This window comes from Ceratotherium simum, chromosome 35, assembly GCF_057802395.1.
Source record: "Ceratotherium simum simum isolate JZ-2026a chromosome 35, ASM5780239v1, whole genome shotgun sequence".
NCBI classification, from domain to species: Eukaryota; Metazoa; Chordata; class Mammalia; order Perissodactyla; family Rhinocerotidae; genus Ceratotherium; species Ceratotherium simum.
The window spans coordinates 11,630,042-11,750,298 of NC_141934.1; the positions used below are offsets into that span (position 1 = coordinate 11,630,042).

At 51.9% G+C, this 120,257-nt stretch overlaps 3 protein-coding genes and 1 pseudogene across 8 annotated transcripts; 2 read left to right on the top strand and 2 right to left on the bottom strand.

Moving 5' to 3' along the window:
* Nucleotides 1-1,083: 1,083 nt before the first annotated feature.
* LOC147912452 (uncharacterized) lies at nt 1,084-25,975 on the bottom strand (annotated as a pseudogene). The gene is made up of 6 exons (XR_015549851.1): nt 25,949-25,975; nt 17,678-17,906; nt 17,388-17,560; nt 12,746-12,832; nt 10,028-10,106; nt 1,084-9,228 (listed from the first exon to the last, which is right to left on the bottom strand). The product of XR_015549851.1 is annotated as an uncharacterized LOC147912452 (transcript).
* An 8,483-nt stretch (nt 25,976-34,458) lies between these two features.
* On the bottom strand, nt 34,459-41,549 carry CRYBA4 (crystallin beta A4). Its single transcript, XM_014787252.2, has 5 exons — nt 41,469-41,549; nt 40,700-40,818; nt 38,581-38,722; nt 36,231-36,373; nt 34,459-34,771 (listed from the first exon to the last, which is right to left on the bottom strand). The coding sequence occupies exons 1-5, from the start codon at nt 41,505-41,507 to the stop codon at nt 34,624-34,626; spliced, it is 591 nt and encodes a 196-aa protein (XP_014642738.1). The 5' UTR covers nt 41,508-41,549; the 3' UTR covers nt 34,459-34,623.
* Nucleotides 41,550-47,690: 6,141 nt separating this feature from the next.
* On the top strand, nt 47,691-58,464 carry CRYBB1 (crystallin beta B1). The gene is made up of 6 exons (XM_004429844.2): nt 47,691-47,773; nt 47,851-48,043; nt 49,782-49,900; nt 53,712-53,844; nt 56,145-56,287; nt 58,199-58,464. Exons 2-6 carry the CDS (start codon nt 47,870-47,872, stop codon nt 58,380-58,382), a joined length of 753 nt encoding a protein of 250 aa, XP_004429901.1. The 5' UTR covers nt 47,691-47,773; nt 47,851-47,869; the 3' UTR covers nt 58,383-58,464.
* Nucleotides 58,465-64,365: 5,901 nt separating this feature from the next.
* On the top strand, nt 64,366-116,093 carry TPST2 (tyrosylprotein sulfotransferase 2). Of its 5 annotated transcripts, XM_087424023.1 has the most exons (8): nt 64,633-64,682; nt 65,519-65,760; nt 99,652-99,723; nt 103,858-104,763; nt 107,701-107,899; nt 111,061-111,111; nt 113,985-114,033; nt 115,596-116,093. In XM_087424023.1, exons 2-7 carry the CDS (start codon nt 65,519-65,521, stop codon nt 114,024-114,026), a joined length of 1,512 nt encoding a protein of 503 aa, XP_087280149.1. In that variant the 5' UTR covers nt 64,633-64,682; the 3' UTR covers nt 114,027-114,033; nt 115,596-116,093. The 5 variants fall into 5 exon arrangements, with proteins under 5 accessions (XP_087280150.1, XP_087280153.1, XP_087280149.1 ...); XM_087424024.1 differs by lacking the exons at nt 64,633-64,682; nt 65,519-65,760 and adding an exon at nt 64,366-64,437; XM_087424027.1 differs by lacking the exon at nt 65,519-65,760 and having other exon boundaries at nt 64,621-64,682.
* Nucleotides 116,094-120,257: the final 4,164 nt, after the last annotated feature.

Consider the following 120,257-nt stretch of genomic DNA (forward strand, 5'->3'; position numbering starts at 1 on the left):
TGTGTCACCTCTTCCAGGAAGCCTTCCCTTGTTGCCCCTCCTCACCTCCCTCACCTCACCTCCCCGTGATCTCCTCTCCATCAGCCCCCCTGGTGCCCAGCCCCCCATCTGATGCTAACTTAGAACGAGATTTCGGGGGAACACTCGTGAGGCATAAGGCTCTGTCTCAGCTCTGGGGGAACACTCTCTTGTGAGCCCTGACAACAGTCCTACCAGGTGAGAGTATTGTCCTCATTTTACAGAGCAGATGGAGGCTCAGAGAAAGGGAATTATCCCCAAGATCTCATAGCAGGTAAGTGGCAAAGCTGGGGTTCAAACCAAGGTCTGTCAGGAATCTCAGTCCTAGGACTGACTCTGAAAAACACTGGGCACTATTGTGAGAAAGATCCTGAAGTTGCATCCAGGTTCCCAAAGAGAGATCAGTGATCAACTAGCAATGTCTGTCCTGGGTGCAGGAAGGGGGAATGGCAATACATGTGCCATGTATCTGCCAGCCCTTCACCACCACATGCTAAATTCTTTCTCCTTTTTTCTCTGTCGCCAAGCAACTCTGCCTTCGCAGTGAAGTATAAGCTTCCTGGCAGTAAGAACCTGGATTTTCTCTGAAGCACTGTCCTAGGCACAAAGTAGTGCTATTAAAAAATATATAGTGAGGCCGGCCCAGTGGTGTAGTGGTTAAGTTTGCGCACTCTGCTTCAGCGGCCCAGGGTTCGCAGGTTCAGATCCTGGACACGGACCAATGCATCGCTTATCAAGCCATGCTGTGGCGGCGTCCCATATAAAGTAGAGGAAGATGGGCAGGGATGTCGGCTCAGGGCCAATCTTCCTCACAAAGAAAAATAAAAATAAATACCCTCTTGTACTGACTTCTAAAATCACGGTCTTGAGAAAAGGCTGACAGAGCCCACTCCTGCTCCTTGAAAATGCCACTGGCTCCCCCCTCTCCTCCAAACTACGCATCCTTCTACCTCCTAATCCACAGTCATCCTTTGGGTATGAATTGGTTTTTAATATCAAAATGGTATTTTAAACAAAAAAAAACTGTATTCACGGGTGAAAACAAAAAGTCAAGTTCACACTCCATTGATGGATCCATGTAAAAATCTGATTTTTAATCTACAGTGGAATTTCTGTCCCCACATTCAGCATCCCCAGAGGGCAACAACACGGAAAATGTCTTCTCTGGTCTGTTAGAATAAAACAATGGGTCCCTGGATAGACTCTCAAGAGGGCCTTTGGGGTCCTCTGCTGGGATGGGACCAGTCCCCCACCCCAGGCACCCCCCCGGCTCTGTGTCACCATTTGCGCCAGCACTGCACCCAGGCGCAATCCACAGTGGCCACACCCTCCATGTAGTCTATTAAGAAAGGATCAAGACACCTCTTCAGACTGGGAGGTCAGTTCCCCAGCTCATGAGGTCCTGCTCCTAACGAGCTTGATGTGCAATGGACTCAAGGCCACAGTGAACACAGCAGGCCTGGGTCAGGGTGTAGAGTGTGCCTACCTGGGCTCGGCTTCCCGGGGTATTAAGTCAAGGACACACAGTCACACACCCACACACACACTCACACACAGAATCCTAGAATCTCACCACCATCATCTCAAAGTTGGCCTGGTCCCGATCCTTCTGCCCATAGGGACAGAAGATTTGTTATCCCCCAAGACATATTTCACCCCCCTCCCCAGGACCAGGATCAGCCTCTCGGAAGCTTACTCCACACTCGTGTGTCCCCCTTGTACCCACACAGGCCAAAGGGGCTCCCTCTCCAGTGAGATTCTCCTGCAGACTTCCAACCCGTGGCCACAGCCCCTTGGATCATCTTCGGAAGCAGCATACCACCAGGGCCTGAGTTGACATGCTTTCGAGACTGCTCCTCTTCCGAGGTGTCATTGTCACCTCCGTCAAGCCCCTGCCTGGCATGAACACAGCCCTTTTTGCTTTCCAGTCATTGCAGAACTACCTCCAAGTGGGGCAAGCATTTATGGATCCTGCTTATCTCAACATGAACCTAAGGGTCCTCCTAGTTTCAAGAAGTTCTAATCAGTTATCCAAAATTTGACCAGAACTCATTATAAGTACCTCAGAATTCCACCTGAGCTGAAATAGCCTAATTGTCAGCCTAAAACTCTAATGCAACGTCTTCCCTCCTCAGATCACATCCATGGCCCCCTTGGGATAAACTGCCTGGCAACATGGCCTGGTACTCGTTCATTTCCTGTCTGTCTCCCGCTACGTTCCCCACGAACCTTCCAGAATCTCTCCGATCCTCTCTGATGCCCGGAACTTTGTGTCTGCCATTCCTGCTGCCTGGAACTCATCCCCAGCACACACTGCCCAGCCAGGGCTCAGCTTAAATGTCTCCCTCTTCAGAAAGTCTACCCTGACTGCCTAAACCCCCCTCAACCCCGCACCCACCTGACACACTAGCATTAAGCCTCCTGAAGATGGGACGGTGTTTAATCACCACTCACCCCAACGCCTAGCACTGCGCCTGGCACAGAGCAGGGGCATATCGTCCTTGTCTGTCTCCTAGGTGTCCCCACAGCCCGACCACCTCCATCACAGCACCCATCTCACTGCATTATCTGCTCACTTCTCCACCTCTCCCGCTGAGCTGTATGCAAATCATGATGGGAAAACCCGTGTGTGGGTCCTAGCACCCAGAGCAGTGCTGGGCACACAGTAGGTCCTCAGCGGCATCAAATCTTTGTAGTTGAATGAAGAGGAGCTCCTGGAATGGGAAGCCTCGGAGCTTCCTGCTTTGAGTGACATGGGACAAGGCGGCCACTAGAGGGCGGCAGGGAGGTGCTTCCCCAGTGAAGGTTTTACCCCATCCTGGGTCCCTGCCAGCAGCCAATGCACCTTCTCCAAGCTCTGCCTGATGCATTCTCCTCTCTTCTTCCCTTCCCGGCTCAGGCCTCGCTGGACCACCCTTCAGGCCTCACTGCCAGCTCCACCCGGTTAGCTCCGAGCCCGTGGCTATCGGAGATGCTCTCCACGCCAGACCCGCATTCAATGACCCAAGCAACCTGCCTGCAAGACCTCCAGGCTGGCCTCTGACCCTGTCCCTGAGCTGATCCAATCCTGCTGGCCCTGCCATGAGCTGCCCTCCCCCACAGACCCTGACTACCAGACGGATCCAGCAAAACAGGCCCCTCTTCCCATCCCCCCTCAACCTGAGGCCACCTTTTATCCCCACCCAGGAACCCTTGGCCTTGTGGCTCCCCCTCTCTGCTCCCAAAGGACCTCCCGCAGCCCTGGAGACATCCAAACTCCCTTCCAGCCAAACTCTCATCCGTCAGTGCCGCTAAATTGCACAGAGGATAGAAGAAGAACCTGAGCTAATTTACACTAAGGTATAAATGGATGATGGATTTATGACCCTTCTGAATATTCCTAGCTAAAGTTTTATATACCAGGGGTTCTGAAACTCTAAAGTCCCCAAACCAACGACTCTAGGCCCTGGCCTGGCGACTGGTGATTGCATACATAATGGCATAGCCTCTGTACACACCAGACGGGCGTTCTGAGGTCTGTAAGAACTGCATCCACTCGTTTGGACTACTGCAGATATGAGGCTATTGTTTACAAGAACCCTAACCCAAACGCAGATTATGAGGGGTCGATAGGATACGTCCAGTAGCCAAAACCTCGGAAGGCTGACTATGCTTCTGACCTCACCTCAGTGGCAACCACTCCTCCATCTGGCCCGGGCCACACCCAGCCCTGCACCTCCTCTAGAGTACTGCCGTCCTTACTGACTTCAGATTGCTCTGCCCAGAGCAGTCAGCAAGGCCAGCACGACTAGCCGCACCTCTCCCCGTGTCCATCACGTTCCAAACCTGCGTTAGCCCCGTCCCAGCCATGCCGACATCCAAGCTGTTAATAGTAATAGTAACGAGGAGTGTTAGACCTGTTGTTAGTCAGAAGGAAGTCCACAAGCCATTAGTTTCTGCTGAAAGGAACAGACCAGGAGGGCAGGAGTTAGTCGAGGTGAAGGAGAGGTTAATTAAGAGCCGGTCGGAGCCAGGCCAGGAGCCTGGAACTCCTGGACGGGCAGGGATGGCTGTTAGTGGGCAGCCCCGGGGCAGCCAGGGCGAGGCAGGGATTAGCTGGGGGAGAGCGAGAGTTAGTGCAAGGGAGCCAGAGAGTAGCTCAGAGAGACCGAGGTGCCTACTGGAGGTGAGGCATTGGATCACCCCCAGGTGTGGCCCTGGCTCAGCAGCTGGCGGGCTCTGGGGGAGGCCGGCTGGAGCAGGGGTGTGGGTGGGACACAACAGGGACCCAGGGCTGAGTTCCTGGCCGGAATTCCCAAGGAGCTGCAGGACCCCGTGGGCCCCTGGGGTTCACTTCTGCTTCCCATTTGCTCCTCCCGCAAACCCCGGACCCCGGGCAGGTCATCTTTCCTCCCTGCTTCCTCAAGCTTCCCAGTGTGAGACAGTGACTTTTGGTATGAAAAACGGTCCGCATCCTCAGGTATGGGAAGGACCTCTAGTCAACCTCCAGTTGTGGGAGAGGCCCCACTCACTGATCTCCTGGCATTCCTCCTCATGCCTTGTGATATGGCTGGAAACTCCCCTCACTGACTTCTGGCAGAAACGCCCCTCTTTCCATCCTTCAAATATGGGGACTTCCCCCTCTTGCTGCTTTCCTGCCCTAAATGCTCCACTCAGTAATTTCCAGCGTGTGAAAAACCCTTTCATTGACTTGCAATGTAGAGAAGTCTCAGCTTACTGACTTCCGGTGCAGGGCACACCCCCTTCCCCCCACACACACACACCCCCCCCTGACTTCCTGTGCGGGACCTCACCTCTACCCATCACTTTCCAGTAGAGAAAGTTCTACCCACACGTCCCTCCAAAGGACGCGCGGGCCGGGTCTCTGCGCCCGTGGAAACCCCGGTGCTCCCCACTCTAGCCCCACAGGCCTCCACACTCACACCCCAGAGGGCTCCCTGGCCCCGCCCACTCCCAGTGGCAGCCAGACTTCCGCACAGAGGAAGGATGCTCGTGCTCGGAGGCCCGCCTCCCGCATCCGCATGACCGCCTCCTCCTCTGGGCCCCTGCGTGGTCACTAGGGCCGTCCCCTGCCTCAGACCGGGCCCCCTGGACTCTGAACTCACAAGCAGCCCACTGGGGCGTCTGTCTGCAGAGCTCGCCCCAGGACATCTGCTTGCCAAAAGGATGGGGACCAGCCCCCAGGGGGGCCCAGAGCTCGGCAGGGCTGGGGTTAGTAAGAAGAGAAAACGGGGTTAGTAGAGGCTGGGTTAGTAAGTCAGAGCACACACCAGCGGACAGGGCACCTCAGCAGACACACGCGGGAGTCACTAGGAGAGAAGGAAGAACACACGCAGGTCTGTTAGTTTGTTACGGGATGATCGGGGTGCAGGTGGGCACCCCGGGTTAGACGGGTTAGTAATCGAACAAAGGAGCTGCCTACAGAAAAGAAAGCTGAGGAGGAGGAAGAAGGTGGGGAAGAGACGGTTAGGGGTTTGAAGCGAGTGTCTGGCCCCAGGCAGAAGGGTCTGTGTGCAGAACACCCAGAGGGACAAGGGCCTAGGCCGGGGCCATGATCAACCAGGTTTTCTGGGCCTCCCACGCCCACCCTTCCTTTTTTTTTTAAGCATCTGCCATGTGCCGAGACCTTTATATTCATGGGAATCCTCACTGCAGTCTGTGAGGGAAAGGTCGGGACCCCCATCTGAGGAAACTGAGGTTCAGAGAGGTGAGGGCACTTGCTCAAAGCCGCCCCGCAGGAAGTGGCGGAGGTGGCCAGTCCTGTTGGCATGCCCTGTCCTGGAACGTGGGTCTGCACAGAGATCCCAGGCCACGGGCAGGGCCTTCCGGAGCCTCGTCTGCCCCCACGTCCCAGCCCCTTGAAAGGCCCATGAGCTGCAAGGTTAGTAGGGTCTGGCTGCGGGTGTTAGTAGGGCATGCTCGGGCCTGGTTAGTGGGTTAGTTGGTTGGCAGAAGGCCAGGCACCTCATCACTCGCCACAGCGTCCCGGCCGAGCCCTGGGTTAGTAGGTTAATCTCACCATGCAACACTGCCCCGGCCCCTCAGCTGCAGCTCCAGAGGCCTCCCGCCCACCAGCCAGGAAGCCAGGCCTGACCAGGGCAGGGGGTCTGCCTCCAAGCCCCTCAGCCCCACCAGAATCAAACCTATCCATATGCATTCTTCCCCAAAGCATTTTCCCTCCCTGTTTCTTGGCTGTGGGCCTCAAGGCCCTCCTCCCAGACACTTCGGTTCCCCTGAAAATAGACCCTACTTGTCCTGGAAACCCCCTGCCTGGTTCTGGTCAGCCCCTTCCCAGAAGGCTGGATCCTGTCACACTCAGGCACACACACTCACACGCACACGTGCACACACCAGCATCTTCCCAGAACAGGCTGATGCCCCGGGACCACCATGGCCACTGGACATCTCTTCTGTCACCAACTGCCAGGCCTCTGGCCACTGCAACCACTGGCCTGCCCTCCCCCCCAAACCAAAACTGCATAGACAGCTCGCCTGACTCCTGGAACCAAGACCCCCCAGCCCCTCCTGGTCTGCGGCCTTTCCAGCCGATGCTACCAAGCACCTGAGCCTCCTATCACCGCTGGAGTGTTCCCAGCCTGGCATCTCCCACACTTCTAAGTGATGCTCCATAAGAAAAGGGTTCTGTTGCCAGTAAAGTCTGGGGGGAACACATCATCCTCTGGCCTTGAATATTCATGATCTCCATTAGCATTTTAAAGGTTCTAATAAGTCCTGCACTACAGAATTCTGCAGAATGTAACTCGCTTTTTTTTAAAGAGCAGTGATATCTCCTAGAACTTACTATGGGGCTCTCTGCTCTAATTTCCCCCTGGAAGCTCTCAGCTAAGCCACATCTTTCTCATCCTTCAAGGTCCTGGTTGGGTCAGCCTTGCCGGGAAGCCTGTCCAGGCTGCGGCAGCCCTCTCTGGGATCTTATTCCCACCCCCAGGCACTCAGAGCCTGTGCCTCAGTGGACTGTTTTATCCCCATTCTCCAGTTCTCCACATGAGCTGGTTGTCTCCCACTTGGCATGGCCAGACCTTCACCTACATTCCCTCAAAAGGACTAGCACAGGGAAGGGCCCGCCATAAGTGCTCAATTCTGATGACAGGGGTAGAATTTAAATACCCCAGGAAGCACTCTGAGCTACTATGGAGGCCATGAAATTCAGCCACTTTCACAAGCTGATTAGAGAGGGATGTTAAGAAAATAGGCTGGAGAAGAGCCGATCAGAAAGGCCTCCGGATGGCAGATGCTGAGTTCACAGTCCAGAGCGCCCAGAATAGACAAGCTCTAAATCTGAACTCCCAGATGGATGGGAGCGTCTACTGAGCACCTACTAAGAGTCAAGCACTGTGTCTGCAGGTGATTTCATTGAAACCTCCCTGCGCCCACCAGGCGAGCAGACGGCTCCTGTTGCCGAGTGGAAATTGGACGCACAGAGGTGAGGTGACTTGCCCGAGGTTGGTCAGCAGAGAGCACACCCTTGGGCTCCAGTGCCCGGGCTCTTCCCAGGACACGCCTCTCCTGGGGGGGTCCTCCTTGCTGCACTGGGTCCAGCCCGTTCCGTGTGTCCCCAAGGCACCGAGGGCCACCCGAGCACAGTATCTCCCACACTCTGCTTCTGTTTCCCAAACCTCTGTGCTCCTCTCTCCCCTCCCTGTGGGGGTGGGGATTCTGAAGGGCATGGCTCCCGCTTTCCATGTTTGTGGGGACCACCTGTATGGACTGCATTGTGTGCCCCCAAATTCATAGGTTGAAGCTGTAACCCCAATGTGACTGTATTTGGAAACAGGGCTTTTAAGGAGGTAATTAAGGCTAAATGAGGACCTAATCCAATAGGACCGGTGTCCTTGTAAGAAGAGACACCAGATCTCTCTCTCTGTGTCTCACCCTCTCTCGCTCCGCGCGTGTGCACAGAGAAGAGGCCATGTGAGGACACCGCAGGAAGGTGCCACCTGCAGCCAAGGAGAGAGCCCTCACCAGAAACCACCCCTGACACCTTGATCTTAGACCCCCAGCCTCCAGAACTGTGAGAAAATACATTTCTGCTGTTTAAGCCCCCAGCCTGTGGTATTTTGTTATGGCAGCCCCAGCAGACTAACACAGGCCCCCTCCTCAACCTGGGAAAATGACGAGGGCTCTTAAGGAAGGCCACGGCTGCTCCTGTGCAAGCACGGGGACTGCCCCCTGGAGGGGCTGGACCGAGGGGAGGATGGGGAGGTGGACAGGAGTAACTCCGCGAGTGTGGTGGGGAGCTGCACACACGTGGGGCCCGCCCTGCCTGCCCTTGCGCCCCAAGGACAGAATTGAGGACCAGCGCAGCAAGGAGCAGGGGTCTGAGATCGGGCTTGGGGGGACCCCTCAAGCCATGTGGCAAGGCTGGTTCCAGCCCATTCCCTTTGGACGGCGGGAACAAGGCCCAGTGTCTGTCTCCTTCCTGCGAGCGCCCCTGGCCTGGGCCTCCTCATCTCTGGGAAGCCCTCCCCTCTCAGGACAGCACACCCTCTCCCCTCCATCTGCCCCTCCCAGAACTCACCGACACTAGAGGGAGGCCCGGGCTCCCCCCGACCCTGGCTGCCTCCTCCCTGTGACCTTCAGGAAGAGGAGAAGCACAGACAAGCCCCATCCAAAACACACCCCCAAAATGAGAATCACTCACACAGCAAACGGCGCAAGAGAGACTCCAGCCAGCTGCGCCCCCAGAGCTGCGACGGCCCCTCTCCCACTGCAGCTCCTCCCCGACTCCCATCCCGCGCTCCCGCCCCTGTCCTGGAGGGTCCTTGGAGACCCGGTGTGGGGAGGGTATGGTCAGTGGGGCCTTGGCCGGGGCCGAGCTCTGTCTGGTTGCCGGCAGGGACGCAAGGAGGAATGAATCCCCACGGGGCCAGGACGGTCTCCAGGCCCGGACAGGAAGGCCCAGCAGGCAGGTCCAGGCAGGTGCAGAGGGGACGGTGGGTTGCCGGCCTCCTGCACGCCCCTCGAGCTGTCCTCCAGAGCCAGGCCCTGAGCTCCGACCAGGAGGGGCCTGTATCCACAGGAGGCTCCATCTCGGGAGTTGGGAAGGATAAGGTCTTCAGGGAATTGTCCAAGGTTCCAGGAAACCACTGAAGGCTGCTCCATATGTCATCGTGACCAGAGTCCAGAGTCACCCGGGCTCCAAAGAGGAGACCAGGCAGGAGTCCTGGAGATGCAGCTGGGCAGAGCTGCCTGGAGGAGACAGCGCGTTAGGAGGAGGGCACAGCCCCATCCCCAGCTCTCCCCCACACCAGCCTAACCCCACATCCGAGGGGGCATACCTTCAGAGACCCCCAGTCTCCCTCCTGTGGCCCCAACACCTAGACAGTGTGAGGGTGAGGGCTTTGAACACTAATACCTTTCAGGAGAAACTTAGGAAGAGAGAGGAAGTGATGGAAGCCAATGCCCCACCTTGGCAGGGCTAGCCCAGGGGACAGAAAAGCAATAAAGGGAGGCCAGAGCCAGCCCCAAGAGCATCGTGGGTGGAGAAGGACAGGGGTTGAGGTGGCCAGAAAGGGCCTTCAGAGTCCTGAGAAGACTAGGATCCCTTTACAACATTCCCCCTAAGGGACCTCTGCACCTCCCTTCCCCAACACACATACACGCACACATGCACACCTCCCAGGACGGGAAGCTCATTCCCTCGCAGAGACTGTGCTAAAGCACCTTCTCACGTGAAGATCTGAGAGGGCAGAGCCACATCTGTGGTGTTCACCTCCGGATCCTCAGCATCTAGCTGGGAGAAGGCGCTGGGTCCACGTCTGTGCTGAGTGAAGGAACGAGCTGAAATCTCTGCCATGAACCCACCCACAGTGGTCTGATTTGGTCCCGCTCGCCCCCACCAAGACTGCTCAGAACAAGCCTTCCAGCCACCTGGCTCCCGGGCCCTCTTTTCAGGAGCAGAGATGTTCTGGCCAGGCCTGGGCTTGGGGAGGGTCCTGGGGGGGACAATCTTTGCTAAGCTCAATGGAACCTCTGTCCCCATGCTTACCTGGCAGCGCCCAGCCAACACACTGGCAGCCCAGGCCCGGCTCCCAGCTCCTTCCCCACGCAGACCCCACAGGCCCATCCTAGAAGACAAGAGCCAGCCATGCCGCAGGAGAAAACCGCACCCAGGCCCCCTCCCCAGCCCGAGTCTGGCCAGAATTCTCAGAAGGCCCAGGAGCCAGGGAGGCTGGGCCGGGACACACACCCGCCACCTCCCTTCCTCCCACCCCAGACTGTCCTAGGGGCGGGGAGGGGGCTCCCTTCACACACCTCCCTGTTCCCAACAACAGCAGAATGGGACCCAGGAGAAAGTGAGACAGACTCAGCTTGGCGACAGCTGAACAGAGTCAGGAATTGGGAGTTCTGGTCCCAGCTCTGCCATACTGTGGAGCCCTGGGGAGTCTGTCCGTCTTTCTGGACCGTGGGACCTGACTTTCACCCAAGGTGCACAATAGTAACCCATTCTTGGAGGCGGTGGAGGGGAGACAGGAGGGGCCCTTCTGCTCAGCCTCTTATTTTTCTGGCCCCCGCTCAGATGCTCACTAAGCCTGACCCAGGACCATCCCCGAGGCGTTGCCTTTGGTGACAGCTAAGCTATCTTTGTTGACTGGCAGACCCGCGCCAGGAGAGTCCAGGGCCCTCTTCGCGTATTTTCAGAGCTTGCTGTCAGCACCCAGGACTTGGGGCACAGGGCCAGAGCCGGAGATGCACTCACACCCTTACACTGAGAAGAATGTGCCCTACCTGCACAGTGCTGAGGTCCCCGCTTGACTGCCAGGCAAAGGAGCCCCAGCCAAGTTTTATAAATAGGATCACAAAGGGCCAGAGTGAGAAGAGAAGGGCCAGCCCAGATCACCAGGTGTGCCCAGCCTCCTTCTGACACCAGCTCCACGGGTGCTCAAGGTGAAGTCATTCAGCTCAGCTCTCAGAAGTTCCTGGTGGTGGAGTTTATAAAATACTAGCCTGATGCCAAAAGTGGGGTAGGAAAATTACCCTTTCTGGGGCCCCAGAAAATGAGGACAAACTCTTTCTCTGTGGAACAGAGGTTGAAACGCAAATGAGCTGTATCACCAATGTCTCCCCTCCCGTGGGGATTCCGGGATACTGCACTTTCCTGCACAGACCAGGAGAGGGCAGGCTGGCCCTCAGGCTGCGGTAAGTTTGAATACTTATCTGCAAGGCTGCTTCCGGTGTGGTCGCGAACATCCTGAAGAACCCAGAAATTCCCTTCTCTCTCCTCCGTCCCAGGAACTTGTTGCACTCTGTAAACAGACCCTGGGCTGCTCAGAGGAGCACTGTTTGACCACAATGACCCCCCGCCCTGGCCCTGTGGACCCTGAATCCCTGATGTTAATAAGGCAATGGAGGTTTCAAGGGAAACTTTAGCTCCTGGGTCAAGCTGACAGCTTGGAGGGTAGAAAAGAAAGTAAGGGCTTTGAGGTCAGACAAACCTGGAGGAAACTATGGCCTCCCAGCCCCACATACCCAACGTGTGGCTCAAAGTTAATTATTCTCAAAGGCTTAGCCAGTACCTGCCACACAGTAAGTGTTCCAAAAATTATTTTCACCAGTGAATGATTTAACCTTTGAGTAAATCTTTATGTAACACTGATGTCCCAGAAATATGGGCCATCTTTATGCTGGGGCATTAGATGCCTCCCCAGGGCGGGGGGTGTACATACCCCAGTTAGAAAGCACAGATCAAATTAAAGTCCCCTGTCCTGGAGAATGGATAAAAACTGTAACACACTCATATAATGAAATCCACTTAGCAATAAAAAGGAACAAACTATTGATACATACTACAACGTGAACGAACCTCAGAAATATCATACGGAGTGAAAGAAGCCAGGCACAAGAGACCAGGCGCTGTATGATTCCACTTTTATGAAATGTCCAGAAAAGGCAAAACCTACAGAGACAGCAAGTAGCTTAGTGCTTGTCTGGGATTAACTGTGCGAGGGAGATTCACAGTAAAAGGGTATGAGGGATCTTATTGGGGGCAGTGGAAATGTTCCAAAACTGATTTACGGTGATGGGTGCCTAACTTGGTAAATTTACTAAAAATCATGGAATTGTGCTTGAAATGGTGAGTTATATGATATTTAAACTATGCCTCAGTGAAGTCAGGCAAAAAAGGGTTGAACTACTGATACATGCAATAACAAGTATAAACCTCAAAAATGTTATGCTGAGCAAGAGAAGCCAAACACAAAAGATTTCATATTAATGGAACTTTAGGAAAAAACAAATCTATTCTATGGTCACAGAAAACAGGTCAGTGGTTGGCTGGGGCTGGGAGGGGATTGACTGGAAGGGACGGGGGTACATTTCAGGGTGATGAAATGTTCTATATCTTGATTGTGGTGGTGGTTACACGGGTGTATACATTTATCAAAACACATTGAAATGTATGCTTTAAATGGGTGCATTGTTTGTACGTAAATTATAGAGACCTGGTGGTCTCTGTATGCCCCAGGGCTCCGACATCTCAGCTCCCATTTGCCTACATGGACCCCCCCCCCCACTTCAAGCCAAGGTCAGGGGCCTCATCAGGGAAGCTTTACTTGAAGGACTGGACCCCAGAGGATGCTCAGAGGTCCCGCCTACCTCTGAGATTCAGGAGGTCTCCGCACATATGGATTTCGTGGTGGACCTGACCACACAGCAGGAAGCCAGTGTCTGCCGTCCCCGGGGTGCACAGAAGGAGAGGAAGAGTCACCTTGGTCACTCTTTTGATGCTGTCAGGGTCATGGCGGCCACGTGAACGTGTCTGGAGCTACATGGGTGGGCAGGAAGATGCCTCCAGCTGTCATGGAGAGAGAGAGAGGGTAGTGGAATGAATACGTACCCGCGGGCACGTCGGGGAATGGATGCCAGCGTCCTGTTCTGAAGTCACAGCATTTGCCAAAACTGATCTCCTCAGATGCAGATCAGAAGCGAAACAGGAAACCGGGAGGTATCTTGGTCGGGCCAGTGCCAACGAAAACATCCTAACGCGTTGGAAAGGACACGGGCTCTCTGGCGTGAATTCCTGTCTTGCTCTGCTACCCTGAGCAAGCGCATTGCCGTTCTGGAATTGTCTTCTTACCCATGAAATGAGGAGAATGATGGTGCCCACGTCACAGGGCTGTTGTGAGGATTACATGGGATGATAAATTTCATCTATTAGCTTGCATTCTATTATTTTCTTACATTATTATTACTACTATAGCCCACACTGCTCATAACACCATCCACGGGGTTTTCATTTCTCCCCCTAAACTCTCTGCACAGCTCCTGGTAACGGACAAACAGCTGCCAGGGAAATGTGCATGTGGTTGCATTTTAGGATCCCTCTGGGTTTTGGGGTTTTTTCCCTGACTCTGGAATAAAATAGCTGCTGAGAGAGCTGAGGCATACCGGAGACGCTGGCCTAAATTGCTTTGGATGAGTGAGTGCGGAGAGATGAGGAAGCTCCTGGGACTAAGGAATGTGTGGGGCACGAGCAGGAGACACGCAGAGGGAGAGAGAGGCTTCTGCAGAGGAGCAGACAGCACTGTTTCTGGATGAATTCCAACACGTACACCAAAGAGGAGCTTCGAAATTCAAATCTCCTCCAAACGGAGGAATCTCTGAGCTGCGGGGGGCAGGAAGACAAGCAAGGAGTAGGGAAAGGAAGGTAAGCTAACATTGACTGAGAACAGATGCGAATTGGGGGCACCTTTACCTACCTGACAAAACAATGAGTTGGGTTTTTTTGTCCTCATTTGACAGTTGAGGAAACTGAGGTTCGGGGTACGGTGACCTGTTGACCCCCGAAGGGGCAGAAGACTCATGTTCAAATGTGGGGGTGGGGATTCAGTGCGAAAAGACTCGAGGAAGGTATGTGTAAACGCAAACACTGTGGTCCTCAGCATTACTATTACTATGAAGAAACTGACCCATGATTGCTAAACCATCTCAGATCCATTTATTCCAGTTGCTTCCATGGTCTCGAGGCAAATGACTAAGTTCACTTTTAGGAGAGGAGGTGGAGGAGAGTAGTAGTTACAAACACTGGTTTCAGAGTTATTCTAGATTCAAGTTCAAATCCCGACTCTGCCACTAACTTGCTGTGTGACCCTGAGCTAGTCACTTCACCTCGCTGAGCTTCAGTGTCTCATCTGTAATGCCCAGCTCCCAGCCTCATCGTGGTGTCTCCATGAGGGAGCATTCAGCAAGAACCCTGGCAAATGGTTACTAAATGGTAGCAGGAGTTGGTTATTATTAATTATCTACTCCACACCCTTGAATCCACAATAATTCAGCCTCTCCTGCCCTTCCATAACATCCAGTAGCCTCCAGAGGGGCCCACCTGGCACGGCAAGGGAGAAGTGGACGCCTGCCTCGTCTGATCCCATCAGCCTGGAGAGGGATGAGGGACAGATGTCACCCTCAGCCAGCCTTTGCCTGTGTTTCTGAGTATCTCTGGCTATTGTTCCACAGAGCTCCAGCTGACAGATGAGCCGAGCCACAGAGACAAGAGGAAGGACCCCTCAGAACAAAGGACTAGCCTGTAAGTGATTCACCAGCCCATTGAACCTGCACAATGGAGCCGGTGCCCCAGAAACACCGCTGCTCCAGCAGCCCGAGGATCACCCAGGAGAGGAACCAACACAAATAAAATACCATACAAATAACAGCAAATAACTAAGTATCTAGACAAGATTCAGGGGCCGTGTAAGGAACTCGGCCGGTACACAGTGGGTGCACTATAGCAGCATTGTCCTTATTAAGCACCTACTGGGTACCGGGAACTTTACACTCGCTGGTTCATAGCCTCACCACAGCCTTTGAAAACAGGGTTTATGATCCCCATTTTACAGATGAGAAGACTGAGGCTCAGAGAAGGGAAATTCCTTACTGAGGCTGACACAGAGAGTAGGTGGGGAAAAGGATTCTAACACAGATCTGTGTAACTTTCAATCCCTTCTCTTTCCACTACGCCACACTGCCTCGATGAGTGATCAATTCGAAGAGCAAATCCTGCCCTGGGTGGAAGCATGGATCAGATCCAGAGAACAGACCATAAAAATGAAGATGTAAAACAAAAAATGGAAAAAACCGGCAGGTCCAATAACAGGGAGCTGAGTAGAGCGTGTTTGTCTACTCTGTGAAACACTAACTCTCTTACAATGATTTCTGCAAAGGGCATAAAAACAGAGAAACACATCTGATGTAACTTTTTAAAAGCAGTATACATACAGTACAATTTCGATTAGTATTTTCAGTAATAGAAAATATACCAGAGGGAAATACATGAAAATAGTAAATATGGTAGTTATTCTTGTGTGATGAAACTATGGCATCTTCTTCTCTTTTTTTCTTTCTTTCTTTTTTTTTTTTTTTTGTCTTTTCCAAATCTTCTACAATTATCATGTATTTTATTATTAAATGCTTTTAAAAATTACCAAAAATTATAAAATTCTCATTTTCAATGCAGGCATAAAGAGTGGTTCTTCTAAAGCTCTTGGTAAAGAGTTGTGGTTCCTTTGGAGACTCCGAAGACTTAAGCTCTCTGCTCTATTAAGGAGTGGACAGAGAGGACGAAAACGCAGCAAGAAGGATGTAGGGTAGATTTCAGAACCTTTCTCAGTGGCAAGGGTCATTAAATAATAAAGTAGGTGGGCATGGGGGGCATAGGGGATGTTACTGCAAAATTCTTTCAACTTGAAATTAACCAAGCCCAGCATGGGATGAATTCAGTGCCACCCAAAGCTAGGCGCTGGTCAAGTGTCCCCGAGGAAACCATTCTGCCCATACTGCTATGTGGTTCTGGATTCCCGGTGGGAAGAGAGGTCGGGGCACTGTTCTCTCAACCGATGTCTGACCACCTGCATGAGGAGGGGGAGGGGAGGGTCTGAGCAGACTACCAGATGCCCAGCCCCACTCCAGCGCCGCTGACTCATCCCCTGGCCACGTGGCCTGGACATCTGCGTATCTGAAGCAACGCCCCTAAAGTCTGAGAACCACTGTCCTCAGGTTTCCCTGTCTGTCAAGAGCAATTACTCATCCCTACCCTGCCCCCGCCCCAGCCCCGGCAACTCGAAACTCCTGGGTGCTCCCAAATGGGAATGCGCTCTGGAAAGTAAAGCACAGGATGTCCAGAATGAGGTTCTGCCACGGGCCGCCCTCAGTCGGAGGCCGGCACCGAGAAAAACAAAGCCGCTTCCGCACATAATCTCTCCTTTCTCTCCCCATCCCTCCCCGCACTACTGCCCCCTCCTCGCCTCCCCCAGCAGCAGGTGGGGGCGTTTTCTCCGCCGCGCCACTGCAGTGGGGTGTGCGCGCCAGCAACCCGGGCGCACCGCAGCCACTGGTCTTGAGACTGGGATGCGGGTGGGGAATCCAGGGCCCCCAGGTCTCCCCCTGCACAGTCGGAGAAGCAATTTCTCTAGTTCAGGGCCCTCCGCTGGGGAAGAGGGGAGATCTGGCCTCCTCCCTCCCGAATTCCCAGCCTCTCTAGGGAGTGTGTTGGAGAGGAGGAGAGGTGGGAAGGGAGCTGGTGAGTTCTGGGGTCTTCCCCTCCCAGACCTATTTAGGGATGTCACATGGGCTTTAGAGTCCGACATATCTGGATTCAAAATCACTGGCTGTATGACCTTGGACGTGTCCCTAACTCTCTGGATCTCGATTTCCTCATCTTTAAAATGGAGTTCTTACCGTCTCGTGGGACTGTTGTGATAACATGCAAAGCACTAAGCACGTTGCTGGCATAGAGCAAGCTCTCCATAAACTGATTATCGTGATGATCATTATCAATGTCATTATTATTCCCGAAGAAGGTGGTTTTCCGGCTCTCGCCATCCCGTCGGAGCCACAGAGGACGCCGGACATCTGGAATCTGAGTCCCAGAAGTGGAGCATTGGCCGGCGCTGGGAGAGTTGGGCTCGCTGTGAGGGAAGGCGGCTCAGGCACCCCACCCCCACCCCCAGTTCAGAGACCATTTGGGCTCTGTCCAAGCCCTGGCCAGTTAACTGCTAACCTGGTGGACAGAGAAGGTCCGGGGGCCCCCTCATGTCTGTCTGATGGGGGGCTGGTCTTTGTTCCCCTCAGATCCTGACTGCAGGACCCCATCCGCCCTGGACTCCCAGCGCATCCTCCCCTCTCCCTGTCTCATGCCCCACCCAGGCCCGCTTCTTGGCTGCATTTGACAGCTGCGAGCTGGAGAGCTCTTCATCCATCAAATGAGGGGCACTTCAGGCAGCGTTTGCCATCCCCCGAGCCCTGCCTGGGACCCTGGGACCTACCGTCGACCCCAACCTCGGGGAATTAGGCTGTTCTGGGCGCGGGGACAAGGACGCTTGGGGAGGGAGGGCTCTTAGGATGGGGCGGCGGCTTACCTCGGGTCGGCGGTCCTGCGGCGCGAGTGCAGAGGGCTCTTTGTGCCCGGGCTCACAGCGCAGAACTGGGGGAGCCCCTGCAAGCGCCTCCCATCGCAAACTCCTCCCCGCACTCGTCCGCAGCCTCCCTCCCTCTGGTCCCTCGAGCGCAGCCGGCGTCGTCTTTGTAGCTGCTGCAGCGCCCATGAAATTTTAATGCGGGAGCGGCTGGCGGGCGGAGGCGCCCCACCCCTGGTCCTCGCCTCGGCCCTCCTCCCGCCTCCCAGCGCCCCTGCAACCCCACACCCCACCCCCTCCTCGGGGTCTGGGCCCGGGGGACCGGATGCAGTCGGGAGCCGGGGGAGCGCACCGCCGCCCCCGCGGCACAAAGGGGCGAGCCCCGCGGCGCGCTCAGCCTCCCGCATCCCCGCCCGCGGCGCTGCCATGGCAACGCTTGCCCGGCTGGACTGGGCTGCGGAGCGCGCAGGGATGGAGCGGGGCGCGCGGATGGCGCGCGACCGCGGACCCGGGAGCGGAAGCCTGGACCCGGGCGTAAGAGGACGGAAGAGACTGGTCCTGGAGTACCCGGTGCTCAACCCGCACGGCCTCCGCGTATGCCTCTCAATTAACCCTGCTGGCTGGGAACGTGGTTAGGGAGGAGCCAAAATTTAAGCCCGTGTCTGTGACTCCATGCCCATGTACGATGCCGCCACACCGCTTGGCCTAACGACTTTTATAGGTTTGGTCTTTTATTTCTTTCAACTGCCCTCTCCTTAGTACCTACTGTTTTCTAGAGCAGTGATGCTAGAAAGTGGTCCTAGAGCGGTGGTTCTAGAGCTGGTTCTAGACCAGCAGCATCAACATCGCCTGGGAGCTTGTTAGAAATGCAAATTCTCAGGCTTCACCCCAGAGCTACGGGATCAAAAACTCTAGGCTGGGACCCAGCAATCTGCGTTTTAACCAGCACTCTAGGGGATTCTGATGCACATTCAAGCTTGAGAACCGCTGTGCTAGATCATTCCAGTGGCCTCTATAACCAAACTCTCCTGGGTATCAATTTCAGCTCTGTCCCTTAACAGAAGACCTTAGGCAAGCTTCACACCCTTCCTGAGACTGTTTCCTATTCCATAAAGTAGAGATAATAATGGACTCCACCTCATAGGGTTGCGTGGGTTAAATTCTGGAATGCTTGGGGGGGAGGGATGCTCTGAACAGTGCCTGGCACTTAGTAAGGGCTCAAAACATATTTTTTTTTAAAGATTTTATTTATTTATTTTTGATCCCCCCAAAGCCCCAGTAGATAGTTGTATGTCATAGCTGCACATCCTTCTAGTTGATGTATGTGGGACGCGGCCTCAGCATGGCCGGAGAAGCGGTGCGTCGGTGCGTGCCCGGGAACCGAACCCGGGCTGTCAGCAGCGGAGCGCACGCACTTAACCGCTAAGCCACTGGGCCAGCCCTCAAAACATATTTTTATTATTATAATACTATGACATCTTCTTTAATTTCACACTTCTGTGTGTATTCCTTATCATCTTCATTGCTCAGACAAAGACATTAAGGTTCAGAGAGGCAAAGAGTGCTGCCCACTGCCACTGTACGGGACCCAGGCAGGATTTAAACTCACCATTTCAGGTTTCAAGTTGACTAGCTGTCCTCTGTACAGCACATGTCTTTCTGGGAGCCCCAGAAAACCCAATTCCACAAACGTATAGCACATTTCCAGTGTGCCCAGCCCAAGGCCATCGCAGGAAACTTGACAGTCCCAGGGAGGCCCCAGGTAGTGCCTCCACCCTGGCGGAGCTGGCAGTCCTGCCGGAGAAGTAAGACTCATGTGGAACAGTTAGAGAAAAGGCAAAATGGGACGCGGGCACAGTACTGCCCAGACATTGGCATGACCAGGTCTACAACTTTCCCCTGCATCACCAGAGCACAAGCAAGAAAGGCAATGGGGTCTCACAGACGTGTTCTGAATGAACACAGGGGATGCGTAGGGGTCGCTCCCTGCTTGTTTAAATAATCCCAAGCCACCGGTTCCATAATCTGCTCCCCAATTCTTCTGAGTATCAGTCCATTATTTCCAATCTCCATTTGGAAAAAATCAAGGTACTTGCCCACTCCCAAATTTTCAACACTTCTCCTGTTCCTAGGGCTTCTCAAAGATGAACAATAATGAGCCCGTGATGGTATTTCCAAGTGTCTTTGGTTCTAGAGATATTTTTTCGAGGAGAGCAGTGGGAGGAAAAGGGGGGGAAAGGAAGTGATCATTAGAAGTTCCCGTGGGCTCACTGCAAAGGGACCACATCTAACTCAAGTGGATGCAGAGTGAGCCATAAACTGAGTCATGCAACGAGGGGGCAGACCTCATGTCCAGCAGGTACCAAAACCAGCATGGTCCTGCCTGCTGTCTTCCACCCCGGTTCTCCAACATGGCACATTTCCTTGTCATGGGTAGCCCAAACTGGCTCTCCTGGGGAACTCAGGTGGTCCTCTGCCCTCCTTTCATCCATCTGTCGAGTGCCTTTGTGGGGAGCAAAACCTCCCCAGCGTCCTCCATTTTCCTGGGGAGAGTTAGGGACCCGCAGCGCCTCCTCCTTCTCCCTGAGGCTCAGGACACTACCACCGCCTCCTTTGGGATCCCCGTCTAGTTGGATAGCTAGAGCTGGCATCCTTCTTGTCTCCCCATCACTGTAACTCTGACCCTCATCTTACCCTGCAGGCAGACCCAGGACATTGCAGAGCACACCCCAAGATAGTAAATGTCATCCTCGCCACAAATCACCAACTCGCTCTCATCTTCCAAGTGACATTTATGGGCTAACTTGGGCCCCAAGAGCCCCCAAGCAGCACCAGACAACAGCACCAGATGGAACCCCAATGAGAAGCGTCAACGTTCTCTCTTCTGCCTCTCTTGAAAATGGCCTGAGCCGGTTATTATGGAGTGTCAGCTGCCATGGCAACAGGAGGAGGCACCATCACACTGAAGATCACTTCAGAGTAAAGTTTGCTCCTCTAAGCTGGACCAGGTGGTCACCTCACCCATTCCCGGGAGGGTCTGCAAGCTGGAGAGTCTGTGGCTCCTGGTACTGCCTCACAGCCCAAGATTTTCAGGGCAATTCTGACACTGGTGACATGTCCAGGAGAGGGGCCTCAGGTTTCTCTTTATCCCTAGAGAAATGAGGGTGGCCCAGGAGGCCAGGGTTCCAGTTGCGACCCTGCCATCAGCCCGCTGGGTGCCGCTGAGCACTCATTGACCTCTGTGCTTTTCTTTTTTTTTTTGAGGTGAACTTCACATAATATAAAACTAACCACTTTAAAGAGTACAAATGTGGCATTTGGCACATTCACAATGTTGTGCAACCACCACCTCTATCAAGTTCCAAAACATTGTCATCACCCCAAAATAATACCCCACACCCCTGAAGCAATTTCTCCCCATTCCCTCCTCCTCCCAGCCCCTGGCAACTGTGAATCTACTTTCTGTGTCTGTGGATTTACCTATTCTGGTTTTTTTCATATAAATGGAATCATACAATATTTGTCGTCTTGGTTCCGGGTTATGTCATTCAGCATAATGTATTTGAGGTTTATCCATGTTGTAGCACGTACCAGTACTGCATTCCTTTTTATGGCTGAATAATGTTCCATCATACGTAGCACGATTTGTTCATGCATTCATCCATTGGTGGGCATTTGTGTTGTTTCGACCTTTTGGCGATTGTGACTAATGCTGCTGTGAACGTGTGTGCACAAGGATTTGTTTGAGTCCTCCTTTTCGATTGTTTTGGATATATACCCCTCAGGGGAGCTCCTCTCTTGACAGCTGTTCTCTGAGCAAGCCACTCCCAGTCTCACTCAGATAGAAAATTTCATTTTGACTCATCAGAGCAGCCATCCTCACCCAGAGTGAGGGTGGGGCAACCCGAATTCAGAAGGGTGTGTTTGTCTAACAGAGGAGGGCAGGGTTTGTGTGGCCCACAAAGAATGTGCCTTTCAACAATCCCCTGCAGCTACAGAATTCCCCTGCCCCTGTAATCCCCTTCAGATGCAATGACTTGACCCCTTGCCCACTCACCCGACACTGTTCAGAGTGCTCTCCCATGCTCCCTCCAGCTCCCCCTGAAGCATTGATAAGGGAGCAGAGCAGGGAGACAGGGAAGAGGAGAAAGCCAGAATAGGTGCGTTCATGAGTGTATTCATCTGCTATACAGATTAGGGGGCTTAAACAACAGGAATTTGTTTTCTCACAGTTCTGGAGGCTGGAAGTCCAAGAGCAAGGTGCCAGCAGGGTTGGTTTCTCCTGAGGCCTCTCTCCTTAGCTGGAAGATGGCGTTTCCTCTGTGTACACACCCTGGGGTGTCTTCCTCTTCTTGTAAGGACCTCAGTCCTATTGGATTAGGGTCTCACCCTTATGACCTCATTTAATCTGAAAAACCTCCATAAAGATCCTACCTCCAAATACAGTCACTTGGGGGGTTAGGGCTTCAACATACAAATTTGGGAGGACACAATTCAATCCATAACAATAAGCAAGTTGTTGTGGATAAGTGGGACTCAGTCTTGCTGAGGTCCTCTGAGAGATCTTGTGGGACACACCTGAGTCATCCCACCTGCGGTCAAGGAAGTGGGCTACTTACCCACCAACTCTTATCCGTCATGGTTGAAGGATGCTCCTTGCACATCAGCCACCTCCAGGCTGCCCCAGGCACAAACCAAACACATGTCCTTGGCCAGAGGAAGCAGGCAGCAGGGAGTCACAGGGCTTCCACACCTACATGCCAACCTGGCATAAGATGGTGAACAACACAGACAGAGCCCCGCCCTCTAGGAGCTCACAGCCTAGTCGGGGAGAGAGATAAGTCACTATGATCCACGTCATAATGAAGGACGTTCAGGGGGCATACATGAGCAACCCAACTAGTTTTTGAGGTCAAGGAAAGACCCTGTCCCAGGTACTGAAACTGAAAATTACAAGAATAAGTATAACTCTGTCGATCACTATGTTTTGGGACCTTTTCAGTTTCGAGGGGCCAAAACAAGTTCAAGGCTATAATGGTTTCAGGCACAGCTGTATCCAGGTGTCCAAACATTACCAGGCATCTGTCTCTCTCCAGCTGTCTGCGGAAGTAGTGGGGAGGAGCCCACTAAGGACTGCCAGACCCTCTGCCACCTGGCGTTTTGTCTTGTTTCCTTTCTCTGCCTCCTTTTCATCCAGGCGGGCAGCCAAGACATGGACGCGGGAGTCAGGCAGACCTGAGCCTGAATCCCACCTCTGCCCCTTACTCGCCATGTGACGTCAGGCAAGGAACTTCACCCCCCGGGCCTCAGTTTCCTCTTGTTGAAAATGGGGATAACATGACCTCTCTCGGAGGGCTTTCAGAAGAATTAAGTGATCTGAGCCTGGAAATCATGTGGCCTAGTCATTATGGGCTCAGTAAATTTTCTCTCTCTCTCTCTCTCTGTTGGAAGGGCCAGTAGAGGTTCTCCAAGACCTGGAGTTCTTATTCCTGGGAAGATACTATAAGGGGCCTTAGAAACTAAACAGACGCCACCCCGTCTACAAACGTGTAAATAACACATACGCACTTGCTCGTTTTTACGTGTGTTCATGCTGTTGGTTTGATTAAATACAGGTCAGCGTCAACCCCACACCACGCTCATGGTCACTGTCTTTATCATTGAGTCCACGATCTGTTTTCCTTCGAGAAAGACCGTCAGACTGGTGAGGTGCGGGGCCCACTGGTGTCCCCAGCCTCTTCATTTTCGGTGCCCGGAGCCAGGCTTGGACACAAGGAGGCCTTGCCAGAGGTCCCGCGAGCCTCCCCCTCCCGCACCCCTTGCTCTGCGTGCATGTGCCTCCGCCCGCCTCTCCTTTGTCTCCGGCGTGTGTGCGCCATGTGGGCATGCCTGCGCGGCGGTGTCCTGTGTCCCTGCTGATGCTTTGTCTTGGCTTTTGTGTCCAGACAACAGGGAAGGGGGCAGAGCGTGTGCTGCTCTCATCCATCCGTCTCGTTATCCATCTGCATGCAGACCCCCTCCAGATGCCCCGCACCTGGTCCCCAGCCCTCCAGCCGCCCCAGCAGGTGCGCCGGGCAGCCTCTCACTGCCCTGCCCAGAGAAAGGCGCAGGCCCCCGCCACCAGCACAGCCGCCGCCTCCCCCGCCCTCCCCACCTCATCTCTTTTCCTGCAGGGGCAGACACTGGCAGGGCCGGAGATGGGGCCGGAAGGAACTGGAAAGGGGGAGATGAGCCCTGCAGAGCCTCACACCCAGAGGCCCCGGCCCCATCAGTGTATCCTCCCGAACATTCCACCAAGTCATGCTCACCCCACCAATTGCCACCGCAGTCTCAGCCCCCCGCCATCCCCTACTGGGACCTCCAGCTTCCACTCCAGGCCCCTCCAATCTGTTCCCTCCTCCCAGCCAGAAGAAGACTCTTGAAATGCAAAGCTGACCTCATCACTCCTCTGCCCACAGCCCTTCAGTGATGTCCCTCTGGTCTCAGGATGAAAAGCAAACTCTTTACCTTTACCTGCGAGACGCCTCCCTGGCTGGCACCCCTGCTGACGGCGCCACACCCGTCCCCCACCAAGCTCCTGCTCCAACCCCAGGGTGCCCAGCCCAGCCCTGCCGGAGCCTCGTCACCCCCCGGAAACCTTCTCCAACCTCCGGCTAGAAGTCAAGTCCTTCATTCACAGAAATAGAACAAAGAATCCTAAAATTTATATGGAACAACAAAAGACCCCGAATAGCTAAAGGAATCCTGAGAAAAAAGAACAAAGCTGGAGGTATCACACTCCCTGATTTCAAAATATACTACAAAGCTATAGTAACCAAAACAGCATGGTACTGGCACAAAAACAGACACACAGATCAATGGAATAGAATCGAAAGCCCAGAAATAAACCCACACATCTATGGACAGCTAATCTTTGACAAAGGAGCCAAGAACATACAATGGGGAAAAGAAAGTCTCTTCAACAAATGGTGTTGGGAAAACTGGACAGCCATATGCAAAAAAATGAAAGTAGACCCTTACCTTACACCATACACAAAAATTAACTCCAAATGGATTAAAGACTTGAATGTAAGACCTGAAACTGTGAAACTTCTAGAAGAAAACATAGGCAGTACGCTCTTCCACATCAGTCTTAGCAACATCTTTTCAAACACCACATCTGACCGGGCAAGAGAAACAATAGAAAAAATAAACAAATGGGACTACATCAAACTAAAAAGCTTCTGCACAGCAAAGGAAACCATCAACAAAACGAAAAGACAACCTAACAATTGGGAGAAGATATTTGCAAACCATACTTCTGATAAGGGCTTAATCTCCAAAATATATAAAGAACTCATGCATCTCAACAACAAAAAAACTACCAACCCAATTAAAAAATGGGCAAAAGACCTGAACAGACATTTCTCCAAAGAAGATATACAGATGGCCAACAGACACATGAAAAGATGTTCAAAATCACTAACTATCAGGGAAATGCAAATCAAAACTACAATGAGATATCACCTCACGCCCGTCAGAATGGCTATAATTAACAAGACAGGAAACAACATGTGTTGGAGAGGATGTGGAGAGAAGGGAACTCTCATACACTGCTGGTGGGAGTGCAAACTGATGCAGCCACTATGGAAAACGGTATGGAGATTCCTCAAAAAATCAAGGATAGAACTACCATATGATCCAGCTATTCCACTGCTGGGTATTTATCCAAAGAACTTGAAAACACCAATTTGCAAAGGTACATGCACCCCTGTGTTCATTGCAGCGTTATTCACAATAGCCAAGACTTGGAAGCAGCCTAACTGCCCATCAAGGGACGAATGGATAAAGAAGCTGTGGTATATATACACAATGGAATACTACTCAGCCATAAGAAACGACGAAATCCAGCCACTTGTGACAACATGGATGGACATTGAGGGTATAATGCAAAGTGAAATAAGTCAGAGGGAGAAGGTCAAATACCGTATGATTTCCTTCATTAAGTAGTAGATAATAACAACAATAAACAAACACATAGGGACAGAGATTGGATTGGTGGTTACCAGAGGGGAAGGGGGGAGGGAGGAGGGTGAAAGGGATAATTCGGTACATGTGTGTGGTGATGGGTTGTAATTAGTATTTTGGTGGTGAACATGATGTAGTCCATGCAGAAATAGAAGTACAACGATGTACACCTGAAATTTTTACAATGTTACTGCAATAAACAAAAAATTAAAAAAAAAAAAAAGAAGTCAAGTCCTTCAGTTACACACACTCCTTGGTTGACCCCTGGCTCTCCCCTTCAGGGCTGATTTCAGTTTTGGATTCTATATTCATTTGCTGTCTGTTGTACACACACACACTCCACAATCAACCTGTGAGATTCCTCTTGGGAGAAACCTGCTTGATTTTTCCACCGTGGCGTCCCCGGGGCTTGGCACAGGGTCGGACACAGCAGGCCCTCAATGTCTGTTTGCAAAAGAATGACGAAACCTCGAAGCTTTGAATGCTGCAGTTCTGGAAGGCCTCTCGGAAGGCCATTTTATAGATGGACAAAGACCCAGAGAAGGAAAGTGACTTACCTGAGGTCTCTGTTCCAGTGTGGCCATGCTGACGGTGTAATCACAGCGTCCCCAGCTCCTTCTGCCTTCCAAAGGTCGCTGTCTCCTTTCGAAGCCAATCAAACACCTCCAGCGCCCACTCTGAAATGGCTGCAGGGATGCAGTTCCCTTTCGGGGGCTTGTCTGGCTCTGCTGGTGGGCGCTCCAGTCTTAGCCTCTTGCTCCAAACACCTGCTCCTGTCCCCTTGAGCACCTGCACCTGTCCCCCCGCCCTTCCTGTAGCCTGCTGTCCTCTCCCCAGACACAGATGCAGTCCTAACACCAGCCTCACTGCTCCCATAGCAGAAGCAACTCAAAGCTCTCGGGGAAGGCACTAAGGAAGTTGGGGGCACATAATAACACTTATTGAGCATTTACTGTGTTCTGGGTTCTGGGCTAAATGCTATAAATGCAATAGCTGTACCAGCCCAGTGGTGCCAGGTGTCGATAGCATCCCCATTTTACAGACAAGGAAACTGAGGCTAAGGGAACACAGCTAGAAGGTGTCTGAACCAAGATTCAGCCCCAACAGTCTACATCCAGATCCTGGCCTCATGGAGACCCCTCCCCACTCCCGTCTCATTACGCCTCCCAGCCTCTCATCAGCCCGGTCTGACCAGCAGCCCCACACGGTCCTCCCTGCCTCCCTGATCCAGCCTTCCTTCCCCCGCACGGCCACGCCGCAGCCATTCTGCAGAACTACTGTTCTGCATTCTTTATTTATGAGATGCATCTGGGCTCTCTGCAAATCAGCCGGGAACACCGCGGTGCTGCAGGCGTGAGGTGGGGGGGGGGGGTCTGGAAGCCTAGAGTCTTCTAGGAGGCGGACAGTGGCTGGGCTCCGGGCACCAGGCTCCAGCAGGGGAAGCCAGTGGGTCTGCAGAGTGCAGAGCGGGACTGGGGACAAAGCAATCTGTGCTTTGCATCTCCTGTGTATCCTGGCCTGCCCGAGGCAAGCAGCAGAGAGCCCTGGGGGACGGGACGATGGGAAATGGTGGGCGCCAACATTGACTGAGCATACCCTCAAATCCACACAAAACCCCACAAGGCAGGGATTCTTGTGCCCACTTTACAGGGGAGGAAACTGAGGCTTGCGGAAGGTAGGCAAGCTCTTTCAGAATGTATAACCCTGCTTTGTCCCTCCTCCCCCCACAAAAGAGGGGAGTTAAGGTGGTTTATAAAGATGCCCTTAGGAGAGCCAGAAATCAAAATATAAAATAAGATAGAAAAATTAGCCCAGAGAAAGCAATATGGAGTCAGAGACTAAGTTCTTCTTCCAAATGCCTGCCACATGGTTCTGCTCAGTTGCTAATAGTGGACTGTACATTGGTTCTGAGCATCCTGGCAGCCAAGGCAAAGAGGGAATGCAATTAGTTTCGCAAGTGTCCAAGGTCTCTGAGTAGAAAAGAAACTAGATGCATAGAGACACAGCTGTGGCTGGTATTGACAACAGAGAAGGAATCTCAGCCCCTGTAATCTAATCGCAGATCCCTAATTTCCCAGAAACTCCCCCTCAATCCATCTCCCTGTCTGCGCCTTTGGCTGTCCCGCCACCCCAGGGCAGAGCAATCTTCTGACAGCGCCTTGGAGGGTGTGTTTTCACATGTCGCCACCAGGTGGCAGGGCGGTGCCGGTCTCGGGTGGACATTTCCTAGACTGCGGGACAAGCTGTGCGCCCCAGCGGCCTGGCGGGCGGGAGGGGCCGGAGGGGCGGGAGGAACCTCAGCCAGCGGGCGGCAAGCTTTCGGTTGGGCCTCAGCGAGGAAATCAGCCTCGTGTCCGGCAGAATCAAGCTGCGCCGGTTCTCCACAGGGGCCGAGAAGGAAGAGTCCTGGGCAGAGAGTCAGGAGTCCCGGGTTCGATTCCCGGCTCTGCCTCCGGTTCTCTGCAAACTTGAGCACAGCAGCTTGCCTCTCTCGGCCTCAGTCTTCTCATCTGAGCAAGGGGGTGAACAATGGCTGTTGGGAGAAGAGGAGACTGGGACAGGGATGGAGAATGATCGCGGTCACTAACGCCAAGAACAGCCACAGGGTGAAGGACCCAGCGCTTCTGAGCTACAGGGGAGACAAAAGGGGACCCACCTTCCTGGAAAGAAAAACCACCAGGGCTCCTAGTTAGGGAGGAGGAGGGGAAGTGGTGAGCTCCTGTTTGTTTCCTCTGGTGAGTTTGGGGACATAAAAGAGCCAGGCCTGGTTCAAGTGTAACTGACAGAAACCCATCTTAAAATATCTTAAGCCAAAAAAAAAGCCGGGAGAGGGTGTTTCTGGCTCATGTGATAAAAAGCACATGGGGCGTCTGCGTAACAGCGTGGTAAGACTCACTCTCCCCGTTTCTGGCCTCCACTTTCCCTTACATCGGTTTTGTGTTCAGGCTGCCCGTGGTGGCGAGCTCCGAGCTTACGTCCCATAACTTCACACGCCCTGCACATAGCGAGCATCTCTTTCCAGATGGTTCCAACCGAAGTTCCAGAGCTGGCTCACGTTGGTCCCCACTGGGTCGTGTGCCCATCCCTGGGCCAATCACAGTGACTGTTATTGGCCAGACTTGGGTCGTGTCCCGGGCTCTGGAATCGGGGTGGGTGGACCCCATTCAGGCGTTGACTCAGAGAGGAGGGAGGGTGGTGGTCTAACCCCCAGGGGAAAACTGGCAGACTGCCGCCTCTGGGAGGAAACTGTGACGACCCACAGGCCTGCCTCTCCCGACGTCTTGTGTCAAGAGAAGACGCAGGAGTGCCCGCCAGGGAAAGGCAGGGCCTCCCCACCCAGCTGATAATCCCCCTCCGTTAATCTTGTAATTAAGGCAACAGGAAACAGCCCCAGGAAGGAGGGACTGGGGTGGGGGTTCACCTCCCACAGCTCAGGCTGGTGCGAGACTGCACGCCCCGGGCCAGCTGGGGGCCCTGTTTGCTGGGTTCCCTCATTGGCGAGCTGGGGGTACCCGGGGGGTGGGGGGGCGTCACTGGGGGGAGGTGCGAGGGCCGGGCCCCGTGCTCAGCACAGAGTAGATGCTCAGTAGATACTGTTTCTTTGTCCTTTGCACAAAGGGCTGTGGGGACGGGCTTCGTTACTCTAGTCATTGGCGCTTTCGTCCTTGTTAGGAATGAACAGATGTTCCGCTCTCGCCCCTTTCATTCTAGGTGGTTTCGTTTCTTTTTATTTGACCATTTCCGCCGGTGTCTCGGTCACACTGCTCCAGGGAGGTGACTCAGGGGCAGTGGTGCGGGGCGCGTGTGAACAAGAGAAAGAACAGGACGGCCAGGGCGGAGGGGAACAGAGAGGGAGCGAGTGAGGGAGGAGACAGAGGAGCCTCCCGCTACACAGCATGGTGTTTTCCACAACACCCTTTCAGGTCTCGCTTCCTTGACCCTTGAAACAGCCCTCTCCTGTCAGAGGCGAGGTAACTGAGGCTTGGGAGGCAAAGCAGCCCCCCTGAAGGTGGCCCTGTTTGGAAAACTCGGGATCCGGGATTCAGACCCGGGTGTGTGCAGCTCCAAATGTGTTGTCATCCTCCGGGCCAAGCCAGCCACTCCTGGGCGTGAGTAGCTGGGCGATGAGGCTGAAAGAAGCAGCAGCATGGGTGGTGCTGGCTGTGTGGTCTTGGACAAGGCTGCTTCCCTCTCTGGGCCAGGAGGATGCTGGTTTGGGGTCCGCAGTCCCGGAGCCTGTGGTCAGTCCTTTTGGCCGAGTGCACTGTTCTGGATGATGGGTGTTCCGTGCCTACCACTTACTTCTGACCAAATAGCATCAATCATTCAAGTTCCTTTTCCTTTATAACCTAGAGAAATTGGTCTCCTGGCAAGATATGAAAAATAATTTAACGCTCTCTTGCCTCCCCTCCCAAGATCACCCCTGACAAATCGTCTCTTTATTGCCTGTCGCTCCAGCCATCAGCTCACATCTGGGGTCCCATTTTTTATGGTTACTGGCCTCACTCTTGGCTCCAACTGGGGCTGGCTCTTAATAGGACTGCCATCATAATTCTAGTGAGGCTCCCTCATTCATTCATTCATTCAGCAAATGTTGTCTGCTTTGTCCCCAGGGATCCAAGAGTTTCCTGTGATAGAGGAGAAGCTCTCCACTTATTCAGACTAAAGTGTGAGGGGCTACTTTCTTAACTTTTTTAAAGGAGGGCATGCACCTAGCAACTTACTGTTTATAAATCCCATATAAGCCCATTATCTCTTTAATCCTCCCCAAACCTTCCACAACCCATAGTGGGCTCAATGCTCTTGCAGGCTGGGTGGTCTCAGGCAAGTTGCTTGACCTCTCTGAGCCTCAGAGCCTCAAGATTCTGATGGGTTTTAAGGGAATAATAATGATGTCAAGGAGTTACTGTGTGGTAGGAGTTACATCCCATGTGAAAGAGACGGGCACAACATGCACCATCGATATTATCATCATCATCATTATGAGGAAGGCACGCCCCAGGTAAGGGGACTGGGGTGGGATGGGGGGTGTCAAAGCAAAGGACATAGGAAGGTAGAATGATACTGACAGTACTGAGAATGACACCAACAACTTCCTCCAGCCTTTCCTGAGAGCTCACCAGATACCTTGCACATGTTCTGGGCACAGGCGTGTATAATACGTCATTTAACTTTTCGCAAGCAAAGAGGTGGGTGCTGTGTTTCCCAGTTAACAGATGAGGAAACTGAGGTTGCAAGCTGGTAAGCCCAGGGTTGTGATGGCCTGTTCCCCAGAGGGTGATGCCAACCGAGAGCTGTCAGGGTCAGACAGCCGCCCCTCTGTGGTGGGTACAGCTGTAGGGGTACACCCCCCACAAATCCAGTGCCTTCCAGGGGCTCAGAGTGAGGACACATGTGATTGGAAGATGGCAGCCAGGCCCAGCCCCCATCCCAGGCCTTTGCAAAACCTCCGAGTCCACAGAGACTGACTTCCAGGCTCTCTCTCTAAATTGTCCTCACCCCTGTGTCTTCCTAATGCCCATTCCCTGGGACTGACCATGAGACCACTTCCTGAACAGTACCCCTACTCCCACAGCAACTTACCTCTCCCACAGTCCATTTCCTAAAGCCCTGTTGAATGTCAGGACCTAAACACACACAACTAATTCATACTATGGTGTGAATGACCAACACAGCTAACTCCAGCATTTCCCACCTTATACTCCTCAGGTCACTCATCACGCAGATGCTCCACCGAAAAACAAGAGAATAATAGTTGTGTGGTCAAATAAGTTTGGGAAACTCTGAATACTCTTCTTCCTTCCAGAGAGTCACAATACACAAAAAACTATTGCAGGCTCTGAGAAGTCCTCCAGTATAGACACCAACAATACCCAAACCTATTGGACATCATTTTTTTTTCAAGGAACAATGTAACAACATCCCCAAAACAGTCTTTGATAAATCCTAACTGAGGAACCATGGAGATATGGGGGTAACATCTGTGTCCCCCAATTAGAATGTAAATCCCTCAATGGAAGGGGTTTTTGTTTGTTTTGTCCCCTGTTAGATCCTCAGTGCCTGTAATAGTGTTTGATACATAGTAGACATTTGATAAATGTTTGTTGAATAAATGAATGAGTGAATAGGGTGAGTTGGCACCAGGTCTGTGTTCTAATTCTGGCTTTGCGTCTAACTCACTACACGTCCTTGGGCAAGTCCCCATCCAACCCCAGGATGAGACTATATCATACATACTCAGTGGGGACAATAGCACCCCCGAAAGGTGAAAATTGATTCTTGGGGAGCAAAAAGAACTCGTACTCTTTTTTATGTATAAAGCACAGATACACATATCGGACACACAGATACACGTTATATCTGTGGTATTAAAATTTCATGGAGAGATGGCAATTAGGAAAAGAATGTTTAAAAAGGCTCCTTGGGAGAGAGGGGAGGCAATAATGAAAAAAGGTTGAGAGACACCAGACTTGATCTGGAAGGTTCCTCCCGGGTCTGACAGTCTAGGGACCTTTGACTCTAGGTGGGAGGATTGGCGGGAATATCTGGGGGAGCAGGGGACAGCAAGAACCGGAAGCCTCAGGTGGGAATACAGCTGGTGTTGTGGACTGAAATGTTTCCTCTCAAAACTCATCTGTTGAAGTCCCAGCCCCTGGTTCCTCAGGTATTTAGAGCAAGGGTCTCTAATGAGGTGATTAAGTTAGGCCGTTAGGGTGGGGCCCTCATCCAATAGGACTGGGGTTCTTGTAAGAAGAGAAAGAGACACCAGGTGGGCACACAGAGGCAGGGCCCTGTGAGGACACAGCGATAAGGCAGCCTCTGCCAGCCAAGGAGAGAGGCCTCGGGAGAAACCAAACCTGCTGAATGTTGATCTTGGACTTGTAGCCTCCAGGACTGTGAGAAAATAAGTCTCTGTTGTTTAAGCCGCCCAGGGTGTGGTGTTTCGTTATGGCAAACAGCAACCGAATACACGTGGCATGTTTAAGGAAGAGTCACCGTAGGGACTTGAGGTCAGAGAGGCCATGGGGGAGGCAGACGATGGCTGGCCTGTAGGACTAATAAAAATGTTGTTTTGGTTTGTTTTTCTTGGAGTCGGATGGGAAACCTGGGAGGGTTGGGGCAGTGACAAGACCAGCCTTACATTTTTAACAGGACCACTCTGGCTGCTGGGCGGAGAACCCACACAGCCTTGTGAGGGGCAAAGGTGGGAGCAGGGAGATGGTGAGGAGGAGGGCAGAGGGGGAGGCTCGGACCAGTGTAGTAGCATTGGGGATGGTGATACATGATTGCATTCTGGTCCATTTTGAAGGCACGGCCAGCAGGATTTGCCAGTGGATTGGATTGTGGGGCGTGAGAGAAAGAGAAGAGTTATGGGTTATTCCTAAGGCTTGGCCTGAACAGCTGGAAAAGTGCAGCTTCGGTTTGGGGTGGATTGTTTGAGATGTGCAGACATCCACGTGGAGGTGTCGAGCAGTCAGTCTATACTCAGGGATGGAGTTCAGAGGAGAGGTCTACATAGAGATAAGCACCGAGGAGGGTCTGCCTCGCCCACCCCTCTCCCAGCATCTGCCCCAGTCCCGTTCTTATCTGTTCCAGCCCTCCAGCCCCCGTGCTTCCCCCATCACAGCTCCTATCACAGGATACTGCGATCCCCTGTGGACTCGCCTGTCTTCCCCATCCAACCAGGAGAGAGAAAGGACTTTATGTGTCTTGTTTACCACTTCCCAGGGCCTGCCACACAGTAGGTGCCAGGTAAATGATTGTTGGAATGAATGGGATGATACAATGAGGGGTTAAAAATTACTAAAGTGCAAATGTTCCTAAACACTGCCCTCCCCTTCCTGAGCCAGATAATGTTATCTTTTCCAGCAAGCTGTTCAGATCCCCACCCCTTCCTGTCTCTATCAGACTTATTTACGGCAGAGGAAGATAGTCCCCTAAAAGAGCCAGACAGCTTATGAGAGAGGTTAAGACATCTATGTAATAAAGAACCAGGAGACAGTAATGAGGGAAGGAGAGAGAGAGAGAGAAAGGACACAATCTCTCCACTCGGGCTGCAAGTGGAATGGGAATTTATTTCTTTGTTTTAAAGACTTCCTTTGGAGGTTGGAGGATGTTCAATGAGAGACTCCAAGGTAGGGTGTGAGAGAGAGAACTGAGGAGAGAGAAAAGGAAGATGAGAAGTTTTGCTATGGGAGAAAACTGGCTCCCTCCATGCATGTTAAAAAACACAAGCTAAGAACAATTTAGCAGGAAGACAGCAATCATACATATATGTGCATCTAATAACAGAGCATCAAAATTCTTGAAGAAAAAAAATCAGAAAGCAAAAATGGACAAAACTAAAGGGAGAAACAGATAAATCTAAACCACAGTAGGAGATATGAAAAGCCCTCTCTCAGTAATTGATAAAAAATTGATTTAAACAAATCAGCAAGGATATACAAAAATCTAAACCACACCCAACCAACTCCACCTAATCGATGTTTACAGAACACTATACCCCAGAACTGCAGAAGTTAAATACTTTTCAAGTCAATCAAAAATAAACCATGTGCTGGGCCATGAAATAAGTCTCATTTCATTCCAGAATATTGAAATCTTGAGTATGATCTCTGCCCACAACAGACCTAAATAACAAATCAATAACAATACAATATCTAGAAAGTCCCAAATATTTAGATAACATGCCTTTCAATAACCCATGGGTCAAAAAAGAAATTGCAAGGGAAACTAGAAAATATCAAAGTAAATGATAATGAAAACACATCAAATTAAAATGTGTGGGAAGCAGCTAATGCAGTCCTTGTAGGGACATTCATAGCTCTCAATGACTATAGTGGGGGGAAAAAAAGAGGAGCCTAAAATTAATGATCCGAGAGTCTACCTTTAAAAGCTAGAAAAAGGAAGAATAAGTAAACCCAAAGTAAATAGAAGGAAAGAAATACTAAAGATAGCAAAACTCAGTGAAATAAAACACAGACAAATGACAGAGGAAATTAACAAAGCTAAACATTGGCTCTTTGAAAGGATGAATAAAATCGAAAAGCCCAAGCTAACACTAGACCTTTTTTATTACTTTTAGTTTTCGTGCCGACTGTGCATGGACTTGCTCACACAGGTGCTGGGGTCACATGGCTCACAGGGGGAAGCAGAGGAGAGAGCACGCGACAGTCCCCACAGCTCCTCTGTTCCAGACAAGCACACGTTTGCTCCTCAGCTGGCCCCCCGCTCACTGCTGGATCCTGCGGATGCTCTGCACCTGGAAGGTCTGGGCATGAGAGCCCCACTCCCGGAAGTGCTTGTAGTCGCCCGAGTGGTGATCACACTCCAGCACATACTGAAAACCACGGTAGCCAGGAAACTGGGAACAAACCCATCTGGGGAAGAGAAGGGTCAGACTGTTACCCTAGGAAGGCACCAGCATGATGGTGGAGACGGGGACAAAGGGACTCAAGCTGCAATCACATTCCAGCCACCCTGGGCCTTCCTTCAGTGCCCAGAATGTACCTTGCTCTTCCCAGCACTGTGCCTTTCATCATGCTGTTCCCTTTGCCAGAACACCATTCCAGCTACTCTTTGCCTGGCCAATTGCATTTATCCTTCAGATCTCAGCTCAATCATCACCTCATCAGGGCAGCCTGACCTATTCCCTAAATCAGGCCACAGTCCCTTATTGTACCTTTGTAGCTCTCATGTAATTAGACAATTATCAGAATATTTGTGAAATGTCAACCTCCTCCACCAGCAGGTGAGCTCCTGGCTGCAGGGGTGTGTGTGTCTGGTTCATTGTTATCCCCAGTGCCTGGCACAATGCCTGGCAGAGAGGGGGGCTCAATGTTTGATGAGTGAGTGAATGAAGGAAGGAAGGAAGGAGTGGGGGGTCTTATTCTTTCCCCCTCCTCCCTTACACAGAGGCACTTCCAAGACAAGCGCTATTCGTTCAATTCATTGACCCCTACATTGTTTGAGGCTGGACAAGAATTGGCATCTCCTTTTCTGACCTGCCTTTTCTCTTTCTGTGAAACAGGGCGGTGGACTCGAGAATCACCAGGGGTCCATCCTACCCTGAAAAAACAAGATTCTCTGGTGGTTCCTTCCTAAGTGAGGATCTCACACCTCAGCCGTCACCTGCCGCCTCTGGGTGATAGGGCAGGAAGGGTCAGCCAGTCCTGGGCTCGAAGCCGATTCAGTCACCTGCCTGCTGTTGGCCTTGGAGCAAGGTGGGTAACCCACATCCATTTCCCTATGGCTGGACATCTATTCTCTGCTCTTCTGAGACCCTGTCACCCCCCGACCCCCACCCCCAGTCAATGTGGGAAAATGCTCCTCTAGCAATGAGCATGTGACCAGGCCTAGCCAATCAGAGTGCCCCATTCCTGTGGGTGTGGTGATTGGTTCAGGGTTGAGCACATGACCCAAGTTGGACCAATGAGAGTCTTTCCTGGAACTTTTGGTGGAATCATTGAGAAAGGACACTTTTTCCCTGGGGCTGGCTGAAGTGCAAGGATGAAGCTGCCATCTTTGCCTAAAAATGTAGCCTCGCTGAGGCAGGCAGGGCAAGAGGGGGAGAAAGACAGATCCCTGCTGTAGCACCTGGATCCAGCTGTGCCTGAAGCTAGTTACAGGGGCCAATAAATATCCTTTGGGCTTAATATCAGTTTGATCTGCATGTCCACTTCTTGCAATCCCATAAATTCTGCCTGATACATCTCTGTGCCTCAGTGTCCTCCTCTGGAATGTAGGCATCAGAGCTCCAAAGTCCCCAGCACACAGTTTTCACAGGAGGTGTCCCTACCCCTCCCTTTCCCTGCCAGGCAGAGCCTTGGATCCACTTACGCCCCCGAGTGCACGTGGAAGGAGCCCACTTCATTGCCTTCCCAGCCCATTGCCTGGAGGGAGGGATAGTCGTCATTCAGCTCTCCCTTCCTGCCCAGGAAGTTCTCTTGCTCATAGATGGTCAGCCTCGAGTCACGGTGGTTCTGCAGGCACAGGGAACAGGTCAGACCATCAGGTGCCCTGTTCAGAACCAGGAGTCTCTGCTGGCCCACACATCCCCGCCCTTGGCTCCCAAATGAGAAGAGGAAGAGGAGGAGGAAAAGAAGAAGAAGAAGGAATCAACCTGAATATCCAGCAACAGGGGATCAGGTGGTAAACTGGTATATTGCACTAGGGTTAGGAGAAGGTCGTGGAGGAATGGCTTCAAATCCTGCCTCTCCACTCACCAGCTGACTGAGCTGAGACGTGTCACACAGCATTTCTGAGTCTGTTTCCATGTCTATAAAATGAAACTAACCACATCTACTTTTCAAGATTGTTTTGAGGACTAAATGAAATCAGAAATAGTAAACTGCGTGAAAGCAGAGATGGCATCTGTCAGAGTCCACTGTGGGTCCCCACAGTGCCTGGGCCATTGGTGGAACGAGTGAGCAAACGAACTTATTCACAAAATGGAATACCAGGGAGCTGTGGAAATGATGCTGTAAATGAGACAATCTCCTGGGAGGATGATTGTGATGTATTTGCCCAGTGAGAAAAGCTGGTTTCCAAGCCTTAGGTTCATTATGATTCAATTTTTATAACCATTTTATAATGGTTTTATAAAATGATTTTATAATGGTTTTATAAATGATATATGCATGTAGATCTACAGATATCGACACCAATCACTATAGATGTGATCTGTGGATAGCAAACAAGACGGGAAGAAATCTCCAGCAATGTTAACAGTGGGCTTCTGTCTCAGAGGTGTGAGTATAAGTGATTTTTATTTTCTTATTCTGCCATATCAGGGTTTTTTCCTGAATTTTAAATGATAAATATGTGTGCCTTAGATGATTTTAAATCAATAAAAGTTGTTCTTAGATGGCTGATAGGCACATGAAAAGATGTTCAATCTCAGTAATGATTAGGGAAATGCAAATCAAAACTATAATGAGATATCATCTCATGCCCATCAGAATGGCTATAACTAACAAGACAGGAAATAACAAGTGATGGTGAGGATGTGGAGAAAAGGGAGCTCTCATACACTGCTGGTGGGAGTGCAAACTGGTACAGCCACTATGGAAAACAGTAGGGAGATACCTCAAAAAGTTAAAAGTAATATATATATAATATAATCCAGCTATCCCACTTCTGAGTATTTATCCAAAGAACATGAAAACACTAATCTGAAAAGATAAATGCATCCCCTGTGTTCATTGCGGCATTATTCACAATAGCCAAGACTTGGAAGCAACCCAAGCGCCCATCAACGGATGAACAGATAAAGAAGATATGGTATATATACATATACAATGGAATACTAAGCCATAAAAAAGACAAAATTGTGCCATTTGTGACAACATGGATGGACCCTGAGGGTATTATGCTAAGAGAAATAAGTCAGACAGAGAAAGACAAATATCATATGACTTCACTCATATGTCGAAGGTAAACAAACAAACACATCAATACAGAGAACAGATTGGTGGTTACCAGAGGAGAAGGGGATGGAGGGAGAGAGAAAGGGGTAAAGGGATACGTGTACAGTGATGGATGGAAACTCGCCTATTGGTGGTGAACATGAGGCAGTCGAGACAGAAACTGAAATATAATAACATACACCTGAAATTTACACAATGTTATAAACCTATATGACCTGAATAAAATAATTTTAAAATAAATAGATAGCTAAATGTTGTTCTTGAAGGAAAAAAATACACCTTTCTGAGCCTCAGTTTTCTCACCTGTAAGATGGGGATAGTTATGCCCACCTCTACCCATACTCCATAAACAGTAGCTAAAATGTAAAACCAGGAACACTGATACTGAATCAGGAACAAGAAACGAGACCCTTCCTCCCCACCTCGCCCCACCGTCTCTGGCACCCAGCTTCTCCCAGCACCCCTGAGTCATGAAAAGAGGGACATGAAACCCGCAGGGCTCACGTCATAACCAAAGTGGCGGTAGGCGGAATGTCTGCGGTGGGATCTGTGCAGACGCTATACATCTTCTTCCCCACACCGTAGGCACTGTGGCCCCATTTCCAGATGAAGAAACTGAGGCTCAGGGCAGGGAGGGACGGCCGTGTCACCCAGCTTGAAGAGGTGGCATGAGTATTTGAACTCAGGGACATCCTGTGCCCAACGCCGCCCCCCCCCCAGGGTCTTGGGCCTCCCTGGGCCGAGGCAGCGGCAGGACTCACAGCACAGGGCACGGGCCGGAAGGAGGTGAGCCTCTCGGTGGGGTAGGCCGTGTTGCCACTCCAGGCATCCCAGGACGGGTACTCGCCCCGCTCCAGCACGTACTGCTGTCCCCGGAAGCCAGCGTGCTCAAAGCCCACCCACCTGCGGACAGAGGGCAGAGAGCGCAAGAGGTGAGAGACCCTTCGCCCTGAGTTCTAGACCGATGGTTATCAGTCAGGGGTGACTTTGTCCCCCAGGAGGCATTTAACACTGTCTGGAGGCATTTTTAGTTGTCATACTGGGAGGAGGGAGGAGAGTATGTTTGCAACTGGCATTTAGTGGGTAGAGGTCAGAGATGCTGCTAAACCTCCTCCGATGCACAGGACAGCCCCCCACAACAGAATTATCCGGCCCCAAACGTGCGCAGTGCCGAGGTGGAGCCATCCCCTCTGGACCTAGCCGCCCGCCGCCTTGCTGTGCGTCCCACAGGTGGGGGACCTGCCCCATGCAGGTGCCTCACAACCTCGCATGGGCCCCTCTAGGCCACGGAGACAAGGTCTGACCACCGGCTGACCCCAGCCCTGGGGGGATTCCTCGTGATCCTCCGGAACATGGGGAGACAGGCAGTCCTGTGAGGAGCTGCCACACGGCCATTTCTCACCCACCTCCCTCTCGCGAGGGAAGCTTTCACGAGACAGTCGCCCGTCTGCCTCTCTGGTTCCGCGAGCTGTGGGACTTTCCACCTCGCCACCCTGGCGGGCACAGCAGCAGCTCTAACTGAAGCCTGGAGGGCTCCTCAGCAACAGGGTGCCCACCTCTCCTGCCACCATCGGGCCCCTTTTGGTGCCGTCCTGCAGGACAAGGGGCACGGAGGCTAACCCCATGCTGACCTAGCATCCGCTGTCTGTAGAAATAAAAACCATCTTATCTAAGTAATAAACCTGAACTTGCTGTCTCCTTCCCGGCAAAAGCTATCAGTCTGCTGGACATATCCCTGGACGGGTCACTGCCCCCCCCCCGAACCCCATTCCTACTGTAAGAAGAGCATTAACCCTGGTGTGAGATGCGGAAATACCCCCAAGGCAACCTTCAGTGGCACTCACAGGTGTAGCATGAAGTGACCCCGAATCACAGAGAGAACATTGCTCTCCTTTCAGTCTACTTTGCAACCTTCTAGAAGCTTCTATGCAATATGGTAGCCACTGGCCACAGGTAGCTAATTAAATTTAATTCTACATAAATTTAAATTAAATTAAATTAAAAATTCAGTTCTTTAGTGGCACCAGCTACATTCCGAGTGCTCGACGGTCATAGGTAGCCAGTGGTTCCAAAACGGACAGGGCAGACGTAGAACATTGCCATCACTGCAGAAAGTTCTACTGAAAGGTGCTGATCTAGAAGTCCCCGCATGGTATTAGTGTGCCCTTAACACCGCTCGACATCTGATTAATCTCTCTCTCTCTTCTTTTTTTAACAAAGCATATCTCATGCTCAGAGCCTCAGTCAGGCAACAATGTTCAGCTAAAGATTAATGGCATTGTTTTTTACCATATTTATTTTTATAGTTACCTTCTACTTTTGGTGAGTGATGTTGGCTTTCGATTTATGCCTAAGAGGGACATTTCAGACCCAACACTTGATTCTAAAGATCTGCCCCAGGGCCGGCTCTGTGGCTTGGCGGTTAAGTGCTCGCGCTCTGATGCTGGCGACCCGGGTTCGGATCCCGGGAGCGCCCCGAGGCACCACTTCTCCCTCCAACACGAGGCCGGGTCCCACGTACAGCAACTAGAAGGATGTGAACCTATGACATACAACTGTCTACTGGGGCTTTGGGGGGAAAAAACTGAATAAATAAAATCTTTAAAAAAAAAAAAATAAAAAATAAAGATCTGCCCCGGCAGGGCTGCCTCATCCAGTGGGCAGGATCTGTGTGAATGGCGCCCACTACATTTGGGCAGTGCACAACCTGCATGAGCATACACTGCCGTCCTGCACACTCTCCAGCATTTTGGATGGAACGAAGGCACAGCGGAAAGTTAGAGCCTGGAAAGGTAGGGCCTGGAACGTCTAAAAGTCCCAGCACCCCTCTCCAGATCCCTGTCTGTCTCTCCCACCTCGACTCACAATCCCCGGACTCACGCTCCACTCAGCACTTTCAAGGATCGCACAGTCTCAAAGCCAAGCTCCAGCACGCTGGGGCACTCAGCTGTGAACTCGTGGCGCCGGCCCTGGAAGCCCTCCTCGTCCCACACCACGATCTAGCGGGAGAGAAAAAGGTGGGGCCTGCATCAGAGCCCTGTGGGGCGTGAGGGGTGAAGAGCTCACCCCAGGACTCAGGCTGGGACTGGGCAGGTAAAGTAGAGATTGCAAACTCAGCTGCCTCCCGCCCAGGCAGGTAAGGAGGGAGAGGGCCAGGGCAACCGAGAACACAGGCCCGGGGCACAGGGGCAGCCTCTGCTCAGCGCCACCTACTGTTGCCACGTGGTAATGCAGGCCAGACTTTCCAATTTCTCAAGACAATCACTAAACCTGGACTTTGCTGTAGACCCTCCAGGTTTTTAAATGTTAATGACAAATTCAGAAAAAAATGTTCTAAACACAGAGGGGGGCAAATAAATCATGCCCAAAGACTGTGCCGTCGTTTGCCATCTCTGCCAAAGAGCATGACAGTTAAATTTGGGGACCAGAAGAACCCCAGGAGGCAAACCGAGACCCCTGTGTGTGACCTTAGACAAGTCCCTTCTCCTCTCTAAGCTTCAATTGCATCCTCTGTGAAATGGGCCCTCATAACCCCCTGCCAGGGGGGAGGTGGGGATTCACTGGAGGTGGGGATGCAGGGGTCCCATGGACCTGGGTTTGACCTGTACCCCCCCACTCCCCAGAACCACCCCCCCATGCCTCGCCCTACCTTCCAGTGTCCCGCTGTCTTGGTGCATTGCAGAGCCATGCTGCCCGCTTCCTACACAAGAGAAGAAGATGACAGCTTTCCGCCCTGACTCTGCTCTTCTCCTTGAGGCTGAGGTCTGGTTTGGGTGAGGCAGGGGTCCAGACAGGGTCCAGACGTGCCTGGGCTAGGGGCGGAGTGTGGCTCTGGCCCGTCCCTCTCCTCCCCTTTCCATCTGTGACTCATGCCATCTCCTTTTCTTCCGTCCTATCGCCATCTCAAAGCTTAGCCATTCTGGATCCCACTGCCTCTGAGCTCCTCTCTGTGTGGTTTCATCTGCTCACTGTGGGAAATTTCTGTGGCTGCTGTGGGTGGCAAGTGGCAAGGTGCTCAGCTTAAGACCCCCTCCCAAAGACAGGACATGACTCAAAGAGGTGACTCTCACGGTGGAGATGGAGGCAACGGGACTCTGCATAATTTTGGTTTTAAATGAGGGTAGCAGGTCCTGCTCTTGATATATGGGGCCTGGCCTTGGTTAGGATGAGGATGACATTCAGGATGACACAGTGATGTCCCCAGGATTGGGGACCTAGGCTCCCCCACCTCCCAGCGTGCTCACTCAGAGCTCGGGTCCCACCCTGTCTCCAAGCCTGGACTTACCGAGACGGACCCAGAGAACATGCCAGACCTGGGACCAGCCGAGGTCAGGCTCTTATAGGCAGAGAGGGGAGAGGGCCCCTGGGAGGCAAAGCTCCGACTCAGCAAGTGAGCGGCAGAAACAAAAGCCAAGCCTGGCTGAAGCCCCAGGGGAGAGGTGTCAGCAGCATTGGCTTCAGTTGGGAGGGAAAGGGTCAGGTCGCCTCCCTCAGGGGTCAGCCACAGAGAAGGCAAAAGGAGGAAGGTCTGCCTTAGTCAGCTCCATGCGACTCCTGACTAGAGCAGGAGAATGAGCACTGGACAAGGAGCCCAAAAATCTCATCCTTCCTTCCTAGCTGCGTGCCTGGGGCAGGTCATTTCCCCTCTGTTTCTTCTATAAAACGGGGCAAGAATAAACTACATCGCAGGGTGGTTGTGAGGTTCCGTAACATGCCTGGCACAGAGTAAATATACAACGAACACCTCTATCTTTCCGCCTCCTGTGCCCCCTTCCTCTTCCTGCAGAGGCAATCAGGGTAGGCTTCATGTTGGAGGTGGCATTCAAACTAGACTCTGAAGAGTGAGGAGGATTTGTACAAAGTGAGATAGAAGGAAACGCTTTTTCTAAGCAGAAGTGTGGAGGTGGGAACTTGGGACGCATATAAAGAGAAAGCTGGGAGCCCCGCTGGGGGTGGAGCTCAGGGACTCTGAAGGAGAGCAGAGGGAGCAAGGCAGGAGCGGTGGGCTGGGCGGGGGCCTCCAGGACCCACAAAGCCCACAGATGAATCCAGAGGGCTCTGTGGGCAGAATGAAAGAGCTTTGCCCCCAGGTAGGGCACCTGCCAAACCTGCATATGTGTAGAATTCACTCTGCGCACCCTCTCCCCAAATGCCCAACTTCTGAGTTGATCTAAGAGGCGCTGCTCACAGCACGGGAAAGGGCATGGCCAGAAATCAGACCACTCTGGAAATCCAGCCCAGCCTCCGAACATCTGGGTGACCTGGAAGATGTCTGCTTTCTTATGTCTGGTCTATAAAATGGCCACATGAGCTCCCTCCTGGGAGGGTTAAATGCCGCCCTATCAAATACGTAACTTTGATGAATGGTTACCATGAAGATCAAAGGCTAAGAATGCAGCCTCTGCAGCCAGACAGCCTGGGTTTGCATCCCACTCTTGCTGGCTGGCTAACATTGAGTGTGTTACTTAATCTCTCTGAGCCTCAGTTTCCTCATGTGTAAAATGAGTCTAACAAGGTAAACCGAGTTTAGCCTAAGAGATAGGGGTATTGGAGGGTAAATGTGAATTACACATGAATAGTCCTTGCTGTTCTGGAATTGATCCCGGGACATAAAAAGCATTATGTGCCTCCATCATCATTGTCATCATCATTGCTAATAATAAAAATGATTCCTATTAAGATCTCTGCACTCCCACGTTCAGTGAAGCATTAATCACAACAGCCAAGATACGGAAACAGCCTAAGAGTCCATCAGCGGATGAATGGGTAAAGAAAGTGTGGTATATACATACCATGGAATAGTATTCAGCCACGAGAATGAAGGAAATCTTGCCATTTGTGACAACGTGGAGGGACCTCGAATGCATTATGCTAAGTGAAATAAGTCAGACAGAGAAAGACAAATACTGTATGATCTCACTTATATGTGGAATCTAAACAAGACAAACTCAGAGAAACAGAGAGTAGAGTGGGGGTTGCCAGGAGTTGGGGGGAGGAGGAAATGGGGAGATGTTAATCAAAGGGTACAAACTTCCAGTTAGAAGATTAACGAGTCTGGGGATCTAACGTCCAGCATGGTGATTATAGCTAATACTGGATCATGTACTTGAATGTTGCTAAGAGAGTAGATCTTAAGTGTTCTCACCACAAAAAAGAAATGTAACTATGTGATGAGATGGAGGCGGTAGTTAAGGCTGTGGTGGTAATCATGTTGCAATTTATAAATGTATCAAATCAACACATTGTACACTTGAAACTTACACATTCTGTGTCAATTATATCTCAATAAAGCTGGAAAAAATGATTACTATTAAATAATTATTCATATAAAAGCAGCTCTCAAGTTTTTAAGAGCTTGAGTTCAGAAGTTAAGATGTGACTTCCCAATTCCGTTTCATGGATGAGAAAACAGGCTGAGAGAGGTAAAACGGAGCTGCCTCAGTTTCCTTATCTGCAAATAGGATTAATCCCAGAGACCCCCTCCCATCATCGCAAGGATTACAGAAGCCAAGTCAGTGCAGGGCTCAGAGTGGAGCCGCCCAGCCTGGGGGCCATCCCCCACCTCTGCCCCCATCTCTTGGCAGGCGGCCCACTGCCACGGGGGACATGGAACTGTCCCAGACAGCCTGGCCTTGAAGCCCAGACATGTGGGTGGCCCCCCACCACAGGCATCTTGGCGCTGGTTCCAGTGGCTGCCCCACCCTGCGGTTCTTGCCCCCTCCCAGGCCTTGGCCCAAGATGAAAGGCTGAGGGGGTGGCTGGGAAGCGAGGGGGTGCCGGGTGGCGGTGGAGGGGCAGAAGGCAGAGCTGGCCCCAGGCCACTGTGACCTCAAGTGGAGCTGGGCTCCATGGGGAGTCTGGGTCCCTGGACTCCCGCAGAAGAGGCAGGAACCTGTGCAGACCCCTCCGCCAGCCCAGACTGCAGGCTGATCTGGCTCAGCGGGTCCCCTGGGCCCCTCCAGCCCTGGCTCTTCTGTGAGTTCACACTGTGTGACCTTGTTGAAATCACGTGTTCCACCTGGGCCTCAGTTACTCCATTTGTGAAATGAGGGAATTGGACCATATGAGTCTGGCATCCGTTCCGTTGTTCTGAGTCCTTATTGCTCTGTTTTGACTTCTGTCTCCCTCTCTCCTTCACCATCCGTCTCCCTCTCTGCCCCTCTGAATTTCTGTCTCCGTCATCTCTCTCTCTGTCCCTCTCCACTTCTTCCCATCAGTCTCCCTATTTTATTTCTTTCTCCCCGTCTCAGTTTCCCTATCTCCCCCGCACCCCACCTTCCGTTATGACCCTTTGGCACCACCATTTAAGCCCCCCAAATTGATTGAGGGCCCACTATGTGCCAGCTCTGTGCTGGGTGCTGGGGCCCAGCGGAGAGCAGGAGGTGGTGGAGATTGGGGCTTCCCCAAGGAAGCTGGAGACAGGCAGGCATATTCCCGGCCACCAGCTCTGTCCCTGGGGTCAGACAATGGGGGGAGGGTCTCCAGGCAGGTCAGGAGACAGTGGGGGAGGAATCTGGGCCCAGTGTGGGCAGAGGAATGGAACCCAGGCCCTGAATGTCCACCTCACCCGAGCACAGGGGGTCCCCCCATCCCCACCCCTATATCTCGAAGCAGGAAGTCAGGCCAGGGCCAGAGGCAGACAGTGCGAGAATGAAGCCCACAGGCCCCCGAGCCAGCCTGCCCGTCCGGTTCCTGCTCTGACCTCTCTGTGCCCTAGCTCTGCTCATCTGTGAAATGGGTATAAGGCAAGTACCAAACAAGGTGGGTTGTCCTGGGGGTTGACTGAGACTGCGTGGATGTTGTGCTTAGTACTCAGTAAGCACTCAGTAAGTGGCCCTGTTGATATCGTGCCCACATCTGCCTTTACCAAGCATTTTTCCATCTCCTATGCTCACTGTCACCTTCTTTCCTGTGTAGCATCCAACAGGGACACTTGTGCCCACTTGTAACTGCAGTCACAGAGGTCTCAAGGGATTGAGACGTGCCAAAAGCCACACAGTGCATAGAGGCTGAGCCAGGATTCAAACCCAGGTCTCCTGCCTTCTGGGGGGCTCCCCTTTTCCCTGCCCCAGGATTGGCAGCCAGGGGGGACCCTGCTGGGGTTTTAGAGACAGGCGTCAGGGTCGGGCAGGGCAGAGGGCGAGGTGAAGTCGCTGCTGGCCGGGGTTTCTGCTGTGCATGCTGGGCTCACAATGGAAAGTGCTGCTGTCCGCAGTAAGCCAGGCAAGGTTGGGGCCTCCGGGGCCCGCTCCCCACCCGGGGCCTGCTGAGCCAGCTCCTGCTTTGTGCCACGGACCATAGAGCCTGGTGTCTGCCAGACTATAAAATGGGGGGTCGGCCCTAGTCCCCCACTGCGCCCCGTCCGCCCGCCTGCCTGTCCTCCAGCAGGAAGTAGCAGGTAAGAGAGAACCTGCCAGGCTGCTGACAGCTGGAGGTGAGGGGAGAGGAGAGGGGAGGCAGAGAGAGCAGCTACAGAAGAGAGACAGGGTGATGGAGGGAAAGGCAGAGAGAGAGAAGAAAAGATAAAAATTAACAGAGACAGACAGAGAGAGGAAGAGAGGGAGGGAGGAGAAGAGAGAGAAGAAGAAAAGACAGTAATAAAGAAAAGATAGAAGAGATAGGCAGAGATACAAAGAGAGCGAGATACGGTGGGGGGAGAGAGAGAGAGAGGATAGGCACAGAGAGAGAGAAGTAAAGAGAGAGAGAGAGAGAAGATGGAAATAAACAGAGAGAGACAGGCAGAGAGAGGGAGGAGCAGAGAGAGAGAGAGGGAGGGAGAGAGAGAGACTGGAGAACATCTCCAGGAAGGAATGAGTCCACGCCAGCCAGGAAGACTGTTGATTCACAGACTGACATGCAGGGGAGTGGGACCCTGGAGGCCACAGATTGTGGCCCAGATGTTTGGCCTGCCCAGGATGGGCAAAGCACCCGAGTAATAATAGTCTTCCTCGGGGAAGGCAGGGAGACGGATCTGCTTGCCCGAGCGAGTTCCATCTGACAGACAGCGTTCAGTAATCCGCTGGGCCAGAGGGTCTCAATCTGTGTGGCCAGGGGGTTCGACAATCCCTGGAGATTGTCTCCAAAATTCAAGGGGGCATGTTTTTCCCCTGGGGACAAGGACAAGGCGTTCTTCAAACACTTAACGGCATCCGTGACCCCAAAGCTACAAGGAACCACAGGAATGGACCAAAGCTGTCTCCACCAGCGCCCACGCGGCCACAGCCTCATTTCAAAACCCCCGACAGGCATAAACCCACCCTCTTGGGTCCGCCTGTAGGCCGAGGCCCAGGCCTGCATCTGCACCGGCACCCCGGTTCCCAGAGGATGGCAGAGGCAGCAGTTTGACTGGGAGAGGAGAGGGGAGCATGCATTCATTCATTCCCTGAACAGACAACACTTGAGAGTCTCCTATGTGCTAGGTGCTAAGCCAAGGGCTGGGGATGGAGGGTGAATAATCAGAATAAATAAACGGCAGAGCGTTGAATAACTCAGTGGCGGGGTCCATCCGCTTGAGTTGAGATTTTAGTAGCTGTGTGGTCTTGGGCTGGTCACCTCCCCTCTCTGAGCCTGGGATTGCTCAGAGGGGATAAGTTAGCATTCACTGCACGGGGGTGGGGCGAGGGACAGATGGGTTCATGAATGCGGTAACAGAGCCTGGCAGACCTTAAGTACTCCCAAACATGACTTCTTCTTCTTAACCTGGAGAGGCAAATTGAAGTGGCACAAGCAAATAAGAGTAAGCGATGAGGAAAAGTCCAGGGGGCTAAGGAAGGACACGGCAGAGAAGAGGGGGAGAAGGGAGGGCGTGGTCACAGGCTTGGAGGAAGGCAGGTCAGGGATGCGCCGTCCCTGGACAGGAAATATTGACTGTGGGACCAGGTCAGGACAGACAACATCAAGGCTTATGTTCCAGGAGAGAGTGGAAATGAGTGCAAAGGAGCCTGAAAACACAGGGTGAGGGGGTGTGGGAGTGGGAGGGCAGCTGGGGGGTGCCATCTCCGAATTAACCTTGGCTAAAGGTTTCTCCACAGACCTTTGCGGGTTTGAGCCATGTCTCAGGCTGCGAAGCCTTCGGGGACAGCTGTGGTGAACCCAGGGCCTGACGGGAAGGGGAAGGGGACCCCACCCGAAGCACCTGCCGCCGGCACCGGCCCCGCCCTGGCCCCAGCGTCCCTGCCCATTCCCACTGCCAAGGTGGGGGAGCTGCCTCCCGAGAGCTACAGGGTAAGCAGGGGCGGGGGAGGGGGTTGGGCTCCACCCCTGCGCTTCCTCCGCCCTGTCCCTTCCTCTTCTTCCTCCTCCCTCGTTTTCCCTCCCCCCTCCCTCTCTTCTTCTCCCTCCCCTCCCTCCCCTCCTCCTCCACCCTCTCCTCCCCTCCTCCCCGCCCCTCTTCCCTCCCCCTCCTCCCTCTCCCCCTGCCACTGGACAACCTGTGCAAGCCTGTGCTTAGAGTTTGTGGAAAGCAAGAAACAGAAGAAAAAGTGGGCTGGCTTAGCAGCAGGAACCGCCTGTCCCAGGAAGTTCTGTAGGGCGGCGGGCTGCCCCAGACTCTCCTGAAGATGGTCCCAGGCTGTCAGCCCGTCAGACTGAACGTGCTCCCGGAGGGCAAGGCATCCAGACCCCTGGGGTGGAGCTGGGTTTGGCTTCAACCTCAGGTGCCCAGAACTGGGGCATTTCACAACCCCTGGTTCACGCATGCTCTCATGTGGTCCCTGCATGGCCAACTTTTATTACGTAGTCATTTCACATTAATTTGTATCTAATTTTTAATAATGCAGCAAGCACCTGCAAACCCATCACCGTGTTGAAAGCCAGGACTTGGTAAAAATCCTCTGACTCTGAAGTGTCCCTCATGAGCTCACCGCCTTCCTCCTCTACTAAAGGCAACTGCTCTCCTCACCCATCTGTCATCTGCTTCCTTGTTTTTTGATATATTTTTATGCATTATTCCTTTAAAAGTTTATATTTGTATTTTAAATGTTTTTAACCTATTGAAATATGCTGTATGTAACCATTCTAGGTTTTTCTCTTTTCACTTACTGTGAGATCCCTAATAGTCTTCCATATTGTTGTGCATTGCTGGGGGTAATTCGTTTTGGCCGCTGTATGTTTCAGAGTGGGACCGTGCCTCCTGAGGACCGTTGGGGTGGTCGCCAGCTTTGCTCTCATGAACAGCATGGCTAGAATGTTCTTATCCCTGTCTCCTGGGGCCAGGTACAGGAGTTTCTCTTGGGCGGACAAGTATAGGAGTGGAAGTGCTGGGTCAAGGCTATGCGAACCTCTTCCTCTTACAGCTGGGGAAACAGAGGCTCAGAAAAGGAAGACACTTGCCTCGGTTCAAGTGAATGGCAAGGCTGGGCTCCCCTGCATTGTGGCAGGTAGACTGGCAAGTGTTTCCTGAGCATCAGCTCTGTGGCAGGTGCTGCGGCTGGAGATACAGAAATGGATCAACCCCACACCCTGCCCTGGAGGAGCCCTTGGTCTTTGGACGGGTTGAGTAAGGGACAGGATGGGGAGAGGGGTGCCTAGAGAGAGACCCAGAAGCACAGCAGCAGTGTTACTTGTGCAGCTAATGAGGTGAGCACAGTGGGGGCACTCAACTAAGCCCACACTGGAGAAGGCATCAGGGAAGGCTTCCTGGAGGAGATGACATCTGCACATAGAACAGGACAGGGAACATGAGCTCCAGGGTGGGGATGTGTGGTGGAGAGGGCATTCCAGGCAGAAGGAACAGTACAGATATCAGTTCTGAAGGATGGTGCAGCTATAAGTTCAGAAGTGGAGGGAAGGGAGGACAGGATTGTCTCACCGACCTTGGCTCATGGCACGCTCTCATGTGATCTGTGCAGGCCTGCTTGTATTTCTATAGGTGCTTAATGAATATTTGACCTGGAGCCTCCCCAGTGTGGAGGTACTCCACCCACTTATCTGTCCCCTCCACATGGGGGCTTCTCTCCCACAGCTGGTGGTCTATGAGAAGGAGAACTTCCAGGGCCGCAGCGTGGAATTCTCCGGAGAGTGCCTGAACCTGGGAGAGCGCAGCTTCGACCGAGCGCGCAGCATCATTGTCACCTCAGGACCGTGAGTATTGGGTGGGGGAGGAGCACTCCTGCTGCCATAGTGAAGTAATAATAATAAAACAATAGCAGCTGCCACTTACTGGGGTGCCTGCCTTGTGCCTGCCACCGTGCTAGTGGAGACACATCTATTATTTCCACTCCTCATGTCAAACCCGACAGGGAGGTATGATTCTCCTTCCCATTTTACAGATGAGGAAACTGAGGTTCAGAGAGGTGATTTGCATGTGGTCACACTGACAGAAAGTCAAGATTCTGGGCTCCAGAGAAATGCTGCTTCCATTGTAGAGGGAGCCCTGGACCATCACAGAGGGCAGGAGGAGACCAAAGAGCCAAGTGTCCACCAGCTGTCCCCTGTCCTGGACAGCCGAAAGAGTAGTGATAAGCATCTGTTGAGCGCCCGCTAGGTGCCAGGCACTGACTGAGGGCTTTACCTAAATGATCGCTGTATGAGGGAGGGGCTGTTCTTACCTCCATTTGAGTGATGGGGAAACTGAGGCTCAGAGGGTTTAAGTCCCTTGGCCAAAGTCACCTAGTGGTAAGTGACAGAGCCTGGATTCAACTCAGGTTGATCAGTTTCACCAACATGCTTTTGTCACCAAGCCCCGCGGCCTGCCTCTGACTCTCTGGGCTGCTCTGGGCTTAGTGACCCCCATATAAGCAGGAACATGTGTCCCTTGGACATAGTGACTGCACCAGCTTCAGCCCCTGTGGCCTGAGCTCAGGGTGCAGGGCCAGCCCCAGCACAAGATCAACATGGCCCCTTTGCCTCTTGTTTCTCTAGCCCCAAAGCCCCGCCGGGGTGTGGTCAGCCTGGATGCCCAGCATCCCGGGGCTCTTTTCAGTACAAAGAGCAGAGATGGCTTTGAGGTCAGACAGGCCTGGGTTTGAGTCCCATCTCTCCCTTTTGCCTTATTCAGTCTATGAGCCTCAGTTTCCTCATCTCTGGAATGGGAGAATAACAGTTCCCACTACTCTCCACTGGATTATTCTGAGGCCTGAAGGAGATAACGCAGCATGGGCCTGGCGCTTTGTGGATGCCCAAACATGGCAGGCGACAGTGATGATTATTTCCTTCCCCATTGCCCTGTAAAATTTAGCCAAGTCACCCTGGTCCAGGGTAGGTGGGGGGCAGGGAGCATTTCTACCTCCTGCACCCACCCCCACCTCCGGTGTGGTCAACACAGCCTTAGCCCCACCCCAAAGCCCAGCTGGGAACAGAAGCTGCCAGATGTGGCCAGTTTGGGTTTTCAGGCTTTTTTTGGGGGCCAGTGACTCAAACCCAGAGTATTTCTCCTCAAAACAAAGATGCAGCTGATCTTTGGTGTGTGCTTTGGGGCTGTGCCTGATGGGGAGAGAAAAGAGCCTGTGGTCCAGGGCCCTGGGTCTGTGTCAGGACCAGCAGGGCTGTAGGAAAAACAGTGGTAGAAAAAAGATGGAGAGGATGAGGTAGGCAGGGAAGGGGAAAAGAGGTGTGTCCCCAGCACGGGGGTGGGGAGGGGAGGCATGCCTGCCTGAAACCTAGGAGCCTTCAACCTGACACCAGATACCATCGTGTGACCTTAGACAGGTGACTTAACCTCTCTGAGCCTCAGTTTCCCTATCTGTAAATTAAGATTTCTGTCCTACCTCTCTCCTTGCTTGTAAGGCTCAGATGAGCCCTGGGAGAAGAGAAAAGGCACTGAAATAAATATTTAAAATTCCTGACTCATATAACAGGTCCTCACTGGGCATTATGTTTCCTGAAGAAGACAGGGAGTTTTTTGGGAGAGTGGGCAAAGTGGTTAGACCGCATCAGTGTCTGTCTTTCTACAGGCTCAGATGTCCAGCAGCTTCCGTGTCTCTTTAATCATAAAAGATATTATTTATTGTGCCTTCTCTGTGCTGGACTTGTTCCCTGCATTCCCCTTTTAGACCCTCATAACCTCCTGACAAGGTAGATGCAATCATTTCTTCTCTTTTACTGAGGCTTAATGGGCTTAAGTGACTTGCCAAAAGTCACACAGCAAATAAATGATGAGCTGGGATTAGAACTCAGGTCTGTCTGTTTTCAGAGTCGATCCTCTTAACTCCTACATGGTACCATCTTCCAAGGCTCTCTTCTCACCCACCCATCCATCTATTCATCCATCCATTCATCATCCATCTATTTACCCATTCATCTATCTATCCATCCGTCTATAGATCAGTTCATCCATCTATCTATCCATTCATTCTCCAACAATTTATTTATCTATCTGCTTACCTCTCCCTCCATCCATCCATTCTCCATCATCCATCCATCAATACATCCATCCATATATCCATCCATCTACCTATCTATCTGCCCATCTATCCATCTACCGCCCTATATATCCACCTATCCATCTATTCATCTTCTCATCCATTCAATCATTAATTCATCCATCCACCCATCCATCCATCCACCCATCCACCCATCCATCCATCCATCCATCCACCCACCCACTTATCCATTCATCTATCCATCCATCCATCCTTTTCTTATCTACTCCAGACCAGGTAGGGCTAAAGCAGATTCAACTCTATTCTGGGAGGATAACTCTGTGTCTTCAATTCTGTCACTCTAATGTGGGTTGGTTCATTCCTCAGACAAGGACCTGAGGCTTCTGGGCTGCATTCTGTTTTAGTCTGTGGTGGTAGCCCACACCCACCCCCACCCCATCTCCTTCTGGGTAGAGGAAGGTCACAGCAGCCCCCAGGGAAATGATATTAATGTCAGTGTCCCCTCAGCCCTCTCTTATTCCCTGAGACCTCCTGAACACATATAGAGCAAAGATCAAGGGCTCCCTTAGTCTCAGCCTTCTCATCTACGAAATGGGGATCATCCTATCTCCCCCAGAATCCCTGGCCCCTCTGACACAAGCTCACTTTCCACCCTTAATCAGGCTGCACTGGAAAATCCAGGAAAAACCCCCATTTGACTTCAGGCTTGTAATTAGTCCTTATAGAGGACTGATCACCTTCATATGCACGATCACATTTAATTCTCATAGGTATCTGAGAGGTGCTATGGCTATCATTTCCCTCCCACTGCCCCCACACTGATTACTGAGTGACTTCTGTATGCCAGGCCAGTCTTTACCAAACATATGATTCAAGCACCCGTATCAATTTTTCCCTTACCCCTGTACCTCCAGGACTATTTATTTAATATATTTCATTTTAAATGACCGTTTTTAACACAAATAAATATATTTTAAAAGAACCTTTACATCACTTTTACAAATGGAAAGCTAGTGTTCCTTGCTATGAGTAAAAGATATCCATAAAAAATTAATCCAATGAACACAAAGCAGTGCTATTGTACTATTGCTGGCTCAAGTCTTGGCTGGTAGCCTGATCTTCCTTTGTTGCAAAAAGAGATTAGTAAGTGTTAAAAGCACATTAGCATCCACCAGAGACTTTCTCCTAGCTGTAAGCAGGTTTAAAAGAAAAAATCTTCCTGTGTGTTCATTGGTCTCAGGTCCTTGTAGTACTTAAATCATACGTGAATGCTACCTCTGGGGAAACATTTTGGTCACATAATTACACACACTGTCTCGTTTAATCCTTCACCAACTCAAAGAAAATAGGCGTATCAGATGAGGAAACTGAGGCTCAGAGAGGTGAAGCCACTTGCCTGTGGTCACACAGCCAGTGAGTGGCTAGGATCAAACCTAGTGGCCTTAGGGCTGCCTTGCACGGGGGAGCTAAGAAGGTGAGTGAGGGTGAAGGGGCTTCTGCTAACGATTTCTCTCCTTTCTGCCTTTGTCCCTCCCGGCCGTCCCCACCCTCCCCATCCCTCTCGCATCCAGCTGGGTTGCCTTTGAGCAGTCCAACTTCCGGGGAGAGATGTTCGTCCTGGAGAAGGGCCAGTACCCGCGCTGGGACACATGGTCGAGCAGCTACCGCAGCGACCGGCTCCTGTCCTTCCGGCCCGTCAAGATGGTGAGTGGCTCCTGGGCCAGACCTGGGGGATGAGTGGGAAGGGCAGGGGCAAGTCTGAGGTCTGACATCAAGCAAGGGAACGGGAGTGAGCAAGGGAAAGAAGGAAGGAATGATGGGCAGGGAGGCACGGTGACCTCTGTGTTGTCCAAGGGCAGTGGGCTCTTGTGCTCATCCGTTCACAAGGCGTCCCTGCCACACTCACGGTGTGCCCAGCCTCTGCTAGGAGCCCTGGGCAAGTGAGATACACAAAACCCATTTTCGTCTTTCCCTGCTGCTATCAAGAAAGCAGTCAATCTCTCAGTGGTTGGAGCTAGGAACTTCACTGTCTTTCTTGATTCTCTTTGTGGAATGTTTCTAATTCCTGGCTGCACATTAGACCCTCCTGGGTAGCTTTGAAAATCCCACTGCCCATGTAAAACATCAAACACTGAAGTTTGTGCAGTGGCTGAGAAGAGGGATGCTGTGGAAACACACCTGATCTTGCTGATGATATGGCCATATACTGAATTAGCCCCTTTATAAGTTAAATAGTATACCTTCAAGACGTCTCAAAGCCTGGATAGGTGGCACGATCCCCAAGCAATTCACAGTTTTTCCAGAATCGTGTTGATTAGGGCTTATGAACCAACCGCCTCTTCACTCACCAATGTTAGTTTCCCGTGGTAACCAACTTCTGCCTTCCATGATGGGAATTTTCATGAATGTCCATTTGAGGCCATCAGGGGCCAACAGCCAGCTGTTTTGGCATCATCAAACTCACATTAACGGATGATCCAAGCAGATCGTTCCCAATGCTTTTCTCAGAATTTGAGGCTGAGTTATCAGCCTTTATAATGGACACTTTGTAAGAATTCATAGGTTTATCTCTCAATCATTGAATGGTCCTTACATGGCAACCGATGTCAAGGGAGGTTGTTTGGAAGAATGATCAGCCAGGACATTTCTAGAAGCTTCTAGAGCTTTGCTGTCCCTTACAGTCCACAGTAGCTACATGTGGCTGTTGAACACTTGAATTTTGGCTAGTCTGATTGGACATATGCTGTAAGGGTAGCATACATACCAGGTTTTGAATACATAGTAAAAAGGAAAAATAAGAATGTAAACGATCTCATTAATATTGTTATATTGGTTACTTATTGAAGTTATAATATTTTGGACATATTTGCATAAATAAGCTATATTATTAAGGAAAAAAATCCCAATGCCCAGACCCTCCCCAGACTAATTAAATCCGGGGCTGGTGCGCAGACACTGATATCTTTTCCACGCCCCCAGGTAGTCCCAGTGCAGCCAAGGCTGAGAGCCACCGGTCTAATCCCTCCTCTCTCTCTGCCCCCATCCTGGTGCTGACTGCCATTCTCTCTTCCCTGGGCAGCTCCAACTCCTTCCCTGCTGGGTTCCCTGACTCCTTTCCAGCCCTCTCTCCTGGGAAGTTGGAGGGATCTCTAACCTGACCATCTTCCACTTACAGTCATGCATTTGACCGCTATTGGTTGACCTGTTTCTACCAGGCTCTGTTGTAGGCTCTGGGTGCACAACTCTGCCTGGGACAGGCAAGGTCCTTGCCCTCCTGGGAGGCAGCTATTGAAAACCTAACCATGGAAATCAGTCTCCATTTGCAAACCATCATTGTACATGCTGCAAAGGGGCCGTGCCTTGTGTTAGGAGAGTGGGAGAGGGCTCTGATGTTGGGGAGAGGGTGGGAGCAGTCGGAGGGTGGTCAGAGAAGACAGCTTCCGAAGGATGGGAACAGAGTCAGCAATGTGAACAGCCTTCCAGGGAACCGTGAGTGCAGAGTTCCTGAAGCCAGAATGGACTGGGTGTGACCCGAGAACATAAAAGCAGCAAATGTGGCTGTGGCAGAGGGAGTGGAGGGGAGAGGAGTATAAAGTGGGATGGGAGGAATGAAATGCTTCTCTGAAAGGTTCTGCCCCTCGCTGGCTGTGTGACATTGGTCAAGAACCTTGACCTCTCTGAGCCTCCGTATCCCTGACCATAATAATGAAAATAATGAATAAATTTGTATTTTTGGAGCACTTGGTGTATGCCAGGCCTCATGCTAAGTGCTCCACATGCATTAGGTCATTTATTCCTCATGATAACTCTGTGAAATAGGAGCTGATATCCTCTTTTCACAGATGAGGAGGGCCCTTCCGGGCTGGACAGCGGCAATTCTGGGCGAGTCCCATGGTGGCCCGAGCACACTTGGCTCCCTCTCTCCACACCCAGGAGGCCCCGCTAAGCGACTTCTTGTTGCCCCGTTCACATTCACACACCTGACCCGGTCTCTCCTTCCCCAGGACTCCCAGGAGCACAAGATCTGCCTGTTTGAAGGCGCCAATTTCAAGGGCAACACCATGGAGATCCAGGAGGACGACGTGCCCAGCCTCTGGGTCCACGGCTTCCGTGACCGCGTGGGCAGTGTGAGGGTCTCCAGTGGAACGTAAGCCTCCCTCCCTCGGCTCCTGCTTCAAGCACAGACCAACTAGAGGCTGTCCCTCTGTCAGGAGATGGCCTCAGGTGCATAGGAAAGGCCCAGCCCCTCCCAAACTCTCCCAGTGCTGGTACCTGGGGCTCCACCGACAGAGCAGTATTCCTCCAGAGAGTGGATTCTTACTCTGATGAGTTACATGTCAGTGTAAACAAACCTGGAAATTGGTTCTAAAAAGCTGGAAGGTGGAGAGAATAGGGGTTTCTCAACCCAGATTGGGACTAGAGAAATAATTAAGTAAGGGGGGCAGAGCTGATGTGGGGAGATGAGTCTGATGTATCTAGGGAGAGAAAACATTCAGGGAAATCCGGAGCCTCTGGGGAAGTGAGCAGAATGGCATCTGAGAGGCGAGACTGTAATGAAAGGACCTTGACCCTGTCGTGATGTGCTGTGGAAGCCGGGTGAGCCCCTCTCTGCGTCTCAGTGTTGCCACCTATACAATGGGCACACCAGGCTCCTTGATGTAGAAGGGCCCTTTCTGCTCTGAACTCTCAGGATTTGAAGCTTTCAAAGCAGGGCCCCGTGACCGCATGTCCATAAGAACACAGCAAGGGCTGGATGCCCAAAGGAGGTCACTTTATCTGTCCCTCTGCCTCCAGACAACCATGCCAGACACCCCTGGTCTCCTTGAGGCAAATGTATGGCTTCTATCTCTCCACTGGGCTCTTTCTGAGCTCCTGTAACACCATCAGGGCCCTGACCTTTTTCTTGCTCCCTTCGCCTTCCCTGAAGCCTGTATCCCTGCATTTAAGCCGTCTGAAATTTACTGAGCATTGCCTGTGAGCTGGGCACTGTGCTGGGCACACTGGAGGAGGCAGAGATGAATAAGGCTCAGTTCCTGCCTTCAGGGGGCTGACTCAGCCTAGCAGGGAGGCCCAAGTATACCTGTGAGATGATCTCCACCAATACCAGGTAAAAGATGGTCCAGACAGGAGGTCAGAGGAGGGAGGAAGGTTTCTGGGTCGTGGCTGCGTGTGCTGGAGTAGAGGGCAGGCCAGAGGTGTATTGAGGAGGCTGGAACTTAAACCAGACTTTGAAAGATGGGCGGGGAGTCCAAGAGAGCCCTAGAAAGACCCTCTGAGCAGAGACAATGATAGAAGTTAGAAATGAATCATTGATAATAGCTTTTATTGAGTGCTTACTGTGTACCACGAGCTATGCTAACAACTTACAGTGAATAGTTACTGAATCTTTATAACAAAGCGATGAGGTAGGTGTGTTATCGTTCCCACCTCACAGACAGCAAACTGGGGTTCTGATAAGTTGCCTGCCTAGATTCTCACAGCAAGTAAACGGCAGAGCTAGGATTTGAACCCGGTTATGTCTGATACCAGAATGTGTGTTCCCAATCACTACACACAAATTCACTTACATACAAAGGAAACTGTTTTTTGAAACAAGCCTCCTCCTTATCTGCCTAATTGCTAACCAGTCCCCAAGCCCTGTCCTCACTCGCTTTGAGTGCGTTCTCGGAGCTGCGGGTCACCACTTTCCACGAGATGTGTATTAATCTCCCTATCATGCACATGCAACATACTTAGTAAGTACTTTAGGTGCATTTTCCCATTTGGTCCCCAAAACACCCCAATAGTCCAGCCACCATGACCATCCCCACTTGGTAGAAGAGGAAACTGAGGTCTGTTAGAGAAGTAAAGTCACTGGCCAAAGCCAATGGAAAGCCAGCAGGAAGGGGCAAAGCCAGGACAGAGGAGCCCCAGGTGACCCAAGCCCGAGCCCCCACAGGTGAGGGATGGAGAGCAGACTGTAGGGACAGATGGAGAACTGGCTGGTCCGGGCAGAGGTCTGGGGTGCTGGGCAGAGTGGCTGGCTGTCTCCACGCCGTCCTTCTTGCTTTCCCCTCAGCTGGGTCGGCTATCAGTATCCTGGCTACCGCGGATACCAGTACCTCCTGGAGCCTGGCGACTTCCGGCACTGGAACGAGTGGGGGGCCTTCCAGCCACAGATGCAGGCCGTACGCCGCCTGCGCGACAGGCAGTGGCACCATGAGGGTTCCTTCCCCGTCCTAGCCACCGAGTCCCCCAAATGAGCCCACACTCCACTCGTCTCCCCCGTACCACCCCTTCCTCAGGCTAAATTTCCCCGTCTTTCCCATGCAAATAAAAGTTCCTAAAGCTGAAATGTCTCCTGGGTCTGTGAACAGATGTGCACCTTGACAGCCCACATCATTGCTGCCACGTGACTTCCTGAGTCTTGATCATCATCATCATCATCAAAACAGCAAGGCCTGCAAAGTACTTTATACACATTCTTAGCATATCTTTTGGACTACTCTAGGAGGTCAGTATTATAATTATTCCTATTTAACAAGTGAGGAAATTGAGGCTCAGAGAGGGAAAGTGACTAGCCCAAGGTCACACAGTGAGTGGAGATTTCAGCCCAGGCCATCTGTCTCCAGAGCCTGCACTCTTAAACAAATCTGTGTTTTCAAGCTCTGCTCCTTCAGGCACCACTCCCATGATTTTTTACCCTCTCTGCTTACCATCTGTTTTGTTATTTACTTAATACTTTTATTTAAATAGACTTACTATTTTGTGCATAAATGCATTGATTTGTAAATAAAACTTTATAACACTATAGGGAGACGGAAAATCAGCATCATATGCCATAGATAGAAAGCAATCATATAAATAAATACAATTTAAAGAAGGGCCAAGTATTGAATTCTCAGCAGACACCACTGCCTGCTGAAGGCTGTCAGCCTGCAGCACTCTGTGACAAAAGGAGTGATTAGCAAACTCTGGAGAGAGGTATGAAAGACATGTTTGCACCAAACTAAGATTTTTCTCCTTCATTTAATCAAAGAAGATTGAAAAGAGCATTATTTCCTTGTATCTGATTCAATGTTATTTAATCCTGGGTCCAGGTTCCACCCAGAATCATCTCTCCTACTAGGAATGGTACATGCCCTGCTCTTTGGAAATCTGCACCAGGCAATATCGACTCCCATATCAACAGTTAGCATTGACTGATGTTATTAACCTTTAATCCGTGCAGGAAGGCTGGGGAGGTGTTGCCATGGGTATCTCCCTTTGGGCCTGGGGCTATTTGAAGGGGGCTGCCTCCAGGCGGGAGAAGATGACAGAGAATGGGGGAGATGACGTTCCAGGCAGAGCAAACAGCAGGGGTCCTGCCACCCCATGTGACACCTTTGTGCAAATGATAAAAAGATGCCTTTTCCTCAAGACATTTTACCGCCATCCACCAGAAATTATTGGTATAAATCTGTGATGTCTGCAACATGCATGTGGCACCCTTGTGCTGTGCCCAACTTGCACAGATGTACTTGGCAGCCCTGGAGTGCCATGGGTAAAGGCAGAGAGGTTGAGAGAGCTTGTGGTGGGTCCAAGCGAAGCTTGTTGAGGTGGGAGCAGTAGTTTGGTGGTTGTGGGCAGAAGAGGGGGGTGGGAAGGAGATGCTGAGTGTGGCAGGAGATGAAGCTGGAAAGAAAGGTGGGGCCTGGTGACACCCCACTCTGTGGTTTTGCTGAGCTTCAAAGTTGAGGCACCACCTCACATAAAAGGTCTTACCCTCTGGGGCAGGCACCCTCCCTCTTCCTCCCACCCAGTTCTCCCAACCTCCACCCTCCCATGTGACCAGCATCTTGGGTTAGAAGACAGGTTGTCCTGTCTTGGACTAGAAGACAGGATTCCTGCGCAGGAGTCAGGAGATACAGGTCTTAGCCCTGCTCTACTCTTAGAAACTACAAAGTGTTGGGCAAATCGCTTCCACTCCCTGGGACTCATTCTTCCCGTCTGTCAAACAACAGCTGAAATGTTCATCGAGCCTCGAGATTCTGACTCTGGGATTCTCTCGTTCCAAAGTTCCATGATTCTCCAAGACTCTGTCATTTATCTCTAAGCGTCCATGGTTCTCTGATTCCAAAATCAAGCTATATAGATTCCCATCCTCAGCTCCTAAGGTCGGGGAGCACAGCTCTATAATTCTCCTGTAGTGCAGTCAACCTTCCAATCACATGAGCCACATGAATTCAACTTTCACATGTCTTCAACCTAAGACCTCACTGATGGCAAGACGCACCATGATTTTATGATCCAAGGACAAAAAGAGAAATACTATCCATTCAAATACAATGCAACTGCCTTCTGATCCCTTAGAATTTTTATTTCACATTTACTGAAAGAACTATTTTGGACTTATTTTGACATAATAGTTTTTTGTTCAGTGTATCAATCTTCTGAGTCTTAAAAAAGAGAACAATAGAAATTCATCAGTTAAGTTAGTCCTAAAACTTCTTTGTGTTCATAGTCTTATTCAAAACTTTTTTATTTTTTTGGTGAGGAAGACTGGCCCTGAGCTAACATCTGCGCCAGTCTTCCTCTATTTTGTGTGTGGGCTGCTGCCACAGCATGGCTTGATGAGCGGTGTGTAGGTCCGTGCCTGGGATCAGAACCCACGAACCCTGCGCCGCCGAAGTGGAGCATGCGAACTTAACCACTATGCCACCAGGCTGGCCCTGTGTTCATAGTCTTGATCTTCCAGATTACTTTCCACTCAAAGTTGTCGATGTCCTTTTTTTCCCACAGGTGTTGTATGAAAGAAATATGCATATTAGCATTGCCAAAACATGATACATACACTTGGCAAAACCAACCAACAAAAACCGAAAGAAAATAACAAAGTAATTATTTTGCTTTTAACTTACTGTTTTATCAATACATTTATTTAACTTTAACAAATTTATGAATAGACAAAACACGCTGTAATAAAAAACAGAGAACAAATAAAAATTACAAGCATAAATAAATAACAAAGATAAAAAGAACCAAGTAAAAGAAAATAACATGTCAAAAGGTCGGGAGCGAGTGTGACATAAGCATCATAAACCTGTTGTTTCCTCTGTGGTTCCTAGTTCCAACACGCCTCTCGAAACGTGAGCATCTCACCACCTGGAACAGACTTTCAGAGCTTAAAGACAAGTCACTTCTTTTGCCTTGAAACCGAAACTTGGAGTTTCGACTTCATCAGGTGCTCAGCAGAAGAAAGGCTGATGGGCAGGATGCTGGAGGCGACCAGAGCAGCTGGCCTCGGCCAAGTGGCCGTGGTGCCCACAGCCTTCGCGGGGGCTTCTTGGTGCCGGTTTTGCCCTAAACACTGGCTCCAGAACGCAATGCCTGGGCAAGCTGGGGCATCACTGTGTTTCAACGCTAGATCCCAGCCTGCGACTCTGAGTCGCAGGGCTTTGGGAAGACAAAGCACCTGAGTTATGGAGCATCATCTCCTGTCCATGGCAACCGGAGGTAACCTACAATATTTTGGGCATTAGCGCATGGACCCAAAGTCAGCAGTGTGTGTGCATGGGGGGGGGCAGGCGGACCACCCAGAGGCGTGACCCCTTTTGTTGCCAGCACCAGATGCTGATGGACACACAGCAACTGAGTTTTGGGAAAACAGCATGGTGCCGGAGTGCCCTGAGGAGGTTCTAGAGAGATGAGCATCTCTTTAGAGCCACGTTGCCATGACAGCCAGTCACCTGGATCAGATGCCCAAGATCAGAGTGCTTTGTGAAGCCTGGGTAGCCAGCAAGGAATGGTAACTCCACATCCTTCCAGCAGAAGGGAACCTGCCCCTCTATCCTAGCTTCCCGCCCACTGCTGGGCCACCGCCTTCCACCACTGCACTGACTTTCCATCTCAGCTCCTATATTTACTAGCTGTTGCCCTTGGTCGAGTCAAATTACCTGATGGAGCCTCTGTTTCTTCGTCTGTAAAATGGGAGTAATGATAATCAAACCTCCGAAGGTTGTCGGGAGGAGTAAATGATCAGTGTGAATATAATACTTATAAGGCGCTCAGAGCATCGCAAGCACCCGAATCATCAGCAGCAGCATCTTCTCGAATGTCAGAGCCGGAAAGAGTTTTAGAATCAACCTGTTTGATACCACATTTATTCATCCTGCTTTCAACAAATATTGACTAACGGCCTCCTAAGTGCCAGGCTTTGTCCAGATGCAGGGGAGACGGGTTTGGGGAGAAGACAGAAGAGGCTCCTGCCCTCGTTGTTCACAGACCGGAGGAGCAGACAGGACTGAGCTGGTTCATCTGCCTTTGAAGCCACATCCAATTACCAGGCTGCATGGTCCAGCGTCCGTCCCACCAGGATATCCTAGGGGGTGGGCAGGCTGCCTCAAGGACGGAACAGCCAGCTTGAGACCTGAAGGGGTTTGCTGAGTTGGGAGACTGAGAGGAGAAGGCCCGATCTAGAAACCAGAAGATCATTCTGGTCCCCTTCTTTCTTGAGCCCTGCCACTGAGATCTGCTGATTCTGTCTTCCAAACATCTCTGGAACCTGAACACTCCCTCCGTGCCCCTGGCCCTGCCCTGGGTTGGCCACTTCCCCAGGAGTATTTCAACAGACTCCAAACCAGTGTCCCCGCCTGTCTTCCTCCACACAGCAGCTAGAAGGATCTTTGCAGAAAGCGAAGCTGACCATGTCCTTCCCCTCTGAAGACCTTCCATGTCTCTCCACTGCTGCAGGATGAAGTCCTGACTCCTGCCTATAGCCCACACAGCCCTGTAGCATCCAGCCCCTGCAGGCCCCTCTGACCTCCTCGCCACCCCCCCACATCCTGTCCACTGTGCACGTCATGAACGGCCCCACGACAAAGGTCCTTTCCACCGGACCTTCGCACCTGCGGCTCCCTGTGACCCGCTCTTCTGTGAAACCACAACCACGCCCCCGGCCTCGGTGTAAACATGGAGTAGAAACCCCCTGGCCCTTCCTCCCTGGACCAGCTCCATCCCCCTGTTCCCAACTCCCCAGTGCTTGTTGGAGGGTCCTGCCTCCCCTACTTGGATGCAAGGCCCTAAGTCCTCCCCTTTCCTGCTGACCCCCAGCGCCCAGCACAAGGTGCTGAGGAGATGCTGTTGTAGAATGTTATTAAACATACGGCCCCTTCAGACCTTTTCCCTCTATCCCCATTTCTCCACCCACAAAGGGACATTTTAAACACCCAGCAGGGTTCCTGAGGTCAGTGGTACAAAGCCTCTAATATGTGCACAGTAAACGTTAGATAATATTGCTTCCAGACCAGGAACAGCTGGCTCCCTGCAGGCAGAGGACTTCAATTTGTCCGTTTCAGCACTTTCTGCACAGCAGGCACTATTTATTGGACATATGAATGAGCGATGAAGGAACACATGGCTGGGCATGGGCAAACAACAGTACTTAATATCTGTGTGCCTCAGTTTCCTTATCTGTAAGATGGGGATGATAATAGACCACAAGGCCATTAAAGGTTTAAATGTATAAACATCAATAAAGCGTTTAGAGCAATGCCTGGCACTTAGCAGGTAAATATACATATATATAATATATATATATAAAATGTTTGCTGTTATGGTTGTAACTATCACAGAAATTTATTTTAAACAGGTAATATATGCATACAGTAAAAAGAAAAATTCAAACAGAACGAAGAACGAAGGTTCACAGTGAAAAGTAAGCCTGCATTCCCTTCACCCCCTTCATTCAATGCACATGCCTATAACGTATAGATAGATCTATTATATTACACCCATTTTACAGACGGAGAAATCGAGGCACAGAGAGGTTAAGTATCTTAGGCTGAGCTGAGATCTACCAGCCTGGAGTTTTATTTTATTCCTGTATATCAGGGTTTCTCAACATGGGCACAATCGACATTTTAGGCTGGATGGGGGGAAGGGGCTGTCCTGTGCATGGTAGGATGTTTACCAGCATCCCAGGTCTCTACCCACTAGACGCCAGTAGGACACTCCCCCACCCCAAATTGTGAGAACCAAAAATGTCTTCAGGTATTGCCAAATGTCCCTGGGGGCAGAGGGGCAGAGGGGCAGAGGGGCAGAGGGGCAGAGGGGCAGAGGTAGGGCCAGGGCAAACTCGCCCCTTCCTTGAGAACACTGATGTCTATGAATATGCATGACAGCCCCTCCCTCTTTTGTTTTTCACACAAACAGCAGCATAAATACACCCTGCTCAGGGTCCAGTTTCCTCCCCTACAGCAGTTCTCGGCGATCATCTCACTCACTGCCTATGGACAGAGGCGAGCCTCTCTTGCACAGACCCCCCCGGGAGGGAAAGTGGTGAGCTGCCGGTCCCGGGGGTAAGCCGGCCGCAGAGCAGGGCTTCCGGGGCGGGGCCACGTCCGGGGCCGCCCCGCCCCACCGCGCGGTCTGGGGGCGGGGCCGAGGCGGGGGCGGGGCAGCGCGGGCCCGCCCCGTGACGTCACGGCGCGCGGCCCCGCCCCGGCGCGGCCTCCCTCCCGGGCCGGGGCGGCTGGCGAGCGGGCATCGCTGGGCGCGCGGCGGCCTCGCGGCGCCTCCGCACGGTAGGTGGCCCTGGGCGGCGCGGGGGCCTGGGCGGCAGCCGCCGGCAGGGGCCGCCTGCGGGCCGGCCTGGGGCGCCGGGAGCCCGCGGCCCGCGCGGCTTCCTCCGGGCCCGGCGCGGCGCTCGGGCTCCGGCGCCGGGAGCTGGGCGGGAGGCGGTGCGGGCGGCGGTCCGGGGATCCGCAGCCGCCCGGCGCCCGGCGCGCTCCCCGCGGGTGCGGCGGAGCCCCGGCCCCTTGGGCGCGCTTCCCGCTTGGGACCCCGCGCCCGGGGGGCGCTCAGCGTCTGGGCGTGTGTGTTGCGGGGGGCAGGCGGCTTGTCATCCCCGTCGGAGTCCCCGACCCTCCCCGGCGCGCGGGGACCCCCGGCGGGCGCCGGGACGCGCGGGGGGCGCGTGGAAGCTAACTTGCCGCCGCCGTGGAGTTGCGAGGCGTATCAAAAGTGGAGGCGCTGGGGGACGGAAATCGCTGGCTGGGGAGGGGGGCGCCGAGAGCGTGGAGTAAGGGGAGCCCTGGTGAACTTGGGGGGCACCCGCGAGGAGGGGGGCGAAATTTGGCCAGAGGATCCCACCGCCCAGCAACCAACCCCTTTCAGTAAGAGCTGGACGGGAGGTGCCTCATGAAACTGGGGCTGGGAGTGGCAGCAAAGGAAAGGGGGCATGGTCACCAGGCTGGGCACGCCTGACCTGGCAAAGTCATTATTATATGGGAAAGAGGTCGAGGTCTGGCTTTCCCACTCAAAAGTCTGTCCCCTCTGGAGGAAGGGTGGGAACCATCCGATTCAGTGCAATCCTTAGAAGGCCCTATGCCTGTCACCTTTCCCCCTTCCCTTTTTACAGATGGGGAAACTGAGGCTCAGAGAGGTCACATGCCCATGGCTCTTCTCACAGCTGGGATTGGCAGACCTGAAACTCACCCTCAGGCTTCCTGACTTCATGTGTCCTGTAGGGAAGCTGGGGAAGGGGCTGGCGAACTCCTACTCATCCTTCAGAAGCCTCCCCCAGCAGCACCCCCTCCTGGAAGCCTCGCCTGGCACTCCTGAGACATTGTTGGGTGCTTCCTGTGTTGAACACCCCCCCAGGTAGCTGGCCTTTTCCGTCACTTACCAACCTCCTTGCAGGTCTGTCTCCCATACTGGGCTGTGGACCCCTCTCCCCATACCTCATCTCATATCCTTTCCTTCAGCCTGGTGGGCTGGTGGTTAGGCCAGGCTGCTGGATTTGGACAGAGCAAGTTGTGACTCACCCGGTTTAGTATGATGTGGTCTGGGCAAGTCATTCCCCCTCACCCAGCCTCAGTTTCCATGACTGTAAAATTGACTTCATTGCATCATTTATGAGCCATTTACCCCACCGAACCCCATTGTACTATTATTTACTTAAAATATATTGATATCACCTTTAATTTTTTTTTTTATTTTTTTGCTGAGGAAGATTGGCCCTGAGCTAACATCTGTGCCAGTCTTCCTCTATTTTGTATATGGGACGCTGCCACAGCATGGCTTGATGAGCGGTGTGTAGGTCTGTGCCCAGGATCGAAACCGGTGAACCCCAGGCCACCGAAGCGGAGCGCGCGAACATAACCACTGCGCCACCAGGCCAGCCCCATATATCACCTCATTTTTTTAAAACCTCATGTAATTTGTTTTATAGCAGCTTTATTGAGATATAAGTCATATACCATACAATCCATCCTTTTAAAGTATTCAAGTCAGTGTTTTTTGTCTAATTCTAAAACATTTTCATCATCCAAAAAGAAACCCTGGACCTGTCACCAGTCACTACTCAATCCCTCCTTCCCCAGCCCCTGGCAACCACTAATCTACTTTCTGTCTCTATGGATTTGCTTATGCTGGACATTTCAGATAAATGGAATCATACACTCTGTGGCCTTTTGTGACTGAAACTTTTCACTTAGAAGAATGTTTCCGAGGTTCATCCACGTGGTAGCTTGTATCAGTACTTGCTTTATTTTCTAGTATTTCATTACTTTTTATGACTGAATAATATTCCATTGTTATGGATAGACCACAGTTTATTTGTCATTTATCAGTTGATGGACATTTGGGTTGTTTCCACTTTTCGGCTATTATGAATAACGCTGCTATGAACATTTGTGTACAAGTCTTTGTGTGGATATATATTTTCACTTCTCCCAGGTATATCCCTAGAAGTGGAATTGCTAGATCATATAGTTATTCTCTGTTTAACCTGTTGAGGAACCGTCAAACTTTTCCAAAGCAGCTGCAGTATTTTACATTCCCCCCAGAGCAGATGAGGGTTCTGATAATCTGGAATAAATTTAGTCTCCTCTTAAGCAGTTATAATCTGTGAAATCACTGGCTTTGATGTGCTAGTTCTAAATTATTTTCTAACACACATGAAATAAAGCGCCTCATTAGCAGAATAAGGAGTATCCTGCCTGTCACCAGGAGCATCTCCGGGACCATCGGGGAGGGAAACAGGTCAAGCCTGTAGAGAGCTTAGCTGAGGTCTGTGCACTTATGTTCCTCCTATAACGGTGACAGATATTTGCTGAGGGCCTGCTGCCAAGCCCTGAGCAAGACAAGAGGAGGCAGAGAGGACCCCCGGGGCTCACAGCACCCACCCCAGGACCTCGTAGCACCTGTTAGGAACTTGTGCATGGGATGAAGAAAAGGTGGAGACTGCTCAGACCTTCCCACCCCAGGCCAGCCCGGGGTCCCTTGACAGCAGAGGATCCGCGGACGCCAGGGAGACCCTTGCTGGGTTTCTAGACTGCAATCCAAAGGGAAGGCCCGTCCCTTGGCTCCAAAATGGGGTCTGATCCTGCCCGTGCTCCACCCTGGCCCCCCATGCTCACTCTGAAGGTGACCTCCCCTGGTGGCCACAGGGGAGGCCTCGTGTGACGTGGGCCACACGAGGGGCCTCAGTAAGCCACTGCTTATTTCAAGAGATGCCACCCCCAGGCCTGAGACCAGCAGTGTTGAGTTACAAACGCCCCATCTGTGACACAGACACCCCCTTCCCTCCTCTCGGGCATCATCCCCACACCTGGAACCCCCAGGTTTCTTGAAGATCATCAGTTCTTCCTGAGGGTAAACCTGTATTTTGTGGGTTCAGGAACTCAAGCCAGCATTCGTCTGTCTGTGCGTTCCGGGTTCCCAGCAACTAGCCTCGTCTGGCCTGGGCAGCTGCTGTTAGGGAGGGGCATTGAGACCGTGCCTTCTGGTGGCTCTATCCAGCCCCTCCTGCTGTTACTCATTTGTGCATATGTTCCCCTCCTTGCTCTTTTAACATCCTGGATTCTTGTGCACGAGGAGGGCAGCCTGGGGAAATGGAAACAGGGTTGAGTAGGCTAGGCAAGGGACTGCCCCTCTCTGGGCCTCAGTGTGCCCTGTTGGGGAATGGGTGTGAACTGAGTGAGAATTCGGATGCAGTACCACCTCGGGATCGGGAAGGCTGTCAGGGTGCGTTATCAATGTGACTTTGTGGATCGATTTGTAGCAAGAGAGGTGGGTCAGAAGTGGCTGGTGTTGGTGATTTGAAAGCCCTGGTGTGGCCTGGGTGGCTTTAATTTGCCATGTGGTGTCGTGGGACCTCCTCTGGCTGGCAGCACCTCCTGGCCTCCCCACTTGCTGCCTATTCCTGGTACCCATAAGGCCCCCTTGCTCTCTGCAGTCACACATCCCTCCCCACCGCCCCCCCGGTCTGGAGCCACTCCAGAGAAGGTTCTGGAATGCCTGCCCCCTCCTATGCCCTTTCTCGGGTCTCCTCCGCCCGGGGCTGTGGCCTGAGGAGGATTCGTGGGAATGATTCATGCAGAGCAGCCCAAGAGCTGGGCCAGTCCCCAGAGATTGCAGGGAAGGACCGCGGAGGGCAGCACCCACGTGCCCTGGGGAGTGTCTGGGGCTGCCGCCCTGGGAGGAGCTTCGTGTTATCCTGTCAGCTCAGACGTCAGGCAGAAGGGAAGGAAAGCCACCTGTCTGCCAAGTGAGCTCTTGCATCAACCAGACTTTTGACCCAGCCTGCTGTGGCCAGGAGGCGGGCTCAGGCCCCTGTTAGCATCTGCCTCCCCATCCATCAGTTTTCTCATCTGCAGAAGAGAGGCACAAATTGGACCTACCTCCTGGGGTTGCTGGACTGGAGGGGATGGGGGTGAAGTGCTCTCCCAAGTACCAGGCAGAATGTGAGGCCCGTGTCAGGCGGGCTCTTTGGAATGTTGAGCAGGTCTCTTTGTGAGCCTCAGTTTCCCCATCTGTCAAAAGGCAGTAATTATAAAAATAACTAATATCAACAGAGCTCACCAGGGACCAGGCAGTGTTCTAGGCCCTTTATGTACTTTAACTCATCCAATTCTCCCAACAGCCCTGTGGGATGAATGTGCCAAGGCACAGAGAGGTGAAGTAATTTGCACAGGGTCACCCAGCTAGGAAGTAGGAGAGATCGGATTTGAATCCAGAGTCTACACACTTTTTTTTTTTTTGGGAGGGAGATCAGCCCTGAGCTAACATCTGATGGTGATCCTCTTTTTTTTTTTTTGCTGAGGAAGACTGGCCCTGGGCTAACATCTGTGCCCATCTTCCCCTACTTTATATGGGACGCCGCCACAGCATGGCTTGACAAGCGGTGCGTCGGTGCGCGCCCGGGATCCGAACCAGTGAACCCCAGGCCACCGCGCTAGAGCGCGCACTTAACCGCTTGCACCACCGGGCCGGCCCCCCCGGGTCCACACTCTTAATTGCCATCTTACCTCCTCTCAATACCCTATCTTAATGCCCAGCACATAGAGAACACTCAGAAAAAGTTAGTTATTATAAAATTATTATTTATTATTAATAAATATCCCTTTCTCTACCCCTTTGCCCACACTGCTTCCTGGATGAACAGGACAAACAGGGCTCTTGGCTTGTGAAGTCTAGATGCCTATCCCCTACTCCCTCCCGCTCCCCACACTCTCATGAGCAGTTGGGGGTGGGCAAGAGCTTGGAGGCAGCTCCGTCCCAACTCTGCCTCCAGATCGCTGTGTGACATTGGGCAAGGTGCTTCCCCTCTCTGAGACTCAGTCTCCCCCCATGTGAAATGGCAGCTGCTCTGGGAAACAAGCTGCCAGTTGATGGCTTTCGATGGCTTTGACCCACAGGATGGTTTTTGTTTAACCCCCAGGGTGTTTTATTTTAAATCGAGCCAACACTCAAATATTTTTAGAGAATAACTCCAATTTCTCACTTCTTTTGGAAACTCAGGAGCTTGGACCAAACTGGAGGGGCCTGAAGCTCCTCTTAGATGGCCCAGGTGCCCCTGGTCACCGCAGTCCCGACCACTCCCCCTCGCCACATGCATGACCTGCCTGGCCCCAAGGGCCCTCTGGCCCCGACAGGTCTTCAGGGCTCTGAGGACACCACGGACCTGCCTGGATGTCACTTGAACGAGCAGTTCCATTGCTTTCAAAACAGCTGTTTTTTAACCACTGGTTTCAATGCTCTCCAAGAGTCCTTCCCGGTCTGCTTTTCTAGGACATCAGAGGCTGTCTGAGGCCTCCTGAGCTGTTTCTGCCACTGTGAACCCTCGAGGCTGTGACACACCATAAGCTTGTCCCCAGTCCACACTCCTGGGTGAGGAGCCCCTGTCCCTGGGCCCCAGGGTCCCACCTTACCTGGCTCAGGTCCCCGTGTAACCCACAGTGAGATACTTGGGGACAGCTGAGGTCCCTCTGCTGTGAGTACTGGCTAGTGTGGATCTGTGTCCCAGCACGTCTGTACCCCCTGCACAGCTGCCCAGACACCGTCCCTTACCCTTTCTCTGTCCTCACAAGTACCAGGGAAGCATTTGTTATTGACGACCCCATTGCCCAGCAACTGAGGCTCAGAGACAGTCGAGTCACTTTTCTGAGGTCACACAGGCCTGATGTGACAGCACCTGCATTCGAACCCAGGTCTGCCCAGCTCAGAGGCTGCCCATTGGAGCTGTCCATCCATCCCGTCACTGCAAAAGTGTCCACTGCGTGATGCCCTCCACTACGGTCTACGGTCACTGCCACGTCCCCAGCCCCTGTCACTGGGCCTGGGTCATACTAGGCGCTCAGTACCACTTGCAGAATCAGGATACGTGGCAAATTCTCAGCCAGATGCTGGGGTGCAGGATTTAGGAAGCCACCAGGTCCCACTTTTCCTGGAGTTTACCTTCTGGTGGAAGCATCAAACAAGAGAAAGTAAACCACATCTCTGACTCGAGGGCTGGGCTAGCAAGTGGGGTGCAACACCTGTCAAACTTTCATGCTTATACAGATCCCCTGGGGGTCTGGGTCCAGTGCAGACTGATTCAGCAGGTTTGGGGCAGGGCCTACCACCGCGTTTCTAACCAGCTCCCAGGGGGCTCGGGTGCTGCTCATCTAAAGATCACACTTGGAGGGTCTAGGTCAGAGGTCGGCAAACTACAGCCCACGGGCCGAATTCGGCCCACTACTTGTTTTCGTAAATAAAGTTTTATTGGAACACAGCCATGCTCATTTATTTCCATTTTGTCTGGCTGCTTCCGTCCTACAGTGGCGGAGTTGAGTAGTTCTGACAGAGACTGTATGGTCCACAAAACTGAAAATACGTGTTATTGCACCCTTTACGGAAAGTCTGACAACCCCTGATCTAATTATCTCTTGGGTTCCTTCAAGTTATGATATTTTGTGGTTTGGGGAGTGTAAGGTGGTAATAAAAATAATGATTGCAGTTAATATTTGAGTGCCTCCTTAGCTCTTGACGTGTATTTTTCTTAGCTCGACTCGCATAGGTAACACTATTGTGTCCATTTTAGAGGAGAGAAAACTGAGGCTCATAGGGGCTGGGTCACTGGCCCAGAGTCTGTGGGCCAGGGGGTGGGTGTGGCCCATTAGAGCCAGGTCATCTCATTCTTGTCTCCCAGGAGCTTCTGCCTGGGACTTTTCCACAGAGCACAGAGAGGGGTTTGTTTTCATTTCAGCCTGTGCAAGGGCACTCGGGTGCCTTCAGTTCTTTATTTGTCTGTTCTCTCATTTAGTCCACAAATATCCGTGTAGCCTGAACTGGGAGTTGGGGGCCACATTGAGTTCTGAGAGGATGGGGGGAATGCCCAGCCCTGCGCATTCCAGGGGAGGAGGCAGCGAGCCAGAGAGCCACTCAGGGTGCTAAGTACTGTGGAGGACACTGGCACAGGGATGGGAGGCAGTCAGGGAAGGCTTCCTGGAGGAAGGGGTCCAAATTATACCAATAGGAGTTAGCTGGGTAGAGGAGGGCAGGAAAGGTTTTCCAGGGGGAGGGAACCACAGGCGCAAGTTTGGAGGTGTGAGACGCTGTGGCTTTGTAGGTCTAGTGGAGTTCATGGCACAGACTTTAGAAAGTTCGCGCGCACGTGCGCGTGTGTGTGTGTGTTGGGGTGGGAGGTGACATGGTAAAGGTGAAGGTCAGCAGGAGTCAAGTCACCACACACTCTCAAGTGCCACGTCAGAAAACCTGGGTTTCACCTGGCAAATGAAAGTTTCCCTCTCCACGGCCTCCTCTGATGACTTCCCGGAGAAAGTCCCACTTGCTAAGGGAATGTTTCTCTGCAGCCTCTTGTTGCACGGAGAGCAGACCCTTGCCGGGCTTCCCCGGGCTCCTCGGGTGACGGCAGCCTCCAGCCAGGAGGTATCAGGATTGCTTCCTTTGCATTTAGTTTTGCAGTTACTTTTTCATTAAGGCGTGTTTTTAATGTAAGCTAGTGGGTTATAGTTTCCTTTGAAAATGCTGTAACAAGATTGAATCCATTTAACAGAACTATTAAAGAGGTGAGAGTAAAGGGTGTTCTGGATGTAGCTGGGGAAGGTGGTCCTCAGCAGGTGGGGATTTGGGGAGTCCTGGGACAGGAGGTGGGGGCTTGTAGGGGGCCAGGCTGGCAGTGAGCTTGCTCTTAATGTTCTGCTCCTCCTTGGAGCCCCAGGAGCCTTGACCGAGGGCCGGGAGTGATTCCTGCATGGTGGGCGCCGGAGATGGGCTCCTGTTCCAGGCTGGTCCTGATCCCCGTCTTACTCCTTCTCTAGTGTCTTTCTTGGTCTCTATTTTTGTGGCTCCCTGTCTCCTTCTCATCCCTGTCTCCCTGTGTTTATGTCTCCCCTCATCTCTGGCTCTGTCTCCCCTCATCTCTGTCTCTCGTTTCTGTCTCCCCCATCTCTGGCTACCTCGTCTCTGTCTGTCCCCATCTTTACCTCTCTCTCCTCTCTCTCTCTCCCCTCCTGTGTCTCTCCCCATCTCTGACTCCCCCATCTCTGTCTCTCTCATCTCTGTCTCTCCCTACCTCTGTCTCTCCCCCCTCTGTCTCTCCCCATCTCTGTCTCCCCCATCTCTGTCTCTCTCATCTCTGTCTCTCCCTACCTCTGTCTCTCCCCTCCTCTATCTCTCCCATCTCTGTCTCCCCCATCTCTGTCTCTCTCATCTCTGTCTCCCCCATCTCTGACTCCCCCATTGCTGTCTCTCTCATCTCTGTCTCTCCCCTCCTCTGTCTCTCTCCATCTCTGACTCCCCATGGCTGTCTCTGTCTTCCCCCTCCCCCACCGCTCTACTTCCCCTTCCTCCCCACCCCCCCCATGCACATCAGCCCGCACAGCTCTTCCTTTCTCTCATTAGAAACCCTCCGTCCCACTTCCTTTGGCCGTGAGTGACATCCTGCCTCAGAACCATCCCCACCCTGGCAGAGCCCCAAACTCGGCCAGGCACGCCACGACGGCGTGGGGGCCACGGCTGCCACCTCCCCAGGGAAGAGCTGGAGCCCAGGGATGGGGGGAGCCTGGCGGAGGCCGCCTGCTGGGGCAGGGTCCCGAGTCCGCCCACCCGGGCCCTCGCCCCGCCCCCGCCGGCCCGGCCCGGGGCTGGGGAGGAAGAGGAAGCCCGGGTGGGCGGGACGGGGCAGAATGCGCTGGGGCTGGGGTTTGGTGTGGGGCGCGCGGCCCTGCGCGTCCTTGCCTCCATCTCTTCTCAGGCCTCTCGGTGCCCAACGCGCTGTGCTCGCTGCTCCACCTGAGCACACAGTAGGTCAGCAGTGCATGTGTGTTGGCTAACAGTTTGGGGAGTTTTGGGGAGAATAGCAAGATTGGAAATTGAGTCCAAACTCTTCCTTTCAAGGTGGGGAAACTGAGGCCCAGACAGTCAAGGTGGCCGGCTCAGAATCACACGGACCGTTTTGGAGCACAGGATGGGTCCCCCATCCCCTGGAAGCTGGAAGCGGTGCAGGGAGTGGGTTTAGCTGGTGGGTGGGTGCTCTGACTGCCTCGTGGGTGTCCTGGGAAACCCCCGCTGAGGAGGCGAGAGACTCGGTTTGAGGGCAGCTCGCTCTTACCCACCTGCTGGGGGATCTGGGCACGTTCCTCCCCTGAGGTCCTTAGGGTCTCTACACACCCTCCGGGTGATGCGCACACAGTCCTGAGGATTGCAGAGGGGGTCAGGTCCGTGGGGTCAGAGGTCGCTGACCTGGCAGCTGGTGGATGGTGTGTTCTCAGGCAAGGGCCATGGCCGCATTTCAGTCCTCTGGTTGTGTGTTGTGTAGCGGAGGAAGACAGTTCCTCTACCCTCTTGGTCCTTCTGGCTGGTCCAAGAATTAAATTGACATAAGACAGAAGAAAATCAGACAAAGTTTAATAACATGTATACGTGGGAGACACCCAGGAAAACTGAGTAACTCGCCAGAATGGCCAAAGCCACCACTTTAAATACCATCTTCAGCTAAAGACAAAGGAGGAGGTTGGGGGTAGTGGTTTGGGGCTTCAGAGGGGAGGAAGGCAATTCACCTGGAGACGGAGAAGAAATATTTGATAAATAGGTGTTTGCTGGGCCGTCTATAGACACTGGGACCTGAGAGACACATTTTTACATTACACTGTAGTTATCTTCTGGTGATAGCTCGTTCCTGGAACAGGCTTTCTATCTTATATTCTTTTAGGCAGTTGGGGGGAAGGTCAAAGTTTCTTTCAGAGTCTTTTCTTCTTAAAAATAATCAAGCCAAAGAGACACATTTTGGGGTGGCAGATTCTGATCCCCCACAGTTGCCTGGCCTGTCTTGGATCAAGAGGAGACTTTGTGTCACAGGGTCTTCTGTGAATTAGCTGGGAAAACCCAGGAGGAGGAGACACGGCTCCCAGCCTCAGAAGACTTCAGTAGCCTGCAGAGGATGTCACAGCCACTCCTTCTCCTGGCACTTGAGGCCCTGAGATCTTCCCCTGCCCTCCCCTCCTGCCTCCCCTGCCTTCCCCTCCCAAGAAGGAGTATAGTCATGCAGCAGCTCTGAGCAGCAGGGGCTCCCTGGGAGGGCTCATCCAGCACCGCCTGCTGCGCCCCACACCCCGAATCCCCCTCCAGCAGGGCCGGAAGGGACCGAGAATCTGCATCTCTAGTAGATTCCCAGGTGCTGCCAATGCTGCTGCTCTGGGAACCCGCTTTGAGAACCACTGTAGCAGAGGTTAACCACGCTTTAAAACCAGACATGCTCAAGACCCTGCTCCACCATGTGCTCCAGCACGACCTGCTGTGAGCTCTCAGGCAAGCTCTCCCTCTCCACCTCAGCTTCCTCATCTGTGAAATGGGATAATGACAGCACCGTTGTCGTAGATTTCCTGTGAGGGTTAAGTACCTAGAACAGTGCCCAGGCATGGAGTAAGCACTGTGTGTGTGTGTTTGCTATTATTACTATTATTGTTGCTGTTATTTTTATTACTGTTATTATTTACCCCCCTCCCCAGCCCGCCCCCAGACTGTTCTGCTTCCAGTGAATCCTCTGCCGTTCCTCTAAGTCCAGTGCGCTGTCACACCTCCAGGCCCCTCTGCCCAAGCTCTTTCCCCCACCTAGATGCTTCTCCCAACTCTGCACCTGTTACCATGCTGCCCAGCCTTCTAGACTCAGCTCACATTCCTTCCCGACCCTCTCTACTCCCCTGCCCCACTCTAGCCGGAATCCAGTCCCTTCCTCTGACCCTGTGATGGCATGACTTATTTATTCCCCTAATCAAGATCTTTCATTCTGCCGATTATCCGGTTACCTGGGCGCCAGTCTCCCGTGCTGAGCCACAGGCTCCTTCAGATCTGACTTCTCGGGGCTCTGCTGGCACAAAAGAGGTCCCCTGGGAAGGTCACCCCCAAAGTACAGCCCTGATGTGTTTCGAGAAGGCCAGCCCCGTGGGTGGTGGGCCGGCAGAGAAGGCTCCGGAGTGGAGCTCCACGTGGAGTGTGGGATTTCCATAATTAGTAAGCACATGACTTGGCGTCCGAAAACCCCAGGTTCAAATCTGGATTTTACCATTGAGCGCTGTGTGGCCTCTGGTAATTTTCTGTTTTGTGTGCCTTTTGCATCTTCATTTTAAAAGGATATATCGTCGGTTTATGTCAGTGGGTTTTTGTGAGGATTCAGTGGGGTCTCATAATATCAAGCACTTTCTGTGTGCCAGACTGTGCCAGGTATCTGGGATCCAGCAGTGAGCAAGACAGGCCATCCCTGCCCTTGGGGAGCTGACGTTTTAGGGAACAAGATGGATACAAAGGGAGATGTCTTAGGGTTCTCCAGAGAAACAGAACCGATGGGATATATACAGATATGTTTATACAGATAGAAGATTTATTATAGGAATTGGTTTTCCCAATTGTGGGGGCCAAGAAGTCCCCTGATCTGCTGTCTGCAGGCTGGAGACCCAGGACAGCTGGTGGCAGAATTGAGTTCGAGTCTGAAGGCCTGAGAACCAGGGGCGCCGGTATCCGAGGGCAGGAGAAGATGCATGTCCCAGCTCAAGCCAAAAAAGTGTAGATTCTCCCTCTCTCCACCTTTTTGTTCTATTCGGGCTTTCGATGGATTGGATGATGCCCACCTGCATTGGGGAGGGCCATCCTTACTCAATCTACCCATTTAAATCCTAATCCCTTCTAGAAACACCCTCACAGACACACCCAGAGATAATGTGTTATCAGCTCTCTGGGCATCCCTTAGCCCAATCAGGTTGACACATGAAATTAACCATCACAGGAGTATATAAGTGGTCGTGTCGTTTTGGGAGGATGTGCTAGGAAGGAGATGGTCCAGGTGAAGTGCTCTGTGCAGTCTTCCATATAAGAGGCCCTCAGCAATTGATAGCTACAACTATTACTATTATTATTACCAAGTTATTAGAGAGAGGAGGTGAGGGGGAAGGGAGGTGCTGTAGGAGGAAGGAATAGTGTCAGTAACAGAACAGAGACAGGAAGGCATTTGGTGTCCAAGTTGGGATGTTTGTAGCCAGTGTTTGTTGATGTCTTTCTGTGCCCCAGGTTCTCTACTAAGGCCTCCTGGGTACAAATCACCTCACCCTCCAGGGAGGCCCTTTATATTCCTCATTTTCAGATGAGGGAAACGGGGCATAGAGGAATTGGGCCACTTCTCTGGGGAAGTGGAGGAGTGGAATTCAAACCCAGCTTCTTACCCCTTCATCTGGGGGCTGAGGGCTCCCACAGGCGAGTGATGGGAGGTGAGACTCAAGGGGCTGGGGCCGGGTGGGGAGGGCTGGAGTTTTGCCTTGAATCCCAGAGGTCGTGGGGCACGTCCTCCTGCTGGAGCCCTTGGGTGGTCCCGGGGTGTATGGGGTGGCGTGGCTTACAGCACATATTCTCATCTTGTGGTCCAGAAAAACCGATGTGGCTTGAAGCCCCACAAGAGTGGGTGGGAAGGGACGGCTCCTCCCTCGTCCCCTTCTGGTGGGGTCCGCCGGTGGGTGGCAGGTGCCTGGGGGGCTGGCATTGTGGCCAGAAGTGATGGGCTCAGCCAGACCCGTGGTTGGAAGCCCATGTTCTGGAGGGTGAGGATGCCCAGGTGTGCGCTCCTTCATTGAAAAGAGGTGATTCCTTACTGTCGTCTTTTCCCAGCTCTGCTCTTTGGGGACCTTCTCCACTTAGCGCTGGGGACAGAGAGAGCCCAGATGAAGCGGGTAATGAGGACTTTGGGGATTTGCATCTGCCTCCAGCCATTCATTTCTCATGACTATGAGAACACCTAGGACTTGCTGGTTTCTGAGCAAAAGGTGCATCTTTATCTTTTTATGTGTGGTGTCATTGAACCCTCACAGTGACCTGTGAGGCAGGCATGGCGGGGAGCCCGGGTGTGGTGGAAACATGGGGCCTTTCCGGTAAGACACACTTGAGTTGGAATACCAGCTGGCTTGTGCACAAGCTGGGAGACCCTCTGCCAGCCACTTCCCCTCTCTGGACCTCACTTCCCTCACCTGTAAAACGGGGATCATAATAGTGACCATCTCTTGGGTTGCTGGGAAGATTGTAGATAAGGTTATGTGGCTCCTGATGCACAGAGGTGCTCAGTAATTCATAGCAACAAGGATTCTGTTATTCACCCATTTTACAGATGAGGAAACTGAGGCTCAGAGAAGTTCAGGGACTCTCCCCACAGCAGTTTGCTCCCTGTTCCTGGCGATGTCCAGGGAATTCTGCAGAAGGACATACTTTCCAGCAAGATCACAGGCCCCCTCAGAGCCGCAAACCATTTTTCTTTAGGAAAAAGCCATTCACTTACTCCACATCTGGCTCCCGGGAGACAGTGAAGCATGAGGAGATGCCACTTCTTCCTCATAAGTTTCTCCCTTCGATTTTTTAAGTGTTCTTGTTCTGAGCAGCTCTTGAAGCCTTTGGAATGCTTCCTCTGCAGCCTGCTTCAGGAGCAAGCGAGAGGGAGGAGGGTCTCCTGGGCCCGGGCTGCTTTGAATGCCCAAGACGGAGGCAGCAGGGCCGGTTAATGACCCGGGTGACTAGATTCTCAGGTATGTGCTGCCTCAGGACCAGGCCTGCAAAGTGTGCTCTTAAAACCCCCACCCAGATCCCACCCCCGGCCCCCACTCATGTGCCAAAAGATCATCGGGATGAATGCCTAACGCTTCTTGGATGAATGTCAAAAAAAAAGGTTTAGATCAGCTTATCTGGAACATTACATCCAGCAGGCATTTATTACTTGCTTTGTTCTTGGTCAAGCCTTTCCATCTTTTGGCAGTCAGCCATCGCAAAACCTCCACAACAAACAATCGGAAGGTAATGCCATCAAAAAAGCCATAAACTATAACTGGGGGCAGGGGAAGGGGGAAGTTAGCTAAGGACTTTCTAAGCAAACAGAATCGGAACACCATTTTGAAATTATGTGAGGATATTCTCCAGTTGGCTTCCCAGGTGGGAAACCTAAGTCTGTACCCTTGGGACAGAAGTGACAGTGGTTAGCTGGCTCAAGACATCACTCTGAGTCTTCAAATAAGGCTTTGGAAATCAATTTTGCTTAGTTTTGTCAAAACATTTTTTTTTTAATTATGCTGGGGCCTGGGAGACTACTTGAGTGGAAGCATGTAAGTCCAAAAATGCCTATTACGTGTCTGTATCTGGCTGTGAGTGGTAGAATCCTAATTTAAAGTGACATAAGGTGAAAAATAAAGGAATGAGTGGCTCAGGTAAATGGAAAGTCCAGAGGCATGTTGCCTTCAGGGACAGCTGTATCCAGGTGCTCGAGTGTATCATCAGACTATCTCTTTTGCTCATGCTCTCCCCATTAACATCTCCTCCAGGCATACATCTTACCAATTTAGCAATCTTGGCTATAAGAGAGCCATTTCTCTAATAATTCTGGCAAATCCAGGTGGGGTTGATTTCTCTTCACCCTCCTGGAGCCTCATGCCCACGTGTGAACATCTGTACCGCCTTACTGGCCAGACCACAGTCACTGGTCCTGGGCATGGGGTCAGCCCCGTCCTCGTCATAAGGACTAATCCCAGAAGACTGGAGAATGCGTTCTTGGCAGGCAGGTTGACGGATGCCCGTGCCGGTGGTGGAGCAGAAATGAAAGGGAAGGGCAGGATTTCGGCGCTGGAAGAGAAGGTGGAGGCAGGCACTGCTATTAAGTGAGCGTTTCCTCTCCTCCGATATGGTCTCAAGGCATGTGGGTATAGCTGTGTATATACAATTTGTGTGTATGTAGCTGCTCTCCCCCTTTCACAGATAAGAAAATGAGGCTCAGAGAGGTTAAGTGACTTGCCTAAGGTCACAAAGCTAATAGGCGAAGAATTCAAACTCAGGTCTGTCTTCCTCAAAGCCCATTCTTTCACCACTCTGATACCTGAAGACACTTACTGATCAGCAGAGAGAGCTCAGAAAATAAAATATAAATGCCTAAGGGTGTGCTAGGCCCTGTGTTAAGGGTGGGAATACACAGAAGAAAAAATGTAAAAAGACTGCAGGGCCTCTCAGCCCATGAGCTCCCCACAGTCAAGTGTGGGAGATGGAGGGGCAAACAGCAGTTACCATAGAGAATGGCGGGGGGTAGGCATAGGGGACTGTGAGACATAGCAGGTGCTTAATCTAGTCTGGGTGTTCAAGGAAGATTTCCTGGAAAAGGTGATGCTTGAGCTGAGGCAATAACAAGCAGGTCAAGATGAGGTTGGGGAGAGGGTATGTAGATACCTATTAGTTGGGACTCTTGAGTAACAGAAACAGAAACCCAGCTCCCACGGAATTAAGCAAAAAAATGCATTTATCGGCTCATGTAACCAGAAAGTCGAGGGGTAGTGATGGCTTCAGGCATGGCTGGATCCAGGAGCCCAGCTAACATGAGGGAGTCATGCCTCCATCTCTTGTCTTCATCTTCTTGGGTTGGCTTCCATCTCAGGCAGGCTCCACAGGTGGTGACTAGAGATGGCCCCACACCTCCAGCCCCACACCCTACTTGCTTAGCCTCCCCAGAGCATCCTGCAAAAGTCTCTAGCCAACTTTTTCTGACCTCGATTGAGTCACGTATGCGTCCCTGAACCAACACCGTAGCCTAGGAACGGAACACTGTGATTGTCCAGGCCTGGGTCACGTGTCCACACCTGGACACGTAGACTGAGACTGTGCATAGGAAAATCAGGGGTGTGTGGCTACCTTGGGCCTGACAGAAGTTCCATTTGGCCAGAGCGCATGGGTCTGATCACGAGGCCCCCATAAGCCATGGGAAGAATTGCAACCTGAAGATAGTGGCAAGTGTGGGCAACGTCGTAAAAGCAGAAAGTGGCATGCCCGCTGCGTGGAGAGAGGCGGGGGCCAGGTGGGAGGTGATGGGGGCTTGGGGTGATGGGTAGGGCTTGGTGGGGAGTAGGATCAGGGGCTCGTGGAGGGGAAGGAGTTCACAGTGATCCTGACTGTTCCACCCGGCTTGTTCCAGCAGGGAAGCCTGGGAGGGGACCACGCTAGGAGATAACGTGGTGAGTTCAGGTGGTCCCGGGGAGTCGAGTATTTCATAGTTGCTGTGATGGGGGGGGGGGGGGGCGCGTCAGGGTCACGTGGCCTCAGGAGAGGGGCCCAGAGTGAGAATGCAGTAAATATTGATGGAGCACGTACTGTGCGCCAGGCTCTATTCTAGTGAGCAAAGCATCCGGGACCCGGACAGTGAATGCGCAATACAGTGTCAGTTGTGTGACGTGTTGGCAGGTGGTAAATGCTAAGAGAAAGGAAAAATCGTGCAGCGAAAGGGGGTCTGGAGTACCATGTTAGTGCAGGCAGGTAACAGTACTAAATGGGTGATCAGGAGAGAGACACGAGCAGGGACAGGCAGGCCGGGTGGGTGTCTGGGGAAAGGGCGTCCAGGCAGCGGGGCCAGCTGGGCAAGGGCCCTGCGGTGGGAGCGTGCTCCCGAGTATGAGGAACAGCAAGGGGGCCGTGGGGCTGGGAGAGAGCCAGGTGGGGAGTGAGGCTGGGAAGGTAAGGGCCGGGTAGAGCCTGTAGGGCCTGTGGGCTATATGGGGACTTGCTTTTCCTGAGCCCGGGAGCCATGGGAGGATTCAGAGCAGAGGAGGGCCGTGACCTGATTTCCATCTTCATATGATCGCTCCGGCTGCTCAGTGAAAATGGACTGAGGAGACAAGGGCAGAATCAGGGGGCCAGTTCGAGTTATGCAGGCAAGAGACGAGGATGCCTTGGACCAGGGCGGTGAGAAGAGGGTGCACAAAACACACAAACGCCCAATAAGTGCGAGTGATGTGAAGTGGGGGGGGGTGGGGAAGATTCTGGCTCGTGTGTGTGTGTGTGAAAATACACATAACGTAAAATTTACCATCTTAACCGTTTTTAAGTGTACAATTCAGTGGCATTAAGTACGTCCACACTGTTGTGCAACCGTCACCACCATCCATCCACAGAACTCTTTTCATCTTGTAAAACTGAAACTCTGTCCCCATGAAACAGTAACTACCCAACCTCCCTCCCCCCAGCCCCTGGCAACCAGCATTATAATTTGTCTCTATGGTTTTGGCTACTGTGAGGACCTCATGTAAGTGGAATCAGACAGTATTTGTCTTTTTGTGACTGGCTTATTTATCATAATGTCCCCGAGATTCATCCATGTTGCAGCATATTGCAGAATTTCCTTCCTTCTAAGGCCGAATAATATTCCATTGTATGTATATACCGCATTTTGCTTATCCAGTCATCTGTGATGGATGCTTGGGTTGCTTCCACCTTCTGGCTCTTGTGAATAATGCTGCTCAAATATCTGTTCGAGTCCCTGCTTTCGATTCTTTTGGGTATATATCCAGAAATGGAATTACTGGATCATATGGTGGGTCTATTTTTAATTTTTTGAGGAACCTCCATACTGTTTTCCGCAGCAGCCGCACCATGTTACATTCCCACCAACGGTGCACAAGGGTTCCAATTTCTCCACATCCTCGCCAACACTTGTTTTCTGTTTTTTGGTAGTGGCCATCTTAACGAGTGTGAGGTGATGTCTCATTGTGGTTTTGATTTGCATTTCCCTGAGGATAAGTGATGTTGAACATCTTTTCACGTGCTTATTGGCCATCTGTATATCTTCTTTGGAGATATGTCTATTCAAGTCCTTTGCCCATTTTTGAATTGAGTTGTTTGGTTTTTTGTTGTTGAGTTGTAGGAGTTCTTTATATATTCTGGATGTTAACCCCTTATCAGATATACGATTTGCAAATATTTTCTCCCATTCTGTGGGTTGACTTTTACTCTCTGGATACTGCCTTTTGATGCACAAATGAAGTCCAGTTTGTCTATTTTTTCTTTGTTACCTGTGCCTTTGGTGTCATATCCAAGAAGTCATTGCATGGCACTGTTTTGAAGGTGAAGTTGACAGGATTTGCTGCTGGGTTGGACTGGGGTGGGAGAGAGAGAGAGAGGAGTCAAGGCTTTTGGCTGCCTTCAAGGCTTTTGGCCTGAGCATAAGGAGCTGTCAGCAACAGCGAGTGGAGTGATTTAGGGGGAGAAACCAGGAGATCAGCTTTGGATGCATTAAGTTTGAGGTACCAGCTCAACGCCCAAGTGGAGGTCACGAGGAGACAGTTGACCCCGACTGTGGCATTGAAGAGAGAGATTTGGGCTGGAGATGACAATCCAGGAGTCATCAGGAGGGAGGGGAGACGGTGGCAGAGAAATTAGCAAGTATGAAACTTCTGCCGCCTGTGCCAGAATGGCTGGGTTTGGCCCAGCGGAAGGAAAAAGCCTGAAAACTTTCTTGAGCCCAGGGCGGGAGGGCAGAGAGAGCGGAGGACAAGCAGACATCACCTCCTTGGCCTCTGATCAAAAGCCGCCCCAGCCTGGCAGCTCCTTGATTGCGTGTGGGTCTGCAGGTGTGTGTGCCAGGCACTGGGACATGGGTGGCACCGTCGGAGGCCACGGCTCAGTTCACCTTTATGGTTCCGGTGCCCGGGACCAAGCCTGGCCCTGGGAGAGCGCCTGCCACCGGGTGTTGATTGAATGAATGAAAGGAGTCTTGTGTGTTCCTCTGCAGCAGACGGGAAAGGTTTGCGGGTGGGAAGACGCCCGGCCAGCACCACCATTCCCCAGTATTTGACAAAGTGTGATTCTTTAAGACTGTTTTTATTGAAGTCTGTCATACGTAGAGAAAGGTGCACACATCCTGAGTGGTCAGCTCAGTGAATTTTCAGAAGATGAGTGTGCTCGTGGGATGGCACCCAGATCAAGAAAAACACATGCCCAACACCCCCTCCCCCACCCCAAGACGCCTCGTGCCCCCTCCAGTCATGGCCCCCCAAGGGTAAGCACCATCCTGAGATCTCCTTCCAGAGATGAATTCTGCCTGTCTTTGTATTTTATATGCATATAAAGTACTTTACATGCATAAAATCATATGTATGTTTTCTTTTGTATTGGCTTGTTTTGCTCAACATAATATCTGTGAGATTCCTCCATATTGTTGTGTGAAGTTCTAGCTTATTCTTTCTCCTGGCTGTCCAGTATAAATTTATTTATTTGTATTTACTCATTTGTCTGTCCTCTTGTTAATGGGCAGTTGAGTCGTTTCCAGCTGGGGACTGTAGCAAACAGTGCTGCTGGGAACATTTCGATAGGTGCCCTTTGGTGAACAGTTAGATGCATTTCTGATGGACGTGTACTTAGTGGTGGATTAGATGGGTCGTAGAGAAGGTGCGTGTTCAGCTTTTGCTTCTGTTATGCCAAAGAGTCTTCCAAAGGGATTTACCTGGTTACGCTCCCACCAGCAGAGCATGCAAGTTCTGGTTGCATCACATCCTTGTTAACACTGGTATCACTTTTTTTTTTTTTTTAAGCCATTCAGATGTAGCGTGGTCCCATGTTGTACTTTTAATTTGCATGCATTTCCCTGATGGATAATGAGATTGAGCACCCTCCCATATGCTTATTGACTATTTAGATAACCTCTTGTACAAATATCTCTTCAAATGTGCCCATTTTTCTATTGGGTTGCCTGTCCGGTTCTTATTGATTTCACAGAGCTCTTTATATATTCTGGATATCTTGTTTGATATATGTATTGCAAATATCTTCTTCCATGTGTAACTTCTTTCAATCAGTAAGAGGAGGAAGCAGGAGTTTTGAGCCTCAAAATCATTGATTTGGACACAGGGTAAGCCCTTCACCTGCCTCAGCCTCAGTTTCCCTCTCTAAACCCTGCAGAGTTAGCCCAGTGCTTGGTATATAAATGGAGCTGTGACTGTTATTATCACCTTTGCTGGGATGAGAGTCCTGAACTAAAATAGGCAAGACAGACCCTGTGGGCCTTTTCAACTTAAGTCATCCCTGTTTCTCAGGTTAGTTGTGTAAATATCTAGTAAGCGCCTACTATATATCAATCTCCAGCCTAGGCATTGAAAGTACAGCAGTGGACAAGACCCAGTTCCTTGGAGGGCGTTGTAGGGGGGTGAGTGCAGGGGCTGTGGGAGCCCAGGGGAAACACTAACCGGGCTAGGGCATCATGGAAGGCTTCCTGGAGGAGGTGTGCCTCATGGTAGAGTATACTTGGGTAAGCCTCTTCTGTTGAGGTGCAGGCTTGGGTGCCTTCTGTGTGCCAGGCCCTGGTTCCCAGCCAGGGGTGATTGTGCCCCTGGGGAACACTTGGCAATGCCTGGAGGAATTTTTGGTTGTCACGACTGGGGGTAGGGGTACTGCTGGCATCTAGCGGGTAGAGGCCCGGGTTGCTGCTTAACATCCTACAATTATCTGACCCAAACGTTGACAGTGCCGAGGTTGAGAAACCTCAAGATGGACAGCTACAACACCGTGTGACATTACAATAAGGGGAATGAGCAGAGGGATGGGGAATGTTCTCGGGTCCGGAGGCTGTCGGAGAAGCCTTTGCAGAGGGAGGAACCTGGAGCTGAATTTTAAGGAAAGAGTGGGAATTGGCAGGAAGTGGGGGACGTTGAGGAAGGGCAGGGTCATGGGGATGGAAAGGCAGTGTGTGCTCAGAGCTTTCACTCCCTCTCTAGGACAGGCCTAGAAATGAGGCTGCGAGGGCCATGGGGACCAGACGCAGAAGGACTGCATCTACCTGTTGTCCACCACGGGAGCCGCGAGCCACACGTGGCTGCTGAGCCCTTGAAACGTGGCTAACGCGGCTGAGGAACTCAGTGTTTTATTTTAATGTAATTGAAGTTTAGATTTCAAAACAGATACTCGATTGTGTTCTTGGAAAATTTTTGAATACGTGTGGAACTATTTGGGGATGTGAAAGTGCTTTTCCAACTTTACATTTTAGGAACTCTAAATACAGATCAGGTATTTCCAGTGCAAATTGATCAGCCAAATTGAGATGTGCTGGATGTAGAAGACACACCCCAGACCTCAAAGACTTAGTATTAAGGAAAAAAAAAGAAAGTAAAATGTCTCATTAAGTTTAATTTTTATATTGATTTTTTGTTATATTAATTTTTATGTTGATTAATGATAATATTTTGGATATGTTGGGTGAAATGAAATCTATTCTTAAACTTAATTTCACCCTTTTCTTTTTAGTTTTTGAACGTGGCTACTGGGAAATTGAGTTCCACATGTGACTCAACTTGGGCTCCTGTTGCCTGTCGCTGTTACAAACTGTAGGGAGGAGTGGGACTGTCGCGCTGAGGCTGAGGGCTCATGAGAGGGTTTGAGCAGTGGTAGGGGAAGGACATGGTCAGGATTCTGTGGTAGCTACACACTCTGGCCGCAGTGGTGAGAGAAGATTCCAGAAGACGGACAAGTTCAGCCATAGGGAGACTGCGTGGCCTAGGTGGCCTGTGCTGCAGCCGCAGAGCGAAGCCCTGAGGCCGCAGACAGGTGGTGCCCACTGCCGGTCCACGGGCCAGTGACCAGCTGGGCCCCGAGGGAGGAGGAGCCTCTGGGGAGAGGCGGGGACTGTCTGGTCCTTCAAAGAGGCCTCGCAGGCAAGGGCCAGCAGGAGAGACCTCGGCCACTGCAGATCTGCCTGTTCCTGGCGGTCCCCACTCCGGACACCTGCCAGCCCCAGCCTGCCCCTGGCCCCCACCCTGGCTGCTGCCCGGACCCCACTCAGGTTGGAAACCCCACCTCTTGCTGCTTTCCACTGCTTATCAGCTACGTGACCTTGAGCAAGTGGCTGTCCCTCTCTGGGGGCTGCCTGCCTTCATGGCCTCACCCATGTCACACCTAGAGTGCAAGGAGAGAGCCGAGATGCCCGCGTCTCGTGACACGTCTTCCTGGGCTGGGGGTGACAGTATGGAGCCCCGGAGGAGGGGCACACGGAACTCTCCTGTTTGCAGGGTGGCCTTCCATCTCCCGTCTCTGAGTGATGTCCCCATTTCACTGCTTCGGAAGCTGAGGCTCAGAGAGGTGAAGCGGCTTGCCCGGGGTCACACAGCTCGACAGAGGCAGAATCGCGATGAGGAAGGCTGACCTCGAGGGGCCCGGGCCCCTGCTGCTGTGGCCTGTATCTCAGCGTGGGATCAAGGGCAGGGCGCTGCAGCTCTCTGAGCCTCAATTTCCTCATCTGTCGAGCGGGGAAGATAACAGCGCTGCCCGCAGCGGGTTGCTGTGAGGATGTAGTAAGCTGAGTGGAGCAGCACGGCGCTGTGCAGGCGGGGCTGCAGATGGCAGCTTCCGTTTGTTGATGGATCTGCACGTAAGTCCTCCGGCAGCTCTCCGTGGTGGGTGGAATGAGCCCATTTTTCAGGGGAGGAAACTGAGGCTAAGATGTGTAGCTGGTGAGAGCAGGGTTGGGGGCCCAGCCAGCTCCTTGGCTCCAGAGCCCTTTTCCTCGCCTGCATGGCCCCCATCCTCGCCCTCACCCCGGAGCCTTGGCGTTATTACCTCTTGTGCGTGACAAGGGCGGGCTTGTCCTGTGCGCCAGCCTGGTCCTTCGTCCCGGATGACTGGACACGAACGGGCACAGGGCAGCCTCCCAGGTGGCATTCACAGGTGCCCAGCCTGCAGAGCCTGTTCCCTCCCTTGGAAACTCGCTTTCCTTTGCTAGGCGAGCTGTAACCTTTCCTGCCTCCTGCACTGAGCGTCCTTCTGACAGCCAGAGTGGTTGGGCAGGAAGCTGGCACAGAACAGGCCCAGGACGTGGCCAGATCCTCAAAGCCAGAGCTGGGAGAGGCTGTAGAGGTCATCGACCCTGGGTTCTGGTTGTCTAGGTACCTTGTTCAGCCTCAGTCTCCATATCTGGAAAATGGGAGGAACTGTCAGCTCGGCAAAAACGGCAACGTCTGACAATACAAAGTTGGTGCAGAAGGGGAACTTGCGGACTGCTGGTGGGAGGGTCCTTGGAGGGCAGTTCTGGCAGTTTCTGCTGAAATGTAGAGAGTGCGTGGCCCCTGAGCAGCCGACCTGCTTCTGGTAACTACTTAGAGCTGTGCTTGTCAAGTTTTAACATGCATGGGAAGGCGTGGGGTCTGGTTTAAATGCAGACTCGGATTGAGTATCGCTGGGGTGGGACTCGCGAGCTTCCAGGAGACTCTGCTGATACAGTTAGCAGGGCCCCAGGGCGCCTCTCACTCATGGGCACCAGGAGGCGTGTTCCACTGTGACGGGGTGTGTTGCATCAACAAGTGTCCATCAGGAAAGCCTTGGCCAAATGAATCAATGGTGCGCCATCCCGGCCGAGGATGCTCTGGAGCAATTAAAAAGAGGGGGGGAGAGCCATCGGGGTCTTGTCTTCCATGAGGATGGAGCACCCTCTGAGGGCTGGGGCTTTCTCTGTGTCCTTACTGATGTGGGCCCATGCTAGGACAGGGTCTGGCACACAGTAGGTGCTCAGGCTACATTTAGGAATGACGGAACGAATACGCTGATGTGGAAAGATCTCCAGGACCTGGTGGGGAGGACGCCACGCAGGTCCCAGAGGGACACGTGCAGTCCAGGCCTTCTCAGCCTGGGCATCACTGGCATTGGTCCAGATGATTGTTTGTGGTGGGGGCTGGTCTGAGCCTTGTAGGGCGCTTAGCAGCATCCCTGGCCTCTACCCGCCAGATGACCCTAGTCGTGACAACCAAACCTGTCTCCACACGTTGCTGGTTGTCCCCTGAGGGCCAGTCGGCCCCAGTTGAGAACCACAGTGTGATCTGATGGCATGTGGCAGGGAGGAGGGAAGGATGAGTGGAAAGATGGAGGGATGGGTGTTTGGGAGGGGAGGGAGAGAGGTCCTGTTTGGCTATAACCTCATAGAAAGCAGGTGTGGGGGGCTCCTCCCCACACTGATCAACTTGGTTACTTCTTAAGAAAGAGAGAAAAGGGCAGGATTGGGGATTTTCCTCCAAAGAGACCTAAGCCTTCTCTATTTTTTTTTTTAAATATGCAGATTATACCTGTGACTTGAGTAATTAAGTAACATTTGAAAATAGGAATGGTACAAGGAGTGCTTCTAGAGTTGTGAGGATTTAATGCAAGCCCTTGGCACCGTGCCTGGCTCATAGTGGGAGCGCAGCCAAAGGAAACCGTTGTTGTCTTATTGTGTTGCACCCCTCCGGCAGCCCCTCGGTGTATGGAAGCAGTTCAGACCCTCTTTGCATGTGGGCAAACTGGAGCTCAGAGACGGGAAGGGACTTTCCCAAGGGCACACAGCAAAGTAGGAGGAAACCAGTCTGCATGGCTCCGAAGTAGAGGCCGTTTCTCCTCCGCCACCCTGCGGCCCCCGCCAGGCATCTGGGCCTCCTGCTCATCACACCTGTGGACTGAGGCCGTGTGGGCTGCTTCAAGTCCCCCAGCTTGTTGATCGCCTGAACTTTACCAGCCCAGGTGGCACCCCCAGGAAGCCGACAGGCTGGAAATGGCAGGAGTGTAGCCTGTGGGAGTTGTGCTGTGTTTCTGCCTGGCAGCACTAGGAGGACTGCCAAGGATGTGGAGCCGGTGATGGAGGACGTGGCAGAGACAGTCCCTGTAGGTGGGCACTGGCCTCCAGCCTTGTGCAGCTTCAGAATCATACTGCTCCTCTCCTGCTCAAACACCTGCAATGGCTCCCCAGTACCCAAGTCTAAATTTCCTTCCTCTGCTTGCCAGGTTAGCATTCCATGTCCTACAGAGGATTCTCCATAACATAACTAGATTCTGCATAGTAATAAGAGTAATAATAATAATAATAGGACCTGAAGCACCTACTGTTTGCCCAGCATGGTACTAAGTGCTTTACATACATTATCTTATTCAACCCTTACAAAAGCCCTATGGCACTGCTACAGGTCTGATGCCCACAGGAGTTGTGTCTTGCCCAAGGTCACACAGCTTGTGGCCCTGCCAGGATCTGCAGCCTGACTCCAGAGCCAGACTTGTAACCAAGAGGCCAGCCTTCCTAATCTTGTTGGGAGAATGAACACCAGTACGATGCCAGCAGAGAGGAGCCCAGCTCTGGGTGTCTGGAAAGCCGGGCCTAGGCCTGGCTGCTCTATGACCTTGCCGTGTGACCGTGGCCAGACTCTCCAGTCTGGGCTTGCGCCAGGCTTTCTCCAAGGCTGGCTGTGTATTCCGGACTCAAGGTCTCAAAGTTTTGCAGCATATCTAGAAATCGCCCCAATTTCATTTCTCCATTTGTTTATTTTGCATCACACCGTTGATAGATGCCCACTGTAGAACAGTTATAAAATTCAGGGAGAGAAAGAGGAAAAATAAGTGAAACTCCAGTTAGCATTTTAGGGTGTATCTTTCTGGAATATTCCTCCAACATAAATATTTACCAGAACGGGCTCACTTAACATCTTTTTATCACCTAACATCTTATCCCAGATGTCTTGCCAGGGAATGAATCGTTTTTTATGGTCGTATCCAGGTCTGTTATGGTTATGCCATGAATATTTAATTAGAGTATCTAATTAGAGATGATGATAAATTAATAGCTGGCATTGTCTGAAATCCCCTCCTGCCAGGTCCTGCCCTGAGCACTCGCCTCAGCAGTCATTAGCGCAGCCTTCTGAGGCAGGCAGTTCAGCCCCATTTTACAGATGAGGAAACCGAGGCTGTTGAAGTTAACCGGCCCCAGGTCTCACAGCCCATCCTTGGCCAAGCGAGACGTGGCCCCAGCCCCTCTGAGCCCTCCACCTGTGCCCTTAACCATTGGACCACCCTGCCGTGTGCCTCACCTCCCATGTTCCCATGATGCCCTGTTTTTTGAGGCGGGCAACCAGGCTGGGTGCTCGCCAAGCGAGGAAGGAAGACCAATTAGGTAGTCTTCGGTAGGTGGAGAGGCAGCCTTGGCCAAAGAAAGGGTGTGTCCTGCTGGGAGCAGCTCTTCCTCCCGCAGGAGAGGCACCTGCCCGCCGGAGTTGGCCAGAGCTCCCTGGGGCGAAACACAGCCTGGCTCAGCTGGATGGTTTCCCCAAACCTCGAGAGAGTGGGTGGCTGAGGCCCCTCCCTGTGGATTCTGGGGGACGCTGAATACAGTGGCTTCTGTTCCTTACGAGTTTCCAGGGTGCTGGGCTGCCTGCTGTGGCCGCCCTGAGCTGTCGAGCCCTCTCAACAGCCTCAGAAGTGGGTTCCATGTTCAGGTGAGGACACTGAGGTATGGAGAGGTCAAGAGCCTCGTCCGAGGTCCCCTCGTCAGCATCTGTCCTGGAGAGTTCGGAGTGTCGGGGCATCCTGGACCACCTGATGGGGCTGAGCCCGAGTCAGGGGCTCCTCTAAGCACTCTGGGTGTATTGTCTGTTCCCTCTCAGTAGCCCGAGGAGGTGGGAGTCGCGGAGAGGGCAGAGGCACGTCCTGGTTGCCGGGCGCTTTGGCAGTGCAGCTAGGATTGGAACCCGCTTCTGCTTGTCCTGAGCCCGGAACATGCCGCTCTGCCCTGCCTTTCCTGGCTGGCCGCCCCTCCCTTCCCCCAAGGGCCACTGACGTGGTGACTCTACTTTAGGGGGAAGGGATGTGCAGTTTGGATACAGACACAGCTGCGGCGTGCCCACCACTGCTCAGGACAGCCCGGGGAAGGCTGGGGGTTCCCAGAGGTGCGCTCTTGTACCCCCCTGGGGAGCTGTTCACGTGTGTCCCGCTCTCTTAAACCCATAGGGTCCCATTGTGGGGTTGGAATGGAGGAGGCTGGCACTTAAGACTGATGAAGCCAGCTCGATTTCTCAGATCCGGTGTTTCAGAGTCAGACCTCAGTTTGACTCCTGGCCTGGCCCCTACCAGCTGTGTAGCCCCGGACAAGGTACTTCACTTCCCTGAGCCTCTGATTCCTCCTCTGTGAAATGGGACATCATTGTGCCTTTCTTTCAGGGCGGCTGGGGGCATCAGATGGTGCCGTGCTTGCTACACCCCTAGCTCCGTGCCGGCTGAGAGTGAGCGTGCATCTACGTACAGAAGTGACAGTTCACCGAGGACTGTCCTTGTCTCCTCTCTACAGCCCTGTTAGAAGGGCTCCCCGTGCGCCCCATTTAACAGATGAGGAAACCAGGGCTCAGAGAGGCTGAGTGTCTTGTCCGGAGCTGCACAGCCAGGGAGCGGCAGAGGTGAACCCGACTCCCTGACCCCCTGACTCCCGTCCCGTGCCTGTCTCCCAGCCTTGTCGCTTGCCTCAGGGGGTGTGCCGTGACTGACTGAGGAAAAGGCATGAAGTGGCTGCAAGTTGAGTTCAGTGTGTGGCGAGGTGACATGTGATGTATACAGCTGGAGCTCAATAAATGCTCGTGTCAAAGCAGAAGTCACAGTAGAATTGCTCAGGGCGAGGCGAGGCAGAGTGGTTCCAGAAGGAGCAGGACTTTGTGGGGAACCCGCTTCCCCCCGTGTGCATTTCCTCGAGAGGCCCCCAGCGGCTCCTACTCCCCAGGCTGGGGCATTTCTGGGGGTCTTGAGCTCCCTGGCTCCTGGGCGTGGTGCGAACAGAACCGTGCCGTCAATTTTGGGCTTTGCAGAAACCCAGGTTAGGTCTGGAGGAGCCCCAGGCAGCTGGGCTGAGATTAAGCAGCCAGGCACTCGCCTGGGTGTAAAATTTAAAGGATTCCCAGAAAGTTCAGTAATCAAGATAAATAACATTTTAATGCAAATTAAAAAAAAATCAGAACCGATGGATGGATCTTGACCACATTATGTAAGTGGAAGAAGCGAGTCACTGAAGACCGTGTACTGTGTGATTCCGTTTACATGAAATATTCAGAAGAGGCAGATCCATAGAGACAGAAGGTAGATTAGTGGTTGCCAGGGGCTGGGGGAGGAGGGGATGGGGGGCAATAGCTAACGGTCGCGGTTTCTTTTTGGGGTGATGAAAATGTCCTAAAATTGATTGTGGTGATGGTTGCATACCTCTGCATACACAAAAACTGTAGAATTGTACGCTTTCAATAGGTGAGTTGTGTGGTACGTGAATAAAGCTGTTATCAAAGTAATCTAAATCAATGCAAGAATATCCAGGATGAACAATATGTCAAAATTTATAAATAAAGACGGGATCATATTCCTGATATTTTCCTTCTGCCTCAGGCTCCAGTACGGCTTGGCACAGCCTCATTATTTATCCTATTTAAAAATTTAATAGTTTTTTGGCATTCATTTAAAAATACTGCACTAAAACATTGTTGATCTTGACTCCTGAGTTTTGGGGCGCCCCCTTACATTTTGTGTTCGAGAATGGTGGCTCACCCTCGGCCGGCCCTGCCAGGCAAGCCTCTTTCTCTCCGGGGTGGCCAAGCCACTCTCTCCCTCCCTTGTGTGTGGCGTTTCTGCCTCTCCTGTGTCTGTTGCTCGGCCACTCCTTACGGGCAGGGCTGTGTCTCCTAAGAAATAACAGTACATCCTGGTAGCTACTGTCACTGAGCTCACCTCTATGCCAGCCCGGCCGGGCAGCTGCTGTTTGCACCCTTAATCTGGGGATGAGGCGAGCGAGGCCCAGAAGGGAGAAGTCGCTGGCTCAAGTCACACAGCTGGCGAGGGGCCAAGCCCAGATCGCACCGGGGCCCGTCCAACTTCGGGGCGTGCACTCCGGACCCCACACTCTGTGGCTGTTGCGTTCCCCGTGCCTGGCCTGGGTGGGCGCCCAGGACACAGTCCTCGAATGCGGGATTCAGTGCCCTCAGCGGTATTTCACAGAGCTGGGGCAGGGGCGGCTCGTGGTAAAATGCGGGGCCCTAGGCCCCGTCACGTAACTTCCAAATGAGAATATTTGGGGGTAGGAGCTGGGGACCTGTCTTTTAACAGTTTCTGGCAATGTTACTGCACGTGGAAGTTTGAGAACCCCCTAAAGGGAAGTAATAACCGTGATAGAGTAACAAAGCCCTGTCCTGAGTGGTTTCTATCAGTTCGTTTGTTAAGTCTCGCAACTGCTGTCAGCATCCCCATTTCTCAGATGAAGAAACTGAGGCCCAGAGAAGTCAGGTGACACCTCCCCTCCCCCCCTTCCCCAGGGCTGCATTGCTAGTAATCACCAGAACCAGGACTCAAAGTCAGGTGTGTGGACTCCGACTCCAGTGCTCATCCCCCACCTCTGGCAGCTTGTCAGCGGGTCGTGTGTGTGTGTGTGTGGCAAGTGCAGGAAGCCCCAGTCCCACAAGGTCACCCTGGTCTTTTCCTGTTTGCGTTGTTTACCAGGCACAGGCCTTGTGTGTTCCCGAAAAGGAAGCCCAGAGCAGGGGCCGTGCCAGGCGCTGGGGGCAAGGCTGGGGGATGGGGGCCAGGAGTCCAAGCTGGTCACTGCTCTGAGCACCTGCACGACCTGGGACAGATGGCTTCCCCCATCTGTGTACTTGGCAGGGTAGGGATTTAGGCTCTGGTTCTGGTATCAGGCAGACCTGGGTTCCAGTTCACACTCAGCTGGTTACTATCAGCTGTGTGACCTCTGGCTAAACACTTGACCTCTCTGAGCCTCAGATTCCCCCTCTGTGAAATGGGGTAATAATAGTGCCTACCCCCCAGGGTTGTGGTTAGAGGCAAAATGCATATAACAGTGCCAGGCACCCATGTCTCTCTAAGTCTTTACTTGGCGCCAGACCAGATGTCGGATGATTCCATGTGCATGCACGTGCCTCTTTTTAAAAAAAATCAACTGTTTGTTTTCCCGAGTTGTATGTTTTCTCTCGCCCACCAAAGGCTGGTGGCCTGGGTCCTCCCACTGGCCCTTGTGAGACGGGGCCCAGAACCTGAATATACACCGGCTTCTACCGCGGCTCACTGCCTTTGCATTTCGAGGGTTTGTCCAAGTTCCCCGGGGTCGTGTGCTGCCAAGATCGTCTTCTCGTCATCCAGACCAGGGCGCTGACAAACCAGGGCCCGCGGGACGAATGTAGCTCGCCGCCTGACTTTGTAAATAGTCTGTATTGGAACACAGCCACACGCATGTATCGACGCGTTGTTTTCTATGGCTGCTCTCCTGCCACAAAAGCAGAGCGGAGTAGCTATGCCAGAGACCATCTGACCCACAGCGTCCGAATCGTTGGCCTTCTGGCCCTTTACAGAAGAAGTTTGCCGACCCCACCTCACCAGGCCCCTCGTTTCTTAGCTTGTGTGTCCTTCCAGGCTTCGTGCCTTTGCTGTGACAACAGTGATCATGATATTAAATGCTAGCAGTTTTGCATGTTGGCTCCGGGCTGGGCTTGATGGACGTTATGTGGTTCCTCACAACTCTCTCTGCTCCGGGGTTATTCCCATTTCTCAGATGAGAACGCTGAGGCTCCGAGAGCCGCTCCAGATTGAGCCAGGACACCCAGCCTCTGAGTGGGGGAGCTGGGATGTGACCTCCAGGCTCATCACCTCCCACTCCAGCTTGTGCCTAACAGAGTGCTGAACTGGGCCTCCGAGGGGAGCCGGGACAGTGGGAGCAGGGGGGCTGCTTTATCATTTTAGGTAGAAATTGCAAAGCAAGTCAGGAGAGTGAAATCATGGATCTAGAAGCAGGGGCTATAGAGAGAGAGGGAGACAGGTTTTCCTCCTGGCTCTCCTGCTTAGCAGCTGTGTGGCCTTAGGCAGGTGACCCCACCTCTCTGAGCCCCACTGAATGGATGGTTAATAAAGGAGGGTCACATGGGGTAACAGGGGTGGGAACAAAATTCGACGGTGTATGTAAACCCCTTAGCTCAGGACCTGGCATACAGTAAGCGCTCAATAAGGATGAGCTAATCTTGTTAAGGCAGCACCCTGCCTCCTCTTCCTCCCTCTTGTTAAGTTGAAGCAGTGTCCATAGCCTCGGAATTATCATTTTTCTTATTATTTTCTTCTTCTCACCCCGTTGGAATCTGGCAGGCTTTTCTTGACTGGCTTCCCTCCAGGGTGGGTCAGAGGTCTCTGATCCCCAGGGCCCCTGCCCCAGAGAGCTTCGGGCTTCCCCTATCTGCACGAGAGGGTCGGGGCTTGGAGTGGCGAGGTCAGCGGGGCCCAGCGGGGGTCGGGGGAGTGGTAGCCATGGTGATGGAATGTTTGGGAGCTGGTTCCCACGGGAGGGCTCGCAGGGCTGATGGCCGAGCTCAGGCACGTGGGCACCGGGCACCCCTCCAAGGCCGCCCTGAGCTGCAGTGACAGCCTCCTGCACTGGCGTCGCGTGCTCCAGCCCCGTCCCCTGTCTTGGGAACCTCTGGATCTGCTGAGCTTGGGGAAATCATGCTGAGTTAGAAAGTTGAAACGAGTTGAACCCCCAGGGCACGTGGGCCTTTCCTTCCTTCCTTCCAGCCTTTATCACAGGAGAAATGATCTCACACGCCGGTTTCCTGGCTCCCCGCTAGAATGTCAACTCCATGAGGGCCGGGGCCTTTGCTGTCCTGGAGTGTCCTGGCATCTTGGTCAGTGCCTGGTACTTGGTGCTCAGTCAACATTTGTGCAATGAATGCATCCCCATCCTTCCAGTGGTCATTCAGGGCAGCCCATGGGGCCTTAAAGAGAGGGCAAAGTCCCCTCCCATCCTCTCCTGCTGCCCCCGTTTTATGAGCCGCCAGACACGATGTCTTGGGGACAGAGCCAGATTTGGACACCGGCTTTTGCTCTGACTAGTCGTGGGCCTTTTGTGAATGGCTTCCCCTCTCAGAGCTTCAATCTTCTCACCTATCAAATGAAGATAAAAACCCCCCGGGCCGGCCCCGTGGCTTAGCGGTTGAGTGTGCGCGCTCCGCTACTGGCGGCCCGGGTTCGGATCCCGGGCGCGCACCGATGTACCGCTTGTCCGGCCATGCTGAGGCCGCGTCCCACATACAGCAACTAGAAGGATGTGCAGCTATGACATACAACTATCTACTGGGGTTTTGGGGCAACAAAAGGAGGAGGATTGGCAATAGCTGTTAGCTCAGAGCCAGTCTTCCTCAGCAAAAAGAGGAGGATTGGCACGGATGTTAGCTCAGAGCTGATCCTCCTCACAAAAAAAAAAGACTGCGTGTCATTAAAAAAAAAAAAAAAAATCCCCACCTTGAAAGGTTCTGCTGGGGATGAAATTAGAAAATGAAAGCCAAAATGTAAATAGCACTCCCCCGGTGCCAGGCGGTGTTCTAGCATGTTCTGACTTATTTACACGTCCCAACACTCCTCTGGGGCTCGTTCCTCGTTTGCACCAGCCACATTTCATGTGAGCCTCGTGTGAGGTATTGTTATCAGCCCCATTTTACAGATGAGGAGAGGAAACTGAGGCTCAGCGAGGTTGAGTGACTTGCCAAGGGCCCACAGCTGGTAGCTGGGGGAGCCGAGATTTGAGCCCAAGCTGTCTAGCCCCTACTAGGCCTGGCTTAGAACTCAAAACTACTAGTCGGTCGTTTTATTGTTTTATTGTGTAGAAAGACAATGTAACAACACCATGAGAGTACATTTTTAGGAGAAAAATATGGTCACCTAACACCCGAACAAAATCCCTGGGGGCGTTTTGAGCCTATTTCCTTCTTGTTTTTCTCTCACCTGTGGTTTGTGTGTGCTGGTTGGTTCGGTGGATTTGGCAGTTTTCTTTTTGGCATAGTTGTGTGCACCTGGCACCCACGTGGGCCTTTGTCGTCCACAAATTGGAGGACCAGGCTGCTGCCGCCGCACCCCACCATTGGGCTGTTGGGAGGATACAGGAGGTAGGGCGTGGAAAGCCTTGGGCTGATGTTAAATATACAGTGGCGGGCCGGCCCCGTGGCTTGGTGGTTAGGTGCGTGCGCTCCGATGCTGGTGGCCCGGGTTCGGATCCTGGGCGCGCACCGAGGCACCGCTTCTCCGTCCATCCTGGGGCCGAGTCCCACATACAGCAACTGGAAGGATGTGCAGCTGTGACATACGGCTATCTACTGGGGCTTTGGGGGGAAAAAATAAAAATAAAAAAATGATAAAATCTATAAATATACAGTGGCGCTTAATACATGCTGCTGTTCCTCCTACAAGAAAAGGAGGGCTCCCTGACCCCTCCCCATGCCTCTCATTTGTCTCTAAATTGGTGCTGTCCGATAGGACTTTGTGCGAATGATGGGAATGTTCTAGAACAGGAGTCGGCCACTTTTTCTATAAATGTCCAGAGAGTAAATATTTCAGATTTTGTGGGGCCTGTAGAGTTTTTGTTGTTGCTGCTCCTCTCCCTTCTCGTTCCCTTAAAAAAATGTAAAAGCCACTCTTAGCTCAAAGGCCAAGGGTTGGATTTGGCCTGAGGGCCACAGTTTGCCGACCCCATCCTAGATCTGTGCTGTCCAGTATGGTGGGCACTGGCCACCGTGTGGCTACCGGGCACTTGAAACGTGGCCACTGCAAACAAGGAGCTGAATTTTACATTTCATTTAATTTCACTTCATGTAAATGTACCTAGCTGTGGGTGGTGCCCCGCGTTGGACACACAGCTCTCAGGGACTGAGGGCCCCGCCGTGGAAGCTGCCTGGCTGGCAGGCCTCTCGAGCTCTCTGGCATTTCAAGGGCCGCCGGAGGGCAGCTGGGCCCGAGCCACCTCGCCTCCATGAGAGCTTCAAGTGCCCCGTCCCTAAGTGTTTGTATTTGTTCCAAGAGGCAGGCCTCCGTGCTTGGCCAGCTGTGCCCCGGGAGGGCCAGGCCTGTGTGCTCTGTAGCTTGGGGACAGGGCGGGGCGCTGGTTGCTGTGGTTACACCTGAGTACCTTTCTCCATCTGGGTTGAGATGTATTAATCAGGCTGGTATTTCAGGGATAGAAAAAAAACCATAGAAGTGAGGAGTGAGCGACCAGGAAGGGAGGGAGGACAAAGTAATGCAGTAATAGCTTCTACCCAGTTTATTTCCATTATGATGCAAATAAAACAATAGCTGAGACTTTTGAGTGCTTGCTCTTATCTTGTTCAGACCTCCCAACAGCCCATTTTCCAGAACAGGAAAACTGAGGCTCAGGGGAGTGACGATCTCTGTCGTCAGGGAGGCGTCCAACTGCAGAGCTGCGTTCTTACCCACCCCCACCTGGAGTGGGACCGAGAGGAGGGAGGTTTTGAGCCTCAGACACAGTAGGTGAGTCTGCGAGGTGATTTCCCCTCGTGGGCCTCAATTGTCCCATCTGTAAAATGGGGGAAGGTAAGCAGTGGACGAAAAACCCTCCCTACCCTAAAAGGTAAGGACACAGCAGTGAGGTGTCCACCAGGATCCCCTTGGTTCCACGTTGGCCAGGTCCTGGCTTCATGCCAGACCCCGTCGTGTTGGTGGCCTCATTCCTTTAATGCAGTGGCTAAGAGCTAGGCGTCAGTGTCTCACAGATCTGGATGGAGTTCCTGGTGCTGGCAGCTCCCCTCTTGGTGTCGTCTTCTCATCTATAAAATTGGGATCATCATACTTTCCTCTTAGGGGGCTTAAGTGACACAAGGACTCACACAGTGGGCATTTGGTCAGTGTTAGGTGGTGGCAGGACACTGTCTGACTCCGGGGGTGCCATATTTATTGTAGGCTAACTACATGGTGCCCGTTGGAGTTGGGCCGTGCACAGCCTGTTCAACCCTACCCAGCAGTCCCAGATGGTGATTAGTGGAATAGTAGTGGTGGTTGTTGCTTATTGTTATATTTACTTTTCCTGAAGTCCAAGGTCCCTGGGCCAAGAGGAAGGGAAAAGCCTGGTTGGCAAAGACCAAGGGGCTCCCTAAGGCTGCAGGGCCTTAGCTCAGATTCTCAGCTCACACCTCTCTGCCTGAGAAGGGAGCAGTTCATTCCCTGTAGGACCAGGCGAGTTCAGACCCCAGCTGTGACATCTTGGGCTGAGGTGGCCTCTCCCTGCACTACAGCTCATCTTCCAGAGAACTTCCCCCCCAAATCACTGTCGGGTGCCCCTGGGGAGCCTGACATCCCCTCTGAGGTGGCCCAGCCCCTCTCTGCGGCACCCACCCCTAATGCAGCATCTCGTCTGCTTTGCAGGGGTCAGCCGGTGGACGGCCTTGGCGAGTGGCCACGAGGGCTGGAGCCCAGGGATGCGAGTGCCCGGGGGAGGTAAGTGCATCCGAAGGCCCCCCTGACTCCCGAGGCACAGCCATCCCACACCCCCAGCCTCCGTTATTGGGTGGCCGAGCAGACTCCCCTGGCTGGCTCAGATCCGGTGCTAGAATGAGCTGGATCGCAGCAGCATGGAGAGGGCAGGCCTCTGCTTCTCTTTGTCTTGGGAAGATGATTCTCCTGGCGATGGGACAGAGAAGGCTGAGTTCCGGAGCGGGCAGGTCTTACCCAGCGTCCCTGAGCAGATTCCAGGCACAGCCAGAATCCAAACCCTCTTGCATTCCACGTTACCCCTGCTGGCAGTTTTGGAGTGCTTGCTCAGTGCTTCACATACAAGTTCCCCAAACCTCATAATAGCTCCCTGAGAAAAGTTATTATTATCCCGTTTTTTTGGAGGAGAAAATAGAAGCTCAGAGAGGTGAAGTTCCTTGTCTAGGTCCAGCTGGCAAGTGGCAGAGGCGGGATTTGAACCTGGGGCTGTAGGATACTGAGTCTGAGGCTCTTATCCATCATCCTCACTGCCAGGATGCTGGGACACCTCCTCTGTCAGGGTCCAGGGGGGTGTGGGGGTGGAGGGCAGGCCCAGGTCCCTCTGGCCCCTCCTGGAGTGGGTTCCCTGGCTCTGGGTGGCCAGGAAGCCACCTCTGCTTTGTGGGTTCCCAGCTGCTTTCCCTCTGCCAAGTCGCCCTGATTTTTCTTTTCAAGCCATCCTCCAGGTCTTTGCTGTCTGCTGCTCACGTCTGACCTGCCCGCTTTGAGCTGCTTTCTTCTGGGGGCAGAGATGGGGCTCTCGCTGGGGCCTGTCCGAGGACAATGAACAGCCCGGCCTCAGCCTGGTCTGATCCAGGCCTGCCACTCTGGCCGTGCGACCTTGGGCAGGTTGCCTCTTCTCTCTGAGCTGCTGGAGGCGAGGCATCCCTACCCCAGAGGTCGTGGAGAGGATCCTGTTAGATGCCGCGTGGAAAATACTTGAGCAGAACCAGCACTCGATAAATGTAAAAGCAGAAACCTCAACTGCTTTGTTTGAAAGTGCTGTAGCCAAATGACTGATCAGTGTCAAGCAAAGCTGGTGAGCTGATAACATTTGTCTTATTCTGCTGATCCCTTCTTCCAGGCCTTTCCCCCTGGTATTTAGTATCCAAATCCCTTCCAACCCCAAACATGAGTTCGAGAGTACGCACATGTAGTGGCATGCACATTTTGCCTATCCTTTCTGGAAACAACTTTCCCAGATTATCCCCTTTCCTCCATTTCTCTGCGTCCCTCATCACCATCTGGCCCCCAAAAGCTCCAGTCTCTTGCTCCCCACTAAGTGTCAGGAAGAAAGGGTGAGTGCACTAATTTAAGCTAAAGTGTGATTGACAGTCTGCCAGGGCATTGACCCTGAGATAATAATATCCTGCAGAATTCTGGTCTCCGGTCTAAGGGGAGAGTTTCAGTGAGCACTTGAAGAAGATGAGGGGTCCTTGGAGGGATTTCTGAGTGATTTTCTGTCCAGCCTGCCTCCCTGCTGAAAGTAGCCCTGGAATTAGACTTCACCATCCCAGACCCTGAATTCAGGGCACCTCTGAACCCCCAGCATAGTCAGGAACATTTGATAGGTACAAGTTTCTGGGCTATTTTCCAGTGCTCAGAGAGGCCAGTGACCCCAGGGTGAGACTCCTCTTTGCTTGTCAGGTGCTTCTAGAACCCGCACAGCAGCCTTTGTGGTCAGTGGACCCGCCCTCTCTGCAGCTGAGGAAACTGTGGCTTAGCTGGAGGAAGTGACTCTCCCAAAGCCACATGGCCAGGAAATGCCAGGGCCTCTCAGCGGCTTTGACCCCAGCCCCCGGACTGTATGTTCCCTCGGCTTTGATGTGTATTTTCCACTTGCTGCGGCCAGGGGAGCCTCAGGCAGCCCAGGGCCAGGTGGGTGGGTTGGCCCAGCTGCAAACCGGGTCCTTTGGTGTTTTCGGCTGGACCTCATGTCGAAGAGAAATCATCTCCGCACTCCCTTCTCTCCAGACCTGGCACCATTCACTAAGCCACGTGCAGCCCCCCAGTCCTGCTGGGTCCTTTCCTGCCTGTGCCTTTCCACTGGCTGTTCCCTGGGCCAGGAACACCCTTCTCTCTCTTCTCCACCTGGCTGTTTAAAACTCCACATGTCCACTATTCAGAACTCAGCATGAGGGCTGCCTCCTACAGGCAGCCTTCCTCACCTACTCGGGCAGAACCCATCACTCCTTCCCAGGTGTGGGTCCACAGTGTGAGTAGACTTGGGGGGCTGAGGCTGTGTCTCTTAGCTCCATAGCCCAACTCCTGGCACGCAGTAGGTATGTTGGAATAAATGAATAACCGATGATTGTGGTCAACACCACTAAAATTCTTTCTAATGTGCCCTGTGTGCCGGGTGTGTTCTGAAGTTCTTAAGCAGGTCTTTTAATGTTCATGGTGTCCCTTTGAGCTTGATATTCTTAAACCCATTTTACAGATGAGGCTCAGAGAAGTGAAGTCTGTTGCCTAAGCTCACACAGCCCACAGGAAGTGGCAGAGCTGGGATTCGAACTCAGTCTGCCTGACTCCTGAATGCCCAGAGATTTCAGTCCCTCACTTTGATTCTGGAAAGAGGTGGGAGGGGACGCGAAGGCTCAGAAACACAGCAGGGACGAGGCAGAGAAGGGCCGGGGTGGTCGGAGGCTGGCTGAGTGTCGGCCCAGCATCTGAATCTACACCTTCTGTATTGGGCCCTGGTTGCAAAATTGAGGTGCCCTGAGGGTAAACTGGGGAGGAGGGCACATGTGTCATTTGAGGTGACCGGAGAAGGGGGTGGCTTGGCTGGGTGGGCCCTCCCTGAAGAATTGCCATTGAAGTCTGATCATCTTTATTAGCAATGCCGGGGGGGGGGGGGGGGCGGTGAGGAGTGTGGGCTCAGGGTCATAATTCATGTCCTAAGTCATCCTGCTTGGCAGCTGCCCCTCCCACCTCACACTGTCTTTCCCCTCCCTCCCCTCCCACCCCAGCAGCCTCCTCGTAGGTTCTTGAACATCCACACCCTCTCCCATCTCGAAGTCTTTGCGCTTTCTGTTCCCTCTGCCTGGAGCACCCTTTCCACACACCTTCACAAATCCAAGTCTTGGCTTAGATGTCACCTCCTCCAAGAGGCCCTCCGACCTCCACCCTCTGTCCTTTACTTGGTCCCCCTCACGGTGTCTGGTTCATTCCTTTGCAAGCCATTATCACCATCTGGCCCTAGTTGTGTACCGTCCGCTTCCCTCGCTGGGACATAAGCTCCTTGAGGCCAGGGGCCTGGCTGTCTCGTCCACTCTCCTGTCCCTAGCCCTGAGCATGTGCCTGGCACCTTTTACTGTTTCATAAGCACTTACTGAATGAAGACTGAATGAATGGCTGGGGATTCTGGAAAAACCCCAGACCAGGATGTTCTGTGCCTTCTCCTGAAGAGCCTCTCCTGCAGAGGCAGACTGTGGTTGTCCACAGCAGACGCCAGAGCCGGCTGGCCCAGGTCCAAATCTCGGACCCTGGCCTGGCTGCTTCCCAGCTGGACGATTGTGAGCCACCTCTCCGTGCCTCCGTCTCCTCCTCTCTCTACAGTGATCATTTCCTAGCACCTGCTCTGTGCCAGCCTGCTCATTCAACCAGGGCACATTCCGGAAATTTTCTCGAGCACCTAGAGGCGCCAGCACTGTGCTAGGAGCCAGGGAAACAGCTGAGAACAAACCAGGCCAAAACTCTGTCCTTGCGAAACATGTGCTGCTGAAATCTGATGCTCCGGTGTATTACTGTTTTCCATACTTGGATAGTCAACTTTAAAATTATTATTCCTCCACTTATCAGATGAGGAAACTGAGGCACTGAGTGGTTCAGGAACTGAGTGCGTCCCACAGCTAGGAAGTGGCGAGAAGGGATTTGAACCCAGGCCGTGGGGCTCCCATGTCCCTTGATGACAGCCCTTCCCCTGGGGTTGCTGGAGGATGTCGAGTTAAGATAGATGAAGGGTGCAGCTCGGTGCCAAGAACACAGCAGTGCTCCTGACACCTGCCCTGCTGTGAATTTCAGCGTCCTCCCGTCTGCTGTCATTGGGGTCTGTACGGTCAAGGCCTCCCTGACTGCGTGTGTCCCCCTCTCTCTCCCCAGATGTGAGCCCCGCGGGCCTCCCGCTGACCTGTCGCTGAAGCAGGCCCGCTACCCCAGGCCCAGCATGCGCCTGTCTGTGCGCAGGGCGCTGCTGGCGGCGGGCTTCACGCTGGCCCTGGTGCTGGCGGTCCAGCTGGGGCAGCGGGTGCTGGAGTGCCGCGCGGTGCTGGAGGGCCCGCGGAGCCCGCGGCGGGCCATGCGGCCGGAGCAGGAGGACCTGGTGGTGGTGGGCACGGACCACGTGGAGTACCGCTATGGCAAGGCCATGCCGCTCATCTTCGTGGGCGGCGTGCCCCGCAGCGGCACCACGCTCATGCGCGCCATGCTGGACGCCCACCCCGAGGTGCGCTGCGGCGAGGAGACGCGCATCATCCCCCGCGTGCTGGCCATGCGCCAGGCCTGGTCCAAGTCGGGCCGCGAGAAGCTGCGGCTGGACGAGGCGGGCGTGACGGACGAGGTGCTGGACGCCGCCATGCAGGCCTTCATCCTGGAGGTGATCGCCAAGCACGGCGAGCCGGCCCGCGTGCTGTGCAACAAGGACCCCTTCACGCTCAAGTCCTCGGTCTACCTGTCGCGCCTGTTCCCCAACTCCAAGTTCCTGCTGATGGTGCGCGACGGCCGCGCCTCCGTGCACTCCATGATCACGCGCAAGGTCACCATCGCCGGCTTCGACCTCAGCAGCTACCGCGACTGCCTCACCAAGTGGAACAAGGCCATCGAGGTGATGTACGCGCAGTGCATGGAGGTGGGCAGGGACAAGTGCCTGCCCGTCTACTACGAGCAGCTCGTGCTGCACCCCCGGCGCTCCCTCAAGCTCATCCTCGACTTCCTCGGCATCGCTTGGAGCGACGCCGTCCTGCACCACGAGGACCTCATTGGCAAGCCCGGAGGCGTCTCCCTGTCCAAGTGAGTGGAGCCCCCTCTGCTCCGCCCACACCCCTCCTCCTGGAGTCAGAGGCACTAGGCGGGGAGATCGGTTCTGCCTCTCCGAGCTGTGTGGCCTTGGGCAGGTCACTGTGCCTCTCTGAGCCTCCGCTGCCTCTGTTGTAATGGAAGAGATCTGGGAAGGGGTGGTTGGGAGCAGGGCCTTGAACTAGCTGTCCCACCTCCTAACTGTGTGGCATTGACAAGTCGCTGTACCTCTCTGAACCTCAGCTCCATTTTCCAAAAAGTGGGGCAATCACTCCTCTCTTTTCTGAGAGAATCAGCAAACTTCGAGGATGCTTTGTAGTAAGGGTGTAGTGGATAGAGGTTAAGGATACAGATTTTGGAACCAGGCTGTCTGGGTTCAAATCCCAGCTCTGCCGCTTCCCAGCTGTGTGACCTTGAGCAAGTGATTCAGCTTCTCTGTGCCTCCGTTTCCTCCTCTATAACATGGGGATCTAATCTGTCTACCTTGTAGAGCCCTGTGAGCATCAGATAGGGTGATACACATAGGGGCTACTATGACTGTTATTATTGTTATCATTTTATTGTTGCTGTTGCTTGTATTGGAATACCCATCATCCTCACCGTCGTTACCATTTACTGAGTGCCTGCTGTGTGGCAAGCACTTAAATATTATTCCTTTAGTCTCCAGAGCAACCTGAGGACATAACAATGCTCTTATCCCCATTTTACAGATGAATAAACTGAATCTCAGAGAGGAGAAGTTACTGGCCTAAGGCCACCCAGCTAGCAAAGTGTGGTGTCAGGATTGGAATCCAGGTCTGGTGGGCTCCAGAGCCTGTGGTCTTAAGCTCTCCACATCCAGGACCCCTCCTCTGTCCCTCTCTTTGTCCCTTGCTCTCTGCCTTCCTCCTTTGGGGAGGCCGCCCCTCTGCCGAGACCCAGGGCACTCTCCGGCACTGTAGGATCACGGTGTGCCATCCCTGTCTCCATCCCCATCAGGCCCGGGAGTCCCTGAGAGCCCAGTGAAAGGGCAGTCCTTCCCGGACAACGCCTCCCCCTTTCTTTCATGGCTGGTCTCTGCCAGGCTGCAGCCCCAAGAGCTCTTGAGCCCTGAGCAGAGCTGGGGGCTATGGCAGCTCACCCACCGGCAGAGACGTGCCTGCATGCCAGGTACCCCAGCCAGTGGGTGCTGGAACTGGGATTTTGTAAATTATCCTGACAAAACATCAGATTACCAAAGGAATACATCTTTACTGTAGGAAATTAGGGCAATATCCTTGGGAAAGGAAAGCAACCCATAATCCCACCACCTAGATTTTAATATATGACCTGCTGGTCCTTTGTAGGGCATATTAATAAAACCAGGGTCCTACGGAACATGTTCCTCTGTCACCTTATTTCACTTCGTATGTGGGACCACTTGCCCATGGGCCCCAGCACTCTGCTACAACATCATTTTGGATGGCTGCGTAATATTCCACTACACAGACCACTGTATTCTATTTAACATCCCCTGTTGTTGGACACTTTGGTTATTTCTAGTTTATTGACTCGTATCAAGCATTGCTCCCATACATGTTCTGGGATGCTGTCTGCCTGATTTCCATCCCATAAAGTCCTAGAGATACAAGGGTTCTGGCAGAGGCCATGCACGTATTTGAGATTTTTGACTCACTGGCTAGAGTTGAGATTTACATCCGGGCCTGCAGGCTCCAAATCCATGCTGTTCCATTAGCCCGCACCCTCTCACCTCCCCAGTTCTCCTTACTCCTGGTTCTGTCTTCCTTTTGCTACATCTGTTCGTTTCTGTTCTTTTCCCCAAGTTACCGCTTAATGGATGGAAGCATCTAGAAATAGGCTCTCAATCCTGGGAGTTCCCCACCCCCCATCCTGCAAGGCCCCTGAGCTATAACTGGTGAGATCTTTGTGATTCCGATGGCTTGTGAGCCTATTACAGGGGAGTAGAAGGAAGCACACAGAAGATCATGGTTGTTCCATCCTAAGAGCATGACGTTGAAAAGAACCTCAGTGTCCATCTTTAGGGGAGTGGAAAAATAAGTTATGGAGGAATGCTTCATAGCTGGAAAAAAGAATGAGAGTTGAGCGAAAAAAAAAGTTGCAAACCATTACATGTAGTGTATCATTTCTGTTTTAAAAATTGCAAACAAAACCATCGATTTTCTGTGTGTCTGTGTACGGGAGAGGGAGAGAAAGAAAGCTAACACTTACTGAGACCTTACAATGGACCATATATTCTTCTATTACTAATGCATTTACTTGCATGAACTCATTTACTCCTCAGAACAGCCCAGTGAGGTGTAGGTACTATCATTATTCCCATTTAGAGATAAGGAAACGGCAGTTCAGAGAGGTGAGGTAACTCTCCCCAGGCCACACAGCCGATGTTGGTACAGCTGGCATTTGAACCCAGGCAGGCTGGCTCCTGAGTCTGCTCTTAGCTGCTGTACTATTTCAAGCACAGAAACAGGATTGCAAGGGTGTGCCCCAAAATGCCAAGACTGGGTCCCTGTAGGGAGCTGATGGCCTGGGAGTGGTGACCACAGGGCCTCTTAGCCTTACCATTAGTGTTTTATAATTATTTCTCAAGAACAAAATATCCATCTTACACATAAGATGTCACATAAATAAAAAGTTATTTTTAAAAATCAGAGATATCACGGAAGCAGAATTTAAGCACCAGTGGTGTGCACTGCCCAGTACTTGTATGAACGAGTCCTCCGACTTCTCACTGCGTGCTCTTACCCCATTGTACAGAGGAGGTATGATGAGGCCCAGTGAGTTGCCTGCAGCACCACAGTTGTTGAAGGCACAGCTGGCCCAGGGCCAGGTACCCCCAGCCTTTGCAATTTCCCCAGAGTGACTCAGCAGGGAGCCCGCCCAGGTGCCATCTGGGTCTGCCCAGGCCCCATCCAGCCTCTCCTTTCTCTCCAGGATCGAGCGATCCACAGACCAGGTCATCAAGCCTGTGAACCTGGAAGCACTTTCCAAGTGGACCGGCCACATCCCTGGGGACGTGTTGAGGGACATGGCCCAGATCGCCCCCATGCTGGCTCGGCTCGGCTATGACCCTTACGCAAACCCGCCCAACTATGGCAACCCCGACCCGATCGTCATCAACAATACACACCGGGTGAGTGCACATGCACACGAGAAGATGTGCTCTCAGGCTGTGGCAGGGGTGGAAGCTCCGGCTACCTGAGAAAACATTTAGTCTCTTGTTTCCCAAGCAGTTGGTTTGTTTCTATCTTATGGACATAGTGAATTGTATGACTTCTTGTATTTCCATTTTTGCTTGGGCCACAAGGAAGCTCAAAACCAATCCGTAGCCTGTCTCTTACACTCTAAAGCATTTTACAGGAGGCCCATTTGTGCACTGATTTCATCCTATTTCTCAACTCTTATTTACCCATTCCCCTCATTTCCCTGGCTGTTTGTTCCTTTGTTTGTAAAGCACTTCAAGTCTTTGTTGAGGCTGTCATAAATAAATCAACTATTTATTTTTATAAATAAAAGTCATTCCCCTTTATTGCCCCACTAGGTTTAAGGTTGATTTCTCAGACAAATGTGAGCTGAGGGCAGTTTGAGTTCTTCTTAGGCAGGGTGGTCAAGGGAGATGACTTTGACAAGATGTTTGTGAAGCGTTCGAGTAGACTAACCCTGGGTACAAGAACAGTTAACACCTCCAGGCTCTTCTTTATACGTTGCTGCCACAGTTGCTGGTTTACGTTGGGTGCTGCTTTCTGACTTCCTTAGAGGCGCTGAGTTAGTGAAAATATTTGAAAGGGGGAGCCAGGCCTGAGGAGGAGCCCTCCTGGCGCTTCCTTCCATCGTTAAGACCCAGAGTCTGAATTTAACCTAAGCCCAGCGTTTCTGAGCACCTGCTGATTTTAGGAAGTGAACATTTCTTGCCTTGAAGCCCAAAGGAGCAAAGTCATTCCTCTCTCAGTTCTCCTGTAATTCTTCAGTTGACTCAAGGAGAAGGACTCCATTTGGTGCTACGGGGTCTTGAACGACTCTCTGATATGCGCAAGCTCGCCTTTTCACAGAGAGAATTTACTAACCCTGACTCTGGGGCCTCTGCCCTGGTAATTGAAGTGTAATCACATTAGTTATGCTTCCCCCCGACATCAGTGGATTTTGCAGACCGTTTATGGGTGGAAATACTCAGAGATCCGACGTAGATACCCAGACTGCATTCACAGTGTGGATGTTCGCAACCTGGATGTGGTTTCTTTTTATCATGTTGTTATTTTTATTATAAATATTTATTATATTTAATTTGTTGATTTTTTATTATTCTTTAATAATAATTATTCTTTAAACTGTACTTATGTGTTTTATATGCTATATTTCACAATAAAAAATTAATTAACTGGATGAAAAAGGAGCAGCTGGCGGTGATCTGGAAATCCAGCCCCAGGGCAGAATGAGGACCGTCGCGTCACCACACTGTGCTCTCCTCACCAGCCAGGGGCCCCACAGCAGCTTCTCTGAAGTCTCTTTAAAAGGCTGGCTTGTGGGCCGGCCCCGTGGCTTAGCGGTTAAGTGCGTGCGCTCGGCTACTGGCAGCCCGGGTTCGCATCCCGGTCGCGCACCGACGCACCGCTTCTCCGGCCATGCTGAGGCCACGTCCCACATACAGCAACTAGAAGGATGTGCAGCTATGACATACAACTATCTACTGGGGCTTTGGGGAGAAAAAATAAATAAATAAAATTATTAAAAAAAAAGGCTGGCTTGCCCCCAGACTGGGGTCAGAAGCTCCCAGAGGAAGGCCTGACCTTGTGTATTGTATAAACAATTAAAACTTCTGATGAGCACTGATGGTTAAAATCAGCTCTTCGGAGCTCTGTTGTTTGTTTAAAATGGAAGATGTCTGTCGTTTTCTTCCAAAGAGGTTTGCTCCCTGGGGCTTCCTCAGATCTTGGCAAGTGCCAGATGCTTGTTTAGTCTTGACAGTAGTTTTGTTATTAGAACAAAGATAAGTCCCCTCGTTGAAAGCCGTGTGTGAGTGTGTGTGTGCGTGTGTGTGTTTCTGTGTATATTGTAGACACCGTGTGTTCCTGTAGTGGATCCTGGGGTGCAGTAGGCTCAGTGACTGAAAGGACCCCATTGCTAATGAAATTGTCTACACCTGCACTGTCCATTACAGCCACGAGCCACTAACTTTCTGTGGCCGTTGAAATGTGACGAGTCCAAATTGAGACGTGCCATCCATGTAAACTACATGCTGGATTTTGAAGTCCTAGTACAAAAAAAAATCTATAAAGTTTCTCATTAATTGTTTTTATATTGATTACATGTCAAAGTATTAATATTTTTGATATATCAAGTTAAATAAAATAAAATAATTTTTAAAAAATTAAGTAATAGCTATTACTGGAATTAATTTCACCTGATTCACTTTTTTTTTAATGTAGCTGCTAGGAAACTTAAAATTACTTAGTTGGTTCACATTATCTTTTATTGGACAGCGCTGGTCTAGAGGTGCTTTATCTATCAAGAGGAAAGGCCTGGAATTTTCTGGTTCCCACCTCAGGGCCTTTGCCCTAGCTGTGTCCTCTGCCCGGAATGCTTCTCCTTCCAACCTTGGCCTGGCTGGTTTTCCCTGTCATTGAGGTCTCAGCCCAAAGGTCACCTGTTGCAAGAGGCCCTTTTTGACCACCCATCCAAAGAATTCCTTTGGTCACTCCTAATCACATCCCTTTGTTTTACGTTCTTCGTAGCACTGCCCGTGGTTTGATATGTTCTTGTTTGTGTTTATTATTACTTGTGGATCGTTTCTGGCTCCCCCTCTAGAATGGAAGCCCCAGGAGAACAGGAATTTTAATTGTCTGGTTAATGTTGTACCCCTGGAGCTTAGAACAATGCCTGGAATAAGAAGAGCTCCATAAATGTTTGTTGGATGGATGGATGGACGGATGGGTGGGTGGCTGGGTGGGTGGATGGATGGATGGATGGATGGATGGATGGATGGATTGATGGATGGATGGGTGTGTGGGTGGGTGGGTGGACAGATAAATGGATAGGTAGGTAGGTAGGTGGATGGGTGGGTGGATGGGTGGATAGATGGACGGATGGATGAGGGGATGGATGGGTGAGTGGATGGGTGAGGGGATAGATGAATGGATGGGTGGGTAGATGAGTGGATGGATGGAAGGATGAGCAGATGGGTGGATGGGTTAGTGGATGAATGGGTGGATGGGAGGGTGGAAGGATATGGAGATGATGGACTAAATTTTATTTTTTAATCATTTCCATGATAGTAATATTTATGTTTTTCTTTCCTAGGTCTTGAAAGGGGACTATAAAACACCAGCCAATCTGAAAGGATATTTTCAGGTTAGAAACCCCAAGGGGAATTCTGAAGTCTGTGTATCTGGCTGTACCACTAGCTTGGACACTTGGACACATCACGTCTCTAATGTGGCTGATAGTTTCCCCATCAGAAAATTGGGTGGGGGTTAGAGTTGGGCCAGAGGCTCTCTAAGTGTCTGATCCAGCCGGGGCCAAGTCTCAGCAGTCCTTCTGCCTGAGCCCCTTCCTTCACCTCATCTCCCAGCTTGATAGCAGTTGGAGGGACTTGGTGGGGACTTTCTATCAAGCTTTCTGTCTCTAGCCTTAAGTTTAGGTTTATTTCAAATGGCCGTTCGCAACCACAACCCAGCACAAAATTTTCATCAGTTTACCGAAAAATGAGACACATGAGGGTCATCTGGTGAGGGCCTATGTGCAATGTAGGCGTACATACGCTCCTGGATCCCCACGCCCATCCTGGGTCTGTCCGTGGGAGGTGGTCCACGTATCATATCAAGGACTGCCCCTTGACCGACATTGTAGCCGTCCTCCTTTTGGTCTTAAAGTGCCCCCTTTTAAATGACGTGGTAGTGCTAAAATTAGTAGTTTCAGTTTGTATGTGTGTTTCATTTAATTTGGCAAATAAGGGTGGGCCACCCTGTGCCAGTGCCCAGTTTAGTTATCACATTCGTGAAGTCTGATTGCCTGGGGACCACAGCTTTTGCGCGTATGTCAGTTCTTTGGGGAGGGGTCCACGCTCCCTTTGTGGGAATCAGAGACCCATCTCTTGCCACCGTGAAAAAAATATTGCTGGAATTAGTCAGCACTCATTTCTTATTTGTTTTAACCAAAAAGATGATGTCACGAGAACAACCAACGGAAGCGGGGGTGAGGGGAAGCAGCCACAATCCGAAACTCTTCATTTTTGCATGTTATCCTTTCTTGCCCACCTGAGTATACATTTTTGCATCCGTTGCAGTGTGAGCTGCTTGGTTTTGCTTTCTTGATATTTTTCCATCTTTTGAGTTTCATTATCGCCATTTTGGATGGCTACGTCATATTTTCTAGAATGCATTATATACCACCAGTTACTTAACTGCTGCCCTAACGTCGTCCCCGATTTTTGCTATATCCCAAATAATGTCGTATGCACATCATCCTGATTTTGCCTCTCTCCTGTGGGGTGAGGGGTAGGGGAGCTGCATAGAATCCTTCCCTTCAAATACATTTTTAGGGAGTGGAATCAGTGGGCGGAAAGGTCTAGACCTTTTTAAGACTCTTGAACTACGAGGCTGAAATTGTTTTATAAGAGTTGGGCCAGTTTACGCTCCCCTGCAGCGTATGCCATGTACAAGATATCTAGCTGACCTGGGACTGTTTTTTTGCGCTGTTAGGAGCAAAATATGAAGACACGGCATATGCTCTGTCGCCACGAACACTCCCACCCTCGGGAGAGCGGCCCTGCAAATTGGGTCAAACCTCTACTTTCCGCCCTCCTCTCCTCTGCTCTCCTCCACTGTGCACGTGACTTCACCCATTCCTAGGGAACAGTGAAGTAAGCGGTGGCACATGCATTCTACAGAACACTGTGTGGCCACCCAAAATGGTAATCGTGATTACCATAACTAAGCAAGCAAAACGGAGCAGCTCACACGTTAGAATTGCAACAAATGCAAAAATGTATACTCACTTCCCTGGCCCCAGACCCCCTCCCCCTTCCAGGTCTTTGCTGTTCCCTCTGCCAGGAATGCTTTTCCACCCAGATCTTTGCGTGGCTGGCCTGGTTTTCATCTTCTAGAGCTTTGCTTATGGGGTGTTTTCCAACACCGACAACCAATTCTCTGATTCTCTGGACACTGACTGGGTGTTGAATAATTCAATTCTGTTCTGACGCTGACTCCCGGAGAGAGTGTCAGACCCTGCACGTTAAGGGCTCAGTCCCCCAAGACTCTCCCCTCACTTCAGATGCCAGCCTCAATGGGATGCCAGGCGACTCACACTCCTGCCCAGCCAGGGGGCTCCCATGACCGCCCCCCGCTGAGGTTCTCTGGAACAACTCACAGGACTCAGGAAAACACTTGACTTCCTAGATTACTGGTTTATTATAAAGGTTACAACTCAGGAACAGCCAAATGGAAGAGATGCATAGGGCAAGGTATGGGGGACGGGGTGCGGAGTTTCCACGCCCTCTCTGGGTGCACCACCCTCCAGCACCTCGATGTGTTCACCAATCCAGAAGCTCTGTGAACCCTGTCATTTAGGGATTTTTATGGAGGTTTCATTAAGCAGGCGTGATTGATTAAATCATTGACCATTTGTTATTAACTCAATCTCCAGCCCCTCTCCCCACCCCAGAGGTTGTGGGGTTGGGCTGAAATTTCCAACTCTTTAATCATGCCTTGGTCTTTCTGGGGACCAGCCCCGGTCCTGAAGCTCTCTAGGGACCTCAGCCATCAGTCATCTTATTAGCATACAACAGATGCTTGTTACCACTCTGGAGATTCCAAGAGTTTGAGTTGCTGTGTGCCAGGAACCCAGGACAAGGATCAAATGTTTATTGTTCATTACACCACAGCTTAAATGTCATCCACATGTAGTGGCCTTTTCCTAGCCACCCTATCTGAAGGAGCCCCAACACCAGTCCCTCATATCAGCCCACTGTATCGCCCGGACATTATCTTGCGTATGTGTTTGTGTAACAGGCTCTCTCCACGCTCGAATGTAAGCTGCATGAAGACAGGACTGGGTCTGTCGTGTTCACAGTATTCCCAGCACCTGGCACATAGTAGGTGTGCAGTAAATATGCCACGAGTGAGTGTGTGCCTGACTCAGTGACGCTGAGAGGTGAACCTCAGGGCGGCGAGACCCTGGCATCCCCACCTGGCTGTGACCCCTTCCTCTGTGTTGTCTTCCTCCAGGTGAACCAGAACAGCACCTCCTCCCACTTGGGAAGCTCATGATTTCCAGGTAGGCCTGCAGACTTCGGTGGGGGGTCCAGCCACTTCTGAGCCCAGGAGCCACTTTTCTGAAAAGCTTGTCCTTCCAGAGCCTCCCTGGGGACAAGTGTCCACCAAGGTGGGCTGTCCCAGCCCCATCGGGAGGTTTCCATGGTGACAGGCTGGGGGAGCTATTTATAGAATCAAGGCTTAGTCTCCCAGCTCTGCATCAGGGGTGGGGGCAGGGATCAATGCAGAACCCACCAGAAAAAGGTTTGTCTGACCTTGGGGAGGGGACAGAGAGGACCAGCATGATGGGGGGATTCTAGAACCATTTTTGCACAGAATGCTGTCTGCCAGTTTGGTTTCTATAAACAGCATCAGGTTTGGCCCAAGGCAATTAATGTTCTAATAATAGTCATAAGCAGTTCTGGTCTAAGAATAACCCCCACAGCACTGGGCCAAATACTTACTCCTTATGTGTTACTCATTTAACCCTCAGCATCCCTGGGAGACAAGTGACACGATTGTCCTGTTTTTGGAGGAGAAAACCAAAGCCCAGAGAAGGGCATTGCCTTGCCCAAGGCCACATAGCTACCAAATGGCAGAATTCTCCCAACAGCCGTCTCGCCCAGAGTTTGCTTTCCCTGAACGATTTTAAGTGCATATTTGTCCATCCGTATTTTGCTAAAGGGTAGGGGACCGGGTTCTGAACTTGACTTCTCCGGCCTCCATTTGCTGGAGAATGGGGGTTCATCGATGTTAGGGCGCTGGAGTTTGGGCTCCAGTGGGTGAGCTCACTTCCATATGTCCCCAGCCTCTCTGACCAGGCTCAGGGGAACTTGGGGCACTCAGAGAGGTCACAACCGGCTTGCATGGGTATTTCCCTATTCTTTTAGACTGTGCAAGAGCTTCGAGCCTGGACTCTGTTTTTAGCCTCCTTTTCATATTTTTAAATAATCAGCGTATTTTTCAGTTTCTCTTTAAATCCACTTTGCACCAACCTGCAAGGCTGGAGACACCCAGTCCTGTCATTATCAGGGTTCCCCTCTTGAATTGTGCTAATCCCGGAGTTCTATTTAATTCCAAAGAAAAGAACCTCACATGGAAGACAGTCTTTCTCCATGTTTCTCACTCTGTTCCCTCGTTCTCTTTCTGCAGATTCATTAGTAGTAGAATCTCGAACCTTCTCGTTGACAAAAGCCACATAGATTCCTCGCTTTACTCTTTAAATGAGACACTTTATACAGGGCGCTTTAGCTAATCCCTGGTATAGAAGTGCCTGGAACAAACGCTAATCCTGCCCTTGCCTCCAAACATCCATTGGCATTTATCACATAATCATTGCCATTTGCTCTTCAGAAATAAGAAAAGTATCTTTGAGGTCAAGTGGATACAGGTTGAGATGTGGGGAAGAACCCAAAAAACGTTTTTAAATTTAAATTCTCTCTGGCCATCTGCGAGGCGGATAGAAAAGCTCACTTGCTTGTGCGAATGTGTGCAGCCCATCCATTCTGCAATCACACGTATAAATATAAAAGATCTATTTCAGCATTGCTACTCTGGGCCTAACGCAGCCTTCTTTCCTTTCAGATCTCTGCAAATGGCTTTGTTGCCAAGAGGAGAAGAGACTTTGCATTAGAGTGGAAATCGGACCTCTACTCCAAGCATATTGCTTGCTATTAATCGCCCAAACAGGACTGCTGATGAGGAATGTATTTGCATATCTTTGCAAAGGCTGAATTGTTGAAAACTTACCTTGAGACGCTCTATCTTGGACACTCCAGGATAGAGACGGAAGAGCGTGGAAGTAGCCCAGCTTTTGAAACTTCGGTATTTTATATTTTGCCCCTCGAGAACTTTTTTTCAAGAAGCAGATTTACCATCCTCCTTAATCTGCTGGACCGCCCGGGTGGCTTTGTTTGCTGGGACAAGGCCCACCACCTGTGCCTTTCCTATTGACCCTTACTTTGAATTCAAAGAATCTATTTAAGAATTTAATATATGAGGCTTTCTTTGATTCCTCCTCAGTTCTACCCAGTTTCAAAGAGAAAAAAAAACTATTATTTGAATAAAGTGAACAGAGACTCATTTGTCTGTGCCTTGCTTTACAGACTGAATAGATTTTTTTTTTCCATATTGAATTTGGTCAGGTGGACTGATGGCGAGCAAAGTCTAGAGAATAGATCTGTGCAAGGCACAGCTGAGCTCCTGTGTCACGAGTCCCCAAGGCCATCCTCTGGTTCAGTGATTTGCTAGAAGGACTCACAGAACTTAGAAAACCTGTTAGATTCCTGGTTATAGTTTATTACAGCAAAAGAATGCAGATTCAAATCAGCAAAGGAAAAAGGTGCATAGGGCAGAGTCCAGGCAAGACCAGGAGCGAGCTTCAGTTGCCCTCTCCTGGTGGAGTCTTATGGACGTGCTTAATTCTCCCAGCAATGATGTGCGACAATATATATGAAGTGCTGCCAGCCAGGAAAGTGCACCTGCGCGTTGGTGTCCAGCATTTTTTATGAGGCATCAGTCTCGTAGGCATGAGGCAACCACATGACTGACCTTAGTGACTAAGGTCAAATAATACAGCGTGACCTGAGGGCCCCCATAAATCACATTGTTACCACTGACTATCTGGCCTGCTGTGGCCCAGGGTCCCAGGTAGACAAAGATGCTCCTATTAGACAGGATACACCAAGGGTGTAGAGGTCATCTCCCAGGAGTTGGTTAAGGGCCAGTCTTCTCTCTGGCAGGTGCAGGGTCGGAACTCTCCAAGCCACTGAGTTAACCCCTTACTGCACAGCCCCCACATGCTGAGGGATCGACTGGGCCCAGAACGGTTTCGCATCTTTAAAGGTTACGGTGTTTCACCCACGCTCCCTTGCCTTACAGCTCCTGATAATAGTGAGGCTTTGGGAAGGCAGCGACTCAGAGTGGTTTGGGGCATGGATTTTTGGAAGCAGGCTGACTTCCCAGCTGTGTGGCTTGAGCCTTCGTTTCTTCGTCTGTAAAATGAGAAAGTTCGAACTTCACGGGCTTATTGGGAGGGGCTGATGGGTGACGCGGGCACTGGTGCCTGGTGTGTGATGAGCCCCCAGCACGAGGCAGTTCATGTCCCTTCTTGTCCCGAGACTGCAGTGGGACGGACAGTGGATGGAGCTGTGAACACAGGAGGCTCACGTCACCACTCACGGGGTAGCAGAGGACGTCCGGCCTCATTCGTTGATCCTCTCATCCACTGTTGCGTATCCAACCAGCCCAAAACTTAGAGACTTAAAACAATTTGTTGTTAACTAGAGTGAGCGGTCCGATGGTGGCTGGGACTTCGGTCATCTGAAGGCATCTTCCTCCTCATGTCTGGTGCCTGGGCTGGGCCGGGGGGAGCATCTAGAGGCTTTTACTGGGCATCCCTATCATGTAGCCTGTCCACGTGACTAGCCTGGGCTTCCTCACAGCATGGCGGTCGCAGAGTAGTCAGACTTCTTATATGACGGCTGGCTTCCCAGAGCAAGCGTTGCAAGAGGCAGGAAGCAGCGGAACTGTGTTGGTTAAGTGACGTGCCTGAAAGTCCTGCAGTGTCACTTCCGCTGAGATTGTCAAAGTAGTCAGAGGGCCCTCCTACATTCAAGGGAGTGGAGAGACAGACTCGTCCTCATGATGGTGGAGTGGCACGGTCACAAAGCAGGAGAGCACGTGGGGTGAGAGAGATTGCTGTGGTCGTCTTTGGAAAACCAATTTATCAGCCTCATCTGCAGGTCGTCAAATAACGTGAAGTCATCACATGTTCCCTTTCTTCAGTTAGGGTACAAAATAAAGACATACCTTTCCTTTACTATTTAAATTCGGATGATTCGAGGCCCCCCAAAGGCTAGGTCTCAAAAACCTCAGGCTTCTTGGGGGGTTTCCCCAGCCTCTGCCTTGGGACCAGCGAAGGTTCTTGCCACTGATGGAGCTACTCCAGGTCACCCCAAGCCCCAAATCTGGGCCTAGAACCAGGAGGACCTCTCTTAGCCACCCCCCACCCCCCATCCTCCTCCTCTGTCGTAAAGGAACATGTTTCAGGATCATTAACATTGAGAATTCCATTCCTTCAGGTGCGAGACCCAGCCCCACCCACCAGGGTGTGCTCTTCACCACCTGGCCCTACTCCAACTTAGAGCCTTCACAAGTCTGGATTATTCTCATCTGACCCTGTTCCATTGTAACAGCTGGTGTTCTAAATGGGTTGTTGATTAACTTTTTATTTTGAAATAATTATAGACTCATGAAGTTGCACAAGTAATACAAAGAATCCCACGTGCCCTTCGTGCGGTTTCCCCCAAGGCTCACATCTTATACAACTGCAGTGCAATATCAAAACCCAGAAATCGACGTTAGTCCAGTGCTGCTGACTAGACCACAGACCTTATTCAGTTTTCACCATTTTTGGCATGTGTTTGTGTGTGGGGGTGTGTATTTTCAGGGTTTTGTTACCTTTTTTTAGTGGCAAAACCTTCCATATACCCTCTCCCACACAGACAAAATCACATATAAAAGTTCAATCTATAAAACCAATAAACATGACTGTTCTGATGAGGAGCCATCCTTGTCCCAAGCTCCAACTACTTCTCTCTGAAGCACTTTATCAAAGTCAGGGTTTTGCATTTATTGGCCTGGTGATTTGATTCAAGTTGGTCTTATGAGACTGTAAACTGCAGGAGTGAAGCGACAGTTATTTTTAATTGCTCCCCATTTATCCTCATTTCATATGTAGCGTATCAGGGCATGGGGGAGCCAGCTTCCAAAATGGCCCACAGTGATGCTCGCCTCCTGGTATCATGCTCCTTTTGTATGTTGTCCCTTTCCACACTGAATGGGGACAGGATTCCAGTTTAATACAGGATGGATGGTTAAACTTGAATTTCGGATAAAGCAATGACGAACTTTTTAGTATTTGACAGTATTTCATGGGACATATTTGTACTAAAAACTTATTCGTTGTTGACTGAAATTCAAATTTAACTGGGCATCTTCTATTTTTATTTGCTAAATCTGGCAACCCTAAATAGGGCTGACCATGCAGCCAGTAAGATATTCAGGGAAATGAGAGTGTGTGACTTCCGAGACTAGAGCACAGACCTTGTGGCTTCAGCCTTGTTCTCTCTTGAGTCACTCACTCTCGAGGGGGCCAGTCACCGTGTCACGAGGACACTCAGCAGCCCTGTGTCGAGGTTCACGTGGCAAGGAACTGAGGCCTCCTGCCGACAGGCAGCACCAGGCTTCCAGCTGTGTGAGTGAAACACCTTGGACATGGATCATCCAGCCCCGGTCAAGCCTGCAGATGATGACAGTCCCAGCTAAGGTCTTGACTGCAACCCCAAGAGAGACCCCAAGTCAGAACCAGCTAGCTAAGCCACTCTTGAATTCCTACCCAAAGAAATCATATGAGATACTGTTCACTGTCATTTCAAGCCACTAAGTTTGGAGTTAACTGTTACATTGCCATAGATATAATACATAGGAACCCATAAAATATTTGTTAATGAATGACTGAATGAATGAATCAATAAATAAATGAGTGATGAAGGCTGTGGTTCCTCACCTCACCTGTGTGCTTTAGAGGATGCGTGCTTTACAGATAATTCCCCAGGCCCACGGAACTTCATGTCCCAGCTTTTCTATATAAGGATAGAGTGTTCGCAAATTCTTGAAAGATAAGTAGGGTAGAAACCATCTGTAAGAAACATTTAAAGGGAAACCAGATCTGCTAATCTCAGCTGATCTGGATTTTCAATTCTGCCAAGTTCAGGGTATATTTTTGTGACAGAATTCAAAATAAGAATAAGCCATGTGCAACTGTATAATGTCACTGTCCTAGAAAAGGTACTTGTGCTAGACTTTAAATATCTCAGCTTTGAAATGCCACTTACTGATTGTTTCTATGGTACCAAACTATTTAAAGTTGTAACTAGGCGAGGATTTTCCCCCCAGATCTTTTGAAGGCAATATGGAAACAGTGCTGTATGGCATAGGCCACATAAAGGGGTGATTAGGCGTGTGAATTCAGGGGGTAATAGAAACTACCTCAGAAGGTTAAGGAATCTAAGAGATGATGTATGGTTTGTCTTTGTGACTCTGAATAGACAGGAATCACTCTATAAGTATTAGGTCAAATAAGTAGAGAGAAATGGTGTGGGTGCCCCATGCATGGTACAGCAGAGGAAGCACTGGTTTGGAAGTCTGACTCCTGGGTTCCAGGCCTGGCTCTGTCTATAAACT

Excerpts from the sequence above, each read along its gene's own strand:
- CRYBA4 (XM_014787252.2), bottom strand. The coding sequence starts at position 41,507 with ATGGCTCTGCAATGCACCAAGACAGCGGGACACTGGAAG. Across the intron at positions 38,723-40,699 it reads TTGAAAGTGCTGAGTGGAGC|GTGGGTGGGCTTTGAGCACG; the intron begins GTGAGTCCGGGG and ends CTCTGTCCGCAG. Across the intron at positions 34,772-36,230 it reads TTCCACGTGCACTCGGGGGC|ATGGGTTTGTTCCCAGTTTC; the intron begins GTAAGTGGATCC and ends TCTCTTCCCCAG.
- CRYBB1 (XM_004429844.2), top strand. The coding sequence starts at position 47,870 with ATGTCTCAGGCTGCGAAGCCTTCGGGGACAGCTGTGGTGAACCCAGGG. Across the intron at positions 49,901-53,711 it reads ATCATTGTCACCTCAGGACC|CTGGGTTGCCTTTGAGCAGT; the intron begins GTGAGTATTGGG and ends TCTCGCATCCAG. Across the intron at positions 56,288-58,198 it reads GTGAGGGTCTCCAGTGGAAC|CTGGGTCGGCTATCAGTATC; the intron begins GTAAGCCTCCCT and ends CTTTCCCCTCAG.
- TPST2 (XM_087424023.1), top strand. The coding sequence starts at position 65,519 with ATGGGGAAACTGAGGCTCAGAGAGGTCACATGCCCATGGCTCTTCTCA. Across the intron at positions 107,900-111,060 it reads TCATCAACAATACACACCGG|GTCTTGAAAGGGGACTATAA; the intron begins GTGAGTGCACAT and ends TTTCTTTCCTAG. Across the intron at positions 111,112-113,984 it reads ATCTGAAAGGATATTTTCAG|GTGAACCAGAACAGCACCTC; the intron begins GTTAGAAACCCC and ends GTCTTCCTCCAG.